This window comes from Netta rufina (genome assembly GCF_964035555.1).
Source record: "Netta rufina genome assembly, chromosome: 4".
Taxonomy (NCBI): domain Eukaryota; kingdom Metazoa; phylum Chordata; class Aves; order Anseriformes; family Anatidae; genus Netta; species Netta rufina.
The window spans coordinates 69,554,376-69,698,554 of NC_140127.1; the positions used below are offsets into that span (position 1 = coordinate 69,554,376).

The 144,179-nt window shown below is 41.9% G+C and overlaps 1 protein-coding gene across 2 annotated transcripts; it reads left to right on the top strand.

Annotated features, from left to right (window-relative positions):
* The first annotated feature begins 17,653 nt into the window (after positions 1–17,653).
* FAM53A (family with sequence similarity 53 member A) lies at positions 17,654–86,507 on the top strand. Of its 2 annotated transcripts, none has more exons than XM_084286679.1 (5): positions 17,654–17,704; positions 38,428–38,672; positions 45,920–45,974; positions 48,221–49,023; positions 85,326–86,507. In XM_084286679.1, exons 2-5 carry the CDS (start codon positions 38,595–38,597, stop codon positions 85,647–85,649), a joined length of 1,260 nt encoding a protein of 419 aa, XP_084142805.1. In that variant the 5' UTR covers positions 17,654–17,704; positions 38,428–38,594; the 3' UTR covers positions 85,650–86,507. The 2 variants fall into 2 exon arrangements, with proteins under 2 accessions (XP_084142805.1, XP_084142806.1); XM_084286680.1 differs by having other exon boundaries at positions 48,224–49,023.
* The last annotated feature ends 57,672 nt before the right edge of the window (positions 86,508–144,179 follow it).

Here is a 144,179-nt window from a genome sequence, read left to right on the forward strand (position 1 = left end):
TCTTATGAAAGCCTGAGACTGCATAACTTTTAGGTCTATGCTAATCTTGGGTATCTGGTGTGCTTGCTTCTGCATATCTTCCCTCCTCCAGCCAGCCAGACTTCACATCTGGAGGTGGGTTGGGAAGATTACCAAAATGCAAAGGCTTAAGGTTGCTCTAAACCAGAAAATGAAGCAGGCTGTCCCTTACTGGCTTCCCGTTTTCTCTGAAAAATATCCCATCCAAAGCTTGTTGGAAATAGGCAATTACTTTCAGTCTCTAATGTTATTCCTTATCCAGCCTTTATTTCAAAATTGGAACAAAAACATCAGCATTACTTTCATTTGCACCAATAATCTTAGAAAGCAACAGAAACACTGGGCAACATCTGTTGTTTTTTCAAAGTATGTTTTCAGACTTCAGGTTCTTCAGAGTAGCCACCCAGAGCAAGTTTTTCTCACGTTCTCTCTCACTCTCATTAAAAGGCATTGAAAACATAATTAATATATAACTAATGAAATAAAAAGTACATTTAAACACTGACTCCTTATTAAATCTACAACTTTCTGGATTGCTCAGGAGAGATCTTCTGACTAAAGGAAATGTGCCTTCACAGTATGTACCACAGAGATGGCAATTAATATTGGACAACTATATAGAAGTGTATAAGTGTATGTGAGTTTTGAAAAGTAAGTTTTTACTTAGAAATTACTTAAAATCTTTAAAATCACTCTTTTTTTTTTTTTTTTTTTTTTCCCTTTTTTCTTCTTGTGGGGGTTATACACAGAGTAAATATCTGAAAGGCCAAGATATTAAGAGAAACCTGGAGCCAGAGTTCAACACTTCACCTACAAGTGATTGGGTTCAGCCTGGCCCTGATGACTGATGCGGCTCAAAATATCAGACATCTCTTATGGTTTGCAGAAGGGGTCACACATCACCTCACAGAACAGGGCTCTCATTCTGTCATTTTTGCCTGCTTCCAAACAAGCTTAGTGGTTTCGGGCCGGTTTGTGAGGAGGAAAAATGCACGGGGCAAAAAGCCCTGCTGCTGAGGGCAGTTCTAGTCTTAGGGCCAGCTTCCTTGCAAGGCCCTGAGGAGGCCCTGAAAGGAGAAATGGAGACTGAGTAAATCCTACTGCTGCAACAGTGTACGATTGTGCTGTCCTGTAACCCTTCCGACAGCCAGGCTTGGAGGTTTGTTACTTCCATCAGTGAGGCCATGGGCTCTGTCCCAGTAAATGAAGTCACAGGAGAATCCTGTGCTGAAATATCAGCAGGGCTGTTTGTCTGCTGCCATGCTGCTTCATGCCTCTGGCAACCCTGGCACATCACTGCCTTCGCCCAGCAACTGGCAGGAACTTCATGGGCTCTGCCTTCAGAAATCATATTCTTGCCATCGAGGGCCCAGCTCCATTCATTCTTTGGGATTCAGTCCTAAGGGAGGTGGGAAGCCTGACCACCCACATCCAGCTTAGCACTGAAGCTTCTCAGCTTTGTGACAACAAGTGATGCAATGTGCTTAGAGCTGAACTAGCAAAAACAGAGTGTTCCTCTCCCAGAGCAGTCCTGCAGTAGGGATAAAGCTGGTTCCTGATCTCTGCTGCAGGCATAACCTGGGAGAGGACCAGGGTAGGTCAGGGAGGATTTAGTAGGGTTGGAGCTTGGGTGAGTTCTCCAAGACCATGGCATTGCCTCCAGGCAGCCTAACATAAAACCAGGTCTCTCCTGGTGTGATGATGGCTAGCTACTAGTGAACTGTCATATCTGGGGAGGATGGGTGAGGAAGAAATGAAATTTTCCATTTTTTTCCCTGCCTGAATCTAGCAACATTAAGAACGAAGCCAGAGGTATGCTCCTCTTCCATTTGTTCTCCAGCGTGCTGCCTTCATCTTTGTGCACCACTTTCAAACCTCAGCTAATTCATCAGAGGGTCATCTGCCTCTCTTTGCAGTCAAATATTTCGGGGGACAGCATTGCCTTCAGTCAAATGACAGCTCACTTTCAAGGTCCTCTGCAGTAGCTGGAAAATGCAAATCAAAATGTCAGAACCTATTGTTCCTGTGGCATCTTGCTTTGCATTGAAGTTTGTGTTTATGCAGCTCTTTTTCCTTTGCACACTTTTATATTTCCGTATTTAGTTACGGCTGAGGGGCAAAATCAATGCTGTGCCCAACCCCATGCAAAGGAAGCTGCTGTGACAAGAGAAAGGTTATGCTCCATCTCTGGGCGGATGTATCTCTGGGTGGCTGAATATCCCTTCTCACACAGTAAAATACATGATGCATTAGTGTATTAATGAAGCTCTGTCATTCTGGAATACAACTATAAAATATTTTTCATTATTTCACATTCATCCTAGACTATTTTTCTGGCATCAGTTATTCCCTGCGGTCTTTTAACCTCCCTGTTCTCAGTGCCTAAACAAACAGAGACCAAACCTTGCATGGTGTTTTTCAGTGTTGCAGAGTTGGGGTTCATTAAACTCATGGCAGAATTCATGACTTTGCCCCTGGTAAGTCCTAGGAAGTGGAAATGTTTGCTTCCTTCGTGACATTTATGTTAAATAAAAAAGGAATAGGTGATGTTTTCTGGCACAAAGAAAAGTGGCTACATGTACACTATATGGCACTAGGGTCCCTTCTGGACCCACGTGGTGGCCTTGTAGGCCTAAGACATTGTACTTTGAGGTTCAAAGTGTTCAAACCAACACAAGAGCTGAGCTGCATCCCATCAAGGTGGTGCAACAACATGAAAACCGATGGCGTGCACATTTGGTGAGACCTGGAGCGCAGCACAAGAAAGGGCCAGACATCCCCGAGGATGCAAAGCCTGCTGAGATAACACTGGAGAGCCACAGAGGGAGCCAGAGCTGGCTCTGGATTGTCCACGCTGCCTTTTAGGAGTGCCTGCTGTCCCCCAGGTCATGCTTGCCATCTCTGGGAGGGTACTTACGAACACAGGCCACAGCTATATGAGGAATGATACTGATAATTCAGTGGGGTGCACAATGAACAGTCCAGAGTTTGTGTCCGATTCAGCTCTGGATCTATTAGCAGTGCAGACATTGCCACTGGGATCAGTGGTGGTTGAATTTCGAGGTTCCCTGCAGAGTGCTGAGGGGCACACCAACAGCAGAGAGCCAACCCCTGGGACCTAAAACTCCTTTCCAAAGGGCCTCTGAATGTCCCTCCTGCCTGGCATTGCAGCACATCGAATCTAGGTCCCAAACTAAACAGACCTAATATATCTTCCATATATATATATCTCTACATCCCCCTACATGTTCGCGTGGGCTGACGCATCGGATATTTTCTGTGTTGTGGCTTTAGTTTTTTTTTTCATCGCATGTAACATTTTTGCTAGCGCCACGGAATGACCCGGAGCATGTAACGAAACTGCTTGTCTCAGGTATTATGACATTTCTGTGGTCAGCTTGTGTTCAAAGAAAGGTCTGGTAGGGGGGATTTTTTTCCAGGGCTGCTAAATATCTCCAGCTGCCCTAAAAATTGCTGGGGAACAGCAGATCTGAGGATTGGGTCTCAAGAAATTATGGTAAAGCATTCTGCTGTGCAAGGGAAGAAAAAGGGAGGGGATGGGAAAAGTGAGATAAGGTTTGTCATTTAAACCTAAACACAGAATAGCCTCACCTTATATCTTTAAATCTGCATCAATTATAATGCCTTGTTCACTTGCAAATTTCACTTTAAGATAAAGAATCATGCCTGGTTTGTTTGCCATTCCTACCGCCAAAGACAAGCTTCACTTACTCCCCTTTTATTTTCAATGACTAAGACCGAAAGAGCTAAATTACATTTCCTCCCCCCTATGGAAACCTGATGAACCAGTGTGAACCTGCACCTGAGAACCCCCGGGAACGCCGCAGATTTGGCCACACAGATCGGACAGTTGGATGCTTAATTGCGTTCTGGGCACAAAGCCTGCTTGAATGTGCGTCTTTTATTAAATGTGTGGGAGGCCAGCACAAAAATTAGACCCCATTAAGGTGCCAGAAGGAGAAAAGTGGTGCAAAGGCTTTGCAGTGCCTGTCTCCACTGGAGAGTATCAAACTCCCCGTGCCAGAAGCCCGCTGAAAAATGTACACCCTGCGTGTCAACCTGGAACTCATAAGGCAGATGTAAGGATTTGCTCCGGGTGCTGGTGGAGACCTGCACGAAGAGTTTATTTATGGTGCTGACAATAGGGCTGGTGCCAGGAGCACAACCCAACAGCGTGCTGCAGAGCTAAGGGAAGGAGCCCCACGAGGATGTCAGGGCAGCTGGGGTGTGTTGGGAGCATGATGCTCTGCAAGGCTAATGCTAACCCCAATAAAAGGGTCTGGCCACAGATGGGGGGTGAAAACATTGATCAAAACAGGGAAATGGGGAAGAACAAGGACAAACTGGTGTAAAGGGATGAGTCCAATAAGAGAGAATTCTCATTAGATAAAAGGGTCATGATTTTTCCCTTTGCTACAAGATTAAGTTCAAAGTGAGACATTCACTCCAGTTTGAACTTTCCCAGGCTTTGCAAAGTAGATGATTGGGAGCCTTTTTCTGGATGGGGGCCTCGCTGCTATTCCATGCATCTTTGCATGAATTGCTGCGGATGGTGAAATCTGTGCCTCGCTTGAAGAGCGACTCAGAGCTGGTTATATTTAGTTATTTTATAGTTATATTTTGTAGCCGCAACCCAGCTGGAGCCCAATAGCTAGCGTACAATATATCTTATGGTGTTCACTTGGGATTTGTAACTTAGGTTGGTCCTCGGCCTCTAAATCAGAACGTGAGTGAAATGCATTGAATGATCCCATTAATATAAATAGCGCCGCAGTTTAAAGCAGGGTTGTGTGAAAGGACTTTTGATACACTGGCTACTGTCGCCCGCGAGTCAGCAGGTGGCATTATAGAACAATCGGAAATCACCAAACCTTCGCTGCTTCCCACTTTGCAGCCCCAGACCTGAGCCTACAGGGGAATGAGCATGAAACCCGCCTGTTCAAAACGCACGCAAAGGCACAATGAGCAGTTGCCAATTAGGGCCGTGGCTATTGTCTGCTAAAGGTCAAGTGTTGGCCTCGCTGAAATCTTTCAACGCTGGCTCCGGCGAGATTGGAATCGAATTTATTTTATGCGGCTGAAGACTTGCTTGGCCCTGCACGGGGCACCGCCAGCTTTTCCCCTTCCCCCGTATTCCCCAGGCCTTCCGTACGTGCTGGGAAGCCTCGAGGAGGGAGCAACCTGGCGTTTGGGGTTTTAATCTGTTCCCACCTCCCTCCCTGTAGGTACTGTGGAAGAACTGAGCTGTTGGCAGGGAGGTAGAAAAGGAGGTGGTTTGGCAGCTTGGGGAAGGGGAGGGTGTTTGGGACTCGGTTTGTTTTACCGTCTCCCAAGAGATTTCCTTTATAACTCTGGTGGTACATGTTTTTACAGCTTACTACTTTTAGTATCTGTCACTTGAAAAGAATAGATGGTCTAGATACAGGGGAAAAAAAAAAAAAAAGAAAAAAAAAAAAGAAGAAGAAAAAAAAAACACATGCAAGCAGCAACACGTAACCAGCAAAAAGAAAACTTTCCCATGAAATACCCTAGTGATACAGATGTTGCTGGGTGCTTAACAAATCACAGGTTAGGGAAAAAACTCGAGACCTTCTGGCTAGCTCCTGGATCCAGAGGCTGCAGATGAGAGCGTTCAGGCTTCCTCGGGTCTGACGCCAGACGATCCATCAGCCTAATGACCATGCCAAGGCTCTGTACCTTCCAGCAGCTGCAGCTGGCAAGGATCTCTTCCCAGACTCTGAACCAGAAATAAGAAGTCCACGCTTGTCTACAGCTCTGGTGCTGTAATTGCTGCTGCACGGCAGTGTTGCCCGGTGGGGCCCTGCGCTGACGCAAGGGTTTCGACTTGCACAAAGGCAGCCACTGGAGGTGAATCCCCTCCTGCAGCTCCCAGGAGGAGTTACTGATGTTGTTCCTTGTGCCCTGCCACTTGGGGCCAGCACTTATGGAAGGGGACGGTGACTTTGGTTCCCAGTTAGTGGCCGCAGTGTCCAAAAGGGCTGTGGGTTGCAGTGTCCCCTTGGGAGTGCAAGCTCGGCCTTTAAACCCCTGCGCAAGGGCTAAGTCTCACAATTAGGATGAGCTCAGGGTGGTCCTGGAGAGCACTCAGTGTCCCTTTTACTGCTGGTGACACCAGCCACAGGCTGGCACTGGGCATTACCCATGCACAGAGGCGCTACGTGACAGGGAGATGGGCACTGGAACAGAGCCGGCCCGCGGCCCAGCTTAAACCCACGCTTTCCACATGCTAATAACCCCCCGGTTCGAGCTACCTGTACTCTGTGTGTGTGGTCTCGAAAACTTACCTCTCTACTTGAGAAGAAGAAGAAAAAAAATAGTTATAATATTTGCCCATTTGTTGCCACGGTAACAAAGGAGTGTGGGACAAAAGAAAGATATTCCAGTTGCCCCGGGCCTGTGAACAAACAGAATCGGAGGAGAGAGGTGGTGAGAATGTGCTGTTAGCTGTAACCAGAGAAGGCAGCAGTCAGCCACCATTACTGGGCTGCAAAGTATTCTTAAAGCCCTCTTTTATGTCGTGCCATCGCAAAATGACATCCCCCTGAAAGCTGGATGACAAAGAACACCGACAGCTGGACTTTCGGTGCGCCAGGCCAGACTTGGCCCATAAATTAAGCCAGCTGAAAATCTAGCCTCGCTCCCTCAAGGTATTCGTTTTCCTAACTTCATCGATAACCTGGCACGAGCAGATCTGAGGCGAAATGTTATCTCGGTGCTGCCAGGACTTGCCGGGAGGCTGGAGGGGGAAGGCAGCGCTGCTGACTCCCAGAGATAACAGGTGGAATGCAACAGTTGCCGCCTTTGTCTGCCCCAACTTCTGCTCAAAGCCCTGCGATGCTGCCTGAGCCTTCGCCATCCCAGCAGCTTTCTCGCTGGCCTGGACAAATGCAGGCAAAGGAAATCATTTCACAACTTCCAGCTGCTGATATCACTGATAAAAATGCATCCAAAACGCCATAGCGCCCTTCCCCTGCGCATGCACGGTGATAAGGGGGCTCTTTGCTGCTTCCTCGGTACGGAGTACAGGCGCAGAAATTAATTGTAATTGTTGGTTCTCATTCTGTACATGCACAACATTTGGCGTGAAAAGTGTCTGCCTCATCTGTAAATCCCTCTTCAATTATGTGGAAGTGATGGGTTTAATTTAAACCATGGCTGCTCCTAGCTAGCTTAAAAAGAAAAGAAAATAAAAATAGAGGCACCCAAATCGGTCATAGTAGCTTGGTCCTGTTTATGTTACGTATGCGTTTTTGGATTTGCTGCTGTACAGACAGAAACGTGAAGCCCACTGCTAAAGAATCCCAGTCTGCAAGGTCTCAAGATGCTATTAGATCCATATGTACCTGGCTCTTCTGAAAGATTATTTTCCTTGCCTCAACCTATATTTTTCTGCTTGCAAGAGCCCAGAGGATGATGCAACCTTCAGATCAAGTCCAAGCTCACAGCTGTAAGGATGCCTCGGCACAGTATTTTTAGAGGCAGCATTTTTACAGCTTTTACTAGGCAAAATGGGTTTTGGAAGAATGGAAAAGGTGGTGGGTTAAAAATGTGTCCAAATTAAATGCGGCCTTACTGATGTACTTTTAAATACAAAGCTTGTCAATATAAAGATCACAGGATCTGGCTTAAAGTCGTCAGAGATGGAAAAATACTTATCAGATAAGGCTCCGCAAGGGCAGCATATAGTCCCTCCTCAGAGAGGACTGGCTCTCATCTTTCATTGTTCTTTCTTCCATTAACTTGATCTTTGATCTCAGTTCCTGTTAGAAATAACTGTAAACAGCGATGATGTTCTAGGCCATTAACCAGATGTACAAGTAAGCGAGATCCCTGCCACTAACGGACCATCTGAAAAAAAGGACATACACAAGAGTGATGCTTAAGAATAATAACAATATTTTCCAGGAAAGAAGGCACAGCATTTTCATTTCCTGCAGGATCCATCTGTCATGTCTGAAGCGAATCAGGCTGCTGGAAATGTGGTTCACAACAGCCCTTTCAGAGTCATGGCCCAAGCATCTACAGCCATGCTGACATTTTATTTCAACAAGTGTTCAGCTCACCTGTATTAATAACGGGGTACAAGTTCCACCAGCAAGTTCTAGACTGAAAAGAAACTTGAATAGCTGATATTCCAGAAGTGGACCCTATAACAGGGTGTCATCCTGACTCTCGTTTAGCCTCAATCTATACAGAGTTTGAATCTTTAAGCTTCCAGCTCCGTACAGGTGATATGCTGGGGAACTCCTGGAGCATTGCTCGTGCTGTGAAAGGCTGCGTTCTCAGACGGAGGTGCCCTGGAAGTCCTTCCCCAAAAAGATCGGGCTGAGCTCAGGTTGATGGTGATCATATACAACTGCAAAGTGCATCTTTTGGTTCATAAAGTCTTCTACTGATCTGACCTCTAAATAAACTGCCCCATAGGCAGTATTCTTCTCTGAGGCAGGAACATCAGAAAAAAGCCCACTTTTAGCTTTTATAGTTTAGCAATTTTGTACAGCATGATAGGCAATGTATAAAGACATGTACAACAATCAGGTCAAATACTTAAATTGTACGTGTCCATAATTTATAGGCTCTTGCTAACACATTATTTAGCCCCATTCACAATCCTGAGCATTTAAAAATTGAATGCAAAGCCCAACACTGGAAAAATGATGCAGAGATCTGTTTCAAATGTACTCCTAAGTACTGCTAGAGTGCTTTTATGAATAACAGACTGTAGCACTTCCTATTGTTTTATTTTTGTCCTGTTTTAGAGACTTAAGAGTGATGTCATAACAGGGCAAAACTTGTCATGGACACACATTAAAAGCCAAACACCAAGAGAAGACCTTTGATAACAGATATTTAGATGCATACATGGGTAATTCAATAAGGGGAGAAAATGCTGAATTAGAGACATTTTTAGAGTTACTTACACGCATGTCTCAGAAATTCTACCTCTGTTCAGAGAGGCACATACTGAACTGCAATCAAATTACTATGTCCAGCTCTGCAATTTCAATCATTCATCCAATTTATAGGGGTCTTTTTGTCTTGAATTAGGCAAAATGTGAGCCCAACAGGAAATTAAGCAACCAAGCAAAATCAGGAAATTCACTCAAGTGGCTTAGGCAGTGGAATGCCAATGCTATCTTCAAACTAAAACTCCAAAGAGAAGAGGTTGAACTGTAGTCAGATTTATTTTCAAAGTGGCTAATGTGCTTTTAATTTGTACAAGGTTGGTAACCAGGAAAAGAAATGGGCAGAGCCTTACATTGCTGTTGCGAGGTTTGCTTTTTTTCTTTTTTCACATAAGGCCTTAGCATACAGACAGATATACATATAAATGCACGTACATATAAATAAAGTTGGTTTTAAAATGCACCGCTTGTAAAAAAAAATAATAAAAATATTAAAACATCTATCTTAATTACAAAGTTTGAAACACTTGTTATAAATAAAGTACCTGCTGGCTTCAGAACATTAAAAATGAACTGAAACAGGAAATGTACACTCTAAAATTGCACTTCTTCTTCCTCAAAGAACATATTTGATGATTGCTCTCTTGGGGGAAGGGAAATTCTTTCAGCTGTTTGGAGTGACCTCTCTGCAGTTTGGATCTGCAGATACATATGTGGATTTTTTTTTTCTTTGGCAAGCAAAAATCATTGGCTTACAGAAAATACCCCCTTTCCCCTTCAAGTCCCTAAAGCAATTTCTTGAACCCAGAGTACCATCAGTAATTTATCTACCCAAAGTACCTCAGAAGTCTAGTGATGGTCCAGACCCCTGTTATGCTGGGCACTGTACAGCCCTGGCCTGAAGAATTGCCAAAATATAGATGAGGCAAGAGGAGAGAAGTAGGCAGTCCCCAGAGTATAGGGAAAAGACTACATGGTAAGTAAGTGTCTTCAGCCTGGTAAGCAGGACCTTCACCCTTCACACCCTTTGTGGGCTTTGTCAAGCTTCTGTAGATCTCAGAGCAAAGCTGGAGACTGTGAGGGGATGTGAGAGGAGATAAATATAACCTCGTGGTTAGAGGGAGTTTCTTCACAGCCTGAAGACTGGCACAGAAGAAAGCCAAGAAGCGTGCACCAGTAGGTTAATAAGGAGACAGAGGTTCAATGGCTGGTCCTTATTATGGATTCTAGTGGCCCTCATTGCACATTCTGATATATTGCAATTTGTATATTGATATATTGCAATTTGAAATCACATACATTTTTTTAGTTGTGATTGTACATATGTATTGCTGCTTAGTTAGCAATGCATTGTGCTGGCTATCGATTTAAGCTAAATCGTGAGATGCTTCATTAGCTTCAAGAGGAAAACCAGGGAACCTCTGTGGTTTCTAGGTTTGGGGCTGGAGGTTCTCGACTGGTTCCTCCTGAATCTGGTATCTGTACTGGAGTCTTCCTGCTCTGTCCTTTCTGTGTGTAAGGCTTTGTGCATGGCCTTCACCACTCTTGTAACAATCCCAGTTCAGTGTTAAAATAATGGCTATAACCAAATCTCCTGTCTTTAGCAAATAGTATCGGAGATGAGGGAGAAATTATTACTCCTCCATTTTCCTTCTCCCAATCCACAGCCACCAGTACGTGTCATCTGTGCCCATCCATGCATATTTGTACTCACAGTAACACATTTAAAACCAGTTGGAAAACTTCATCTGAATTTGGTAAAGACTTAGAGGCCTCATGATTAAGGTTGTACACAATTTATGGAAGTGGCCAACTGAATAGAAGATACCCTACAAGTGTTCCCACGGAAGACAAAGCTACTTCATCAATTCCCACAGTAATAGACACAGAGAACACAGAAAAAAATAAAAACCTTATGAGGCTTTGCACCTACCCCAGCTACAGAAAAAGATTGTCAGGACTTGTATCTTAGTCAGCCTTGAAATACATCCAAAAGACACCAGGTTTCATTAAAACAGACACATTTATTAGGTCAAGTATTATCTCCTCCCTTCTTCAGAGGCATCCTAGATGGCTCAGAACTCGAAACACAGAACAGATTAAGTAGGTGCTTTGAAGTAACAGGGAAACCCCTCTGTCTACAGGACTGATGGATGTATCTTGGTCCCTCATACAGGGTACATTGGGGGTCAGGATGAGATTTCCCTCCCAGCCAGGGGAGCAGTAAGATGAAGATTCATTTGTCTTTTTTTATCCCCTTCCTCTACAGCCAACGGCCTGGCTGACCTCCTGAATCATTCAGGCCATCGTAAAAGCCTCAGGCAAAGGTGATCACTCTTGTTTTCTGCTTGTGAAACACAGGTTGGTCTCCTGAGAATTAAAATGCTTCAGTTTAATTGAAACCTTTGGGTTTAATATATGGGTTTATTTGCTAAATGTAAAGGTCTGAGGTGAGTAGAGGTCACACAAGGTGATCATATGGTGCAGTTCATTGTGTCTGGGGCAAAAGCTGCTTGTGCTTTAGTAAGATATATAGAGGTGGAACAGGCTACGTGAGGCTTTGAATGGAAAGACAGAGAACATGTGCTTGATATAACAAAACCGAAGACAGTGGGGAGTTAGAAGAAGGTTGGTGTGGCTAAAGGATGTGGCTAGACAACCACTGCTGAAGCATTTTGAATGGATATGAATGAGGTAAGGTTGTATCAGTCAAGTAAAAAAGTCAGAGAAAAGTAAAAGTTCTATTTGAGTCACAATGAGCTCAATCTGACAGTTACGTATTTGGGATGGGATTTCTGAGAGACAGGCTACAATTTTAGTTTGAGCAGAGGAGGCAGGTCTGGGTCTATGAGTAGAAACATAGCATTTGAATTGTCATCTGCAAGGGAAATTATCTGGAAATATAAGATTAAAAGAAAGCCCTTCAATACAAGAATATACCTGATGATTAGCATTCACGAATCTATGTGAAGAATTCATGTTTAAAATCTTGCGTATATATCACTCTGCTCAGCTAAACGCAGGTGAAAATTTATCCCCAAATCTCTAGTTTGATTTAGTGATTAAAATAGTTCCTTCTTTATATAACCACAGTAAATTTAGAAATGAGATGAAGTACAATTAATGTTTTGCAACCACTTTGTTTTCCAGTGAGGTTTCATGTTTGGAAGATCTTTGTTTCCTGGAAACAGGTAAAAGGTATTAAGGCCTGACACAATGCCACTGCCCGCTGTACATCCTCTACCACTCCTCAGCAGATTTTGAAGTAGAATAAAAGAAAATCCTATCTATTAAAGTATACACAATTCTTACACTAAATAAGTAGTTATCCAGGGTGTTAACACAGGACCAAGACTTTGTTACTTGTTGCCTTATTTTCTGGATAAGTAAGAACAGAAGCAAGGTAAGTACCAGAACAGTGCTCACTACTATCTCCTTCAAAACAACACAAACAGACAAAAAATAATGACAAAAAATCAACTCATTAAAATAATAAAATAGATAAAATGGCTCATACAGGTATTCTGTATTAAGGATGGAGAAACATATCATGTGATAAGTTGTGCTTTCAGTAACAATGCTTATTAATCACATTTATGTGCTAGTGATCTGTGTTCCCTGTGCCTTGTGTTGGAAATCACTAGAGAAGTATGCAAGACCTTTGTAAGCCCTGTCTTGACAGAAAAAAATGGGAATTTGAGAACAAGCAACCCTTATAGCTACAGCAGGATGTGAGTAACTAATGCACCTTCACCATCTCTTGCTTTGTTCAAAGAGAGACAAGGTGGGAAAAAGTTCTGGGCTGAGAAAAGGCTCAGTCAGGAAGTGAATAAGACATTTTGTAAAGCAGGCAAGTGCAGGGAAGGTCTAGGAAGGAAGTGTCATGTATTGGTGCTCTGCAAAAAGAACAAGGCACTTGGAAATTTATGTAGGAGGGACTAGAAACTTGAGTAGGCAGAAGATGCTTTGGCTGAACTCTTAGCAATTTAGAGTTCTCATGAGTGGGACTGTTCCTAGGGGACTGCAGTGAAAAGCAGAACAATGCTGTATTGGCTCAGTACTTGGAACTCGATTTGCCCTTTTTGAAATTTTGTGGCTAATTCAGACCCTGAAAAATGGAGTATATCCTGGCCAGATGGCTCAATTTAAGAAGAAGCAGGCAACTGTGTAGCTGGAATAGCAGGTAAGGGAGGTGAAAGGCTGGGTGTAGGAAAAGTCAGCTGTGTACAGGGGGCACGGGATGGAGTCACCCTTCCATGAAATCCAATAAAACTTGATCTGGTCATGATTAACTCAACATTTTCAAAATCCTTTTAAGAGTTCACAAAGAACATAATGTCTAGCCAACTTGTAGTGGTATATGAGACCCCTGATTCTAATATCCCAGGATGTCAGCTCTCTGCTTGTTTCAGATTTTGATGCTGAACACTCCCTTGCTTCTCAATTCCAGCTTATTTATTTAGCATTCTTACTGCTTTATCTCATTCGTAACGAGCCCTTGAACATAAATAAGGAAAAGTTCCTTATAGAGAAAACTGACCTGTTTGAACAGTCTGAGCAAGGTTAGCATTAAAACCACCAACTGATATATATAATTAGTGGCAGAACTTCCTCTTGTGCCCAGAACCTGTACACTCAGCTGTGAAACTGCTAAACAAAGAGAATGGAGAAGTGTAAAAAGCATCTTTGATGAGCATCAGCCATGCTGAAACATCCCCTTCAATCACACAGGATATAATAGCACACCTCAATACCTTTTGCTGTGTCTCCTGTACCTGCTGTACGTCAGACTCTGAAGTCAGTCCACTTCTTGTCTTTGCTCCCTTGAGTGAGAAGGTCATGGACTGAGGGATGGAATCCACATTGCCCACTTGCAACTGCAAAGTGACCCTAAAGCAAAGGGGATCAGTGAAGGATTTGGAATGTTTCTGACAGGTCTTCATAAATTTGCCTTGAAAACAGAGGCCCCTCTTCAATTATACATAGTTTATGTAGAAACAGATGAATGACTAACCATGACTACTACAGGAAGAGAAATACCACGACTTGAGTAAATTTGCCTAAGACTTGCAATCAATATCCCAACTCAATTGTGTTGCTTCATTGTAAAAGGACCGCTGTATGTAGTAAATATACAACTTTTGTCTTAGTAATGCTGTGCTAAGTAAAAATTGATTAGTGTACAAAGTACCTTTCAACCAATTTGAAATAGGGCGTTGGAAACGTTCATCTTAACCTTACGAGCAGCTCTGAACGTTAGTGTCAGAACATTTTTGTGCTATCTTTAAAACAATAACTAGATCAAAGAGTTGCTAGGCTCCTTATCTACAGCTAGTAACAAAAAATAAAAAGAGAAAAAGAAAAATAAAAGAACTGAGCCGCATAGTCTCCTCCATTTCCCTTCTTCATACTAGGTGGTAATTTGCCTAGGTAGGTAACAGTTTACTACCACACACAGCGCGTTAAGGTCTACTTATTTTCACAGGAGAGGTAAAACCAACGTGCCACACATGTGTATCTACCATATTCTGACCAAGGAAGGAACAACTTTCCTTTCCCAAATAGCCGTGCCTAGGAGCTAGGTGTCTTGAGATGGGATTTAAGAACTGCTAATTCCTTTATGTAAATGTTAGTCCTATTTGTATATGTAGGTCACAATGGACCAAATTCAACCTCTTATTTGTGTGTGTGCTGAAGACTTGTATACACATACTTACTCAAGTATTTTGGGTTCCCCAGAATGCTATCTTAGAACAATCATGCCATGCATCTGCTCCCCTAGATGAAAACTTTCTCTCAAGAGTCATTCTGATGGGCTCATTACACCTATATTGGCCAGTGATGTATTGTAATGACATTTTTGTGTCACTACCTCTTTAGGTGGTTTTGTTGTTGTTGTTGTGTGGTTGTGGTTTTTAAATTTAGAAACCTGTCTACATTCATGTCTCACTGCTTTGTTGGAAACAGATGGCCCTTCCTAGAGACCACAGTTGAGTGAACAGACATCAACCACTTTAACATGTGGTAGCATGTTTGTAATTAGATATTTTGAAGTGCTAGACAATTACTATCAAACCTTGTCATGAGGGAAATTTAGGTCTGTGTTTACCAAAATCTGAATTATAACCTGGATCCCTGCCAGAGCTTTACTCCTGGGTATAAAAGAAGACTGTGGTTTAATACCAAAAGACATTGATTAAAGCTGCCACCTGCCCTGTCTCAGATAAGATCCTTCACTCCTATGTCCCTGATAGTCCCCTAGTCTTTGTTGACCCTTGTAGTTGTATGTGATTTGCTCATGAGGTAAATTTTGAGATTCAGCAAACTGATCAGAGGAAATACCACCTCTGTATCATGACCAGCTTAGGGCTCAGCCTCCCACCTGTTTTAGGACTACAGGGTTGAACAGGGTTGAAAGCAGCTCCACCCCAAAAGAACAGAGTATAAGCCGTTGTCGGAATGGAAAAAAAATCTGATAAAGTTAGAGAAAAGAATGGAGGGTGATAAAAGGAATCAGGGGAGAAATTACAGGGGAGCATTACAGGAGAAGACCAAAGAGTTATCTGCTCCATAAGGTAATTTAATTACTGTGAGGTTCTTACATTGGTTGGAAGTCTCTAGCCTGTGGAAGTTCAGAGCTCACTGCTGGGGGAATGCAGCTGTAAACCCTTTCACATGCCTCCCCCATGGCCACAGGGATGGTTGTAAGTAAACTGTTGCAATCAAGAAGCAGTTGAGCTTCAGAAGTATGAAGTTCCCTCTAGTTTTACATTACTTACAGCAGAAATAGTGCAGGAGGCTGGAGGAAAGAAATTGTGGCTTAACTCTAGCAACTATGAAAATGTTTAAACATGTAGGTAAGGGAAAATCAACTTTACATCAAAATCTCTCACCTCAGCTGTTAAACCCCAGTGAAAAACTTGGTTATAATGGTTGTGAAAGATAAAATTATGACAATTTTTAAAAACTAAACTGTTAATTCTAAGTTTGGATAAGGATTTAGCAATGAAATACTTCAGGGATAATTTGTTTTCAATGGGGAATTCTGTGTACAAAACTGATTACAGAATGGAGCCAAATCCCTGCCAAAGATACGGATAGGATGATGAAACAGATGAACTACAATTTCCCATGTACCAGAATTGACAACAAGGCCAGAAGCAAAATGAGCACAACCAGAAAGTATTTTAAGAACCAGGACTGAACGATGGGAAAAAAATCTGTGTACCTTTAATCACTTGCAAGATCTTTCTAAAGAGAGATAGGCGTTGATCTTCCAGAGAACTAGTACACTAAATTAAGTATTCAGTGTATAATTTGTGAAAGGTATTCTGGTAAACTATCTGAAACTATTTCATCTTCAGGTCTATCAAAATAAATATGCACACATTTTCAAGAAAATGGGTACTGTAGGGGTTACATGTGGTGTTAAAAATGTATGATAGTGACAAAAAACAAGCAGAAAAATGGTAATAATGTTTGAAGTAAGATTAGTTTTAAGGTATTAGTCTTCTAGGGTTAAAATTTGAAAGCCTGCAAGACAGCCAGGCTGAAATAAGGATGTCCCAGTTACAGAGTTTTGATCTGGACTCTGCTTTGCTAAACTCAAGATACTTGCTGCTGCATGGTCTTGTAATTTATCGAAATCTTACAGGATAACGAGGTGAACGGGAAAACTTCTGTGTTAAAGGAAAGGTGTGGAAGCCAAGTGTAACATGCAAAAACCCAAGGACAGGTTGTGGAAAGCTGAAATAACAGATGCTTGTTAAAGGGATGCAAAGAGCTTGTTAATGGTTACCACACGCCTGTAACGCAGCGGCGTTAGGCCTGTAGGCAGCAGTAAATCGGGGCTGGGTTCCTCACAGCGCTGGGGATTATGAGGCACCGCACCGAGCAGGCCCTGCCCTGACAAGTGCTGCCCAAACACATTCCGCTGCCTCGCTGCGCCTGACTCACGGCTGCTTCTGAAAAAAACTCCCACAAGAATATATATATATATTGAGAATAACGTGATTTATTTTATTTTTTATTTTTAGCCTCCATTTTGAGAGGCGGCAGAACATGGCACCCCTCCCGACCCCCCGCGGGACGCGCACCTGAGGCGCCCCAGCGGGCTGCCCGCCTGAGGGGGGCAGGCAGAGGGCGGTGTAGCCCCACGTTACGCGGCACCACCGCCGGGAAGGACCCGAAATAAAAGCGGGGGGAGCCTCGCGGTGCCCGGCCCGCTCCCTCCGTGCCCGCCCAGCCCCGGCTGCGCCCCCCCGGGGCCGCCTCAGGAGCCGCCCCCCCATGCCCAGGGTCCGGCCCCGCCGCCATGACGGGGCCGGCGGTGCCCGCCCCGCCCCTCGACATTGCGCATGCGCAGAACGCCCGGCCAGGCTTCGCTGCGCCACGCGCGCCCTCCTTGCGGCTCCATCCGGGGCCGCGATGACGTAATGGGTCTCCCCCCCCTCAGCGGCTCAGCCAATGAGGGAAGGGAACCGCGCCGCCGCAACGCCTCCTGGGGGCTGTAGTCCGCGTGCGCACTCCCCGCCTCGCTCCACAGCGCGGCCCCTGTGTGGGCGGGGCCGCCGCGCCTCGCCGCCCTATGGCAGGGCGGGTGAAAGGTCCGCGGGCGGGCGCGGCAACCAATGGGAGCGGGCGGGCGGCGGGAGGGGGCGGGGCCAGCTGTGTTTTGTTCAATTGCCATTGAGGAGCTCGGGCCAGAGGCGGAGGGGAGGCGGCGCGGTCGGGCGCAGGTACCGGCTGCAGGGGGGAACCGGAGCGGGGTGCGGGGGGGGGGCCCCGGGGGTGCAGCCCTTGGTGACCGTTAACAGTCGCAGCCGGCTGTTAACGGCCGTTGGGGTTAGGGCTGGGGGCTGCCTGGAGCTTGGTGGGGAAGGGGGCCGGGTGGCGAGGCCTCGGCTGCTTCATGGTGTTGGGGGGGGGGGAGGGGGGTAGAAAAGCCCAAAATTAAAAAGAAATAAATAAAATAATTAACAAATTATTTAATAGGGATAATGTGGATGTGCAGGGCTTCTTCGTGGTGGGGGTGCGGACCCCCCCCGGGTGTCCCCGCACCCCAACCATCACGGGTACCCCCCCCCCCCACCCCACCCCAGCGCCACGATGCCTCGAAGATTTTAAAAAAATAAACTAATTCCTGAGATCTGCCGCTAAATCGCCGCTTTGTGCCATGCCAGCTCTTGCCCGGGCAGCAGCGCGGCTTTGTTCGGGCAGTTGGGCTCCAGCAACGGCCCCGTTGCCTGCACGGCCCGCAAGGAGGCCTGGATTTACCCGATTTGGGGGAAATTAGGGCTTTTATGGGGGGAGATCCCCCAAAAAGCAGAGGGGCTGGGTGGTGCAGGTGACCCCCGGCACCCCTTAGCATCGCCCTTGTGGCAGGGCTCTTGAGGCTGAGCCCTTTTCCCTGCAGGCAAACCACGCACCCTAAAGGCAGCCCCCACCGAAACCCCTCTGGGTGACAGCACCCCAACTTTTGGGGTCCTTTCACAAACCCAAATCAGCCCCGATAAGGCACCGACTTCCAACACCAAGGCCCGGGGATGAGCTGAGCCAGCTGGTCACGTCTATTTTCTGGTCCGCTGTGCTTACATTAAAATTAGAACAGTTATTGCAGCCCTCGCCTTGCCTCCGATGCGGGCTGCTAGAGAAATGTTTCCATCGCAGGCTTTTTTGGCAAGGAGCAGGAAGTTTCTGTATGTTGTGGCAAGCTGAAATATTTCTTCTGTGGGTTTTAATTGTGAATAGGCTGCGCGCTTCGAGACAGGGTTATGAAATCTGGAGGGCAGCGTTTCCTGAAAGGCAAAAAAAAAAAAAAAAAGAACTTTCCTATCGCGGTGCGTGACTTGAGATCTGCTGTTATTGGAGGTGCAGTGCTCATAATCAGGGCAGGAGAGATTGTGTCTGTACAGTTATGGGACTGCTGAGAACGCCTGGCAGACATCTCCAGGGAGGCAGGAGGTTGGTATGTATAGGGATCTAAAACACGTCCCAGGTAGTTTTGTGTGAGGTGGTTTCCATATGGTTAGCATTGAATTCCTAACTAAAAAAATCACTTTGCTACCCATTTATGCTGAATTTCTGGGAAATGCTCTCAGTCCAATATTTTTAATCTTCTCTTATTTGTGTTAGTAACTGCTCTTCATCGCATAGAACTGCAAGCTGGCTGTTAGACAAACTTAAAATACTGATATGCAGGATCCCCCAATGATATCCTGAGAGGATATCTTGTGCTGGGGCAATCTGTCTGTCCTCTAGGGCCTGTACCTGCCAGTGTGTAACCCCTAGTTATTGTCTCTTAAGTGGAAGAATTAAAGCTGATTAAATCACTACATGGGGATATTTTACATTTGGAGTAGTTAAACTTCCCTATTTCCTCTTGAAAGCTGTGTTGTGCAGGCTGCTGTGATTGGGAAGGAGGAGGAGGCTGGAAGAAGAACTGTTTGTATTTGCAACATTTGAGTTAGCTTTTGGAGGCTTAGAGTATGGCATAAAACTAAATTTATGAAAATGTGGTGGGCAAATAAACTGAAAGCCTAACTTTATTGAGGGATCTTTCAATATATTGCATTAGCTGTTTTATTTTGGGTGGTTTTATTTCTCTGTGTAGGATTTATTCTTTTCCTATAGGAATTCCTTGGGAGTCTGGTAACCATTATTGTAGCTCCCTCTTTTAGTTCCTTGCCCTTTTTCCCTTCCCTCTTCTTTCTCCCCCTTCCTCTATTGCCTCCCCCCAGTCTACATTCCTTTGTGCTAGCAGTGATGATGGCAGTTCTAGTCACCTCCTGTGGTTTGATAGATTATTCCCTTTAGAAACATGTGTACTTAAAACTTTCCAAACATGATTCTTTTTTTTTTGCCCCTACACTTTTTAGTTACTGGCTCTGAGTTTTTGTTTTAAGAATTTGTCCTTTCTGGTTTTGCTTTGAGCCTTCTTAAATAGCAGTAAGAAGCCTTATTAAACCTTTAAGGGAAAGTATTAGTATTTATGTTGTGGTTTTCATTTCTTCTTGCATAGTTTGGAGGTGGTAATATACACAGCAGTTTTGCCTCCTGGCAATAGTGAGTTTCCTTCTTGTCTGCAAGCATACAAGTTGAGCTTTTCTTAGGAAAAGTCTTTGCTTGTTTGAAACTTTATTTCTGTAAAATAAACTCGTTGGGCTATTTTTAGATTACATTCTTGAGATCTCTAGTTAATGTAAGAATTATCTTGGAGCTAAAATGCTCATAGGACCTAGTCTTTAGTCTTGTACAACCTACAGAAACTTAAAAAATTACATTTAAGTTCATATTTCGGTAGAAGACTTAAATTCCTGTTTGCTATAGGGATAGCTGCAACTCCTGTTATTCATATAACCTAGAATAAAAGCTTACTGGGAGGTGGCAACCCCAAAGCTGTGAGGGCTTTAGGAACACTCCTGAATGAGTGAATGGTAGGTAGCCTTCTCGTTAATTGCGGGGAGGAAATTCAAGGCTAGGAAATCAGCTACCTGGAGTCAGTGTAGTGTACTGCCTGATGGCTTCCTGGCAGGTAAGTTGTTTGAATCGATCGACTGCATGCCTGAGAGATGGCCATTGACAACGTCACTTTAGATGTGGCTAACGAGATCTGTGCCATCAGTGAAATACTGCAACCCAGTGAGGCAGTCTGTATAAAACCAGTCAATTTTCCAGAAAATGGCCTTCTTTAAGGAGTTTCAGTTGCTCTCAAAAGGGAGGTGGGGGCTATGTTTTTAACTCTAGACCTATTTTACATTTTTTTCTGTGATATGGCTGGGTAGTGCACTACTCTGCAAGCATAGAAAAATCTAAAATCAAGCTAACTGTCATCTCTTTAATATTGCCTTTTTTATTTTACTACGTGTGCTGTTTTTTGTGTTTCAGTCATTTTGGGAAAATGATGTCATCGACAAGCTGGCAAGAAACTCGTGACTTAATGCATTGTAGTGGGCAGAGATGCCTTCTGAAGGCCCTGCTTCTGCTAATTGACAGGCTGGGGTGAGGTAGTAGGCCAGGTTGTTGCTGCATGTGTGATCTGGGTTACGGCCGTTGGTTTACTGACAGCAATATTTCTTTATGCAAACGGTTGAAGATCATGCTTTAGAATGCATAAAGTCTTCAAGTTACTTTATATAAAGAAAAAGTACCGAATTACATAAAAAATATATAATTGGCTTTCTGCTGTTTGTACTTGGTTATATTTTATTGAAATGCAGGCCATCATTTAACGCTACGCTTGTTGATGCTAGCGGTAAGATCAAGGGTTCTGATTACCTAATGCTAGCATCGTTGCTCTGAATTTGGTATGACAGCACTGATTGAAGTTCCCATGAAAATTAACCTCTTGTATTTAAGTGCAGGGAAGAATACTTGCAGTGGTGCATCAGATTGCAGGCCTAGAGCTCTGGAGGCGCTCAGAGACCCTCGCCCGGTGCCAGCGATGGTAATTGCCCTTCAGCATGTGTAGGTGTGTCTGCAGATGGAGCTAGGAGTGTGAAATCAAACAGTATTTTGCCTGGAGCTGTCATTAGAAGTGTCATTTGCAAAACTGTCTCTGTATAGGCAGAAACGTGTGTCGTTGTGGGAAAGGCATCTGAGATGGAAGAAAGCTGTTCCTGCATTTGCTGAGCTTTAAAATTGGAACCCAGCTGCTACAGGAAAGGGTTGATGAAATAACTGCAGCAGCACTGTCTATACCTTTACTTCTGTGCTGAGATCTGCGATGCAGGAAGGCAGAATCTGAATTCATTTTTTTCCTGAATAATCCTTGTTTCTCCTTAATAGCCCCCAGCTGGCCCAGGGAGTTGTCTTGCATTTCTTAATGCATTTAAGACTTACAGGTTTACGAAAGATAAGTTGTAATTTGGCAATTTCTATGTAAAAGCTAAAGTGAGTTATCTTTAAAAACTAGCTCCTCTACCGTCCTAAGGAGACCTTGTACAACAAGGCTGTGGCTCCTTTCTACTGTCACCTCCCCTTGAGCCATGAGTAGGAATAATAGGAACTTCTGTTGGTGTTATATTAACTTCAGGTCTGTAATTTGCATCTCAAATAACACTGAACAGCTTTAATGCCTTTGAGGGGTTTGGGAGGTTTTTTTAATTTGTATGGTAAATGTGTTTTTTAACTTAATTGAGCAGTTCAAATTATTATTACAGCATGTTTAACTTTTCTCCGTGCAGCTTATGTTGAGGTAAATGGAACTAAATCCTTGATTTCAGTACTCTGTGCATATATTACTTTTTGCCTTAATTGTGGCTTTAGATTTCATAGTAGTAAAGTGTTCTTATCTTGCTCACATTTTGTATGGTTACTAGTGGATACTTTGTGATGTTTGGGTTCTTTATTCTACCCATCAAAGTTTGGATAAAGGGCAAATTCTTTTAAAGGCCGCTGCTTTCTTTCACTCCCCATTTTCCCACTGACAAATGCACTTGTCTTTCTTTGAGGTTTCTGTTGATTTGACCTATTTTGTTTTTAGAGGGATGAGAACTTCACGTATTTAAGGAAGAAGCAAAAAGCCCATATGTCATTTCTCGATCAAACCCTGTTGCAGTATCAACTCCTAGAGCCCAGAAGTCACGTGCAGGATGTGAAGAAGGCTGGTTTATTTGCTTGGGGTCTGTGGTACGATGCAGAACATGATTCAAACCCGGAGTTGTGGAAATGTGCTTGAGGCCGGATGGCTCTGGATCTGCAGGGTGCTGGCTCTGGCAGCTTGGTGTTCCTTAGTCAACACAAAGACAGCCACTGAGGCTGCAGGTGATTTTCACATCATGGCATGAAGCAGCTTTGCTGTCATAACGTAGGAGACATCTGTTCTGTGTGCTGTTTGAGGGTGTGGTTTGTTTTGAAGGGATGTACTTAGGTACCTGGGATTGATGTGTATGCCTGTAGTTTTTTTGATAAACTGACATTTAGAATCTTAAAATCCTATTTTTTTTTTAAATGAAGCAGTAACCTTTTTGCTTATCCCAGGCTGATACTAGTGGCAAATGATCATTCATTGTCCAGTTTGGAATTGAGTATAGTGATGTGTAAGCATGCTCTAAGACTGCTGCTGTGCTCCACAGCATAATTTGATACGATATTTAGTGAGGAGAGAGGAGTAACAAAAACATTGAATAACTACTGCCCTCATTGGCTAAAACATGGCATATATCTCTTCAAGTGGGGAGGGGAAAGAGCGTGGGTACCCAAAACTTGATCTTTGCATTTTTTGAAAAGGGGTTTGAAGTGAATCTTGATGAATTTGATACATGTTGGTATCTTGAGGGGTGCTAAACTGAAGTGCTGGGGCTTGCTCTAAGGGGCTGTTGAAAGGCAGAGCTGGTTAGAAGATACTGCTGTGAATTTTAAGGTTAGGCTGCTCACTTCTCAGTATGTGTGGTAGTCCACTTCAGCTTAGCTATGTGTCCTTGCATCTTCTATTAGCACTACATCCTGACCAGGGCTGTCTGCTCCAGTACTTGAATAAGAAATTTCTGAACTCTTGGGAGGGCAAGGTGGACCGTTGCTGCTCTCATGTTTCACAAAAATCTGTTCAGAAAAATGGCATTTAAGCAAATCAGACTAGTACCTGGAGAACTATTTGTACACTGGAACGATTACAGAGAAGAAAAAAACATGGTATTTTGTGTGTGTGCTTCCTAGGTGTCTTGTTTGTGCTTGAGCACTTGGTTCATTTTTTTTCCCCAGTTTCATCTTTTTCCAGCTTCACAGCTTTGATTTTTTTGCAGTTGAAACGTGAGCGTGTAACTTATTACAGGCACAGACTTCCTCTGACTGGCTGTAACTAATGTTCCCTGCATCAGCTCCATGTCTGCAGGATTTTGGATCTGTTTTTATTTTGGAGTGCTTGGTTTGCATGCAGCACTTTCCATAGGCAGGAAGCTGCAACCAGGCCTGAGGCTACAGCTGCAGTGGAAGGTGTGTGCGTGTGCTCTGTGAGGATGCCTTGTGACACCACATCAATGGAAGCTCGTACATCACCAAAATGCTAGTTCTAGGTTGTCAGCAGGGTAAGTACACATTGTCCTGGAGACATCTGATTTTGGATTCTGTTGGCCAGAGCAGAAAATACCAACAGGATACTATAATGTTGATGAAATTCTCATACTGCTGTGGGAGATAACTAGACTTGATTTATTTCTGCATGAGGAAGGTATAAGGCAGGTGTGACTCTTCTGTTGTACGCTGAACTTCACCTAGGCAAGCAAATGGTAAGTTAGAAATGTCTAATGGAATCTGTTTGAAAAATCAAGGCTGACTTCTAGCCCATTCAAAATAAACCCCATCTGTTGGATGATGAGCAAAGACAGTATTGTAGCTTGAAATTGATGCAGCCCTAAAAAGGGCTGAAAAGGATGTGGGCTGGTTGTGAGCCTACTGCCCTGTGACAGTATTATGCATCTAATGTGATTCAGAAGAGAAGTTGAGCTCAAGTTTCTCTCCAATTCAGCATTTTGCTGTCCTTGGCATTAAATCTCCTTTTGAATATGGAACTAGGCATCTCTGTCACTGCAGCTCAAGCTTATTGCCTAATACCCTGGGCATGAGGGACAGCTATTATTTTCTCTGTAGTAATTTTTTAAAAATATTTGAACTGTTTTTTGTTGTGTTCCTGTTTTCTTGTGTTTTGTCTTTGTGTCTTTGCCTTGTGATGCTGTTGACCTAAGTAAGGCTGGCTTCCCAAGAGGCCACGTTGTTTTCAGCTCTAATTACTCTTGTTCTTTTCTAAGCACCCAAGTTAGCTCACACTGGTCTTCAAGTGTGGTGCTCAAAGCCCAATTTTGTGCTCCAGCTGAGGCTTCCCTCTGCTGAGTGGAGTAAAAAGACTTTCATAGGCCCTGCAGCTGGCATGCTTGTTGATGCATTACCATGCATTAGACTTCATTGCAGCAGCCCAACATGCTTTCAAGGTCAGCTTGTTGATCCAGCATAGCCAACAGCTTCCTTATGAGGAACTCACCTTACTGTTTGCTTGGTTAGTTGGGTAATGCTGCCTGAACATATCTTCCATAATTGTACCTGATACCTTCCACAACAGCTTCCCAATGTGTCAGTTGTGCAGAATTGTAATTGCCTTGTGGTTCTTCCTACCCTTCTCCTGTTGTCCCAAGCCCACTCTTTCTCATTTGTTGCTGGCAGTGAAATCAGTGACTTGGTCTCCTGCTTGATGTGTTCCCCCATGCACCACTGGTAAGTGCTCTCTGAGCATGGCTATCCAGCAAGGCTGCTCTCACTGTAAAGCCTTTACTTGCTTGCCAGCATCAGAACTCAAAGAACTGAAGTGTTCAACTAAGCCCCAATACAGGGATGTCACAGCACTTATATCAGGTTCCCTGCACCCCTTCCCCTGGGGATCTGCTGAAATCCAGGGGGCTGGAGACCAGTCACATGAATTTAACTTTATTTTGAAGGCACAACTGGGATGAAAGGAAGCTTCTGAAACTGATGTCCAAATTTTTATTTTTTTTAAAAAGTGATCTGTTGCTGTGTGGGCCCAAATCTACCACATACCAGCCTAATTCTGGTATCTTGCAAATAATTCCAGGTATTGTAGAGTTGCTCTGAAGTCATCTGTAGTTACGGTTGTTTTAAGCTTCCCATTATTTAGCTGAATTCCTCTTGCATCACAAGCTAGGCATTGAAGAATAAGCCCCACTACTTGGGTCTAACTTTTTAAGGTACTTTTCTTGGATTAAGCATTTGCTGACTTCTCTGTGGGGGTAACTTTCTCTCTTTTTAAAATCTTAGCTCTCATGACATCTCTCCTGCCTTGTTAAATCCTAACCTGATTGACATAGGGAATCTTGTACTTCATAGAGGAGGGCTTCTGTGAGTCTTGTCTCTGTTAGGGTTGTTTGACACAGCTCTGGAAGTACTTCTCATTGTTCTTCCAGTCTCTGTAAACCTTTGAAGTAATCTGCATCCCTGTTTCCAGCTACTTCATCAGCTTTGCCCTAATCGTTGCACTGTTTATGGTCTCTACATGTGCAGCAGTTTGTCCTCATCACCCGGATATAGTCAAGTACAATTAAAATTTTGATGTATTTGATTACAAGGTGTAGTTATTTCTTGTTTTTTTACCATTGTATGCTCCAAGGATGGATGTCTGTCTCCTTAGATTATGCTACAGTCTTAAATTTAGAGGGGGCTTAAAAAACCTGGTAATTATTCTCAAAAAATGTTTCATGTTTGTGTGTACAATACTAGCTAAGACCACTTCAGTGATCACTTCTAACCCCCAGTGTGCTGCCAGAAGTAAAGCAACATCTCTTGGAGTTCAGGGCTGAACGCAGTTTGAATGGTGAAATGTTTATTAAATATAGCTTAGGTAGTTAATAAATATTTGTATTTTGATTAAATAATATGTAGTCTTTATGTTTAAAAATAAGGGTATTTTGTTTGTTTATTTGCATAACAGTAGCTTAAAATAAAATCACTACATTACCTCCTCAAACTGCTAATATAGAAACAGCTCTGTGCTGTTATCCCCAAACTTTTTTTTTTTGCTGTGGAGTAGTAGAACTGAGAAATATTCCCTCAAAAAGGTGGTGTTGTGCTGGGAATGGGGGTGTGTGTAAAATGGGGAATAACACCGTGCTTACATGCAGCATTTGTGCACTCACAGCAAGCAATATCCCTGTTCCTGTCCTCAGGTTAGCTGCCAGCGTGGGATTTACTTGCTTGCTTCTAACACCTCCAGCTGAATTAATTGCTCCAAGCTCCTTAGTACTTGAGATACTTGGATTTTGTTGGGAGGATGCTTTTTTCAAGTTTACTTAGCTGGATGCATCCTGCTGTTGGTGATGCTGTTAGATAAGTTTCGCTGTGGAAACTACAACTGAGGTTGGTACAGTGGGAGCTGTGTGGGAAATGTGTTCAGAAAGCTTCTCCCAAGGTGGGGTAACACTGGGTTGTGTAAGGCTTTTCTGTATTAAGTGTAGGTGCTCAATTTCTTGTAGTGTATTCAGCAGCAGAATACCATTTATTCAGTCTAAACTTTATAGTCTTCTAGGGTGCACTGCAGATAGCCTTAATATACACATATATACCAAAAAATGATTAATTTCACTGTTTTCTGATGTGGCAAGACATGCATAATTCTTCAGATGGAAGTGAGATTAAATTTAATATACCTTGTTTGACAAAGTCTTTATTGAATTAAAACTACATTAAGTGAACTGGATTAATTGCAAAGCAGCACTTGGGTTTCAAATGAACTGAATTGCAAACAATATTTGACCCTAATGATCTTGACTGCCCGTGAGCACAATTTCCAGCAGGATTTTATAACTTGGGAGAGAAGGCTGGGGGTGACTGAGGTCTTTTCTTCCCTCCTCCCCGTTTCTCAATCGAGCAGGATCAGATAAAAACCAAACCCATTTGTAAATTCTGAACTAACTGTTAAACTGAACAAACTGAAGTAAATGCTTCCTGCACCTGCAGAATAAGCTGCAGCTGTCAAAAGCTTGTTTATCACTGACATACTCTTTGGGTCCAGGTGCTCAGCGGTTGACTTTGCTCTATCTCAGTGGTTTGGCATTTGAGAACTTCAGCAGAAAACGTTTTACTGCCTTATAGAGACTATGGCATGTTTAACCTTTGCTGGAGTGAAGATGCCAGGATCTCAGATGTAATTTCAGAGGCTTATTTTAAAGTGTTTTTAGATAAAAGCACACTTTTATCAGTATTGAAAGACCTCATTTGAACGGCTGAGAGTTTTCAGGTGAAGAACTGAAAGTACAAGCTTGCATCTCTCTTGCTGTTGACTTCATCTGATAAAATCTTTACTGTTTTGTCCTTCAACTTGGTTACCAGAAGCTGATCTTGTCGGAACGCAGTCATCACTAAACCTAATTGCCCAAGTGAGAGGGGGACATTTCCCTTCTAAACACTCCTGCTCCTGTCCTCTCTCGCAGTGCTGCCTGCGGATGTGTGCTTGACTTGCTAGTCAAGCGATTTACCAGCCACCATTTAAAGCTGCCAGACTTATGTCCTAATCAGTGAAGGCTGGAACAAAAGGCCCTTCCCCTACTTTCACTTCTTACTTGGCTTTTTTTGGCACAAATAAAACTGAGTTATTGTGCCCTATACTATGTGAAGTACAACCCATAATTTATACGTACTGGTTGGCACCTTATGTACACTAGCTTTCCATACAGGAATATGGTTTTGCGTTTGGGCTTGGTACCCTGCACTGAGTGAGTAAACATGATTTGGAGTCCTAGAGACTTCACAGAATCTACTTTGGCAAATGAATCTCTGCGCAGACCTTGCTTGTAGAATGAGTGACTCATTTGTTAAACAGCTGATAGTGGTGAGGTAGTGCTCACTGAAGAGCCTGAGATTTTCCACCAAGTAGCAGGCTGTCTTTCAGTATTAAAAAGCAAAAGAAAAAAAACTAATTCAAGTTCTAAGGGTGTTAATTTTCAACTGTTTTTTTTTCTCTGACTTGGCATAGCTGTCTTCTCTTACATGGTGTAACTTCCTTTGTCACAGGAAACTCAATTCAAGTAATTATTACAAATGCATTTCCTAAGTACCTGCTGCAGTTGGGTACCTCTTCATTTGTGTCTTTGAGCCTGTAACAGCATTTTCTGATTGCAGCCTTCAATTGCACACTGAACAGCTGGACGCACGGACAAAGTTCCTTTGCTTTTGGAATGATCTGGTGAACTGGGAAAGCTCAAGCTGCATAGCTCAACTGAATTTGGTTTTATTGAATATCTTAATAAGCATGGCAGGAGCGATGTCCGTGATTACACGTCAAGCACCATCTGAACTCAACGTTGAAAGTGCATGCAATATCAATGTCTGTACTGTTTTCTTCTTTTTATTTCATCGCATGACTATAGTGAACTTTAATTTATGGTCTGCTCATGCTTTGAGCATTCGTGGACTGTTCCTGAAGGCTCATGTTGCAGAGCACTATATACACATAGCATGGACCTACTCAGAGACATCAGTATTCAAAAACTTACAGGGATGTGCAAAACAGAAGTAGAAAACCACCAAATCAAGGCAAGAAATGCAGTTTAGCACAGTAAGCAGCACCAGCAATGCCAACTTCAAGCCAGCATTTAGTTTTGGTATCTGTAATGTGATGTCTGACACCTGTGTTACAGACTGTTTAAAAGCTAGGGACTATGTTGGGTTTTTCTGAGCTCTAATGGAAGAGGAAGCAAGATGGGTGTTACAAAACCTGGTCTTTCAGTGTGCTGCCTCCTGAAGCTCTTGAGGTGGTGTCTCTCTTGTCAGATGAATTAGTTTGAGTAAGAAATTACAGATGGCCATGATGGAGAACAAGTTTGTGCCAGGAAAGGGAACTTGCTTTGTTCTGCAGCATATCTCGTGTCTGCTCAGTGCATTTCCGTGCTCTTTCAAGATAGATGATACGCAAGTTAAAGTTAAGGTTTTCTGCTATAACTTGTGTGCAAGCTTGTAGAAGGCTTTGCTGTTGCTTATCTCTACCTGTAACTTGCTTTCTTCTCCTAGACTTTTGGGGTTTACATGAAAATGCAGTGTATTTGTCACAAACTGCTAAAACAAGGATACACATGTACTTGTGCTCACTTTGTGCAATTAAAAAATGACCTTCTGGAGAGTTGTAATTTTGAGACAAAGACTGAAGCCTTCCTAAACTGGGTGTAGCACTCTGCGAGGGAAATCCTGTCCTAATTCTCCATATTACGAGTGGTGAGGCTGGGGAGAGTGCACTCCATGTTGTTGTAAGCACTGAGATGCGTGGATATTTACAGAACACTGCTAAGCACTTGAGTTCTAAATTTAGCAGTATCTTTAATTCACCAGCTGTACTATTTATTGGAAAATATTTGGACTACTGCAGGTTCCTTGTTTTTAACTTCCATGCTTGTATGCGGGCTAATGTTAGGGAGACTTCCCTGTGCGCAGATTATACAGCTCATTAGATCTCTGAAATGCCATGAAGTAGCATCTCAGCACAAATGTTTTTCACCTGGCCTGAGGCCTACAGCAAGAACATTTCACACTCGGGATCATAAAAACAAACTTACTAGTTGGGCTTTTTATTTTAAACAAATGAACCAGATGTCTGAAATGCTTCAGAATGAACCCGAAGGCAAGTAGGAGGAGGTTTAATAGCTGTTTGTTTTGGGAGCAGGGGGTATGGGAGAGATCTGCATAATCCCTCAACACCAAGCCCATGGGGTCTGCTAATATATCTGATAATACACCTTACTACTGATTTTGGTCTTTCATGGGTGTGCAGCAAACTCTGTTGCTGCCATACAAGTTAGGGGTCAGTGCTATGTGTTCTTCAGTCCTGTTCTTAAAGCATATGCCTGTGTGACTCTTCTCATTTTAAGTGTAATCACTAAAAGAAGTAGGTGATACTATTACTTACCTTTATTTTTTCCCCTGCCTTTTCTCTAATCAGAGTGAAGCAAGTTCTGCAGTAGTAGGGCTGGTTCATCTTACTACTTTCCACAAGCCTTAGAGTGAAATAGTCTTCTATGTCTTGTGTAATCTCCATCACTTGCTTTAGTGGGAGCATGGTGGATTTAAGTTGGTGTGCGTATTTCTTCAAGCACTAAAACTGTATAAATTAATTGTAGTGAATCTCAGTTTTGTATCTTACTAGGTGCATTGTATGCTTGATGATCCATTGTTTTTTAAATAGAATAAACAGGATTCTTCTACAAACACTATGTGGAGAGGGAAATTAAGACCTGAGCTCGAAGCTTTCAGCAATGTTACAGACTGTAAGTAAAAGTAATGCTCTTTAAGTGGTGATTGCCCACTAGGTTTTGATTTGAACTACTTAAACAGGCAATAATATCTAGTTTGAGCTAGCACGGTCTTAAACTGAATGTGCTAACAGTCATTATTTCATAATTATAGCTGGAGCAAAGGGCTTGGAGTTCATGTGTAAAAGCCTCAGTGGAGCAGGCTTCCTGTTCCTCAGCACTATATGGGACTGTGTCCGTGCTTTCTGCAGTCGTGCTGAGAAGGAGGAAAAAGTCAGGCTTGCACATCACAGGGAGGTGAGAGGTCATGGGCTAACGCTGATAGCAAATTCAAATGCAACTCCAAACATAGATATACATATCCTTTAGCAAAATGATACTTAAATCCTTTAGCAAAATTAATGGAAGCCTTGCCTGTATTTAAATAGGGGTACATTATTTTAGAAAAAGAGAACATAAGTAACAGACCCATTTTGGTATGGGATCAGACACAAGGCACAGCTCATCTGTTCTCCTGTCTGACAAAGATACTTCAAAAGATGGGGGATAACGTCACATCTGTGAGGTGAATGTTTGTCTTCCTCAAGTCTGAAAGACGGATTTAAATCTGGGAGACTGAGACTTCATACTGCTGTAAGCTGGCAATAATAAAAGCTTTAACCTTTGGCATTGGGTTGAGTTCTTCACCTTAGTTTTATGTGGTGATACATTACCATATGACCTGGAAAAACTCTCTTGAGCTTACTTCACCCCTGCTTCCATTGTTTTGAGAAATACGTTTCATAACATCCCCCATCTTCGCCCTTCCTTCTCCTTTCTGGAAAGAGACTTTCTTCCTGATTTAAAAATAAACCCAAACCACCTGATAGTAACTTGAGAAACGAAGGGTAGTATTTCTTACAGACAACAGTTCATTTTGTAAAAGAGTAAAATATTCCATTTCTAAATCAAACTTTATGAAAACAGTTTTAGGCCTTTTTTCTATGTATTTCTTGTCCAAGCTGGACGGATCCTGCCTGTGAAGGAGAAAGTCTGTGCTGAAGTATCACCTTTAACCTCTCTCCAGCACATCATCTGGCTGTGAATTTTGCAAACTGGAAACCACCACCTTAAGCCAGGATATTCTTTTTAGTTTAATTCTGGTGCTTCTGCTTGCAGATTTTTCTCCATCTCACATGGGAGCCTTTGAACAAGGTCTGTTTTTTCAATCAGAGAACTCTGAGTACTTCTTGTTCCCTTTGAGTTCAGAGGATTTGCCAAAACATGTTGCATTTTAAGTAAGAGTCCAAAGGCTGAATTTGATGGTTTAGGCTTTGCTCCTTCCTCATAGGAGCTCTCACATCTGAAGTGTGGGGTTTAGAGTATAAATAAATGTATGGGATGCGGTCTTATTTTAGTAACAGTTCGTATTTTTGTCAGAGCTGTCTCAGTGACCAGCTGGTGTTAGAAAGGTGATGCTTTAGGATCCAAATGCAGTGAAATTGTGGGCTTCGTTATGACTTTTTGCATTTGAGGCAAGTGGACCTAGTATTTATTTTTTTTTTATCACTGGAGGCAATAACAATCCAAATCCTAGTTCTTCAGCCTTAGGATGCTAAAATACAGTCCTGTCTTGCATGTTAAGTGAGGTATGTTCTGTGGACTGTTTTGAGCTCCTTATATTGCTTATGCTTCCTGAGTGTGGAATATTTATGAAACCTGAGTCTAGTGTCCATCTTTTAATATAAAGGATGCCTTCTAGCATATTTTTCTTGTCCTTTTTTTTTTTTTGTGGTTTTCTGGTGGAGTTGTGGCAACCATAATCCAGGCTTGAACACCTCATAGTGTTGAGGCTTTCTTCTAATAAAAACTGACTTACAAAAGAATTGTATAGAGAAAGCTGAGAGATTCTGTAGCTCAAGAAGTATCTTTTTAGTTTTTAAAAAAATCTCTGAATTGTAAATGTTGGAACTAACTTATCTGGCTTCGTTCTGAATTCTAGCATGTGTAGGGGGTAGTGTTGGTCCTTGCCTTTTTTTGTCACATTTGAACTCTTCAGGGAGCACTACTGTTTAAACAGGATTGCTAGACAGTTGTGTAATGATTTTTATAGATTACAAACTATGGTTATAAACCATACTCTTTACCCCCCTTTGGATCAGAAATGTAACTTTATCAATCTAACACTATTTTTCTACTTTTTGTAGAGTACCTCAGAAATCATCAGCACAACAGGGTGCTAGTTAACTGTATACAAAGAGAGGACCCCTTAAGCATAGCATACTAGAATAACCTGGAAATTGGGGTGCTCACCTCTAGTACCTGTCCCCCTGAAATGCTGATGAATAGTTTGATAGTTGCAGGAAGCTTTCTAATTAAAGCACTAATTTAGACTTGACTTGGAATTTTGGAAGGCTTCAAAATAACCACTGCAGATTAGTGCTAAAAAGAGCAAAAGTCCAAATTTTCCTGAAATGCATGCTATCAAGAACCTTTCTGGGCTAAAAGTTGTTAATAATAGACTTATGTTACAAGGAATGCTTAGCCTCCCTGTGAACCTCTTAGCACTGTGGTAAATGTGTCATTTTAAAAGTAGACTGTGCTCTTTTCATTTGGAAGGCAGAACTTTGCATTGCAAGAAACCAGATATTATGTAGTTTCTTTCAGATGTCATAAAGTATCAGTTTAACACTTTCTAAAAAAACTGGTCTTGTAGTTATGCTTGAAGCAAGACTAAGTTGGGATGGGACAGACAATGCTCTGTTAAAACTTGATTGGTTTTGCGTGATGTTTCAATTCTGAAATGTTTCCTGGATGCTGTGGAAAGTGCCAGGAGGCAAAAATCACAGCATCTTTCATCTGGAGTCTAGTAGCAAAACCATCTAGATCTGGAGTTAGTACTGCTGGGGTGATTAGCTGCTTTGGCTTGCTGAAGCAGAGATAATATTTTAAAGGACCTACTTATCCGAATTGGAATTTTGACTCTAGCTAATCCTTTTCTTCTGCTGGGAGCTGGCTAAGTATGTCTTTATGGGATTGCTGGTAATAAGGGCTCCATGTAGCTCTCTGAACAAAGAATAGGAAATAATATGAAGGAACAGAAAAAAGGTAATGACCTACACTCTCATTGGGCAGTATTAGTCCCATAGGCAGAACTGTGGAATTACAACCATCAAGAAACACCTACATTAGTGTTATGGGGAAATCATCTAAAATCTTGTGATCTTTTCTTTATCCAAGATGGAACTTCCAGAGACAGAAGAAATTGTTAGAAGTGTTTCAAACAAATGTAAATTTTCCCAGCAAGATGAGCTGTTGCTGGAACATTGTGTCCTGCAGGATGCAGAGGAGTAGGAGTGGGTTGGAAATGAGTCTGGCTGCCTTGTTCTCTTAGAGCCAAGAAGAGATTTTTTTGAATTGGCTTTATATTCTTCAACAGGACTTTTCATCGCTTTGAAAGTAGGTTGTCAAATTGGATGAGCCTCTGGCATCCTCCAGTTGACTGTGGGGGAGAATCTGTATTTTTAGTATTTTTCCCAAAAAAGACCCTGGTGACATCACTGAGGAGATGCAGAATTTGTGGCATGCGCAGTTTTTTCTCTGCCCTTAATTTTGGCAGAGGTGTTGCAAGGCATTACTACTTGCGCCTAAAATTTAAGAAATAAAACCTCAAAACCTCTTTTCTTCAATAGTACTATAGAAATAAAATAATAAAGCCTCTCTTCTTTAGTACCGTACAATAACAAAGTGCATTCTTCTCAGACTTAAGAATATTTGTGTTGTACCACGGAACGTTAAGTCGGAGATAATGGTGATGCTGATTCCATCACAGCTCATTCTCAATCTCTGAGGAATGTTAGCTTTGGCTTGCTGTTATATTTGGAGTCTTTTTGTATCCCGTTCATTTTATTCCTCTCCATTAGTCTGTCTTTTAGCAATGAAAACAACTTCTCTACCTCCACCTCTCTCACCTCCCACCCCCTAGCTTAGGGCCATCCCAGTAAAATGAAGTCTTTTCCAGGACAGAGGGAGGCTAATGCCTTTTGTCATGCATATTTGTCTTGGATGGCTCAGCTTTCTCACTTCTTACCTAATCAGGCTCCATTAAAGGATGGTGTGCTAAGGAAAGGATGGCCGTAATCTTGTAGGACCTGATCCAATTTGGACCTCCAGGAGCTGCTATTATTACCTTGAGGCTTGGAGGGTCTCAGCAGCTGAGGCAGGCAAGTTCAGACACTACCTGTCTAGTGTTGGTGACGGCAGAGAGATGCATGTTTGGGTGTGCTTGTGGCTTGCATAGGAAGCAGGGCATGCAGTTGCAATGGCAGACAAAACTTGATTGTACTAAGAGCTGTGCTGTGAAGCAGCTGAAGAAATGCAGCAGGATCCACGTTTCCTAACAAGGATGGTCAAAGGGTTTTCCTATTACTGAAAATCCAATTAGTTTGAAGTGCCAAGCAGTTTGAGAGGGATTCAGCCTGATGAGTGTAAAGGGCATTATAAGGAGAGACCGGAAAAGAAAGTTAGCTGCCTTTAAACGATTCTGAGAAGAGCATGGCTGGAAAAAGTACGTAAAATGAACAGCTTACTCTCTATGTGGGTACATTAAATACATACCACAGTAGAGGATTTTGAAACAAACAAGAAAGCTACCCAAAAATGCAAAAATACCATGAGGAGCTTTCTGTAGCGTATGGAAGGTAGAAGGTATTCAGGGTCAAGGTCTTGTAAGACTTGAAAATACTGTAGTACAGATATATTAACGAAGCCTTAAAATAACAACACAGTGATGCTAGAGTGACCTGTAAAAGTCTCCTGTTTACTAATTAATAGCCAATATTAGCGAAAATAAGAGAAGCAATTCCTTGTGGAGCATCAGTAACTCAGCACCAGGGAGCTAGGCCTTTGGCTGCTGAGGCTGCAGGGCAGGCCTCACATCGCTTTGTGCTTGGTTGGGCTGGTCAAAGGGGTATGAATTGGAAAACCAGGGCTAAAAGTGTTCAAACCTTGCTTTGGAAGGGGAGAGCTAATTCCTAGCTACAGGATAATCTGTTTGGCTCGGTGTGGAAAATGCTAATGTCATCTAGCTTTCCTATTATTCTCTCTGAACCCGTAGCTGGGCAGGAACCTCAGTCAGCAGTGTCAGCTTCCCACAGCGTGCCCACACAGGCATTTGTGTCCAGTTCATGGCAAACCAGGCCGGGGAACTGATCCAGCTGGAAAACCTTCTTTACCAGAGAAGAGGAAGTGTTTTTTTTTTTTTTTTTTTTTTTTATCCAGCTGTAAAAATGCCTTGATTTAGTTCTCTGTAGTAGCACAAAGACTTGTGCCATGCTGGGGGTGACAAATAGCCAGAGGAGGCAACGTGTTGGCAGTTGCATAGCTGAGTGGTGGTGGCTAAGGCATGTCAAGGTATATCAAAGTGCAACCTAGAACAGCTTTCATCTATAAAATGTGGAACTGGCTTCCAAAGCATGCTTCTGATCTGAACTAAAATTCATAATCTTAGTTTGTGCTTAGTATTATATTAGTATAATTGATTAGTGTTACCTTTTCATTGAGAAATGAAATGCCCTGATGGGAGGAGCAGTAGAACCTCTTTGATGGAGCATGTCTCATTTTAACACAAAATGAAATACAACTGAGTCGTTACAATGAGAAGCATTTTTGGGGTTCTCCATTTTGCTTGTGTTCCAGAAGAGAGCACAGCACCCCCAGAAAGGGCCTGAACAGTTGCAGCTCTGGAGTGTTACTTTCAGCATCTGGCAAGGTTTAAAAATGTGGATGGTAATTCAGTTTGAATCTGAAAGCGCTGTGCCTCCCCATTATCCTCTCATGCAACTGAATGTGTTGGCTTGTTAACTGAAGATTAATACTCCTGCATCTCTTTTCTTATTTTACTTGGTGTTATGCACACTTAATTTTCCAGTGAAATGTTTGAAGATTAGAAGAACTAGGCAAAATACAAATACATTATTATAGTTAACCGATCAAAACCTTGTTCCTACTCTGTTTTTGATAGCTTTATTGGATTTGCTTTCTTTCCTTTGTGGGGAAAAACTCAAAAGCTTGATGCTTAGTAATTAAACACCTGCTGAACTTTTCAGCTGTTTCTTTATAGTAGCCTCTTAGCTGCAGAAATCCTAATCCTCAAAATGAATTTGACAGCCTTTGTGCCAGTTACTGAGTTCCTTGGTTTCAGTGTATATTCAGTCTGTATAAAGACAATTTTTGACCTCCGGTCAGCCTTTTTTCCACTTTTATTGGGGAATTTCTAGATCTAGTTGAAACTTGACCAGATTTAAAAGGGACATAGAAGTCCCTTTGCATTATAATACACTGTACCGTTTTGTTTGCACATTTGTCCTTCAACTTGCTTACCATTTCATGAATCACACTTTCCATGGCAGATGCGTACTTTGGAAAGGGTTCATGTAATTTTTACCACAGAACATGAACTTGTGCTTTTGATATTTGACTTGGTGTAATTTCAGAACAAGATGTGGTAAATATTTCAAATCTTTGGGTGCTTTCCGGAAAGATGGGATATATTCAGTAAAAGTAGACCAATGGAGACTCCAGAAATCTGGGTAGCATGTATTGTAGATGAATGTTTGTAAGCATTGTGTCTTGTAGTAAATGAAGCTAGGCGTAAGTGAGGATGAAAGATGAACAGAAACTAAGATTTTCTGGGGATAGCTCTGAGGCTAATGGGAGACCAACACAACTGACAAGGTGAAATAATGTATGGCTAGCATATGAAATCATATTTGAGGACGTACTCAGAGGCAACAGGCTTAAAAGATAATCTAACAGTATCATTAATACCACTAATATCTTAAAGTTTAAGATGGGTTTAACTTGGGTCATGGACTCAAGTGATTTTTTTCTCTTGCTACTACCAGTTATTTAATTAGTCATTAAGGAACAGTGTGGAAACAATGCAATATTTTACACAAACATTCATTTTAAATGATTTTCTAGTATTCTTCTACTATAGATCTTAAAATCTAGCAAAGGAAAACAAACTTCTCAAAGATTTATTGTGTTGTTTGAAGTTGGCAGTGTATGTGTATAGATTCCTTTAATTCCACGAAGATAAATTTGGTCATGGAACACTCAACCAGTTTGTCATGAGTTGGGTAAAGATGTTTTTGGTAATGCAGCAAGGTGATGTCACTGGAGAAACCGTGATTAATACTGGCAGAGACGTTGTTTGGAAAGCTACATAGGTTTGGAAGCTAATTTGAGGATGTTGAGGATAGGAAGAAGCAGCCAGTGAACTTAGCACTCATCGTATAAATGACTGCTCATAGAACAAAGGTACCTAAGCTTTTGTCTGTGATGTTTTACATGTATGGTAATCCATCCTGCATTCTAACTTAAGATCTGATATTTGCTTAGATAGCAGTTACAAAGTCTTTATTTAAAATAACAGTCAATTTGTTAAAAGTAGCTGATGGTATGGAAAGTTGATGGAGCACTTGAGCTACCCACCGCTCTGCTTGCCTTTAAAAAGGGTTTAGTGATGAAACAAAATGGTATAAATGTCTGAACATACAGAACAGAATGGTAAGTATCTACATGTTTCATAGGCTGTGCTAGATAATACTTTAGTCGTAGCTTAAATGAGGGAAGAAAGTTTGTCGTCTTAGTCCAAACACAAGTTCTGTTATGACACCACCACTAATTGTGATGTAATCAATAACTCTTCTGACGTTTCTTTTTCTGCCTCAATTTTACAGAGAAGCAGACATGATACATTGACATCATTTGGAAATGAACTTTGGCAATAAAATGGAAGCATAAATCTCGACTGTTAACCAAAACAGAAATGGCTCACGAGTATTGAAACAAGACACTGAAGAACCTCTAACGCTTCCCTGTGAGCAGTGGAAAAGGAACAACTACAATGGTAACACTAATAACAGAAAAGTTGCAGAACCAGAGCTTGGATGATCTGACGTGTAAGACGTACAATATTAACCTGGTAAGGATGTATGAAAATAACATGTAAATATGAAATGCAAAGTAGTTCAAAGGTACATGTATCTCAAAACTGCACAACAAATTCAAGAGTGTAGATCAGTCAGAATTCAGCCATTTAAGTTAGGAATGCCTTGTGATGTGGATGAAAGTTTTAAGGGGAAAAATGAAATTTCAGTGTGTGGTCCTTTCTGGAGAGATGCTTTCTTATTGTAATAATCGTTTAATCTTAGTTTTGTTTATTTAAATGGCTGAAACCCTGTGTACTCAAAAGAACTATCAAAGCTTTTCATGAGTCTTTTTTCTCCAACAACACAAATACTAGTATTTGTTCAAGCTTTCTTCATTTTATGTAGGCAAATACAAGATACTTGACAACATTTAATCACAAAAATCAGTGACCACTGTGTAGGTAGCAATCAGCACTAGGCGAAAGGAGAACAGATCTGTTGAAAGCAGCTGAAGTGAAAGTCAGGTTGCTGACTACCAGCCTGACCTACACCAGTAGATCTTTGCTGTTGAAGGTGTCAGATGGCTGGTTTGCTCTGAGAAGTTATGTAATATTTACTGCTTGTTTCTGCTGACTTTTAATTTGTGGGTCTGCTATTCAAGCATAGCACTCAGACCATAAGGAATCTATTCTCTTTGAGTCTGATTTGTGAGATGAGAGAATCTATGCTTCAGAGGGAGTTTAAAGAAAGTGCAAAGTAGTCTTCCCCTTAATCTTGTGTTTGTACCTGAGAACCATGAGATCATATTCTGCATGTAATGCAAAGCACTGTAGCACTGCATTCGCCTCACTAGCCTGCTTTCATGGACTTCAATTGCAGTTTTGCAGATCCAGCTCTAGGGTACCAATTGAACAACAACACAAGTACCTCTAATTCTTAATGTGAAGTGTTTAACTCCTTGTCTGTGTTAAAGAAAAGCACCCATGTTTTGTGTGCACGCATGTAAAAACTGACACAAAAGTAAGGATGTCTAATAGCATACATTAATCAAAGTATTTATTTTTAAAGCTTGAACAGCTCCACTAAGGGTTCTTCTGATAACTTGGTTTTAGTTTCTTCACCCTGATCTTCACCCTAAATATGTACCGTTCTTGAAGGCATATGTAAGGTCTTGAAAAGAGGGTAACTCTTAAAATAGAGATGCTTGCTCAGCTTGCATTCATTTCAGCTAGCATGATGAGGCACTTGAGATACAGTTTGTAGGGGAATTTGCTGTCTTCCTGAGCTGGCAATTTTGTGTTATTTCTAGCTAAATGCTAGGCCTAGATGTTGGCAAGTGATGGCCTGTATCCATGTGCTTGTCTCTAAAACTGTAGTGGCAGCTTGTAATTTCTAGCTGAAGTTCACACGGTGTTGAAAAAGAGCTACATTTCTACTGATGGTCACTGCAGGTTTTCCATCAGAGGCTTGGAAGGGCAGAGAAAGCTTTTATACCATATAGAGTCTATACAGGATTGTTGTCATGCTGTCACATGTTGTGACTTGGTTTTTATTCCTGTCCTTATCCCTATTTAAAATTAAAAGAGGGAGAAAAGCAGGGAGAACATCTGGAGTGGAATGGCAAATGGTATCTTGTCACTGACTTCATCCTTTCCCTTCCTCCTTCTTGTCCCTATTTTAAACCACCAAGGAATTGCTTTTCTAAATGCTGTATTCCTAGATGAAAATGCCCTCTGAGGCTCGGGATAGGTTCTATCTCTACACAATGGCAGCTTGAAAAAGTGTGGAAATTGCAAGGTGAGGTGTGAAAATGCAGGAGCACGTGTGAATGAAGTTGAACAACTAGGTTGCTCCCTACAAAAAAGGATTCATAGGAGCAAATGATGACTTCTTGAATAAAACCTGAACTGAAATATGGTCCAAGTGCACTTCTTTCCACTAGTAAAGGTTATTGTTAAATTTTAATGGGGGGAAGTTATAGTGTGTGTGTGGGGAGGTGAATCAGCTCTAGCACACTGTACTTTTTAGAAGAAACTACAGCATTAAGATGAATGTACTAATTGGAGTAGCAACTTAGAGCCATTCCTTAAATGGTCTTGCCTGCACCTTTCATTACGTGTACTGGCACAAAGTTCTGTGGGACACTGCAGTGAATCACCTCTTGAGCTGATTGAGCATTACGAGTAACCTCTCTTGGGTTAATGTTAACCCTTATCAGTTCTGTGCTCCCTTTCACAGTGTATCTGTACAAGTGCATATCTTGGCATAAGTAGAGAAAATAGCTGGGGAAAAGGGGAAACTGAAAACGTCGGTTTAAGCTGACTTGAAATGACCCTGAAACTAAGTCTAGACTTAGGCTTGGGAGCCTACTTGAATTCTCAAGTTTCTGGTGGTCTCAAAGACCTTTCAGTACCCCTGGAAGACTTCATTTATTTTTTTTTTAATCGTAAACTCAGATAGGACAAGCTTCGAGAACAGCTTCTCTGCTGTGGGTGGAGTAGGTTACTCCACTGGGGGTAACTGATATGAAGTTGTTACAGCTTAGACTGTTAGAACTCAGCAATATAAAGAACCTGAAAATGATATTGTGGGGTGCTAAATACAAAGGAAGTCAGTATTAGTCTTGTGGAGGTGTGAAGGAGATTGTTTCATTGAACACATGCTCTGATTCACCCTGATCTGGGGGACTTCTAAGGCTCTGGCATGACTTTTTCTCTTCCTGTGCACTTTTGTGAGAACACAGAAAAGACTGTTATAGATTAGTTTTCATTATGAGTTAGGTCTTTGTAAGAGTGAAAAACTCTCCTAGCTGCATGAAGTATTTCACTAGTTCATGCAAAGAATAAAAAATTGCCTTTCCCTTGTATCCACCTGTATGAAAAACAAAACTTCTTGTATTCAGACAGAGGGAAAAATAGCAAAGTAATATAGTTCATAAGTTAATTATAAAAAACAAAATTGCTCTTTCCAAGCTGTTTGCTTTCTAGCTATCATTCTCTATAAAGATAACATCCCTGGAAGTGCTCAAGGTCAGGTTGGATGGGGCCATGGGCAACCTGATCTAGTGGGTGCCATTGGTGCCAGTAGCAAGGGGTTGGAACTGGATGGGCTTTAAGGTCTCTTCCAACCCAAACCATTCTGTAGTTGTATGGTAACATATGTGGGACATAACACACACAGTTGTGTAACCTGTACGTTGACCAAGTATCTTTCTTTACCTGTTGCCTGAGTATGTTGTAAAATACCAACTGTAGCTTCTCTTACTCCTCTGTTAACCAACATAGTAATTTTCCAAGGCAGTATAACACATTTGATCAGTTCCTGCTCATTTATGTTGAACAGGCTTGTACTGCACCTGCCTTTGGTGTGTGTAGGGGGAAAAAGACGATTGCATTTCCTGCTGTAGAAGCAGGAAGGTGCTTTTGGGGCATTAGGTTGTCTTAAGCTTTTATCTGAAATAAGCATTGTAGCTGAAACGAAGTGGAGCAGTATCCATGGTTGGTTGATCAACTCAACACTAAGATGCTCTGAAAACATGTTGTGGCTTTCACGACTTGACAGCATCATGAAGTCAAACATTTCCAGACAAGCATTTGTGGAAGGAAGAAGCTCTACTGTAAATCCCCCTCTGTGCATGTGAATCTTTATTTTTAATTTTTATGAAGCTGATTTATCTTGAAAGACTTAAAATTAGGATAACTGCCTTGGATGGAAGGTCACTGGTGGAAAGATGTGAGGGCTGGGTCAAAGATGTGACTTGAATTCTTCTTCAAATGCTGATAATAGGTCAAATGCTTCTCCTATCTGGTCGTATATGGAAGGTGTTTGGTAGAAATGGAAGTCTGATGTGTAGCCCTGTCACATCTGTGTGATGGTGGTTAAATTAGTACTTGAGTAGTAAACTCTGGCTTTCCTGTGGTTTAGGAAGAATGCCAACAATTTGGAGGAGTTCCAAATGTACTCGGGAATTGCAGAAAAATGTGTTGAAATGACTAATTTTAAGGTTATGAAGATCAAACTAACTCTAAGGGTAGAACTGGCTGTAGAGGTCTTAATACAGGTGGTTGGAGTGCATGTAGAAGAATAGCCTGAATTACTTCTGTTGCAGTTGTTGCTAGCAAAGCACACTTTCATATTACTAATCTATTGTATCTATGTACCTCTTCCACTTACTCAGTTCAATACTAGGGTGTTCTTTGGTTAAAATATTTAACTTTAAAAAAAAAAACTGTCATGGAAGTCATACAATGCATTCCCATCTACTTTGAACATAATCTCTCCAAACATAAGGGATTCTACTTCTAAAGAAGCACTTTGAGACCTACCTCCTTGTATGAAGTAATCAATTCCAGCCTCAAGTGAAGCTTGTGGATTCGTTGTTCTGTATCTATAAACTATCTTAATCTGCTTTTGGGGGATTTTGAGGCATCACTTAAAAAAAAAAAAAGTCAAAAAGCAATTGTTGGAAGATGAACATGCATAAGCTGAAGTCTATCAGGAAAATGACCTGGTTGAATAACTTAACCTTATTCTAAAGAAGCTGTCCTGTACACGGAACTTAATAGACTTCCCTATTGCTTTGTGACCTCTGCTTATCTCTTCTCCAGAATAATCATAAAAGAATAAAAAGACTCTTCATTCAGGAAGCTTCGAGTAGACCTTAACACACATGAGAGTGACTGGGGGAAGGTGGTGTGTATAGCCAATCCTGGAGAGCTGATAAACTGGTTCAGTGCCCCGTTGCAGTAAATCTAGTGAGATGTCTGCCATGTTCTCTACAGATAAGAGGTTCCTAACTGCAATAAACAACTTATAGCCTTATGGGTTCTACTCAGGTGTGGACTCCCAGACATCGTTAAAATACACTAGCAGATAACGCTTCCAAGTATTTTTAGTTTCAGCTCTCAAAAGCCAAGTATATATAAGGGAGATTCTTCACTTACAAGGGACTGACTAAAGGGAGAACTTCACTGCCTCAAGTTTGTACTGGAAATGATGCACCTTCTCCCTTCTCTGTGTACAGTGCCACATGGGACACTTAATGAGGCTTTTTGGTTTCAGTCTCTAAAGAATTGACACTTAGTAATTTAACAGGGTTCTGTGTAAACACTCGCATCACAGAACAAATTGTAGTTGCAACGCATCTTACAGAACTGAGGACTGACTTCCCTAGAAGCTGATGAGAAATAGCTCTAAGGATGGAGTTGTTGGCAATTAAAGAACATTGCAGCCATTCCCTGTACTACAGCTAGTCTGAGTGTATGTGATCCAATTTAGAAAGGATTTGATAAAAAATGCTTTTTTTCAACTGTCAGAGATGCAGTGGAGTAGTCTTTATTTGTTGGACAAGGCTTTTTAAGGTGTTTGGAGAGCAGCAAATAGATACCTGAAGAGGACCTTGTTAAAGATGTGTTTGGTTGAAAGTCTTTGTAAAAACTAAATAGCAATTTAATGACTGCCACACAGGACTGTCTTCAGGGTTCTTTTCTTTCTAAACATCCAAGATCTTAACCTTAATTGTTAAGGATTGTTTAAAAGACTGTGCACACAGGCTAGGTCATTCTTATTGTCCTTCTCTGTGTGGTTTGAGGTGCAGTAACTTTAAGACTTCTCAACATGGAATCTGGTCCCAAAAAGGGATTTTCCCTAGCTATAATCTGGTAGTTGAGTAGATTGATCTGAGAAAACTGGAGAGGGAGAAGTTTACTGAATAACCTCTTGTTGAAGTATCTCTAATTTGGCTTTGTCCTTCGGAGATGGCTGAAATGCAGCTATTACTGTTATCTCAGTGTGTTCTTGTTCTGCATGCTATCCTTGTAGCTGTTTAAATTGTTGTTAGCTTTATTAATGTTTGTACTATATAACTGGCAATGACAGTTAAGAAAGGCAAGATAGTAAAAGTGATAGCTCCTGCTGTCAAGTTCCCTACTTAAATCATCTGAGAAAGGCTAACCAGCTGCAAATCCAATGGAGTTCCAGATTTTTGCTATGTCCTTAAAGTATTTTTCTAAAACGGAGCATTTGTAGATGCAAGTTAAAAGTTCTGCAAAATAGCTTTTCATATATGCAACTGTTGACAAGAAATAAGATTAAAAATCTGATTGCTGTCTGTCCTTTCATCAGTTCTTTCATTCCCTACCTCTAAAACATAACCACCAAGGGAATATAGCTATAGCTTAGTGTCTGTATGTTATATGAGGAATTCAAGGATTTAAATACATCACTGGTATTCAATTTCTTCTTACATAGCAAGAAAGAAAAGCTTTGTAGCCCAAGGATGCTTGTTTAAAAATTAACTTTGTATGTGGAAAGGAAGTCTGTGGATAATACTATCATGTTCTTTGGCTATAAACTAAAAATAAGGTTTTACATAAAATGTGTTGCTCTATTAAGTAGTGTTCTACCCATCTCGAGTTGTTGGAGGGGAGTAAAGAATGGTCCTTGGGATCTGATGGGGACTGAAGTGCTCTAAATAAAATAGCTCTCTTTATAAGAGGCCAGAAAACAAGCTGCTTGCTTGAAAAATCTGGGGTCTCTAGGAGGCTTTTGTGTGATGTTTTCTAGGTGAAATTAGTTAAGATGGAAAGCATTTTGCATATGAGCCTGTGTTACTGTACAGGTGCTACTGACTAAGCTTAATCTTAAATTTTGATGGTCTTTACACACAAATCTTGTTTTAAGTTATGGCTTTTACAAACCATCAGAAACTCAGCCTGCAAAAGATGAGTTTTGGACAGGAAAGATTCTTAAGGCTTTTATACCTTAAGAAATTAAGAAAACACTTTGAAACATCTTTCTGATTTTAAGAACACTTAAAATGCTAGTAAAGCCTGCTTTGAATAATGTTCATGGTGGGGACCCTTAGTAGTTTCAATCTTTAATTTAGATATGTGTCCTTAGTTTAAGGTGAAGTATTTTGTAATTCATCCTTAAGATGGAACATGGAAACCCAGTTGTCAAATTGTAGTTTCATCTCCATTGAAATGAGAATTGAATCAGTGCTTTTTCATTGAGGGTGAATTATCTATCACTCTTATTTTTGAACCTTGTATACGTGGGCTAATGTTGCAACTCTCAAAACAGTTTGCTTAGGATATTTTCATAATGTATTCTGATTTCACTTAGATTTTACTTAGATCTGCTCTTCAGGAATTCCTTTAAGAGAACCAGCAAAACCCAGTCCTTTTAAGGAGGGTTGTTAGAGGCACATATAGGGAAACTGAAAACTGCATGCGTTTTCCTTGAGGTGTGTATGCTGACTCTTTCACACAGTTAAAACTCTTTTTCTGATTGATTTCAGTACTCATCTGAGAAGCTGAACAAAAGTGGCAGCTTGTTCCCTTTCGAAATCAACGGTAAGTTCTTCAGAAACCTTAGCTGTGTTTTACTGAGGTAATTGGTATAGCCAGCAGCCTTTCTTTTGTAAATAAGGTGAGGGGGATGGAGCATGCTGTTGTAGAGCCTGCTGGTTTAAGCTGGTCTCTGAACAATGCTGGGAATAGCTGGTTGTTAGTTTTGTACTTGTGATCTGCTTTGCATAGTAAAAGCCCTCGTAACACGTTTTTGTTCAATATCTGCTATGGTGTACAGAAGCCCAGCAATGCTGTTATTCATGCGAAACATCCCTTCAGGCTTCTCTGCTGCAAGAAAACTCACCTCTTTACGCACCTTCTTGTGTGCTTTGCCACACAGAATATCTGTCTAGCATGATGCAAACCATAAGCTGAAGTCCAGTGCCTTGGGAGAAGTGTATCTAGCTCCCCCACCCACTAAGCACCCCTTTGGTCCTATTAAAATAAGAGTAAATTTTACCTAGCAAAACCAGAAATGCTATTACTGATATCTGAACTTCATACTGCCTTATAAAGGGATGGATTTGAAGCTTTGCATGTTCCGTCCTGTCTTTAAGCATGGACGATTTTTATTTGCTGCATGGGATTCCCCTTAAAATGTGACGCTTGGTTATGTGGTGTTCCAAAGGGAAATGGTACTTTATCTTAAAATAGCACTTTTGGTGCCATGTAAATGATTAGAACACATGCGCAGCTTCTGACTTTTTACAGTAAACTTAAAACCAGCTTCCCAGCCTAGAAGAAAGCTTCCTAAGGACTTTTTCAAAAAAATCAGGCCAGTCCAAGCTAACAAATCATCCTACAGTAGATACAAGGAGTTTCAAACAGTATCTGGATCCCATTGTGTTGGCTATTTTACTTGCATTGAATTATGGATGGTCCCTGCCTTGAAGAGCTTACATGCTTAAGGCAAAGCACAGTATGTGGTTGTACCCATCTGAAAGAATGGAGAAGGAAGGACAGAGGAATTCTAATAAAACATGTTGTTTGAATAGGCCAGCTGTCTGCACAGTTAAATGATTTTGAGACAATAGGGTGTTCTTTAAATAAGATCCAAATAAACAGGATAATCCATGACATACTTTGGGCATGGAACATGTACAAGTATTTGGGTTTGCAGTTTTTAAAGCCACTCAGCGTATCTTTTATCTGTTGATTATTCTAAAAGTTGGTTTGGACAGCCAACTGTAAAAAAATAAAATATATATTAATAAAATCTAATATTTCTAGGTTTTTAAAATAGGCCTAGCAAACCTGATATTTTAAATAATATTCTTTCTTTAGGCCTAGGATAAGTGAAACTTTCTTGGCTAATTGGTTTAAATTAGCAAATTTGCTAACCAAGCATGAAACGTTGCTAACTGGCCAACAGTTTTGCTGCTTTTCAATTTACAAATCCAAAGTCTGCTGCAGTTCTTCTTACACTTCATTGTATAATGTGGAGGAACAGCTGTAAAATGTGCCGAATGTTCTCAAAGAAATGCTTTACAAAAGAGTGAGAGGCTTCGCTGGCAGACTTCTTTTAACCCAGCACTGCCACTTCAGATGAGAAGCTGTGCACAGTGTTATGTCTGTATTCACAGTAAAACTTGCAGGAGGTTCTTAAGGGATCCTTGCTTTATTTTATGCATTGAAGAAAGATTTTTTTCCTGACACTTTGAGTATGAGCAAAAAAGGAAATACTCTGCAGTCTGAAATAACTTTATACTGTTTCTAATTTAAAGAAGAGCCATTCACACTGTGGGATGTGAACGCTTGTCTCTTTGGAACAATTCTATTAGTAAGGTGTTCTTAATGGAAAAGCATTACAGCCAAATGAAGGACAGCAGTCTATGAACAAATTACCCTGCTCCTTTAAATACAAAAATAAAAATCCCTGATGGGGTTTCACAAGGCTCATTAATCCACTTTGGTTATGCTTTAGGTTCAATGCTGCAGGCTTTAGTTATGGTACATGGTGTGCACTAGGAACCAGGTTAGGAAATTAACTTACTTATTGAGGAAAAACAGTGCTTTAATCCTTCAATGTACAGCAAAAAGAATTAACAGGTATACTGGGTTAGTTCCTGAAATACTTTCTACCTTTTGAAACCGTTTTGTAATTATATTCTGAAATTTGGATGAAGGCCTGGGTATTTGTGGCTTATGTTTCTAAACCTGAGTTTGAGTCACAGTTTTACGTAAACTATGCTTAAAATGAGTGGTCTTCTTCCTTCCCTTTTTCACCCATATCTTTCTCTTGCTTTTAGAAGACAGTCCTTGGAAAGCTTTAAATGGGGGTTGCCCAATCCAGACTGACCCAACGAGGAATTCGGCTTACCCTTTCCCTGTGTGCCCCTTCAGCACCGGCCCTGCCAGTAATGGTGGCCTGCAGTGGCAGCAGGAACCCTCCAGTACGTCGATGGTGTCAGGATGGATAAGCGAATTAAACCTGAACGAAAACTCGGGTCAGCCCTTGGCCCCGCCGACGAAACGCCATTGTAGGTCCCTCTCGGAGCCAGATGAGCTGGCTCGCTGCCGCTCGCCCTGGAAACCTGGCAATTCCAAGGTTTGGACTCCCGTGTCAAAGAGACGGTGTAACAGCGGCGGCAGCGCTACCTTGCAGCGCTGCAACAGTCATGGAAGCGCGACCTTGCAGAGAAGCACAAGCATCAGCCTGCCCCAAAACATACTGTCGCTCAATAACGTCTTCACCATCACCAGCTTCAATACATCACCAGTACCCAGACCTTCCTCAGCCAGCAGCGGGTTTGTGGACAGCAGCGAGGGAAGCACGAGTTCGAGTACCCGCTGGAATTCCGGAGGGCCTTGTGACTTTAACCCAAGGCGCCGCCTCTCCCTCTCGCAGGAGCACATCACTGAGACGGGAAATCTCTTGCCTTCAGCCAACAGCACTCCCACCTCCACCCCTGAGCTCAGCCGGCGTCAGGGCTTGTTGAGATGCCGCTCTCAGCCTTGTGTCCTGAACGAAAAGAAAAGCCGGCTAAAGCGCAGACGGGAGGAGGATGTACGATGGAACAGGCCATCGTTAGACTTTTTTAAAATGACACGGGTGAGATTTTACTTTACTCAGTGTGTGTGTGAAAGGAGATGTTGCAGAAAGGTTATCTGTAGATAAACCAGACTAATTTGTAGCTGTTCCATTTGCTTGGGTGTTAGTACTGATACACACTAACTTCAGCAGTACAGCAGGGTTCTTACATTTGCCAGTGCTGTGCCCAATAGTCAATTACTTAATCTTTCCTGAAGTCCAGTCTGCTCAATATAAAATATACGGAGCTATGAAAAAATACTTGAAGCAGAGGCCGAAGAAAAATGGCTTTTTTTTTTAAGATGCAAGAAAGCCATGGGGAAAGTTAGGCCACAGTGTTCCCAGAGAACAGCGTACAATGGTGTGTTATCTTGGTGCAAATCCATTTGGTTAAGCCTCCCAGTATGGTGTGAGTAATTCTATTGACCTAAGTAAGAGCAACTAAAGACTGTATTAGAGAATTAACTTTAAGAAACTGCTGATAACCAGTCAGAAATGAAAACAGTGGTCTAATATATCAACTGTATATGCTCCAGTTCAATAGAGGAGTGTTTTACTGTAGTTACTTTTACATGAGGGGAGTAGAGCTCTGAGTAGAGATGCTGATTTAAAAAAAAACAACTTCAGTTTGTGCCTGTACTTGCAATACAAATACATGTGCACAACTCAATTTTCAAAGCTTGTGTCTACAGAGTTAAGAGGTGTAAAATTGAGTCATGTTATGGTCAAAGAACGTTTTGCACTTGAGTGTGTAGCTCCAACTGCCTTCAGTAGAGACCATATGGGAGGCATTTGAGTAGTCCTCTTAAGAGAGCTGTTGCACTAGTGGTGAGGAGACAGTTTGCAGAAGTAGCAATAAAAATGTAAGGAAGAGAAATAGTTCTTCACCAGTGTCTCTGCATTTGATGAACCGTGCTTTAAAGCAAAACAAACTAGCACTGGATCACTGAATAGAGTGGCTAAAATGTCTAAACTGTGGTACCTGGATATTAGTAGCCTTTACGTAAGAATGTCTGGGGAGAAGTACTAGTGAAATATTGAACTGTCTACTGTGGAGTGTTCACTGAAGTAGCAAATTTACTTCTACTTCACTTAGCTAAAAGTCTGCATGACAGCATCTGTCCTTCGCTTCTACCTCTGTAAAACAGTTTCCTTAATAGCTTAAAGGACTTTCTTCTTTGGTAAGCAATGCAGAATGAATAAACAAGAAGCTTGTTTGTTGGCAAGGTTGGTAACCAGTTCTGTTCCAGATATGCCTAGACAACGTTCTAGGTTTTGGTCAAGATGCAAGTGTGCTAGTTAGGTCTTATGTGTTTCTTTCTGTTAATCACCATTGAGCTTAGGTTGATAATCTGCTCCAGAAATATTAGTGGATCTGCCTTTCAAGTTGCCTTTCTGCTCTAATGCAGATTCCTTTATTTAAACTGATTATAAAATTTAGAAATTGCTGCTCTCTAGGCTAGATGAGCTTGAAGAATGCAAGCAGCTATAGAGATATTCAGTGTTTCAAATGTTTTGTTTGTCCAGATGTTATGCTTTCTAAATCCATACGCTACTGTATCTGGAGAAGACCTGGTATAGTCCATGTCTATAGAAAGTTTTTTTAGCTAATTAAGTTTGCTGCTGAGTTTAAGAGTACATGAGACTAATATTCATGCATTCTTGATCACTTTTTGCTGTCAGACCTATTTTGAAAGCTGTTTTCATGATAAGTTGAGTATTTTATGCAGCGAAGTTCACTCTGGTGTCAAGGCTCAACAGGGTTTTTGGTTGCTTCAGTAGAATTTCAGTAAAATCTTCTTATAAAGATACTGCTATGTACCTAATCAAAAGCACAAAGTATAGTTTTGAAAATGAATTATTTAAAATGAGCTAAACACTAATGAAAATACTTCTAAGAACTAGGCAAGTGCTGAACATATTTCAAGCAAAAATTGAATTAAGCTTTCAAGAATGTTCTAGAATAGCAGTTTACTGAATCTTACATTGTTATAAATTTATCTTTCATAGCCTGCGTTTTCCATACCCAAACTCTTGGCAAATGTATATGCTTTGAAACTTAAATTGTAGTCTTAAACATTTCTATATAAACTTTAACAAAATTACTGTTGTGCAAATTATTATAAGCCAATACCACAGAAGACTTGCTATGAAGTGTCATATAAGGAGATGTAGATGTGTCCTACATCTGCATGTAGCTCAGTGAAGGACAGGACTACGGTAAGGAGAAGTTCAATAAGACCTCTTTCATGTATTTTGAGGGCTCCTTATTGTTTCCAAAAATACTACTTCTGTGATTTCAAATTCACTTCTAAGTCAGTTTATGAAATACCTACCTGAAAACAAGTGTTCGTAGGGATTTGTGCTCTATGCTTTATTGCAAATGTTTTGATATCCTCATATCTTTGTAAAAGCAGAACTTGTCAAACATTTACCCAAAAAACAGGTCAGTAATCAGGTAACTAGTATTCCTTGTGTGTAAGTCATAATTGACCCATGTTCTTGTAGATTTGAAGGTGCAGAGAAAAGAGTGCAGTACATGGCAGTGCACTACTGGATCCACAACTGTGAAGAATATTTTTTTGGGTCTGCAGCCATTTCTCCCAATGCTATTTGAGTCCTGAGAGGCTGGCATTAGAACACCTGCCAAAATTGCTCAAGGTTTCTGAGCTTGTAGTAGTCTCAAATCAGTATGTATCATATCTAAATGACTTACCTAAAACTCAAGTAAGTTCTGTTGTTGGGGCATGAAGTTCTTGAATAGCTGTGTGTTTAGGTGAAGCTTGACAAAATAAGTCTTTTTCTAGCTGAGGTCTAGCAAACATACTGGCTATCAAGCTGGATTGACTAAATGTACATGCTAGAAAAAACAAAATAAGCTAATTGTGGAAGCCAGGTTTGCTATTTCTAAGCTTAAATAGAGCTCCTAGGTGAGTAAACTCATTAGTCTGCTTCAGGCTTCTACACTTGTTAACGACTTTCTTCTGGTATTGCCTCTTTAACATTCAATTTTATGTTACCATTTAAAAAGGAAAGAACAGGTAGCTCCTAATAAACAGCTTTCTGCGTTCCTTAATATTTTTTAAGTACCTTCCCACTTTGCTGTACCCCCTCTGTTTTAGTTTATGCTCTTTTGGGAAAAGAATACCATGTCTTAAATTAAAAAAAAAAAAAAAAAAAAAAAAAAAACTTATATTCAAGAAACAAAATGATCAGATGGGCTGATGACCAGCATTGTACAGCCCTGTTAAATTCTGGAAGGATCTTATTCTGGATTTAAAGCTGAAAATAAAAATCTGTACAACTTCAGGCTTACTAGAATATGAAGACAGCTGTAAAAACAAGCGGGAAAGACCGGTAAATGATGAAAACAGCTATCACATTGTTTCAGTCCCTAAGGACTCAAAATGACAATTCAATTGGTGTGCTACAGTAGTTGTATGTATGGGTTGTGGAATAGTTGTACACTGTATATATGCCTATTCAGCATTTGTTCACAACTGCCCAAATAAGAGGTTGGCTCTAGTGTTAGGTACTTGGTCCTCTCTCTTTGCAGCAGGAATATGATCACCCTGATGCCTCAAGATGTCTGCATGGCAAACAGGAGCCTCTCTGGATGTTCATTCTTCTGCAGCTAATAGCCTCTATCACAGAGATTGTTGCAGAATAAGTGAAGGTGGAGTTTAGACAGGTAACTGCAGTTGGAGAGAGAAACCTTTCTTTACTGGAAGGAAGAATTCTCCTCCAGAAAACTGAGCTTTTTTCAGATGTTCAGCTTTATGTAGATGTACATCTGTTGATCCTTTTTAGCAACAATGGAAAGAGGTGTGAGAAAGAACAGCCAAGATGTTGCACGTACTTTTCAATATATAAACAAGTTTTCTTGTGATAGTGATGTTTTATTCTGTTTCAGATCAAACACAGAATAGTTTGAAGACTTTCTTTTGTTTAACATACTTGTGCACTTCTTCCCCCAACCCTTAGGCATGGAGTTGCTTTCTATCCCAAAAAAACCTATGCTTGGTATCGTGCTTAAACCTTTTAAATGTGCTGTCTGAAGTGGTCTTTGGTTTGTTTAAATTTTTACTGGGATAAAGACAGCTGGCTTGTATTAAAGAGTAGTTTCAACAATTCAGTTGCATGGCATCTGATGCAGTAACACTGGATACCTTTTAAACTAGGCAGGGTTGGAGTTGCAGTGTCCTATGTACAGTCAAATGTTGCTGTTTTGCTTATTTGAAGGCTAGCTTTCTTGTAATATCTTCAGGCATAAATTGCAATTATTTTAACTGTGTTGAAATAACATGAAATAACTACTGGCAAATATGATTGAGGATAGCTTTTAAATTCTCAAATTAAGGTGTAGAGTTTTTTAGTCTCAACAAGCCTAATTTTTACAAGATTCCAGACATTAATGCCACTCCTTTATGTATATAAATCAGTCCAGGCCCGGTAAGAAAAGAGTACCAAGATATTCATATACTCTAACCTTTAACAAATAGTGTGGCATGTTGTGCTTTTAGTCGTGGTCAAAAATGTAAGCTGGAGATGGTGTTAGTGGTTTTTAGCCAAACTGCTGCCATACCTATTCAGTGCCCTTCTGTCCTCCTCCAAGGAGCAGTACTGATTTGGGAAGAGGAGGTGGTGGAGATGAGAAGAGATAAGACAAAATAGAAAGCTTTAAGGGGTCTCTAAACAGTGAAAGACCTCGGGCTGAGGTTGTTTAGTATTTTCCTAGCATCAGGACGCTTCTGAGTTCATAGAAATGCTTTGACGTGATCTGGATTTTATACTAGTGACTTTTCTAGGTACAGGGAAAGGCCCGAAGTGCCACGCCAGGTCAGACTAAATTCTGTGTAGCCTGGCATCCTGCCTGATGGATAACAGCTGCTTTGAGGCATGTGGGAACAATGAATGTGCAATGTGATACTTCCTCCAGCAAGAGGGCCTGGCTTCTGCCAGTGTGCATCCTGGGGGCTCCGAAATGTGCATCAGTGGTCCGGTCTGAGACCCACTGATAGATCCATTGTCTGTCAGCAGTTTTGTTTTTAACCCTTTGTCTTGGATCTGCAATATTCCATAGCAGTTTTTTTTGTAAACTCTTGTTTATCCATCCTGTTCTCCAAATGCTTTAAGTGTTTTTTCTTGGAGTATAAAATCTTGAATCACTGAAACACTTGGATAACTTAATTCTTAGAAGTCAAAATTAAATTGCTTCTGCTTTATGGTTATTTATGGTTCTGCTTTATGCTTCATTTTTGGAGATATAATGACTTTGTGAATCTACAAAGCTGTGGTTTTCTTGTAGAAAACCTGGGGGATTTCTTGTAGAAGGTAGCACTGGAGTCGTAAAGATGTGTCAACTTTGTCTGAAACAGCAAGACCAGTATCACTTGTAGAGCAAAAGTATGAGGCTAAAGAGACTAGTTGATAGCAGTTTTGATACACTTTAGTGGTATCAATTCATCTGCCTGGCAATAGTTTGGTTTTCTGTTACCTTTTGAGGCCATTGTAATGGTCATTAAGTGGACAGGTAGATGAATTAGCCAGGCTGTGGCCTCACACTAAACTTAAGCAAAGCTCTGAAGCATTCGCCTGGATTCTTTGAATTCTTGTTGTGTAGAAAATTTCCAGGTATGCGCTGTTAGGCATAGTTACAATAGCCTTGTTCACCTCAATTCATTTTGTTGTAGTGTAATCTGTGTTCTCAAGCTGCACAAGTAGCTAGAAGTAGAATTCAAGTGTGGACATAAAAAGCAAAATACCACATGTGTGAATAGTGTAGTGAAGTAACTGCTAGCAGGGTATCCAGGGAGTCAAGCCTCAATTGGTTCAAGTAGGTTAAGTATTGGCTTATGAAGTTCATTCAGATTGCATTCTTTAAATAGTAAGCATGTTGCTTTAAATAAACCTTCCTTTGCTTATGTAAAGCTCATCTCTTATAGCCTCCTGTCAAAATAGGAACAAACAGGTTATTTAAGGTGGGTATATTTTCTACTTGTAGAAACTGAAGTCAGCAAAGGCTGTTCTCTGCCTGGCATGCTACATCCATATAGTGTGATTTAGGGGAGGTGTTTAATATGCTTGCAACTCATTTAAACTCTTGCAGTGCTCTTGTAATACTGTCTATCTAGTACAGCACTTCATGGTCTGAATATAGGTCTCATTTCTACCTGCTGCCAGCACTTTGCAATTTGGTGGTTGTGTTGGAACATACCACTGCTTCTCAAACAAAATGGGTGGTGGATGTCCTTGCACTGTATGGCGTGTATCTTCTGACTTGAGGCAATCTGGAAGGCCTTGGCTCTTGGAGTATGTTTTATGGGAAATATAATACAAATGAGTTGTGTAGGAAGGGATTGGACTGGGGTTGGTTGGGATCAGCAGAGTGACAGCAAATCTAAGTCTGTAGTGTTAGCTAATTTGCCAGTATTTTCCCTTTTTATAAGATTAAGCTGTAAATAAAGCAGTTAAGCCAGGGACAGATTTTTGGTTCTTGTTTGAAAACTTCAAGGCACATCTAGGAATAAGCATTAACCTCATATTTGGGAGAAGAAAAACAGCTAATCCTGGCCTACCTTTGTTTTAAAAAATGGTTCTGGGGCCTTTTTTCTTTCCCCACTGTGGTAATAATTTCTATAAGTGATCATAAAACAAGGAAGCAAAAGATGATTGCCATTTCAAAGGCATGAAGTAATTTAAGCTCAAAAGTCAATGGTCTTGCTCAGAGGGAAGGAGTTAGGTGCCAAAGTTGTCCGGCTGAGTAAATCAGTAGTTGAAATCCAGGTTGTATAATTCTAGGTATAAACTTAATATATAGCCGAAAAGTAATATTCAGCAGCGGACCTCGAGGAAAACGTGTTTTTACTGTTTTTGTTCTATATACGATGTTGCCCAAAGTGCAGGGGACCAAGTACATCAACTTGTGCCAAGTTTAAATGTTTTTCTCTTTAACAGCAGCCTTGTGACTTGGAGGACCGATATCTGAATGGAAATGGATTCAATAAACTACTAGTAGGTTTTCTAAGCTTCAGTAGAGTGGAAGCAGACTGCTGCTATGCCTGCAGGGTTTTGAATAAGGAAATGCAATTCAGCTTCTGCTAGAGCTTGGTCAAGGTATTATTCATTGTAAATGAACTTGGAAGCTAGAGAATGTATTGAATGGGCTACAAAGTTGTTCAGAGGGCTGGAGCACCTCTTCTATGAAAAAAGGCTAAGGGAGATGGGGACGTTCAGCCTGGAGAAGGCTCTGGGGTGACCTTATTGCAGCTTTTCAGTACTTAAAGGGAGCTTACAAAAAAGATGAAGAGAAGCCTTTTGCTTGGGCAGACAAAGATGGGACAAGGGGGAATGGTTTTAAACTAAAGGGAGAAATAGATCAGATGTTAAGAGGAAATTCTTCACTCTCTTCGCTCAGAGGGTGGTGAGGTACTGGAACAGATTGTCCAGAGTAGCCGTGGATGCCCCATCCCTGGAGATGTTCAAGGCCAGGTTGGACAAGGCCCTGGGCAACCTGATCTAATGGGAGGTGCTCCTGCCCACAGCAGGGGGATTAGAACTGGATGGTCTTTGAGGTCCCTTCCAACCCAAGCTGTTCTGTGATCCTGTGAATTACCAAGTTAGGGAAGACCACCTTTTGGGGGAGGAACAGGGTGTGCTGCTGTCCTGTAGCAGTTGAAACAAAAAACCTTCTTGAGGCAGCTTCAGTGATGGTCACAGCACCAGTCTCATTGGTGACAGCACGGATATTCTTGAGCTGTCTGCATTTATGACTGGATAACAGGTAAACTTGAAGTATTTTGATCTGGATTGTAGGCTGGATTAGCTCTTTCAAAGCTGAGCAGTACACTGCTGTGTAGTGTGATTACATGCTTCCTATGTCCTCAGATTAAATGGAAAATGTATGGTAGTGTGAGTTGATGTTCATGTGGGTGACTGTTTACATTTGGCTATCAATCCATCTTAATTTCCTGTTGATTCATGTTTACTTCTCTCAATATCTAATTCTGTCCACTGTAGCCTTTTAAATGCCTCCAGGGATGTGGTTTCCTTAGCAGATAGAGCCTTTTGTGGGAAGCCATGGCAGTTTCTCTATAAGCTATAAAACGTATTCAGGCTCACTTCAAATAGCAGCATGTATTTTTGAATCTCTTCCCCACTGTCATGATAACAAATACTATTTTATCGAAATAAAGCTTGAAGCTGCTTTATCCTCTGGCTAACAAAACGTATGAGAGCTCCTTTTGTCTCTATTTGAAAGCAGCTCCTGCAGGAGGAGGGCTAGCAGGCCCTAACTATGGCATCTAGAGAGTAGGAGTCAGTGTCCGTATATTCTTCTGCATTTTGTGAAAATGTTGGGTATGAATGCACTTCTTTTTGATGGAATGCCTCGTGAGGTAAGGAGGAATGAATTTTTGCTGTGTGAAATAATAGTCAAGGACTGGGACTCCGCAGAGTCTTCTGAGGACTTGGGTAGGGCAGAGTGCTCTTGTAGACCTCTTTCCAATCAAATACTTAGGTTATTCCTCTCATTCTCTTAACTTAAAGCTGTTCAAAGTAATCCTGGAAAATAGGTTGATCATCGCTTTCCACAAAATACTAATTTTGAACATTTTCAGTCTTCCTAAGTCTTACTCTTCTTTGTGAAGTGTTACACAGATGGTGCTTCCTGTGTTGAAGTTTTTAGGTAAAAACAATAGCACTCAAACCCACGGTCTTCAAAACTTCAAGCCAAAAACCTGTGTTGCATCAAAGAAGAGGAAAGCCTGTATTGGTGTGATTTGGAGTGAAGACATGCATAACTAGTACCTGTTTTTAACTTCTTAAATTTAAGTGCTGTACCAGGTGAAATCCAAATGACTCCTGTGCAAAGAGCTGCATCTTCCACCAAGACTTGTGTAGCAGCCCTGTCTAGTCAAGACCTTTGTGCCATGACCAGCTTTGAAGGGAGGGAACAAATGCTGGGAGCTTTTGCTCTTGATGCAGAAGTGTAGGCTTAAGTGTGATTTTTAGTTCTTTACTGTGCTGTGATAAATTTTCATGGAAGTGAGAAAGGAGTCTAGGTTCCTAAAGTGAATGAAAGTTAAAAGTTTATATACCACTTTTTTCAGAGAGGATGAGAACATTATAAAAAACCTTTCTAAGTGTTGGCTGTAAGAACAGCAGATCAGGTTAACTTGAAAATGAATTTCGTAAGGCTTAGGGTAGCAGGCAGTGCTATGGTATGTAGCTGCTGAACGAGTGTGTGAGCTTTTGGTGTAAAACTTGAGGGGGCTTTATCCAGGTGTGGGTAACATGCAACTCAGCTGGGGATTTGACTGTCCCTGTCCTGTAGAATTAAACTAGCCTTTCTTTTGAACAGTCTTTGTGAACCTCTGTTTGCAATCAGTGTTGCTGCTTGTGTAAGGGTTTCCTGTCAGAACAATGGTAATTCGAGTGCAATTATTACAAAAGCAAGATATAGGAGAATAGGAGACCTTGTGAAGTGGTAGACTACAATATGATTGGATCCTCATTGTTTGATACTTGATGAGTCCAGCGAACTAAAGAGGGAAGCATGTCTTATATTAAAGGCTTTCATTTCTCTTATTTTTACGAGGTAAAAAGTTTCTATTTGCTCTTAAATTTCTTCCTGGTTTAGATAGCTATGCAGTTGAATACAGCTGAGCAGTGTGACCTTTTCCAAATACAAAATGGGGTGTTGAAACTGCAGTTCTTGTCAGTTTCCTTCAAATGCTCTTTGAATGTGGGCTGTAGCAGAGATGAGACATCTTCCCCACCTGCAGTTCAGTGAAATGCATATTGGGAACTTGAATTTGTTATTCCTTGCTCTGAATTACAGGTCCTCCTTCATTACTTACATTAGTTCATCTCTTGATTGGTCTTGTTGCTGAAATGAAGATATGTCAACTGTGAAACACTTTGTTCTTTTCATATCCACTGTTGCGTAATTCTGAGGTTGGGTTCTCAAAACACTTCAATTCTTATGTTGGTATTTCAGTGGTACACTTAAGCAAATGCCATTGTGCAAGTTGATTTGTTCACAACTGAAAAGCAGCTTTCATCTGAAGCCTTTTGCTGCAGATTCAACTTGACTGTGCTAGCAGACGAGCGGACATAGAGGTTTGGGGATGCTAAATAAAATGCTTGATAGGACTTCCCCTGTGCTTGAGTACTCCTAATTTGGGAATGGGTTTTGTGCCTCTCAGTTGCTGTATCATCCTTTTTTTTAATAGCAGCAGCTTTAGTGGAAGACTTCCTTTTCAGAGAGGATGATCTCTTTTTTTCAACAGGCATTGGTGATAATGTCCTACCAGAAGGTGTGCTGCTTTGTGATCGTCTCTTAGCATATTGGTGTTGTACAGTGAAATCTGCATTGAAATTAAGTTTTGCTTATAGAAACCACTTTGTTTTTTTCCCTCCCATATTCCCCTCGCCACCCCTGTGGTTTGAGTTTTGTATGGGGACGACTCAGAGGAAGGGAAGCTGAATTCCTTTTCCTTGTTTCCCTTTTTAAAATACAATGGTGATTACAATGTCTGAAACAGACATTATATTTTGCTAGTAATGTTTTGTCTCTAATGTTTTGTCTCAAAGCAAATGAGTCATCTTCTGACTGCCAGCCTTCAGAATATGACAGTCCTTAAGAACTTTCCATATGAGGAAGCAATAATGAATTTGTGGGACTGCTAAAGTACAATAAAGTGTCCGGGTCCCACTAAGCTTCAGTATCTGACAGTGGTTTTACCATTCTGTGGAATGGTTTTAAAAAACATTTTAGTACCCAACTTACAAATTGATCTAACATACAGAGTCTGAAGTGTCAGTTTTTTGATCGTGATAAAAAAAAAAGCAATGGGAATTGTTCTCACAGCACTGCATGTTTTTGTTTTTACCCCACTTAGGACTTCTGAATTTACGCTCAGACAGTGGAGATCAAAGCTTAATAGTCAAAAAAAAAAAAAAAAAGCCATTATTACAGGTTAGGAGACAAGTGCCTGAACAACTCCATTGGTGTGCATATGCCACTAGCTTAATACTTGATTTAGATGAGCAGGAAAAATATCCTTGCTATATTAAGGATTATTTTAAACTTCAAGTAAAGTCGCCTAATCATTCTTTAGAGAATTAACTTTAGCTTAGTTTTAAAGTATTACAAATAATTACTTCAGCAAGCTAGGAGTCTCCAGTTGGCAGTAGTGGCCTTCTTTTGAGTAGCCTAGGGTGCTTAATCATCAGTGCTTGCTTCCTATTTAAATGGGAGAGTCTTGCCCTTGGCACTTAATGACTCTGAACAAAATTGGTTGTCTGAATCTGTGCTATTTCAGTGCACCTGGTGCTGCTCTTGTGCAGCTGGTATAAAACTGGTAATGTTCCTTGATAGCTTTTGTTATTGATGAAGATATTTTGGTACTGAAGCTGTTAATTTCAGTAGCTTTCCCAAGGAAGTGCCTTTCTGTGAATGAAGGCCTTTCAAACCAGATAGCATCTTTAACTTCTAGGCGTTCCGGAGCAGGAAGCTCTGCTGAAGAGAACCCTTAGGGTGCATCTGAGTCTTGTAGCATAGTCTCAGACCTATGGGAGCAAGCATTTGTTTCAATTACAGCCTTTAGGCAGGACCAGCATGTGCTGTCCCAGTGCCTTCAGTTTATACCAGGCTTAAACTCCTCATTTTTCTAATCCTGTTGTAATAAACAGGACCAGTTAATTTCAATATGCTTTATTGTGGCTTCTGTATTAATACTTGAGGATTAATCTGAGTTTTGCCAGCCTGTTGGAGATGATGCAGGTGTTAAATTGGATGCTTTCATGTTTTGCTACCATGAACAAGAAAGATGACCTAGATAAGGTCATAGATAAGAGAGTGGGGAAGGCAGGGGGTTGCTGTCCATCCAGGGCTTCATTATAGAAATAATATAGCTTGGATAATCCAGATCTTGTTGTTCCCTCCATCATGAGTAAAAGCTCTTTTACTTATAGCTGTAATTGCTAATTAGCCAAGCCCTTAATTTCGTTAGAAATAGTTTTTTTAGGTTGAGCTGTATCAGACGATAAGTTTTTCAGTCTTGTACTTTAAATGCTCTTGCTGTCAAGCACAGATTTAAGTTCTGTACTGCAACATAACTGATGACTGTGCTCCAGACTGGAGTTGTACAGGTCATAAAGTTTGTTAAGAAGTGGCCTTGAGGTTTTCTAACCGCAGCAGAGCATTTGCTTGACCTAGTTATTTTCCAAAGGCACTACTGTTTTTCTTACCTCGAGTGCTGTTGCCTGTAGGGGTTAGTCTGATGGGTTGTGACATAGGGTCTGGAGAGCCTCTTGTCTTTGCCTCTGTTCCTGGTGAATTGGATGCTCTTGTCCTCAGCTGCATTCGTAAAATAAATAGTGTAGGTACTTGAACTTGGAAATGTTTTTAGGTAACAGGCCTTGAGCAAACAAACCTTTCTATGGGCACATAAAGCTCTTTCTTCTGCAATCAATCTTAAATGGTACAACCCTGAAGTATGCAACTGTTCTACTGGGAAGCAGCGTGCTTGTCAAATGGCAGTTAAGCATCCTTACAAAATAATGTCTGTTTGCTAGAATTTGGCAAGCCAGCATGATGTCTCATGACTTAATTCCACATGCTCTGAACTTTTTTCCTCCCAAGTTTTGCCAGCTTCTTTCCCTGTTACTGGATCTGTGTGTGCCTACATGTGCTTATGAGGAAGCACAAGGAAGTTTTGGACTGTTAGCGCTGCTTGGAGGGAGCATGGCAGAGCTGGATGTTGGAAGCAGGAGGAATTGGTTTTGGTTGTGAGATCAAGGCATGCTGCTTTCTATTTTTATTTTCATGTTGTGTGATTTGGTGTCAAAATCCTGCTTAGATTCCTTTTTAGAGAAGGGCCCAGAAAACTGACCGTGCTTCCTGGTGTTGAGCATGGCTAAATTCCCCCTCTGTTCTCATCATAAGTGTGAGTAGGTACCAGAGATGCAGTAGACTTGACTTTTTGGTCCTCCTCTGAGCAGTGTCGTGACCAACAGATTGTAGAATCTGTGGCTCCCACAGGAACACAGGAGCTTACTGAGCCACTTCTGTGTGACTGCAGAGGCTGCCTTATGCAAGCTACGGAAATACTCCCTGACTAGTGAGGTGTAGGACCTGGTAACCCTGAAGTTTGCAGGATGACTCAAGTGTGGCCGTTGCATGCTTGAGGACCAGGCCTGAGAGCATTAAGCATCTGTAAAGCCATGTGAACTCCTTCAATCTCCCCACCCACAATTGTCTTGGCTTAAATTTTATATTCGTCCCTTCCTGACCTTGTTTTTTTTTTAAAAAAAAACAAAACAAAACAAAACAAAACAAACAAAAAAAAAACAAACCACCACTACAAAAACTCTAAAATATGATAATTTTTATCATTTTTTGAAACAGTGCCAGTTATGACACACTTATCTTTTAGTACAACTATTTACAGGATGACTGCTTCTCCATCTCTAACATTACTGCTTTAAATTGTAATCAACTTAATATGGTTCTGTGTTTTTTGTCTTAGTCCAAGGCCTGAAAATGACCTGTGGGGAGCCATGATTTTACCCTTGCAAACAGGTTATGTGGCACAGTCAGCAAGCAACGATTGTGGCAAAAGGGTACAAGAATTTCCCAAAATAACTTTCCCAACAGTTATGTTCTCAAGCAGAGCTTGGGGATAATGTTTTTCTTTACTACTGTCAGCAGTTTGACTGCCCTAAAGCAATGGGTGGAAAAAGCAGACTTTGATACTTCAGGAGAGGGTCCTGGGATTTCACAGAGGAGAGAAGAAAGGTCTTCCCCATCCTCTTCAGTTTATGCTCTCTGTGAATAAATCTCAATGTCTGTCTTTCCCAGTTATTTCCCCAAGCAGTGCTATTTGTGAAACTGTTTTTGGTGCAGCCTTTGGTTTAACGTCTTTCAAAGCATAAATGCCCATTTCTTCAGGTACAAGTCTGCTGATATATGCTAGATCATCTACCTTGGGAGTTTTCTGCACAGCTGCAAAATAACTTCATTCACTCTTGTCCTAAGTAGTATTGAAAGCAGTTGTCAGTCATACAAAGTAAAAATCAATAAATTGCCAAGTTCATTCCAACTAATAGTGGCAATTTTGGGGGTATTCCTCCATCCATGTTACAGCACTGCACTGTAACTTGTGGGAGTAGAAGGAATTGTGACCTAAATAGAAGAGATTCAAGCTAGTATTACAACACGTTGCCTGCAAAACATAATGGGTGACAGGTTTGGGATGCTTTGAATTTCTCCCATGTTTACTAAAAAGACCTTTTTTGTTCTTCATATTTAATGGGAAATACTGCAAAATGTGCTGCTTGCCAATGTTAGCTGCTTTGCTCACTTTTTCCCCCCCCTCTGTCTTTAAGGTCTTCCCTTACTATGAAATAGACCCTGTGTCATTTATTCCATGGGGATCACTTGATCTGTATCCATTTGGAATAAAGGTCAAGTATAAATTTGTGATGAAAATGGTTTGCAATGCAAAATAGTGGTGTTACCTTAAAGTTACAACAGGAATAACTGTACACTTTCCAAGCATGAACTTCAAGGATAGAAGTGAGGGCTACAGGAAAGGAAATGAAAAGGAATGGCAGGATGTTGAAATAGGTTTTTTTAGCAGTCATATTTGTAATCTTGTAATCTCTAATCTAGCAACAAACCTCAATGGAAATGTTAGCAAACTATGCATGGTGTTAAATCCCTCAGTGTTAAAGCTGGAATTGATATGTAGAAAGGGAAGAAGGAGATCAGTCACTGTTGTGATCCATACCTGCTTTGTTTTATTGTTCTCCTAATGAACAGGCATCTTGTATGCAGAATTAAGGTAGAGCTTGATACTCCTTTCCCTAACAAGTAAGGTAAGGGGTTTGAGTATCACTAAGCTAAGAATTTTTTAATGACTTCAGCATCTGTTTTTTAACTTCTGTAACTTAAATTGTGAATGATAAAAGTCTGAAGAGGAGTAAGCAAGATGGCCTGTTCTGAGTTGAGCATGCATGAATGAATACTAGTGATGCCTTTTCTACACTTGTGTTTTCTATTCTTAACTTTCTAGTCTTAATATGCGTTTTCTGGTCCCCTTAGGAAGCTAATTGGTCAACTAAATGTACCACCTCCTAGTTATTTCACTTTTTTTCTTGTGCTCCAGACACGTGAAGCTTCACTTTAGGGAACTTGGGGCAGGTTCCTTTTATAGATGTTTCCATTCACTGTTTTTTTCCTCAAGGGAGATGAAGATCTTGCTGAAGAGCGCTAGCCTGTCACACAGGCTGTTTAAATGTTGCTTCCTTGTTATTCCACTGTATTTAAAATCCAGCTCTCAGCACGCTTTATTTTGTAGGAGGCTGCTTTCACCCTTAACTGACCAACTTGCGTTCAGAACACTTTCTGTGGTGTATTTAAATATGTTTTGAAATTTTGTGATAAGCTTGTTCTTGTGTAACACCCTCTCCCCCCAACCATGGTTTCTCTTCTGCAACATTCTTGGTTAGGATTGTATAGTGTAGCAACATCAGTCTCCAAAAAAAAGTTGTTACATAGCCAAACTCATTAAATCTTTTTTGTTGAAAGCAATTTCACAGGTTTCTAGGCCTCAACACATTGCAAAACACAAGTGTATAAAGCAGAAGTAGACGTCTTTTTTCTTTAAGAACAGCATATGAGCACCAGCTAATATGGGCTATAGGTGAAACTGGGTTTTAACGTTTATTCCCAACCCAGTTGACTTGTGTTAGAAAATAGATAAGAAGATTTTAAGAGCAATTCCTTAAACTGATTCATGGTGAGTTATAGCAGTTGCCCTTACATGAATATGATCTCTAGAGCTACTTCCTTAGCTCTTCCTTTCCTGTTGATCCTTCTACTATATGCACATTTAGAGAAGTTACGTTGCTATTTGTCCTCTTTTTCCCATAGGCTATGTAAAATGGGCTCTTTTCAAACAGCTGTGCCATGAACCTTTCCTACCTCAAATTCTACCCTTGAAACACAACAATTCTGCCTTGGGCCTGCTTTTGCTTTGTTCTCTCTCCTTTTATGGCTGGATTGTTTTGCTCTCTGTAGTTACTTGTATTTTGTCCTGCTATGACCCTTCCAACTGATGAATTCCTCATAATGCAGCTTGATAGTATGACCTCGTGCTTTTCTATAAATGTGTCCATGATATCATTTCAATCTGGTTCTCGAGTATTCTAGCATTCCCTTATGTGGCTGATGCCACTCAGCATTATCTAGTGAGCTGTGTTAGCGTGATCTACTCTTTTGGGCAATTTTGTGCCTTTTAACCAGTCTTTGGATGCATTATCTGCGTAGCCACCATCATTGTGCAGTTATTTTGTGTGCTGGCTAGCTCTCATGTCTCCTCAATGTTCTTAGTACTGTATATGTCTGGCAAAAGCAATATATGAGGTCTTAGCTGATTATTGAGGTAGATAGCATAAGAGTGGAGCAAACTTACTTACTTCAAGCATGGTACACGTGTCAATGCTTCCATTCACTGCATGGATGCTAAGGAGAATATTGAAGAAACAATTAAGATGCTCTGAACTTTCCTACCTACTTCTGCACAGTAAGCGATTGAGGTTCGATGCTTAGTTATGCTTAGTTTATTTTTTTGTAGGCAGCTCGACTTTGCCATTAGGGGGTTTTAACAGACTTTATTTTGACTTTTGATGCCAAGTGGTATGTCATAGTTCTTCAAAAACCACACTAACCCTTTTTTCTTTTGGGATAAGGCGTAACTTCCATGGCGAGTTGTGTCATGCAATTGTTAATGGGCCCCCTTGGACCAAAGTCTGGTTGTTTAGCTGCCTTACCTATCTTGCTCATGGTAACGTGTATTAATCTGCTTTGATTATGTCTCTGTGGGTAAAAATATGCTCGAAGTTGCAACTAATTGCTGTGCTGAGAGTTGTGTGAGGCTCTAAGGGGCTGAAGATGTGCCAGGAGTGTGGTTTTTCTCTGGAACCCTATTCTGATCTGGGTCTGGTGCTTTGAATGGCATACACAAGCATGTGGAGGAAAACTGAACTAGTGCTAGTAATTCAGATACAGTTTAGAAGCATTTTAAAACTGCTTCACGTCTCCACCCAAGAAACTTCCTGTGAGATCGGTACACACAGAGGAGATAAGGAGGTCCTAGGCTTTCACTGGAGCGGTGCAGAAAACTCGGCTTCTGTGGGGTTTTTGATGTTCAGAAAGACTTCTTGAATTCAGTGTGGTGTATAAACATATTACAGAAAACGACTTGTTTTTTACTTGTATCAGTAAGACTACTTCAGTGTAAATGACTGCTGTGGGTTTTTGATGGAAGAGCAAAATAGGCTTATAACAAATGCAGCTGCAGATGCAATGAGTTTTTATGTTGCTAAAATTATAAGGTTGGAGAGCTGTGTGTATGTGGAGGGGAATTTCCATTTTAAAATAAGAATGGCATAAGTTTGCAAAAGGCAATGGGAATTTCTCCATTATTTCAGAAGTATCTGGGAGTAGAAAGTATTGAGAGTCTCTCTTAAGCTTGGGGGCTTTTTTTTGGTGGGGTTGGAGGGAGGAAAAAAGATACTTGACAGCAATGTGTACTCCATTGGTTAGGATTTCAAATGTTCCTGGAGTGCATGTGGGGATTTTCCAAAAATCAAGTAGTTGAATGAATGATTTTCTTACTGTACACTTTCACATAGTGTACAATTTCAAAGACAAGATTAGTGATTTTCTTAAATTCAAGAAATTCAAGAACTCTTTATGGCAGAAGTCAGTATTGTCATTTCCAGACAAGTCAATCTAAATCACGTCAATCTAAAATCAAGTCAATCTAAATCTCAAATGAGACTGCAATTCTTCTGAATGTTGCTAGTTGCTTCATTTCTAGGCTTTTAGAATCCTCTCTTTCTGTGCGAGCAAAGGGCCAAAAAATAATGTATATCCTAACGCTTTTCCCTAGGTCCTGGAGTCTTTGGGTTTTGTGGTTCCTGAACAATGCTCTAGTCTGATTTGTGTGTGTTTGTGCAACTGAAGGAGCCAGTTCTGAACTTGCTCTTCAGTGCATGAGATCACAGGCATTCATTTGGATGAAAAAGCTTGTATTTGGGCAACACAGGATTAAGTGAGGACTCATACCTGTTGTTTTGCTACTGGTGGGTGTTGCATTTTTATGGGTGATGAGCTGTTGTCACGGATATAGCTTCTCTGCTCTGTTCCCAGGATGTAGGTTCCACACTGTAGGTTTTTTGCGGTTGCTTTGCCACGTGAACACATCTGCTATGCTGTGTACCTGACTTCAGGAAAATGCTTTGATCAGGCATCAGCTGTCTGGTTTAAATGTACAATTAAATAGTTCAAGTAAATATTTGCGTTAACTAGCAAATAAGGTGATACCTTGGAGATGAGGTCCTGTTGTCATAGCAAAGGCATGAAGAACAAAATGGAGCTCCTGGAAAGCTGTTCTGAACTCTAGCCCAGTGCCAAGTTGTCTGAGATGAAATACAATTTGCAGGTAGAAAAAGTCAATAAGTAATAGATACATTTCCTTTTGTATTAAGATTTGTTTTACTAGGTGAAAAAATGTGACTTGCTGACTGTTTATTGACAAATCTGTAGTAACAAAATTAATACTTCTGACTTTAAACTGTGAAACTTGGAGGACCTTATTTCCTAGACCAAGTTTTGGCTTGTTCCAACTGCATGCTAAGCAACTACCATTGGGATTAATATGGCAAGCTTGTCAAATTTAAGTGCCTGAGTACTGAAGTGCTCAAATTATATATAGAAACTGATAAAGAGATCTAAACTAAGACCTGATTTCAACATTTTGTTACACTTAACTAAACCTTTTAGAGCTAATGTTCTTGCCAATTCACTTAAATCATTTTGCATCAAGAATTTTCTTCTGAGCATTACAAAGAGGAATGATGTGAGAAAGAAAACCTGCAGAATACTTCAGAAGCTGGGGAAGGGTATTTCATTTTTTTTTTTTTGCAACTTTTTGGTAGTTGTCTTCTTTGCTGGAACTATTGCTTCCACCTGCATGAACGCTGGTCAACTCACAATCATAATATCCTGGGTTGGAAGGGAGCCATAGGGATCATAGAGTTCAATACCTATACTTGTGTTCAGTTGCGTTGTGCTTAACTATTGCAAGGTACACAGGACAATTTGATAAAGGATACCTTGAGACTTTCAAATGGCTTTTCCTTGTAGGAGGGCAACACCCTCAAGTTTGATTTTAGAAAGAGCTCCAATGTTCCTTCACACAAACAACTTCAGGGTATTGTCAAAGGAAACTTGGTCTTCAAAAATGTCCTTTTTCCAGAAGGATACTGTGAGTTTGACAACTATTTTAAGTGGGCAAATTTTAGCAAGGCCTTGATATACAAATTAGTTGAGGCTTGCCTGTGTAGCACAGTTACCAAGTAGGGAAGGCTGTGAATTTTTAAGTCTAATGACTTGTAAAGTAGCTTTGAATGCACACGTCTCTTAGTGCCTTTTTCCCATTTGACTGCCATGACCACTTCTTTAAGTGCCAACACTTGGTAATGGCCCTTTTCCTTTTAAAATTTGAGAAGTACCAATATCTTTATATCACAGGGGTTGCAAAAAGGGGCATTCTTAGTTACATCAGTATGTTTGAATGTGAAGCACCTCTAGCACAAAGGTTGTTGTGTTTCATGATGCAGTGAGATAAAAAGTTGAGTAAATCTTTGAGGACTGTTGAAAATAGGTAACTTAGGTAACTTTCAGTTTCGGTGGTACATCATTGCTCTAGGTGGTGTTACTTACATGCTCTAGGTGGTGGTATCTATAGTTTGCCTTGACTGGAAATATTGCAGTGTTGAAACTTTCCACGTAGTTTTCTTACATTGGCTATTGTGCAAGAAAATGTTTATAGTTTAGGATGGCTTTCTGAGTGTTTGTTTCTCTATGATAAAATTATAAAAAAAAAAAGTCTAGAAAAACTTGGAAGTGTTCATTGCCTCTGAAATACTGCTTTATATAATCTAATATGCACTCATTTCTCAAACTAGACCCTACAGCTGTGAACCTCCCAACTACATCAATTAATAAGACTTTGGGACCAACCGTTCTTAACAGAGCAGTGTTGTAATTGGATGTGTGTATTTCTAGACTTGGGAAGCCTGAATCCTCTTGTAAGGCATGGAAGGACGTAATGTTAGGAAATGTGGAAGGATGAACTAAAGAGGTTTTTCCTCTTATTTATTGATGTAGATTGATTGGAGATTTTGTAATGTTGGTGGTAGAGAAAATGCTGTCTCTGAAACCTGCCTGCCCCTAGCTGTAGGGGAGAGGAAGCTTAATGTGTTCAGGTTGTCATCAGTTGCCTTTATCAGCTCAGAAGATTTGCTTGTAGTTTATTTCCAGAAGCTTCTAGTTTATCTCCGTAAGGCCCTGATGTTCTTGCATGGGATTCAGAGTAATGGAGCCACTGCCTGCTGTACACCTTGGCATAAGGGGAATGAGGAATGGTAGATCTCACTTCAGTAGATACTTGGGTACCCATCAGTACTGGTGCACAACTCAGTGTCCCCTTGCCTGGATGCTGGAGCACTTCACAGAAACTTGCTTGTGGTTGTTATTCTCTTCTCTCCCTTCTTCCATCATCATTACCTAGGTAGAATGTAGATAGGGGCATCCAGCACCATGCTCATGAACAGTTGTAGCTTCCAATCTGCTAAAGAGGCTGCTTCCAACTTCCTAAAGAAGCAGGTGAAGCTCTGCAGAAGTTCTCTTCTGGAAAAAGCTCTTGCAGATTCCAGGTATTCTTCAGGCTAAGTTGTTGATACAGTACAAAGCTTCCTCTTAGTCGCTGAGTTATATTTTAACCGTCTCAGCTTTCAGTTCTGTTTTTACATTGATCAGTATGCACTTTGGCTGTCTTGTAAACTAAAGCATGTTAACTGTAAGTAACTGAAGAACTTTGCAATCTTTGCAGTATTTGAACAGGAATACTGTTGCATAAATTTAGCTGGAGGAGTAAAAGTTCTGAACTTAGGTGATGTTGTGCAACTGACTTTGTGTTAAAACTTGTCCTTTCAGAAGGAGGTACATTATAAGGATGTTTAGATGTTAGGTTAAAACAGTAGGTTAAAAATAAGTGATAGGAACTAGTTTTACAATTGATGAGTAGTATGAAAGACCTTAAATAAGATCATACAGAGCATTTGACAGGTGCCTTGTGGCTTAACTGTCATGTCCTATTTTGTAGAGTTTCAAGGTTACTTTTAACTGCTATGGTGTTTGGAGTGGCAGATCTCACATGTGCTTGAAGCATAGTCAACACAGAGCCTCACTGGTGACTCTTCCTTGCTGAACAACCATAAAATCAAACCAGCAGCAGACATTCCTGATGTTCTGAGTCTTTAAAAACCTTCATGTGTTTTTTCTTCTTTCCTTCCTTTCAGCTTTTAAGTAGAGTTTACTTTTCCATGGAAGCTTGCCACAGCAGGCTTTTTTGAGAACGTCCTCAATCAAGAATGTCCTCGATCATATTCTTTTTCTGGATACTTTCCTGAACCAAAATATGGGCTTCAAGATTTCAGTGATTTGTATAGTGCTGGAAGTGCTCAGTGCGTGGTGTTCACTGTGTTAAACATTTTAAAATATATATTACTTGGATAGGGTAGCCCTTGTAACTTCTGCATATGTTGTTATAGAACCAGAAATTGCTTAAAGTTTTAAAATTTCTAGGCTTTTAAAAATTGCATATCCCAGAGCAAAAACCTTGTTGTTTTTTTAGGCCTTGCAAGACTCACGTAGTTGGCATAGGAGGATGTGTTTTCAGGGCATGCAAGCCCTCAGTTGGATTGGTAAATTGATCTTAAGCTTGTTAAATTTAATACCTAGTACGTGTGGGGTATATTAGGTCAAGTGAGTAGGAATGGATTAATGGGATTTAATACGATACAGAAATTCTTAACTTTGCAGTGGAATGTTTAACTTCCAGATTCACCTCATATTATAACTAAAGAATATGTATGCTTTCTGTTTAAAAAAATACTACCTTCTACTTTTCATATTTTCAAATAACTGAATTTGTTCTGCTCCTCTCACAGGGAGAGGAGACACCACCTGTAGAGTTCAAACAACTGTGAAGAAGTAAAAAAATAAAAAAAAATAAAAAAAATTCAATCTTCTCTGTTACTGAGCCCAAGCTACTTTAACTACTGAAAGTATAGACCATAGGTAGTTATGTAGCAATTAATGATCTGAAGTGACTTGACTCAACTAGAAAACTTAATTGATCCCCATCCTTTGAGGAACTCTTAAATTGTTCTTGGAGTTCCAAACTACTTGGTTGCTGCCTTATCCCTGGAGAAAAAAGTTTTCCCAATTCAGGTTAGCTTCTTCACTTTGTTATTTGAGGAGGAGTTTTCTTCCCGGATGAGTGGTCAGCAGAAAGAATTCAATTTTAAAATTAGGCAGAACTGAACTCTTCAAGCCAACAGGGTACCTGGATGTGAAGTATAATGATTTCGTTGCATCTTGTAGTGAGGCAGGTTGATTGTAAACCAATTTTAATAAACTTTAAGGTAGGTTTCAAGGTAGATTTAGATCTAGTAAGAATCTTGCACTCTCAAATGTTTGGGGAGGGGGAATAATCTTATGTAAATAAAATACTTGCAATACCTGAGCTATGCACCCACTTCTTAAATCTTAACTAAAGACTCTGAATCCCACCTTCAGCTTGAGTGAAGTATACACACAGACTTGTCCAAGGGGCCTCCAAACATTTGTAATGGGCATAAATCAGCATGCTATTGAAAAATAAACTAGTTGTAGGACATGGGAAGCTACTAGAAACTCTCAAGGAGACTTGCATGCATACTGCTTTCCTAGCAGAAGTATTTTGTCAAGGGACTGCAATTAGAAGTTGCATTAATTTGTTCAGTGTTAAGTAATCTTTTAGGCTAGATTTGGAACTAAGTTAGGAAGAACATGTCAAGAGATAGTGCTTGGTGGCTGTTTAAAGAGCATTATACACATTATGTAACTTCTGTACCTTTTTTCCCGTATGCTCAGCAGTTGGAGTCCTTGACATGGAAGCATGTTGCTGAATGGTGATCATAGTGAAGACTGAAGTAATACTGTTCAAAATGCAAGTGGGATAACAAGCTTGAAGCTCTTTTTTTTTTTTTTTTTTTTTAAAAAAAAACATACTTCTATAAAATCCTTTAAGTCTTGTTTTTTGGCTAATACTAATTTGGTGGATTTGGAACATTTCTAAAATGGGGTTGAATTCAGACTTTACTCACAGATTAATAGCTCCTTAACCAGGATAAACTGCAAATCTCCTAGTGGCTTCCGATATATTCCAAGATGTGGTCTGGTATGGTGGTAACCAGTTGTAGATCACCTGAATATAAGCTTGCTATGTAAGGATATTGTCTGAGAAAGGGTTTCATTGTGGGAGCTGTGGATCACAACTGCTTAGACCCCTTCCTTCTGGGCACCAGGGTGGAGAAGAGAATTCCCTGGGTGGACTAGGACATAAAACGGAGTTTGTGTAGAATTTTCTGACTTGACACTGTTCTTTTTACTGGCGTTGGGCCACCTCTCAAGTATGGACTTGAGAGTTAATCGCAAAGTCCTTTCTGATAACTGTTTTTTAAGGGCAGATAAATTTCCTTTCCATTGGCCATCTGGCTTGTAAGGGAGGGGTGGATGGGCAGTTTCTAACAAGCCCTGTTCTGGCTTTTTTCTATCGTATTTACCATTTGCTTTCTGAGACTCTGAGTTAGAGGCTCTGTCATGTCTTACTGCGTAATCATATGAAACATGTGCATGCTAGCTAATAAGGTATAAACTCTGTAAAAGTAGTGCTGTACATCCTACCTTCCAAATGTGGGTGAAGTGCACGGTTATATAAAACATAGACACTGAGTGCAAACAAGTGAGTGTCCTTGCCCACATGAAAGTTGAATGCTTTGGTACAATGCTTGCAGCAAGCTGCATTTTGAAGACTTCCAGATCCTTCGACTACATTCCTGGTTCATCACCAGCATTAATTTGTTCTCATGTTGTAACATATTTGCAGGTTATGCAACAGCCTTAGGGAATTGAACTACAAGTTGCGAGCTTAGTTTTTACTCTCAAACATACTTGGCAATAGCTCTTAAATTTACTGCGACAGTTACTGTATGTGTTGGCTTTTGTCCATGTGCTTTATATGGCCACTGAAAGTACTGCAGACTTTGATTCTTTGCTTTGAACAGTTTTTATTGAACTCCTTGCAGTCGAGGCAGGCTGTCCTTTGAGATGCGTCCTGTCAAAATGGCTCAGGCCTGGAGCTCTGCCCCTGGAGAGGCCCAGGCTGCTCCTGGAACATGGTGGGCAGCTGCCACTGGGCTTTGTCCAGCAGACGGGACACCCTGGTCACTGCTGGGGTGTGTGGAGATCCTTCTCACCAGCACCACACCTCAGCATCCTGGCAGGGGCCTACTCTGGATCACGTACCCACACAGGCCTTCTGTCAGGCAGCTTGTGGTACTTGCTGCTGCAAGTGCTGAGCCCCATTTTATCTGCTGAAATGAAGTAGTAGGGTGGAAGGAAGCATCCCAAGGGCTACCAGTCGGACAGTACTGTTTTTACTTTCGCACTCAAACTGTCATATAATGTCAGTGTTGAACTGAATGCTCAGAAGGTGTTTCAGAGTCCATAGAACTTCATTGGAACCCACTAAAATAGCCATGCATTTGTCCATTATGTGTGTGTGGAATTTAGTTTTGACCTGTGTGTTACATGCTGGGGCTTATCCTTGCTTTTGCATCTCTTCTATTTATTAGAAATGCCAGACTTGTGCTGCAAGCCCTAGTAAACCAGCTTGTAACCCTTACTGCCCTTTACAAAGGGTAAGGACTACATGAGCTCATATTTTAATGAGACTTCTGCCTTGCTCTACAGTAAAATTTCTTAATCTGATTTAATAGCGAAGCTTTCAAATACTTGGGCTACTGTTTAAGCTAACAAACAAACTTTGTTGAGGCAGGAGGGCGAGATGAATGCGTTGCTTCTATCAAGTGTGTTTCTGAGAACTTAATCAGTATGCAAGGATCCCCAAAGCCTTGCTTCACTCAGAATTCGAGGAACCAGCAACCCCTCCACTCTGTCCCTCTTGTCATGCTGCAGAGGCCACCGGTGTCACGTCCCCCACTCAGCAGAATATAAATGTGAGTTTGAAGAGTTAATTTGAGGTCTGGGGGAGCTTTTGACTGGGTGGCAGCTGCAGCTTCAAACACCTCATCTAACAGAGGCAAGGTGCTGGCAGCAGCTGCTTACACTTCTCCTTTCCTTCTCTAACAGTGGCCTGACTGAATGTACTTGTGACAAAATATCTGTGGGTTTAATGAGGGTGAAACTTGGCAACTATGGCCCAGAAAAGCAAGCAGTGCTGGGAGTGTGAACGTTTTTCAGATGGCTTAATGCAGTTAATGATCAGTTGTTCCTTTCTAGATAGTAGTGTCCTTTCTCTGAAAAGCATTTCCCCTTGCATAAAAAAAAAGCTCAGTTTTGTAACTGAAGACAGCGTGTACTGTTGCATCAGCTTGACACTTCTTAGTCAGCAAATTTTACTTCCAAAATCATGATTAGGAGGTTCGCTGCACAACAGATATTCAGTGTGATCCTTACTTGTGCTTTGGTGTAGGTTTTGTTTGTGGATCCTTTTAAATGGGTAAGGAGGAGGGAACTAGGGAAAAGTATGCTCTTGCCTAAACAAGGGAGCAAACTAGAAAAACAGATGGTGCTAAAAATAGTTTATTACCAGAGACTAAATATGGCTCAGTGACTTTTTCCTTATAAATAATGCAGCTATAAATCCTGCTAGATATCAATAAGTATTGAATTAACTCCAAACTGCTGAGTGTTACAGAACCCTTTGGCAGCTTTCCAAGTGTGGTGTTGCCCTTCATTCATAGGATCAACATTTAATTTCTTAACGGGGAAACCTGAAGAATTCATCCTCTTTGAATGGAAAACATAGACACAGGGAGCTTGAATGAGTAGCTACAGGCAAAGGCATCCCGTTGCAATGGAAGGGGAGCCGTGCTTGATGAGTTCCTGCTAGGTCACAGCCAGGATGAATCTCCTCCTTTCTTTTCCACAATGCATGAACAATCAAAGGCTCGTTTTTTATCTATTGTTGCCATGGAGGGCATCCATTTAAAGTTCAAATTCCAGCAGGCTTGGGAAGAAGGGAAAGAGCCGTAGGAGTAGGCTGGGCTGGGAGATGATAGTCAAGCATCACGCGAGCTGAAGACAAGCCAGCACTTTGTCCTGTGACAGGAGAGCCCAGGCTGGGGGTACTTGGTTTTGAATGGGTGCTTGGAGGTTTTTTTTGGAGTAGTGAATGAAATGCTGCAGAGGTAGCAGGCGCGGAGAGCATCTGGCGTCTCGCTTTCTTTGCGCCGGCAGAGTGGGTCACAATGTGAAATTAGGCCTGAAACGGCGTTTAATGAAGTGAGCCCTTGCGCTGGAGGTTCCCTGTGCTCTGACAGCGAGGCACTATAAGCCTTGAGGATAGCAAAGGGAGGGAAATCTCATTAAGGATAAAGGTTTTTTCCCACTCTTTTGTAACTGACGTTCTGTAACAAATGCCTGAAAAATAAGCTGTTCAGAGCCCAGAGCTGTTCAGGGCTGTGTTGCTTTTCATCAGATGTGCAACTGGCTTTGCATGTTTACAGGGCTTCTTGAGCCATGCGCTAATAAGAGGAGGAGGCAGCTTAATATCTGCAGTGGATTTACTTTTCCTTTCTGGCAAGTTCCCGTATGTGCAAGTAAGTGTTCATTGTTGAAAGAGCTAATGAGTACCAGACCAGCTGCATTTGACATTATGAGCAAAGGGGCCATCTATTAACTCACAAGCTAGGTTTCAGCCAGCTGTGGGTATTTTCGTTTTTAATTATTACTTAGCCTGTCATAAAATTGGATTATGCTAAAATTATTGGTGATGTTGTTTGGAATACAATACAATATTGAGTTAAGAGCTGTGGCTCGATATCGTATATAGGGTACCTACAGTTAATGTGCCTGAGCTGCACCAGAGGCTTTAAAGAGGTGAGAGCACTTTTCTCAGGTTTTACCATCTGGATTTCAGCAGGTGGCAGGGGATTAGGTTTGTTTCTTGCTCTAAATTGCAAGAGATGGTGGCTATCAGAGTTTAGTAGTGTTTTATCATTAATACTGTGACTTTTCCCCATCTGGAGGTGGGGGGAAATCCCAATGTTACTGTTTAACTTACACTCAGAGGTATAATTTACTTTCTAGTAACTCAAGGTAATTCTGGGAAAGGGGGTCCTCTTAATGTTCAGTATTTTTTTGTGATATGGTAATCAAAAACAAATTAGTGCATCTTTATAATGAAAGATTTTGTAACAAAATAATTCCTTTCATTCTGAAACTAGGCTTTGGACTTTCATATACTGAATATTAACTGTTGTGAAACTTGATGGTAAGGCAGATGTGCTTCCCTTGCTCTCGACAGTCACTTTTTGACTTGGTACACCATCTTCTGAAAGACTTTAAACAAATTGTTTGACCTGAGGTTTTTCTCTACGGAGGTTCAAAATCACTTTGGAAAGTCTTAAGTTTAACTGTCATCTTGTCTTTCATTACTCTTGCATTACATCAATCAGTTCATGCTGTACATATATACTGATATGTAGGTGTGGTATAAGCGGAGCAGTTCTCCCACGCATGTGGAAGATGAACCGATTTGGGTTTGTCTATATCAACTAGTGATGCCAGTTCGTTCTCCTGTTGGAGTTTTAAGATAGGAAATATACTGACTTATGCTCTCTTTTTCAGGTATATGTGGACTGAAAAGAGTTTTTACAGTATTAAATGTAAATTTCTATTGGAATGCAGTTGTAAACAGATGCCTTCTGAGCAAGTGATCTGGGAGGTGATTGCTTGGTGTTAGCTGCAGCTAGTTGATCCATTCAGATACTTGAAAGTACACATTTCTTTACATGCTGATGATGACACATGCTTCTGCAATGAAACTTAAGTACCACCAGAAATTGAGTTTTAAATAAGTTTTCTGACCAGTTTCCTGATTTCAGTTTTCACTGTAGTAGAGACGATGTGACTGAAACTTAAGGCTGTTACAGTATGCTAAGGAGTTTAGAAGTCATGGTAGTCTAAATAATTTCCAATCTCTTAAAGCAAAGTGTGAGTAACACTTGAACATGTAGCTTTTTCATGCAAATGCTGATTATATTAGAAAATAGAGAGAGAAACTGAAGTTGGCCATACTGTAAGAAGCTGAGCTCAGTTTTAGTGTTACCACAATGTTTCAATACTGAATATTGACTTTCTTGCACGCAAGTTGCTTAGGCTTTGCTTGTCTTCTGATTTGGTACAATGTATTTTAAAACACATTTTATTGTTTTTCAGTGCAGCTGAAGGATAAATACCATATACATGGTTTTCTGACTTGACTTAAACAACAAAGCAAACAAAACCACAAATGCACACTATTGAGCATCCAGTGCTGAAGTGTTGTGCTTCCAGATTTGGTTCTCAGTCCAATAAATGGACTTGTCCAAACTGGATGTATCTTTAACTAAGCCCAAGTTTTAGCACAAGTTGACTCAGTATTAAAAACCTGTAATGGATTTGCCACTCATGCGGCTCAAGAAGTATTCTTGACATCATTTCAAAAACGCTCAAAATGGTCCAAAATCAGATGCTAAGCAAAAAAAAAACCAATATATGTATTAGAGATTGAAGGTGAACAGTGCTAATTGTGTTCTTTCTAAACAAACGAGTTGTGTTCAATTTACCTTGTCTCTGGAAGTAATTAGTGGTCAGAGTCCACCTACAGTTTGAATTAATGCTCCTGCAAGAATTTATTGTGAAATTGTGGTGTTTGCATTGAGTTGAACAAAACATTCCTAACGGCACTTGTACTTTGTCTGCACGCATGTATACCCACGTGTGCCTGCATGCAGTTACTTAACGAGATCTCAAGGCTTTGTTTTGGATGAGTATTTCTGTAGTGGAAAATTGATCGGAGGAAGGGGGAACTGTTCCCAAGCTGAGACTGTTTGCCTTTTTCTCCCACCCCCCTTCCCTGGCAGAAGTGAGCTTTATGGCCCAATTATAGAATCCCTTAAAATGCTAGTTATGATGGAGTGCCAGCATAACCCAATAATATAGGTGAGGCTGACATCTGTCAGTAACTAATGAGGGCAGCCTTAGAATGAGGGTTGGGAGTTTACCTCTCAAATTTTTTATAAATTTGACCCATCGTATCAACTTAAATATTTGACTTGAGGATGAAAAATGAATGCAGTGGAACACAGAGAAGGTGGTGCGTGGATGTACTCAAAATCGGTGCATGTGTGATTCAGTTGTGAAAGTAATTATTTGCAGCTCATAGCAGAGTCATGCAGGAATAAGACCTTGGCTGAGGTGCTCAGGAATAGAAGTTCTCTATAAAAATAGATGACACACAAATGGCAGGAAATGAAGCCAATATGGTCATGTTTTGAAGCCACGAGGGTCAAATCCTGTCCTGTGTTACACTGGTGCATAATCAGTCCACTTAAACCCTGTTACTTGAGAACACTTGGGCACTGCAAAGAGAATTTCAAAATGTGACCGAGCAGTTGTACTTCCACAAAGCAGCACTTGCTCTTCTTGTTAAGATGCATCTAGTGAGAAACCTGGATGCCCAGTAAAACCCCTGGTTTTGCAGGGAATTGCTTATTTCAGAGCTGATGGTAGCTGTGCAAGTCTTAATTCCTCTGCCAGAGGGCCAGTTCTTTGGCTGCCATGAGTGATCTTCTGTTTTTCAGGTCCTGAATGCTGCAGTACTGCAAGCAATTATTCTGTTAGGCAGTGTACTTGTTCCAAATGTTGGTATGTCCCTGGCCACTACAGCAGTGAGATGTATTGATTGCTGTCTGTCTGAAGAGATGTGTGTCTAGCTCATGCTAATGATGTGCATGCTTCCTTTTTCCCAGTTTAAATTTCAGAAAACTAAATGCATCTGTGTATTAATTGAACATTATTGCTAATAATGTGAAAGAATGACTTTGTAGAGATTTAGTTTTAATAACAAAGATGGTAACGTGCATTATAAATTACTTCTTGTTTCCAGAGCTCGTATTTCTTTTCTGAAAGGTAGAAGTTTCTGAACTGGAAAAGGTGGAACAACCTTGGCAAAACATGAATCACCTCCGATTGGGAGAGCACGTGGTCCCATTGTTTCCCTCTGTGCCAGTTTACGACCAAACCAGATGTGTTCATCCTCATAGGAACACACAAACACTGCAGCTGTTCGTTCATCACGCCACCACTCACTAATGTACTTGAAGCAAACTTGCCAGCCTGAAGCCTCCTGCTTGTGCAGCTCAAGCACTTTTTAGCCCAGTTCCACATTGTCCAGCTCTTTGGCTCATCTGTGTAGTGGATAAATCCCCTGTGCATATTAGAGGTGTACTTAAGGTCAAAAAGGGAGCAGGAAAATAACTAGCCAAAGTGCAAAGACAGTCTTTGGTGCTGCAGGAGACTCCAGGCTGCAGCTGCTGCCTCTGCAAGAGGAGAGCTAGAACCCTTTTCTCTGCCTGCTCTCCCTGCTGCTTCAGTAGCCTTTTGAGTCTTGCCTGTGGTGGGGCTTTTCCCTTTGAGGGAAAATGCATCAGTGCATTTCAGATGAACACTGCTGTATCTAGCAGTTGTCTTGTTTGGCTTAATTTCTTTTCTCCCTGGCCAAAGTCTTGCACTGTATTACTCAGCTGAACAAAGCAAATGTTGTCATGTTTTACTTTGTCTGACACTATATTGATTGTTGGCCAATTTATAGGAGTTAAACCCACTGTATGAACCTCTTCTGTTAGCTAATGGAATAATTCATAGCATCTGTAGGTATTCTTACTGGTCTGGTACTAAGAGCAGTTGAAACTTTTTTTTACTTAATTACAAGCAGGTGAAATAGGTAGGCCTGATGGTTGTAGAATGTACTCCCCCATTCCCATAATAAAAGACTGCATGATTTATACTTACTGAAACAGCAAAGGCGAAAGGTTGCAGTTCACAAATCCACAGACTTGGAAAATGTAAGATGCCAACATCTTAATTAAAATTCCATACTGTAAACTTTTAAAAATGCAGTTTAATGTTGGCCTGGGTTCTACATAAGGGGAAAATTACTATATATGTTGACCCACTTCATGCTAATATTGCCATTGAATCATTTTCTTGACTGTATTACATTACATATTGTATCAACTCACTTAGCTTCTAATTTGTCTTTAAAATAGTAAAAATAATAAATGTTGACCTCTGTGTTGACTGGTGCTGGACTTGTGGAAACTGCAAAACCTTTCTACCTGAGTTCCTTTCAGTGTCTATTAGCTCTGCTAACCTGTCCCTATCAGACCTAAATTTAATTTGGGTAAAGATGATGTAAAATGGCAGTAGTGTTTTAAATCCAGTGTAGGGAAAACACCTTCAGACTGACATACTCAAACTATTCTTTAATCTGCTTAAATGGCTTAGCTTGTCACTTAATGATGAAACTTAATTGAGCACAGGTGCTTCCTCCCCTGGCTTCCCAGTCTGTCCATTTTGTAGACCTTTAACTACCCCAGTAGTTTCAAGTCAGTTCTTTCATGTGATGAATAGCCTCGTATCCTTGTGTATGTGAGTGTAATTAGACAAACTCAGCATTTTGGAAAAATATTTCTATTTCATTGGGACATATTTCTTCAACTAATAGTACAAAATAAAAAGGCCAAATTAAATCACAAGTTCTTACAGCTCATAAACAAACTTTACAAGGATACTGTGGCACAATTTAGAATAAGCATTAAAAAAAAATCTAGGCCAATAAATAGATCAGCTTTCATGGTAGACTACACCAGAAAGCAGAATGTTTAAATCTAGAACAGTCTGGCTAGTGGAAGATGAAAGCCTATTACTTCATGATCCTGTTTAGCATCTGATGTGAAATGAGTTGATGTCAGTTTACTTCCCTTCCTGGGCACTTACATCTAAAAAATTAAAATTACCTTTTGAAGATACAGCAGAGACAAAGTACTGAACAACTTTCATATTGCTGCATGTCAGCTTGTATTGATTCTTAGCTAGGTCCTTTACTTTTGCAAAGAGGACTTACCTTCTTTGTCTACAAAAAGCTCAATTTTTTTACACTTCTGTTTTGAACAGGGATTTTTTTTTTTCCTCAGTCACCTTAGTTCAGTCCATACAAGTTAAAAACAAACTTTAGCCTCTTAACATTATTTGTGAACAAAATGCTCAGAGCTAGGAGGTTTATTCTACAGTAGGGTTTGTTTGTTACATAAACTGCACTTTTTACTATTTCATTTAATGTTACTTAGAAGGTGCGGACGTTAGGACAGATTTCTTAATCTACAAAATCCGATGGTTTACAATAAACACTGTACATGTCTCCACCCTGAGAGATACTAATACAGTTAATTGGATGCATGAACTGAAAATACAAGTAATTAGATGCATGACCTGAAAATGCCTTTTATAGGAAAGGACACCTCTGTTCACGTCTGTTTGTGATGGGAGGTGATGTCAGGTGAGGTATGTTTAGGAGGCAGCTTTCAGCAGGATTCCATGTAGTGTTTAGTACCGCTCTGTTGTGACAGTTTGCATAATTTAAAGTTTTGCAGTCTCCAACTTAGCTTTGTAAATCAAATCTCTTCTCTTAAATGTAGTTGGACTTCGTTATTGCTGAGGCTAAGCTGTAACCTTGTTGGGGATAGGGGACTGAGATGCTGATGTGTCATGCTACGTGTGGTGCTTCTGAGTTGCTAACAGTGGAGGCCTTGGATTTTGAGCTGGTCTGACCAAGCTGTAGGAGAAGCAAGTCCAGGAAGTGAAATAAGTCTTAAAGCAGCATCTCCATATTGTTCAGTCATAGGCAGGAGTCTCTGGATGGGACAGAAGGTGAGCCAGGTAACTCCTTAATGTGATGAATTCCCTCTCTTCCTAAACCTGCAGCTTCAGGGAGCTGCTATTGCTGTTGAGATGCCTGCTGAGAGGCAACAGGGTGGGCTCAGGGTTTCTGGGCTTCCTTTGCTCTCCTCTTGGTGCCAGCTGCTGCAGCTGCACCTCCTGGGAGCAGCTGTGTCCTGCACCCCATTCAATCCGAGGAGGGAACGGGTGGGCTTGGGGTGTGAGGGGGGCGTGGGGAAGAAGCATGAGAACTGCTGCTCCTATTATGCCCTAGGTCTTAATGCCTGCAAATGACTTGGTTTTCCCTCGACTGCTGTAGCGAATGCTCTAGTTTTGTTAGTAAAACAAAACCCAACCTTTTTTTTGCTTTTTATATTTGGAAAGTGATGTATTATCACTTTCTGAACTTGAGGTTTAGTAAAGAGTACAGACATTAGCTTCCTTTCAGGCTACTCTGGGCCTTTCTTGTTTGCTTTGTATGGCAAGGGTCTAGAGAGATTTCTTTTATTTCCCTCCCCGTCATTGTTTTTGGTACAAAGTTTTATTCTTAATATTCAGACATTTTATCGCCTCCCTTCTTTTAAAACCGAGTTTCTTTTTTTTCCCCCCATTGCACAAAAGAATACTTTTAGCTGATTGAGTTCTATCCATTGCCAACTGCGGACTCTTTTGTCTTGTTAGCCCAGCATCCTTTATAGAAGGAGGACCATTGAGCAAGTCCTCGCTGGCTCCCCGCAGAGCACAATTGTGCATGAAAGGTGTGGTACTGTACCAGCGTAACATGTCAAGCTGCAGCTCAGAGGGCTTGAATGCATTGAGACTTCTACCTTTTTGCTTTGTGAAAGGAGCGGGATTGTGCTGCGAGATAATAAATCCACCTATTTTTAGTTCGGTGCGGTTGTGACAAGTGGGTGAACAAAGACCCAGTTGAATGCACTTGCTGTTGTGTTGAAACCAGCTAAAAGTTCCCATTCAAGTGGTTTCAGCACAGTGCAGCTAACAGGCAATTTTCCATTTATGTACACAAACCTTCTAGAAAGACAGCTGTGTGGTTGGATTAATTTCTAGCAGTAAATTGAATAAAAGATATTTTGAAGGGGGACTCGGGAATTCCTTTCTAAAACACTGAAAGCAGATCTTTGAAAGCTCTCCTTTATTTGATGCCTTTCCTTCCTGATGTCTACTGTAAGATTTAAAGGACTAGAAATACTGTCCCCTATGCGGAGATGCACAACAGGAAATGTATTCTCTTTTTCAGAGCAATGAGATAAGATTAGAATATCCTTTAACACTTTCTACTTCAAAATATGCTGGTTTGCTTTTAAGTAAATATGAGAAATTCACACCTCTTAGTCATAAAAAGGAGCTCAAATGTTTGTGCTTGCATAAGCTGCAAGTGAGCTATGTCAAAATGTGTTCTGAAAACAGCAATGTGTGTTATACCAAAGCTGTTTTTTGGTATATAAAACAGGGGAGGGGAACATGGCTGTATAAAGCTTTTTGCTTATGCAAGGTTATCAATTTTGTTACATCTGTAATAGGATGTGGGTTTTGATGAAGGCTAACACTTCAGTGAATTCCTCCTGGTGGAACTGTGATCAGTCTTCTTTTTTTCCCCCCTGAAGGTTGATCTTTGGATGCAGTTCCTGGAATTGCATAAACGAATTCCTAAATGAAGTCTTGTTTCTGTCTGCCCAGGCACACTGCTATCCCTCAGATCCTTCTGGCCTTAAACCTAACTAGAGATCTACTACAAATTATAAGGTAGCAGAGCCCTTTGAGGAAGAGTGGTGTACCATATAGGCATAACAAACCTCTGGGCAGTAACAAAGAGCATAACACTGAAGTGTTTGCATTTGGTGCAGCCTTGGGGAATACTGCTGCAGTGCCCCAGCTATGGAGAGGCTCCAGTGATGGTGAACCACCTCCCTTACAAGTCCTGTTCGTTCCTCAGCCTGGCTGGACTGTGAATTCCAGAACTCAAGTGTGTTGCTTTTCACTGTTACCCGAGGTTTCCCTCAAATAATTTTTCTATGTAGACTGAATGTAGGGATATACTGATAGTCATATACAGGCAAGGCAGGCCAATGTCTGTAGATTTCCTCTGAGTTCATGAATTTTTGTTTAAAAGCCACTGAACAGATCTGGTAAGCTGCTCATGTGGCTGCTAATGTGCACTGGTGGAGTAGAAAAATTTTCCAGTGCTCTGGAAAAGCATCTGGTTCATAACACATCATGAGTGCTGCAGTGTTCCTATTTCATACAAATATATTAACAAATATAAAATACTTAAGAAATGACAAGCTGAGGGGGGAAGTTGAAAATGGGTGTGAACAGTTGATTTTGTTCCCTGTGGATCTGGCTGTAATAAATAATCACCGTGTGCATGCAAGACTGGAGGCGCTTAACCAGTACAATATCGAGAGCCCCCACAACGTGATTCTCCAGGTTCTTACTGCTTTAGAAAGAAGCCCTTTGTGGCTATTTCTGCTCACTGTGTGCATTCAAGAGACAGAATTCAGAAGTTTTGCACAGACTAAAATCCAGCTTCTGCTTTCTGTATGGCCTTGCTGTTAATTGCAGCTTTTGGATTCTCATCAAGCATCCATTTCAGTTGCGTGAGGAGCTCAGGCACTTTATTCCTGTATCTGAGGGGCAGAGATAGCACACTGAGGTTTTCTCTTTTAAGTCAAGGTGAGCACCCCCTTTGTTTTTTAATATACTCATTTAAACAGCTCTCAAATTCCTGAGCTTGTCTTACTTCTGGGTACCACTTGAACAAACTAAGCTGTCTCTGGAGCAAGATGTTTCCAGCAGGAGCTTGGCTTTCCCCTGTTTTGAGGTTACCGAAATGTGCCAGCTGCCTTGTTGCAGGCTCTTGCCTCACCGAGGTGAGGCCAGGGAGCTCGTTATCTGCACATTTGGGAACTTTGAAAAATTAATTGTTGGCTAGGCTGCGGTGCAACTGTTTGACCTAAATGCTTATGTTACCAACTGGTATGCTCTGGGTTTGCTGGGGAGTTAATATATCAGATCGGATGCTTGTTGATCCTTATTTAGTTGAGTAAAGTTAGGTTTTTGGTCTTTTCTTAGAAAGAAGGGGACTGCTAATTTTTGTCACTAACTTGAATCTACATTGGCAAAACATCTGTGCAAAACCAGACTGTTTATTAAGTAAATGCCTTTCTTCCTTTTTTCTTCATTCTCCACATTGTTTCCAGTGTAATTTTAAACACGTATGCCTTTCTAAACTTGTGTACATACCCTTAACCCATTCAAGAACTTAAAGAATTTATTCTGCTCCTCCTGTGCAATCATTGCTAACTTACTCATGTTTTTTCACTTGCAGACTTTAAAAAATTCCAAAAGTCTTTGCTCCCTTGATTATGAAGATGACGATGATGACACACAAATGAAGACAATTGTGTCATCCCCTTGTGACTCAAATGATCTTATGAACATCATCACCCCTGGTTCCAGTCCGATGAAAGAACAGCTGGATGAAGTAAGGCATCATGGGTCATGCCAAGGTAGCTTCAAAACAAGGGATTATAAGAAAGCAGCTGCAGTGTGTGAAAGCGATGAGGACACAAGTGATTGTGAGAGCACTGAAGAGGGCATCTTTCCTCTAGACTGTGGGGACTTGGACCTAGAGCAGATTGAAAACAACTGAGACTCAAAGTTGTGTGCTAGAATCAGAGTTGTTCTAAATTAAAATGATAGAGGATTACCTTTGCCATGCATAATCCATGTCCCTGAATCTCTGTATTGCCTATCTTGGGCCTGTGTTAGAAATGTTTCAGGTGGGGGAAAAACGTAAACCATTGTTACCTGTTTAGTCTATTGATCAATATGTGGATGAAAACAACAACAACAACAACAAAAAAAGTAGGAGGTTAAATGTTATTTTGAACATTAAGGAATAATTTTGATTATAAAATTTCCTAACAGATATTTTGCATTTTTATGGCTTTTACAGTTCTGGAGAAAAAGCATCTCTATTTTGAAATGAATTTTCAGAAGGGCATTCTATAAAACTAAATCTGTCTACAGTGATTCTGGTGCGGGTATATGTTGCTTTTGTTAAAGAGCTTAATGTGAAAAGTGAATTACATAATGAAATTGGTAATAAACCTTCAGACAGAACTCTTAAATACCTGGTTGACAACTGGTCCAAAACGCTTAACTGCCATCTTTGACAGCGTCTGGTTAAAAAAAAAGTTCATAACATGTACAAATGTTCTTTTCATACATTCAGGACTTTTTGATCAAAATATGGTAGTAACCTTAAAGGTTAACATTTTCCATGATTTTACTACTTGAATTGTTTTCTAGCCTGAAGCAATGCTAATTTAGGTGGGATAAAACTGCAAGTAGCTGCCCACCTACTTGGTCATTATGTTTTCTGTGGTTCAAAAGAATGTACAACAAGAGCACTTGAACTTTTAGACAGGGACTTTGTAATGATCAATTCCCCAGGAGGTGATCCCTTCAGCAATACTAGAAGGAAAATAGTCCTTGAATTAAATAAAATGACATTTTGCTTTGCACTTGTGTCTGTTGATGAATTTTACTTGAGGAAAATCTATAATCTGGGGCATATTCTGCAATGTGGTGTTTATGTGCAGAGCTGGGTGGAGGACAGACTTCTGGTCATCTGAAAAGGAAGTGAAGTCAAGTTAGTCTGGGGAGCTGGGGAATAATTCATGCTGGATCCCAGAAGTGTCTCAGTGATTACATACACCATAATTATCTCTAATGTAATATTGTATTCATTGCAGGCTATTGCAACACATACTTACTCCGTTAGTTCAGATGGAATAGGGATTTTCCTGGTCAAGGAGTAAATTAATTTCAAAATGGAGTTTTTAAATTGGATAGAAATGGAGAGGCTTAGATTATGGCATTTCAGTGCATCATGTTGGTCTGCTTAAATGAGCCAGCTCCCTATGGTAACTTGTACCATAAAACCAAAATACAGCAATGTTCCAAGTCACCTAACAGCATGATTATATGAGAAAAGAATATCTTGAGGCTGAGCAAGGTGTGACCCAGGCTCCAGCCTTGTGATTAGGTCAGCCTTTGGTCATAAAAAGAATTGGTCTGTGATTACTGAACCAGCTTATATAACTTACTATCTATACACAGTTTTAAAAGCTTGGATAACCAGTAAAAACTCTAAATGTTTTTATTGCCTTTATGACTCCTACTGTATCTACCACGAAGAGCAGCAGTGGTCTGTGATACCGATGCTGGTATGCATGCATACGGAGGTGCAAGAACACTGAAAAGACTTGTTAGGTTCTTGATGTGTTAATATACATTGCGTGGGAGATGGTGAAGCTGCTCACTGCAGCAGCACAAAGTCATCCTCCTTTTTCTAGCAGCGTAAATAAAAGAGATGGTACCAGAGCAAAGCCTTCATTTCCTTCAGAAGCTCCTGTTAAATGTGCATCACACACAGGTATTTGCTCCTCTGTAGCAGAGATCATGCAGGTGGTGCTATATATACATGCACAAGCTATTAGGAACAACTATATGCAACTGAAAATCACTGGTTTTGCACTCTAAGGATTAGGTTTCAAGAAGTGCTGAATGAGGTACAGCTGTTCTTCCTTGTGGGTAGGTGGGAGATGCACTGCAGTGTGGTGGTGATCTGTCATCATGGGTAATGGGACTACCAAGCTCCTGCCGAGGCTGCAATTACTAGTTGCAGAGCTACACTTCTTTGTATTTTTCTTAATTGAGCAATAGAGGTAAGTAAAATTGAATCAGCTTTAAAGTAGGATTGTAGTGAAGGCCAATTGTACAACTGGGATCACTTAAAAGCCAATTTGCCTGCTTGAATGGTTAAAACTGTAATGGCATGGAATGAGAAAACTAGCGTGGCAATCCGTTTGGCTCTTCCTCCAAGGAAGACAAGCTCTCCTGGAAGAAGTAAAAGAAGAAAATACCTCAAAGGGCATGAATAAAAGGAGGTAAGATGTACTTTGTCAAGGGAGAGCGGGGGGAAAAAGCTTTAGCAGGAACTGCAGCTGTTACGAAGACAGTGATAAAGCAAAGCCAAGAATAGAGCAGATAATATTCTAGCTCTGAATTATGAGATCTCAAATTCACTTCTCCAGCCTCAAAGGCAGGGCTCTGCAGTTCCCTTCTGTAGGTGCATTGTTTTCACTCAACACAAAGCCACATTCCTACCCCCATACTTGGGTCGGAAGGGGTTTCCCAAGTTAAAGTACAGATGTGTTTGCTTATGGTAACACAGGGCTCCAGTCCCATGGCAGCCAGCTGTTAAAACTCTAAATAGCCCTTTCATAGACGCAGACAGAAAGGAGTGGTTTTAGATACTGAAGAACAAGTTTTGTGAAAGTAGGAAGTAGTAATTATCTAGTTCAGGCTCTTATTAGTTGGTGACAGGAAAATAAGTAGTTGAACAGCTGTGCAGGAACACAGAAAATGAAGAAGTTGGCTGAAAGGAATCTGTGCACTTCGTCTCTAGCCCCTAATGTAATCCCACATGAGAACCAAGAGTAAAAGGAATTACTGGTTAGAAGTTATTTCAGCTGGGGCAGGCTTTGGCCTTGCATCATACGCAAGATATCAAGACCTGCTCCAAAAGAAATTAATGGATGGTGAATTTGGCACCTCTCTTGCACTAGATTACAGGATAAAACCGAGGGGCTGTTTTGGGCAACTAAAGAAGGCAGTTTGCAAAAAGGGAAAACATGGTTTCAGAGATTGAATTGTATTTGGTAGTGGCTGAGCTAGGCTGTGAGCAGCATGGGTCTGGGAGTGGTTTCCTTCCATCTCGCAGCCGGTGTCAGAACAGCAGACTTCTGCACAGGCTGTGGGAGTTACTCTAGGTCACTTATCTCTCATTTTTATTAGCAACCGGGCTAACAAAGTAGCATGCTTGTTAAATTTGCAGTCAACAGGAAGCTGGACAGATGTGAGAGATAAGATAGCATTAGAATTCAAAATAGTCTTGGCAACTTGCAGAAATGGTTGCAACATGAAGGAGATAGGGAAAGACAAGATCCTTTTCAGCAAGGCACTAAATTTAGATGGGGTTGAACGACTGCACAAATCCAGTGTTGGGCCAACTCGTTAGTTCTTCCGATAAGGGAGCTGGGAGTTGGCCTTGCCAGTAGGAGAAAGGCGAGCTTCAGGCTAAGGTTCACAAACGGCGATGCGTTTGGCAAGGCTCACGAGGTGCAGGTGCTCCTGGGAAGCACGGGATTTAGTCCACGACTCGAGATACTGCGCTTAGGAGTGCAGAGTCCAGTTGAGAGGGGCACAGCTGATATGTTGGAGATAGGTTGGAATGTGGGAAAATGCATTCGAGGAAGTGCTGAAAGAATCGAGCTTGAAATCTTGCGGTAGGCCGGGCTTAAATTGCAGCTAGGGTGAGTGATACTTTCTCCTGAGGCCTAACACAACAACCAAGGACTAGAAGTTGCAAGGTAAATAACTGCTGGAGGAAGACGTGAGGATAACATCAAGGAAAGCACCCTGGAGCAGAAACAGGAGCTCCAGGAGTTCAGCTATAACACAGGAGTTCAGCTATAACATGTGACATGTAGATCCTATCCAGAGTTGCCATTTGCCAGAAAATAGGCCCCTGTTTTGTAAGCTTGGCCTAAATCGTCGTTGTGAAACACCTACATCTGTACCTGACCATATCCGAGTCCATTTTGGCAGGGTGGAGTCTGCTGACTTCACCTGCAGCTGGAAAATAAAGGTAAAGGTGCTGACTGAGCTGTTGGGGCAACAACAGGCCAGGCCCTGCTGAACCTCTGACAACACAACTTTGACCAAAAGTCCTTGGTGGTGAGTGGCAGATCTCCTCGAAACAGTTTCTTGATCTCATTTTGCATACTGTACTGTGTTCAGTTTTAAAAACTACCCAAGTGTGTGTAGATCTTGCTGTGCTTGCACACTGGGCTTTCAAAGCAGTCTCTGTTCCCTCACTGGAGATCATCCAGGGCAGCTTGGATTACCTGGGACATTTCCTTCAAGCTCATGTCTTGTGCTTAAACGAGACAAATGGGTTGGGTATGTGGCACACATAGGACCTGGCGCAGGAGCTGTGGGCTCTTCCACCACATATCCACGTGCCTTTTCCTTCACCAGCATCAAATAGCCAGGGGCTGGGACCCTGCCCCTGGGGCTACTTATCCTCGGACCCTCTGGTGGAGCTTGTCAGTTGTTTAACACACACAAAATATGGTTTCAGAGGAGCGTTGCTACCATATGCTTAGCAGCCCATTCTGGTGTTTTCAAAGTGAGTTTTGACATCGGTTGTTTTGGAGTTTGTGTGTAATTAACATCATCCAAGCTACTGCTCCCACCGCCATCTGGTCAGCACAGCAATCACTGGTATGCTGAAAGCTGGTATTTACTAGGGGAAAATGAGGGTGCTTTCACTATCTGCAGCACTGTTTAATGTGGGATTTTTGCTGCTGCAGAGTAACTTAGGGCTCTGTGCCGTGAGTGATTTGAGCTGGAGGAGCACGAACTCTAGAAATGAGTTGAAAACTTCCTTAAAGCAGCATTTCATTTTTGACCCTATTAAAACAAAACCCAAACCACAAAATTAAATGTTTTATGACATCTCAGTTCAGACAAGGAAATGCAGTGCCCTGATTCAGGTAAGCCTTCCTGATGTTGGCTGACGATGGGAATTTAAAGTGAGGGCTGTGCTGCTGGGTACTGCAAACTTGTGTCCAACTTGTCAAAACAGATGTGGCCGAACTCCTCCCTGCAGTAGTGAGGAAGAAGAAAAATATCCCCAGAACACCCAGCTGTGGGCTGGGGAGACATCCAACTGTCCAAGCTGCCTTTCTTCTTCATCTTTGCTCTTGAACCTGCTTTGTTTTGCCACCACTGTACATCACGTGAGGTTTCTGACATTTTTGGAAGCATCAGAGCTGCAGCTCATGGCTAGGCAGCTATGGCAATACCTCGCTTGGATTTTTTTTTGCAGCTCTTGAGGCTGTAGTTCAGGATACAATGGCCTGATTTTGGTGCGTGACCCTGCTTCACTCTCCCAGTGGCTTTTTCCATGCACAGAAATGAGATGTCTTCATGGTACAGAACACATGGGTACATGAACAGAGAACCTTGCATAACGCAGAGGTGCATGAGAGTGAATTGCAGCTCTGCAGGCAGCTTTACATCTGCTGTTTGCCAGTTCTAGGACTTGGCAATTTTCATCTCCTTTCGTGCCTAGGTAGCATGGATTTTACTTTTGTGTATGTGGCTATTACAAGATCTACTTCTGTTCTTCCTCTCCGGGTTATACCAATCCCCACACCCTCATCGAACTATTCTATCCCCCATGCAAATGTGCTGCTGATTTACGTCCATCATCCCCTCTCATTTTGGAAATTCAGTTCCAGAGCAGCACAGATGCAGTTTTCAGAGGGTTGAGTTGCTGAAGTCTCAAACTTAGCAGAAGAGTTTACGAACTGATGTTTTCAGCTCTTAATGCAAGGTCAAAATTAGTTTAAATTTTACAGGAATTACAAATGCTCATTAGCGACACCAGCTTTGTGACAATCACAGCAACCTTGGCAAAATTAAGTCCCTATAGATGCTCAGACTTCTTAGTAGGATGACTATGAAGAGGTGGTGGTGGTATGTTTGTTTTTTAAGCAAAGCACAGTATCCTTATCTTCCTATGAAGAATGCTGAACCACTTCAGCACACATAGATATATATATTTAACAAATGGAAGAAATCAGCCCAAAGCAAGTACCTGACATGGAAAAAATTCAGCCTCAATACCTTTAGGCCATTGAAAACAAGTCTAAAAACAGGGTCTTTTAGTGGAAAAATGTTGGGCTAATATTCTTAGAGCTCTTCTCTGTCATCTAGGGCAGGGTGAGAGTGTCCCACTTGTCTGCCTAATGCCTGTGTTCTGATTTCAGGTGTTTTATTGGAGTGTGTCTAGGACATGAGAAAATGGGGACAGATGCAAGAGGGGAAAACGTGGAAATCAGCAGAAATAAAGAGAAATCTGAACAGAAAAAAAAATCCAATATAGATATTTTAAACCAGAAAGTTTGTGGCACGCTGTCAGAACTTCAGCAAGTGCAAGTTGTCCTCCTGTTTGTTGTTGTTCCTGAGTTTTTTTTTGATCTGAAACATGTTACTTGTAAAGGAAGGCATTTCTATCAGCCTACCTTAGTGAGGGCTAATGGGAACAGCTGTGATAATCTTTGTATCCTGTTTGCCAAGAAGAGTTTCCTAAAACTATTTGCTCTTTGAGAAAGGAACGCGCTTTTAAGCCATAAGCAGGAAAGGCCTGGGGATGCAAGTCTTGTTTGTGCATACACAAAGCTGTCTAGACCTTGAACTCCGTAAGGCTTGTACCTTTCTTGCATAGTGAGAGCTGTTAAGAATGGTGGCAGTGACCCTGGTGCCTCTCAGAGGGGAATTGAGCCACACTTACATGTTGTTTTTTTTTTTTTTTTCCTGGCTGATTTGTCTGATGCTGTGTTTTCACATACTCAGAGCATTCAGAGCTGCACCTGTTCCAAATTCACTTGCAGGTGATGGCAGCAAGCCTCAATTTTACACATTCAGGTTAACTCCTCTGGGCCAAAGGGTTGTTCCCTGCTGGATCTGATTGCACTTTCTTCACCCAAGCAATTACAGACCTAACGTCATGAGCAAAGTGCACCTCTCGAGCTGGAGCACAGCTCCCCATCAAAGGAGACACCCAGGCTGGGGGAGAACCTTGAATACACACATGGAACAAGCCAGGCATGGGGACAAAAGGAGGTTATAGTCCATTTTGCAAATGGCCAGCCATTGGGCTGCCCAGCTTGCCCCACAGATGCAAGCAGGGGGGCTGCAGCAAGACAGCTGAGCCCCAGGTGAGCTGGGCTTTGTGACTTGGGCTTGCTCGTTAGCCAGGCTGCTTGATGAACACACGCCCATGGTGTGTCGGGACAGGGCTTGCCCTTCGGCAGCTGAAACTTCAACTTTGGGTGAGCACAAAAGTTCCATGGTGTTTGGGGGGGTTCCCCAGAGAGCAAGTGGCCTTTGTAAAGCCATCTGAACACCTCCCCCTGAACACCGTCCCATCCTCCTCCATCTAGCCTTCATCTCTTCATTGCAATGATGGTGTTTCCATCTCTGCCTCGCACTGAGATGCCGGCTCAGCATCCTGCCCCATGCTAAAAGCAGGAGAGCTGCCTGGGTGAGGGGAGCAGATCCGTGCTCAGCTGCATGCTCAGCTGCGTGCTCAGCAGGTGAGCCTACAATACTTCCTCAAGCTCCTACACCCCACAAAATCCTTTGGGGGTGCCCCACAGGCCTTTCACGCTCCTGTCTGCTCCCAGAGCTTTCTCAGCAAAGGTGAGAGGCAGGACGGCAGCAGGAGTGACCGCCACGAGCCAAGGGGCCAGGAGGAGCTGGAGCAGCCTGCAGCTCCCCGATAGCAATGCTCTCCCTGCAGCTGTGTCCTCCAGGCTCTGGCCCTGCCGCAGGCTTGCTGGCTCCCCGCCAGTCGCTGCTGGGACGTCGGTTGAGTTTCTTATCATTTCCAAACAGCATTGCATCCTTAGCATTTCCAAACAGCAGCACTGTGCTTTGAAGCCCACGGCAAAAGCAGCCCCTTCTTTGGGGCAGAGGTGGGAGGGAGCAGGGCTGGAAAAATACGGCTGGCAAGTCACCTGTTTGAAGGCTGAAAGCTGGGGCTGGGGCTTCGGGAGGTGTTGAAATCCACCCTGCTAGCACTTGTGTAAATTGTTGGGCTCGAGTGTTTGGCTGTGCTGTTTGGGGAGGTGGGAGAGATGAGAAAGGGGGTGTGGGTGGCAGTGAGGGTTTATAGGGGGCTGTGCTTGTGGTGAGATGTTTGTGGGGACGGAGGTAGTCTTGGGCAGGCTGCTTGGTGGATGGGATTCCAAAGCCAAAGGAAAACAGCAGATCATGGATAAAATGAATGAAAGAGAGCCGTTCTTTCAAACGTAGAACCAGGTTTGAGCCGTGTAAACCATGAAGGAATTTACTGCGTTTGGCAGCGGTACTGGTGGCACATGATGACATTTATGGGTGTGCAGTGGGTGTTATTCCCCCATCTTCTCCCCATCCTAAATGCTCAAGTAACCCAATGCATCTTTCAGATCCTCTCGGCCCTCTGCCATCTACTCCCTGGAGCTGCTGCTGGGGAGCGACCACAGAAAGCAAAGCCCAGGTCTCTGCAGGGCTTTTCCTGGAAAAGCGAGCTGTTCTTCAAGTTGTTGTGTGTTTGGACACTCATCCGCCACTTGTTGCTGTATCACTGGAGAGTCAGTGCTTCTTCTGATGTTAATTCTTGCAAATAGCTCTTACTGTCTAATTTTAATGCCTTTTGCAAGTAACTGGTCTAAGTATGTAACCGATTTGTACAGGGATAGTCCAGGCTAGCAGGAAAATACTGCACCTTCCTAGGATGTCTTTGCTGTCTGGTAGAAGTTATTCAATGTTTTTGGTAAAAATGTATTTAGAATCTCCATTAGTTGGCTTTTTTTTTTTTTTTTTTTTTTCTTCTTCCTCACCTTTGGACGTGAAATGGGAGGTCTGCTTAGAGCAGGAATCCAGTGTTTCCTTAATGAGGTTAAGCAACTAGATGAAAATTAATGATGACCATAACATGTCCTGGCCTAGACACCATGCAGCAGTCTGTGCTTTCCAGACTGGGAGCAACTCACCCTCCTGGCTATCATTTTCTTGCAGCAGGAATAGAAATAGCCTTCTTTTTCCAATGACAGGACTGCTGGGATGATTCTGGGCTGTGGATGGCACGGGCAGACTTCCTCCAAGAAGCTGCATTCCCTGATGACTTCTACCTGGACACTGTGATGACGATGCACACAATTTCCACGGTGTTCTTACGCTTTGCTCTGGGGTCTGATTCCCACCCTGGGGGCGATGCTGGTGTCCTGTGCTCCATCTAACCCTTAGGACAGCACCCTGAAACCTCTGAGGAAGCCCAGGGCAGAGCAGGGCACTGATTTCAGTTGAAGCAGTTTAACAAATGCCAGCCTCATTATGCTGCGTTGTTTTTGTGGGTGTCTGCACCTTTCAAGCGAGATCCAATTAGAAGAGAGGGGGGGAGAGGAGAGGGAAAGAAAGGGGAGTAAATAGAGGCAAAACGATTCTGCTCTCAGCAAATCCACAGCCTGTTTGTCGGACAGATGGAGCTGGGCAGTGGATGGCTTTGCTGCAGCCTGGCCCCCGAGCAGGTGGGTATTTTGGAAGCGACGAGCAGTTTGCCCCCCTAATTCGTGGTGGCGCGGCTCACACCGGACATATGTCGATAACAGCTCCGCTTGGCTCCTGCTGTCGCAGGAATCAAACCACGCTCGCCCCTCCCCACCTGCTCTGGAAAGAAATTGCTGGAATAAAAACAAACAAACAAACAAAAAGTTAGGGACACTTGTTGCACTGGAGTGGGAAGGACAAACGAGGGCTCAGAGGAGCACGGGCGTGATTTCACTTAAGGGCTAATTGCTGAGCAGCTTTCATTAAGAGACTGTCGTGGTTGGCCCAGCAGCATTCTGAACATATATGCAGATGGGCAGATGGCCCTTTGCTGTGCTACAGACAGACGCATCTAATGTTACAGATGGATTATTATGTTGATTCGTTGCTGAAAGAAAAACTTGTCTCACAATAGGGCGTTCGTTTGAGCACAGTTCCTTCTCAAGCTTATGTTCCTCCTCAGCATTGCTGGGTTTCACTCCACCAAACAAAGTTCTCAGTCAGCAAGGCTGGTGTTTCCCCTTCTGTGCTGCAAAAAGAGAAAGAAAACAAGTTAAAGAACCCATCTAAGAGTAAAACGATCCTTTTAGCAGCATCCTGGAAGATGCTGTTTAACTTCAGCTGCTGTTGGCTAGGGTGGAGAGTACCTTTGGTAAGCAGTGTTTGCTCTTCATCTTTCTAGCCCATACTGAGCTGTGATCATTCCTTTTTCAAGTCCTAAAACATCCCTGGGTTAGGAAGGAGATCTTGGAGAGATGGATGGAAGAGGAGACAGTTTGAAGCTCAAGGTAACCTGCCCAGAAGATGGTATTTTAGCAACAAGCAGCAGGTTGGTAGATATGGGTCAAAATGCATGCATTGCCATTGTGGTGGGACAACCATGGTACTTCCACAACAAATAGTAAGATGATGTGTTTTTAAAGGTTGCAAGGTATCTCGTATTGTTATTGGAAAGGCTCTCTCCTGCTTGTGCAGTGTGGGGGCAGAGGCAATGTGAGGGCTGTCCTGTCCCATGTCCAAGAGAAATGAGACACAGGACCAGGTGGATGGTTGGATTCTGGCTGACCATTGCTCTCCTCGGGCTGCTGCCAAAAGTTGCTTCAGGCTCCTCTCATGGTGATCTTCCTGGGCTGTATGTTTTGTCACAGCCCTGTCAGAGCTGGTTTATTTCCTCAGGACACTGGGGAACACTCCATGGGACACAGGAGCAGAGGTACAAGAGTCAAGTTAACAGCCCCTACCACCACTTCTTACCAGCTTTGTTGTACCTGTGACAAAAATAACACTCTTGTTTCATCATGTTTCCAAATATAAAAAAAAATAAAAATAAAAGGGGGGAGGTGGGGTGATAAAAATAAGTGGTAAAAAAATCACTTCTTCCGCTTGACTTTGATATCTTGACATTGAATTTCTATCCATTGGATAAACACTCCTGCTCCTTATCTACCCAGCCTTTGTAACTCAGTGTTGTCATCCCAAGCAGAGCTCTACCACAAGTTTGGCCAACAAGAGAAAGGCAAACAGAAGATGAACTTGGAGATAGGAAATTTGGAACTACCTGTGGTGCAAACAAGGCAGTAATGCTAAATCTGGGTGGCGTTGCATGCTTTAATAATGAAGCAGCAGCAGAAGGTCCCAAAAATAAGAGCAGAAATTGTCCCACAGCTGAGATATGTGGCACAGCTGTTGTGTCACTCTCCAGTAACAGGCTGTCATGAGATCACACCTTTTCTCTCACGCTGTCCAAGGTGTGATTTAACTGCCCCAGGGGGATCTGATGAATTAAAAATCAGTGGTGCTTCTCCAAATAGTGGAGGATGTTGTGTGTCAAATGCTGAAAATGAACCTCAAGTGATGGCTTAGGTTTGCCAGCTGTTACCTGGGCAGACATGCCTGCCACCTGGGCTTATACAGGATTTCAGATGTGTCTGGACAGTCATTAAAAGTCTGACTGTCTGGTTCACAGCTTGTCCTAGTGATGAAGTCTTGAGGTTTGCATCCAAACAGTCTCAATCAGAGCCTGTGTTTGGGGCTTGGTGGAGCTCTGTAGGGATGGGAGCTGTGGAGGACCTCAAAATATGATGAAAGCCTGCAGATAAGGGAGGTTTCCAATAGATAAGCAGGACACTTATCTGTGGTTGCAGAACAGACAATCGCAGAAGCCAGCAGAATTTAGGATAGAAACATGTTAAATACTGGGAAAATTTGTTGCATAACGTGAAGTAACATTACACAACGCAGGGAATGGGATACAGTGCTTAAAACAGAAAATGACCATATGACCTTTTAGTTTTAGTTTCTGAATGAAATCAACTGTCATTATGCAACAGTTGACCTGCCCATAAAACAGGGGAGTTGATATTTACCTACGTCCCTGGCATGCAAGTCATCAATTAATATTTGCAAGGCAGTTGGAGGACTTTGGATGAATGGCTTTGCAGGTACAGAGATATGCGTTGGAGTTTCCTCACCATTAGACATAACACAGCAGTGAGTGTGTCCGTGTGTCTGTGTACAACCACTTGGGGCCACAAACAGCTTTCCTACAGGAATGGTGTGGTTTCAAATTGGAAAAAGCATAATTCATGATTAATTATTTAACCTTACCCTACAACGCCTTATGCCTAGGAGACATTGTGGTCACACCATGGTTGCATTTGTCATATTCAAACAAACTAGGAAATAGTTTCTGTACTGGCCATGACAGGCCAGACTAGATGACCTCTATGGATCTTCTTGGCCTCAGTTTCAGTGAATCCATGCACCCTATCATAGCATGAAAATATTTTTGCTTAAATATGCCAGCCATACCAAACAACACTAGCTTCAGTGGTCCCTACCTCCTCCAGCTGTCTGATGCTACCAGCCTGATGCTATTTCCCAAACTCTGTTGGAAACTTTACAGAAAAGTGATGCTGTAGGCAGAGGAAGCTGTTTGGGGCAAGGTTTGGTAGAAGGCCTCTGCCTTCAGCAGCTCTCCGTGTGACTGTCATGACCTCATTTCTTCAAAGAGCTCAGCACTCTGCCTCCAAGTTCTGGGGAAAAAACGGGCCATTCATTTGCTGTGCCTAAATGGGATTTTAACTAATCCTTGAAAATCTGGCCCAAATATTTCTTCTATAATTAAAAATAAAATAAAATAAAATAAAATAAATTATAATTCTTAGATTTATAATTGTCAAGGAAATTCTGGTGTCTTTGTTATCTGAGACATACCCCTTGAGATTTCTCACATCTATATTTTGCTGAGAAGCAGTGGGAGCGTCTTTCCATATGGCTCAAGAAAACAAGGCAGTCAAAGCAAAGACAGAGAGAATTTTAGTACTGCAGTGATAACATCTTCTGCAGAGTTTATAGTGACCTCGCTGCTTTGCATTGTGACTTAGTTGACTGTTTCTTGAAAAACACAGAGTGATACAAATCAGGATTTGAGAGGGAAACAAACAGCCCATCAGTTTGAGGAAAAAAAAAATGCATGAAAGCCAGATCTTGTTGGTAGCTTGTTGATGTTTCTGTGCTCTTTCTGTAGGAAGGAGACCCTCAGCCCTCTGTGAAGGAAGGGTTTGAGCCAGCAACAAATCAGGACATCCTTGTGAAGGTGTGAGAGAACATGAGCATTGGGGCTCCTCTGCCTTTGAAACCACCTTTGTGTGAGCAAGAACTGGAGCTTTCCTGCAAAGGTAGGTCTGTGCTTTGCAGAGATGAGAGCATGCAGTTTGCAGCTAAACTAGGAGATGAGTAGGTGTCTAAATTGTTTTATACGTATCCAGGTCAGGATAGGAAAAGGAGAGAGATTTTCTCCTCTGCTGCCTGTAAGATCCAGATGCAGCATGGCTGGCTGAGGTCTTACTTTTTCTCTAGATGGTTCACTTCAGCTATAGCCTCCATCCTCCTTTTCTCCTCGTAGAATCACAATTTCCAAGCTGTCATCACAGCTGCATAAAGGAAGATGCTGGCTCAGTGTGCTAAGACCACACTGAATATTTATAGCATGGAATAAAAAAGTAAAGGTGAAATGTGTAGCCCAGGACTCATGGTTCTTTCTTGTGTGCTCCTGGGAATGGAATTTTTGTCCATTGGGCTTGAGCTGCTCTAAAAAGTACAGAACAAAAGCTGATCTTAAAAGTGATCCGCAAAGGAATAAATGGCAGGCGCCGTCTTTGTTATTCATGTGTGGTGCTCAAAGAGCACTTGAAATGGTTGGGATTTTCTGTGGATATGTTCTTTTTTTTTTTTTTTTTTTTTTTTTTTAATTCTGCTTGGGTTTTGGGGCATTTTGGTGTTTGTCTAAGCACTGGCTCAAGCATATGTCTCTCCTGAAATGCATTATGGCTGGCTGGGAAAACCACACGTTGGTGACATCAGGGGACACATGAGTGAAATGGGCGTAAATGGGAAAAGCTGGGTGTCTGGGGCTGTGATATCCTCTGAGAGGCAGCCTGGCTTTTGTCTCTCACTTAATTTTATTTCTGCGCCACACAATTTACACACTGAATCATGCTCAGCAGCCGTATTCACAAGCTGGCATAAATTTATTTTCATCTGCTGGCCAATTATACCAACTGCCTCAACTGTTGTTTATTTTCTTCTGTTGCATCCTCTTGAGTTACCATTAACAGTGTCCCTTTTGAGTAGAGATGGGCTTTTTGGCACTGGGGCCTGTCGGCCTGCCAAACTAATGGACCATATCTGTTATCTAACAAGTCGTAAAGGCTCCAGTTTCAGGACAGCTTGCAGTTGCTGTGACCACCTGCAGTGCACTGGCAGGGGTACAGGCCACTGCCCGGGTGGGACGTGTCACCCCAGCTCAAGCGTGTCCTTTGGCACGGCTCTGCTCTTGGGGGGACACTTATGGGCTTTGCCTTGGAGAACAACAGCCTTTCTGTGGCTGACAGCCTCACCTCCCGGGGTGAGGAGGCCCCTGCACATGGCTGCTTTGGATGCTGCTCCACCAGCCGGAGAAGGACCTGGCTACAGGGAGATCCTGAGAAACCTCCGCCAAGCAAGGCTGCAGGAGGGAAGAGCCCTGCAAGGCTAGGACCCCTCCATCTGGGGAAGCTGTTAATTAAAATGAGGAATTAATCAGTCTGAAAAGCAGCAAAAGGGAAGGACATCTTTTACATGATGCAGCTAGAACTGACCTCTTTTGAGTAGCACCTCCTTATACTGGCTGTGCAAACAAGGTCCTACCTTTGCCAGATCCTTTGGGCATGCAGCCCCCAATTCCTTCTCCTCCAGTTCCTTCCCTTAGCTTGTAGGACATGCTGTGTTTGAGCCAGCAGGGCTTTTGTGCCCTGCCCGCATGCAAACTCAGAGCCAACTCCACTCAAATCACCCCTGACTTGCAAAATACTCCAGCCCTCTGTCACTTTACTTTGTGGTCACTTGTGCCCTATTTGCTGTGGGTTGTTTACTGCCAACGTTGGAGACTCATCTGGAACTGGAAAGCTGAGCTGTCTCCTTTTTGCCCTGACAGCCGGGGTGTCCCGGTGCCAGCAGACATAACAGGGTGCTGGAGGACTACAGCCTGCTGCAGCTGAAGCAGCACCACACATAGACCAGGTGCTCATGCAGGCCCTCAGAGGGGGGCTCAGACCACAGCTTGCATTTGTAGGGCTAACAGTTCAGGAGGAAAATGTCTTTCTGGTCAAATGAGTGCCTTTGAGCCATGCTTGCTCACAGATGCTCTCCTTGTTGTACCACGGGGATGGTTTTTATGTTCACCTTTACCCCTCAGAAAAACTTTTCCAGGGCATGGCAATGAGCATGTTTTAGCTGGTTATTTTGAAAAGAAGGGTGCCAGGCAGGGTGACAGTCCTTCAGGGCCAGGTTGTGGATCTTGGTGGTCAGGTGGGCCAGCAGGCTCTGTGCTGAACCAGGGAAACAGAGTTGCCTGAAGGCCTGGAGGCTTGGAGGGGAAAATGGGGAGACACCACATTTAAATGGTTTAGTCAACATGTGGTCCTCTTGGCAGACTTGGTGTGTACCCAAGCTTCTGAAAGACAGAGCTTCTGTACAGCCCACTCTGAGCTGCAGTTGTGTTTGGTTTTCAAACCAATTCTAATTCAGAAAGATCCCAAACCAGGACCCTACATGTTTGCCTCTATTGTGGGAACGAGGACTCTGTCAATGCCACAGCAAATGCCATCTCCTTGCAAATCTGGGAGAGCCTTCCCATGGCTATTTGGCAGCACGTCTAGTATTTGTGGGCCAAAACTGTTCACACGTGAACACAGCAAGCACGCTCAGCAGCCTGGAGGTGCAAGCTCCTTGTTCCTTTTGAGTCACTTGTGCAAGAAACCCTTCGCGTGGTTACTGCTGTGCAGGGCAGCTCGTCACCACACAGCGCTAGGCGATGGTGCTGCAGAGCGGCCTCATTTCTAGACGTGCTGCTGACACCACAACATCCTTGACTCCGCCAGGCCGGTGGGTTCCCTGCATCCTCTTAGGCACCACAGTTTCAGTCTGCCTTCAGTTTGAGGGCTGAGACAAAAAAGCAATGCTCTGCACACCTCCTCTGAGAGGGTCTGCTGTCTGCTCTCAAGAGAGGGGCAGGACGTGCAGGCAAAGACAGGCCTCGTGCTGCCAAGTTCAGAGTCATTTCCTTCTCCCCAGTGCTCGAGGCTGTCTGGAGCAGAGGTTGGACTTGAGGCTCATCTGTAGCCCTCAGCAAACTTCTCATAAACAGGAAAGAGCCCCACAGGGAGGACGACAAGACAGCAATCAGTTCTGCTCTGATCTTTTGTTCTTCCCCTCCCCTTTTGTCTTAAAGCTAACAATGCCTCGCTTGATTTGTTGCACAAGAGAGCTGCCAGATGGAAATAAAGCAATGTACTTCAAGAGCGTGGCAGTCCTCAGCGAGGCCTGCTGCTCGCAGCGCGGGATGGCCGTGGCCAGATCCTGTGTGCAGCTGAGGAAATGCCACCTACCGGGTCTGTTCCCTGCCTGCAGTGCCGGGCTTGCAAAAAAAGGCTTTGCACAGGACAGGAAAGAAAGTAGGCGCGACCACAGCTGCTGCCTGGGAGAGGGCAGCTGTGGACCTTTCCACGGCAAGACCCGCAGAAATTATTTAGCGGTGGGAGGTGGGGGTCTGTAGATGACAAGGACTTTGGGTTCTGTGGCTGGAGGGTGTTCTTTCCCAGGCCTTTCAGCACAAAAGAGCAGAGGGAGCCCTGCCGGGGGGTTAGACAACATGCAGGGTGTTATCTCAGCCCTGTGACAATTTTTGTGTTTGGTTTCCTTCCGTAATATCACTGTGACAAAGGGGAGGGAAACCTTTTGTTTATCAAATGTTCTCTCCAGCTTTTTGCTGCAGCACCCCTGTGCTTGCTGGCAGCCTCCCTGAGTGCCAGAGGGTGTTCAGGAAATCCTCCCTTGTGCTAGCGAGGCTTGTCCTGCTCTGGGGGGCGATGGGCAAGGGGCTCCACAGCAGGAAGCTGCTCTCTTGAAGCAAATCTCTTCAAAATGGAAGAAAAGCATTGGTCTTTTTCTGTGTTGTCTGTTCCTGTCCCTTCAAGAAGTAACCTGCCACTGAGAATATGGATGGCTTAGCAGGCAGTTTGTCCTGCAGACAGGAGGCATGGCCTAGTCATAAGGATACCCAGTTGGAGTAAGAAGTAGGAGACAGGTCTCTGCTGAATGCCCACATTTCCAGGTCTCATTCCTCTCCACTTAACTTATTTCTATCTCCATGAGTGTTTTGTGGCTACCTGTTGGGCCAACCTCAACAGGACATGCCTTTGACCCAGTAGCAACTGTGCCCCTCTGCTTAAGTCACCTTCCTGTGATATGGGGAGTTGAATCTTTTCTAGGTGGAGAAGGAGCTCTGGTTTCTCACATCCTGGGTGAGCTGCTGCCAGTGAGCAGTACTGTGCAATGCAGCTCCTGGCAGCTATTTTCAGGTATTGTAATGCCTCAGCTGACTTTTTGTAACTCATCTTTGTCACCTGGGGTCATACCAACAGAGGATCCTGACTCCTCTTTGGCAGCTAAAGTACCACAGAAAACAGCATGGGAGCTTCTTTCCAAAGCTCCTTCTTACCACAGCTCTCCAAGACCCCAAAAGAGATGCGTGAGGGTTTAGATCCATTACATGCCTACAAAGCACTCAGCTGAAGACAGCCGCACCACTAAGTTATTATAGCCCATGTGTGCCTCAGTGGGGGCGAGGTGGTTAATGACTAACTTGTAAAACTGCTTGGTGCATGGGTGAACTGAGTAGGTGTTTTCAGAAACAGCTGTGCCAGTTTCCCCTGTCAGGATGGGCTTGGGTGCTGGCCAACTTTCCTGTCACTCTCTGTTTGCAAAGCTTTGTGTGGTTGAGTTTTAGTTTCTGAAACCTGTCAGGCACCACTGAGACTCAAAAGCAGCATGTTTTTAGCATTATTTCAGAACTTGCTTGGTTTTGCAGGACTCATTATTGTGAATATCAGTGTTTTAGTACTCTGTAAGATGCAGAAGTCAACATACTAGCACATGGAAGCACCAATTTGTGACTTAAACACTAATTATACCAGAAGAAGCCCAAATCCATTTTGTTGATGCTTATCAGACTAAGAGCTCTATGGTCAAGGGTCTATACATACTGAAAAGTTGGGCTTGAGTATGGGTAGGAACTACCAACTTGACTGTTTTGGCATCCTAGTTTTGAATGTCCCACATCATAAATCTTCCAGTATATTTAGCACTTTGCGTGAAAGTCTCTCTAGAAAGTACTGACTTCTATTGACTGAAAATACATTTGTTCATCTATCACAGAAGCCTGTGGCAGGTCCCTGCCTCTCACAGCCAAACGTGGATGTGACCTGAGAAAGCTCTTTTCAGTCAGAGGAGCAAACTTTTATTTCACAGGACTCATTGCCTGGGAACAGTAACAGATGAGCCAGATTTTGTACACCAGCCCCAATTTGACACGTGCAATATAATTTACTTATCTTCTGCTCTTGATGCTCAGACTTTGTCCCTTGAGCTACTGACCATGTTGCATCCCCTGATGCTGATATTTCTGGAGAAACTGTAGACTTGTAGAATGGTTTGTTCCGATACAAAATGGGAGTTTCCACCCACTGATACTATTTATAAGCAAACAGTAATGGCATTAAACTGGAATCCCTGCTGTTCCTGATGCCACTCAAAGAATAGGTGGTTGTTACTGTCCCATTATGGAGTCTACAGGTGTGAAAGGCGCAGCTTGTTTTGAGCTGTTTCTCATTTATTCTTATCATACCCGAGCACCTGTGAATCAGAGGTCTGTCTCTGGCTTTCTTTCCTTCTTTCAGTCTACCTCTGAAGACTAAAAGGTTGGGTTTCTGGTAGATCTTGTCACGTATGTCTAATATGGCCATCTCGGAATGAAATACCTGAAGGATCTCAGGCTGCTAATTACCCTGTCCTCTGCACATTTTAAGTGTGACATCTGGGTACACTGCTATAAATTGTGAGTAATCAAGCTTTTTGCAAAGAACCTAAGCCAGGGCTGGAGGAAATTAAATATGCAGATAGAGCAGCTCCTTTCTAGTGCCACTGCATTCAGGGCCCCATCCCTCTATCAGCTTTTTTAAAGCTGGAAAGTTGATCCAGTCACTTGGCATGTAGATGCCATTCCAGGTTTCTTCATGCTACATTTTGTTGTTTTGCTATCTCCTTATTAAGAACAATGGATCCAGACTGTCTACAGTCTCCACAACTTTGGTGTATGCAATAGATTTTATTTTGTTCTCTGCCCTTCTCCGATAATTCCTATCACTCTCTTTTTCAAAGCAACTGAACTGGAATTTTCAGACAATTACTCACAATTACTCTAATCCTTTTCCTGTGTATGGCTAGGATGAATTCTCCCACATACATTAACCTGTGTTTATTGACACTGAATTTTACCGGTGGTTTCATTGCCTGGTCACTCAGTGTCATAAGATCTTCCCACGATTATTCACATTCAGGCTTAGATCTGAAAATCCTGGATAACTTTTAGCATCTGGTCATTTCATTGTTCATCCCTTTTCCATATCACTGTGATCGCACTAAACTGATAAACATACAGCACAAGTTCTTGGGGGACTGTCCAGAAACTTCCTCTGTTATATATGTCAGAATGTGTATACTTCATATGGCCCCATTATTTATTGCTCTTATTCAATTAGTTTGAGTGTGGGGATTCTCCATCCTTGATGGTATTCAAAAGTGGAGCAGACAGCTCTGAAGTTGACCCCATTTTGAGCAGAGGCTGGAGTAGGGGTCTCCAGAGGTCCCTTCCAACCTAAATTATTCCATGACTTTAAAATTAGGGTGGACTCTAATAGCAGGTTTCTCCTCAAGGGACATCAGTCCAAAGTGATGTATTAGGAGGTGTCATCTGCTAAAGTCCAGTTCTAGCATCCTAAATATAGTCTGGAAATTTGCCAGACAGGTATTCTTGATTATTCTTGGCATGTTGGAACAACATGAGCAAAACAGCTCCGGAAGTGCTTTTCAAGCATTTCATCTATGTGTTCGGTTGGTGTTTCTGGGATGTGCCTATCTTGAGAAGGAGGTTGTAAATTGATATTCTGCCACTGTCTTATCTTGGGTTGTCAGTCCATTTTTGGATCCAGTGCTTGTTATAATAAAATGATGACTGGAAAACAAAGCTCATGTCAGCCCTTACCAGCAGGGCATTCTCTTGAAGATAAAGAGCTAGAAGGCAGCATGGTAGAAACACTGAATTCTATCAGAGCCAGCAGCAAAACACTTAAATGCTGAAATAATTTAGCATTTGCTGAAAGCAAGAACTACCCATATGAAAGACACTAATCTGTCATAGACTTTAAGGCTAGAAGGGATTATGATGATCTTTCAGTCTAACCTCCTACATAATTCAGACCATGAGATATCATTTCACATTGAGCTCATAGCTTCCAAATGAGCTTGAAAAAGGCATCCACTCTTGACTGAAGTACTCACAGTGATGGGGATTCCACCCTATCTTTGGCAGATGATGGTAAGATTAGTTATCCTGACAGTTCAGAAAAATACAGTCTATTTCAGTGCTTTATTTCAGCTTTCATCCACTGGGATTTGTGATGCTTTTTGCAAGATTAAGTGTTCTTCTACTATCAGGGGAAGTTTGGCTTCCAAGAGCAATTTTGACCAACTTTCTTACCTTTTTCAGTGTGTGGTTAAAGCCCCAGTAGGACCCAGAAGAACTATTTCTGTCTGGGTTGTAGACATTTCAGATAACCTTGACCTTAGCTTGTTTCTGCTAACAGTGATCCTCTGTAAAACAGAGATAATGGTACTTCCCTCCCTCTCACAGGTGTTGGCTGGGAAGAAAATAAATAAAAATAAAAATAAAATAATTTCTCAAATGTTATAGTGGGAGGCAAATATTAAATCAGTCAGAGGTTAGAGGCTGGATATTGCATTCCAAAATAAGGTTTAGTGCAGCGATCTTATCTACTGGAAACTGAGGTCCTCTGGTATTGCTACAGGATATAAGCCACATTTTCATATATAGATATTGGTGCTCTAAATCAAGAAACCACATCTGAAAACATTGGTTTACAGTAACAGTTAGTTAGACATGAAAGAGAGGAGGTATTTGGGAATAATAGGGGTTAATTGCTTCCTTTGTAAGGGACCTTGGTATAAGGTATCGTAGACCTTGTTACAAGCATTTCTCATAGGAAAAGACTTATAAAGACATAAAATCAGAAGCTAACCTATTTGATCCAGTTAATCTGCCTACTTTAAATGGGGCTTTTACTTGCAATGGAGCCAGTGGTCTCAGTTACCAGCCACACCATTTACAGTCAAAGGTTAGACCAAAATAGCTCCCAGGTCCTTCTAATTTTCTATTTTTGTCAATGATCTACTTAAATGCTGACTACCTCCCATTTAGGACACTCAGATCAATCTAATTGGCTAAGCACCAGTTAACTGCACAGTGGCAGAGGAGTGGATCACCTTCCTATATTTAAAATGAACATCTACGTGATGTTCTTGTGGTGGGTGACTAGGGCCAGGCCTGGCACTGCCAACTGCAGAGTCATGGCTGAGGACCGAGGGAGATGCTCCACCTCTCTACAAGGCTGGTGTCTCCCATGCTGTTGTTCTTAGGTGCTCAAGACACAGTATGCTATGTAGGGATGAGTCGAGATAGAGGATGATCTCTTCTCTTTGCCTTGTGCTAGGACCAGCTTATTTGCTGAGAGCTCACCAGGGCTGGAGGCAGCTTTACTGGTGATGGGGAATGACACAGCAACATGTCAGTGCTCTTAGCCATGTGCCAGGGAGCAGGTCTCTGCTCATAAAATAGATTTGACCTCCTTCTTAAGGTCAAGTGAGGTTTTTCTTGTTGTCCACTGTTTTCTGTTACACATAAGTGATGTATGTGGCTTTATTTATGTAGTGTCCCAAATGCATGTGGTGCAGAGCTGGCATTCAGGCTCAAGCCAACAGCTCAGAAACCCATCCCCATTTTCATACACAGGGATTGAAAGACTAAGATTGAAAGATTGAGAGGCATTTGCCTTTCTCTGCTTTCCTGTTGACAAGGTATCATAGGCAGAGCTGTCTCAAGTCTGTATGACAGAAATCATTCATCCACTATGGCAAAAACAGATATTGAATAAGAAATCTGAGCCTTCTTCCAGATTATTCTGGGGTGAAGGCTTTGGTCAGGTGCCTTATGTAGCTGCTTTGAATCATTTGCATGTTCACAAAGAGTGATTCAGCACTAACCTTCTAGGGCAACATACAGAACAGGTTGGGTCCTGCTTTCAGAGTGTTTTTTTTTTCTGCATATTTGTCTACATAGTGTAGACAGAAGCACTGGGTGCTCACAGCCGTGGCTTTGTTTGGAGACCACATCCAGTCCGTACAGGGTTACTTAAGAAAAAAACAGTCACAGGCCAGATGGAAGAAAGTCCTGGTAGTTGGGCCACAGCTTCCAGCCCAGGCCACAAGTGACCATGGCAAAAATTACAAATTCTTTCATGTTGTTATGTATTTAATTACATAAATGCTGGGGAACTCAAGTAACAGCCCAGGTCTCTCTTGGGGTAGTAATTACAAAGACTGCTTTGGCAGAATCATATACAGCTTGAATTGGTTGTTGATGGTTTTTCCTTTTCCTTTTTTCCTTTTCCCAATAGATTTTTATTTTTTTTTCCAATGAGAAAGGCTTTGTAAACTAAATTATTATTTCCTTTCAGAAAATTTTGAGGAAAAAATAAAAGGTCTGGCATTTTCCCACCCACCCGTCTTGGATTTCATTCAGACATGCTGTGCTCATGACAATATTTTGGCTATGACAAATGGGAAAATTTTGGATGCCAGTGTGGAATATAGGTGTGTTTTGTCTCTTCCTTCTGCTGAGGACACGTCCTATGATTTTTTTTTTGCTGATGGTGTGGTTGTCATTTTGGACTTTTGGGTATCATATTAGCAATATACCGCAGAATGTTTTAATTATCAGTGTTTGTTGCAGGCACTATGCAAACATATTGTTTCTCAGGCTTCTAAAAGCTCTGCTTCTAATACATCACAAAAGACATATATCAAAACAGATAATAGCCTCCAATCCATGCAGTGTGGGAACCCAAGCTTGTATGAAAACTAAATACCAGGTGCTTATTTTACAGCATGAACTTCTCTGGTGCTTCACTACTCACCATTCCAATGGTATTAGTGCAGTTGAAAAAGAATGGAAAATTTGGTTTTGTTTGATTATATAACATGGGGAAAACTTGTGTGGTATCACTGGTTTCAATTTAATAGCACAGGATCAGTCAATGAGCTGTTTCTTTGCTCTTTGCTAGAGCTCTGAGCAGGCTCTTCCTCCTCTTCTCCTGTCTCAAGAAAGGAAAAGGATTTGCCTTCTTTCAGAAAAAAAAAATAAATAAAATAAAATAAAATAAAATAAAATAAAATAAAATAAAATAAAATGTGAATTTTGCCTCTCTTTGGGAACAGTTGGTTCCAACACAACACAGTGTGCAAATCCTGGCTCTTCCTGGGGGCATTTAGTGCAGTACATCAGCAACTTTAGTGCATTTTTCTGGCCTCTCCCATGCAGTAGTGGCTGGGTGCCCCAGCTGCCCCTGAAGTCATGGGGTGTTCTGGAGGGATGGGTGGTCTCCAGGTGAACAGGCTGCACGTAAATAAATAAATAAATAAATAAATAAATAAAATAGCGTCCTGGAGCATGTATCAGGTTCAGGTCACCTGGTGTGACCGGGCTGAATGGACGGGAACAGATTTCATTTAAATTTAGCAGCAGTGTTGTGGCTGGAACAGGCTGATGAGAACTTGGCACCTTCCTCCCCACCTCGCACCGTCTCCCCCCGCGGTAGGGTTGTTGGCCTCCACACAGAGAGAGCATTGCGAGCGCGTAGCCCTGGCAAGCACCCTTTAAATAACCTTTTCACTTCTGCGGACTGTTTTGCTGAGTCGTTTTGGTTTCTTAGCATCCACAACAACCTCTGTGTGCCAGTGCTCTATAGCAATGGAGGAGTCTCAGTCCCACACAGAATCACAGAATAGCCAAGGTTGGAAGGGACCTCTCAAGATCATCCAGTCCAACCCCCCTGCTGAGTAGGATCACCTAAAGCGCATTGTGTAGGGTGGCCTCCAGGCAGGTTTGGGATATCTCCAGAGAAGGAGACCCCAAAACCTCTCTGGGCAGCCTGTTCCAGTGCTCTGTCACCCTCACAGTGAAGAAGTGCCCCATCATATTGAGCTGGAACCTCCTGTGCTTCAGTTTGTGCTTTTGGTTCAGCAGCCTAGATTTTTTTATTACAATTTTTTATTCTTTTTTAGTAATTTATATGGTCCTTTCCAAAGTGTATCAACATTTGGATTTGGCAATAGCACAAGGGGCTCACCTTTCATTTAAATGTAGTAAGTAATAAATATAAGACTTCACGGCATGGTGGCTATTTGTTGTGGCTGCGTTTAAGGGAACAGAATCGGGTTGCTGTTGTTGAGGGAGCAGGTTCTGATTTTCATTATTCCTTCCAGGGGAAAAATTATTGTGATGCCTCCTGAGTGTCATGGTCATCTTGAGGCAGATCCTCTTGCAGCAGTGATGGCCAGTTCTCTTCCCTGCTGTAATCCAGGTGAGTGCACATGGTATCTGAGGAAACAATTGCTTAGAGCAAATAGACTGTGAACCTGTGCGAGCCGCTCCAGCCAGGCTTTTATCGTCTGCATTTGTGACTTTGTGCTGTGACCCCCCTGCCATCCCATGGGCCAGGTAGCAGATGAAGCCATGGGGCTGATCTGCCAAAGCCAGGACCTCGAGGCACCACAGGACCACTCTGTGATGAACAGAAGCTGGTCCTACCTTCACCTTCTCCTCAGTCTTTCCCTTAAAGGAGGTGAGCACCTCCTTAAATGGATGCCATACAGCTCTGTGAACTTTCTTATCTCAGAGCATGTAAGGGAGCCCACTGAAAACTGTGCTGCTGTCAACCTCCTGTCCACAGAGAAATTGTGGATTCCACTGACATTTTGCTGGAAATTCATAGAGGAAATCCTTTTCCGTTCCCCAAACCTGTGAGAGTTTTGTTCATTTGCAGGTCCTGCTAAATGTCTGGGAAGACAGCAAAAAGAAAAAGCATATTTCCTGCCCATTCTTCCCACTCCAAAGGAGATAGGCCTGCATTTTTTCTTGATGTTGGGACAAAATAAACACAAATCATGTTCTGTTTTCTAGCCTGCAACTTTACACCACAAAGAACCTCATCACTGTGAACCTGAGTGTGAACTGCTGAGTGTGGCTGGCATCCCCATCACTGGGATGGGGATAAGGCCACCAAGTTCATGTGGCCCTATGGATGCCTGCTGCAGTAGAGATGAGCAATGGATGTCACTGTGGACGAGAGCTTCAGACTGTCATCTTGTCACAGCTCTTTCCAATGATGCTATGTTTGCCTTATTTTGGACAGCAGACTTAATGACCCCTTAGCATTTATTGCTGCCTTTTCTTTCAGTTTAACTGGGGAGAAAATAATGTATTTTAAAAAAAGTTGACAGTCTTTGTTTTATGAATAAACAACCTGGCTTTTTTCTCCCTGCCCATACAGTTTGCATCCACCAGGCTCAACATTGGCTTTCTACCCTTGAGATACAATTGCAGTGTGTGTTAAGCACCCCAAAGAAAGGACCCTCATTTGGTGTCCATGCTGTTTAGCTTGGGTCGAGAGGGTTTGTAGCAGAGATGGACTTTGAATGCCCATAGTGCTGCAGGGGTCTTAGGACCTTCTCCCAGGGAGGGAAGGAGACACTTTGGTCTCTACTTTCTGGGCTAAAATGAAATCAAAACGGTGTCCCTTTCCCCGTCCTCCTCCCTGCACAAGACATTTGCCTGTGCTGCCTGGGGAGAAGACCTCTGTCAAAGCACTTTCATAGACAAATGAAAGCCCTCTGGACTGAGCTTAGGAGGAACTTTCTGGTTGCAGGAACATTTAGATGAGGATATATGAGCCAGCATTGTGGCTCATCCCTCCCTCTCTTGCCCTCGCAGTGACCCCAGCTCAAATCCTTGGCCTGCAGCATGCAACCAAGACCAGGGCAGCTTGTGACTCCTCTTGGCCATGGAGCTCGGAGCCCTTGATGGTGAAATCTGAGGATGGAGCCCCAGAGGTAACCTCGCCTTGTGTGGTAACCGCGACCAACAGGTGGCCAAAGCTGCTGGAGCACCCTCATGTCATGCATCCACCAAGGAGCCGCATCGTGGTGCAGTGGCTTGGCACGGTGAAGGACAATATCAAGAGCTGTTGGCCACCAGGATGGGGAGAAAGAAAAGGTGCCCTTCTTCACAAAATGGAGCATGTTGCAACTGCCTGCAGAGCTGGCTTACACGGTGACGGGGTATGTATGGGGGGGGGAGAAAAAAAACTACAAAAAATACTAGCAGAATTGACTGGCTAAAGCTTCAGCAGAGGCTGTGATTATACTTGTCACCATCTGTTAACCTTCAAAACAGGTGTTGAGCATTTGAAGTGCCAACACGGTCCTCTGGCTGCGATCCGTGTGTGTGCAGACAGCAGTAACACGAACGCGGGCAGGGGGAAGGGGCTGGGGGGCTGCCAAGTGGGCACATGCATAAAAAGGGGATGGCCCCGGGCAGGCGGTGTGTGAGATACAAGTGGACTTGGCTGGCTGGGAAAGGTGGAGAACCTCCCAGCAGGGCTGGGACGGAGCAGGACATGTCCTCAGCTGATGGCAAACAGAGCTGCAGGGAGGGCCCTGGGGAAGGGGCTCTTCTTTTATAGGATGATTTGGCTGGTGAAGGCTTTGCGCCAGGTTCATAAAAGTTCTCAGGTTACCAAAATTCAGCTGGAGAAACCTTGACTCCTGCCAAGATCCTTAATTTTGACTTGCTTTTAGGAATTGAGACTAAAATGTTTTGTTGCACTCTTGCTCTAGCTCAGGGTCTTTCTTTGATATATTTAGGCTTAGTAGCTTTTTTTTGGAAAGTCATAAAAATGCTAGACTTTTAGTTTCAATAAGTTTATTTGCAGAAAATTTTCAGTAAGAATGCAGCATTTCATTGGGGAAAACAAAACCAAAACCATTCATTTTTCTTGTAGGGAGTACTTACATTACCAAACATCGTGATGACAGGCATCTTGGGATCTTGCAAGGCAGTATTGTTAAGTAAATCAACAAGCGGCTTAATGCTCAACATGTGAAGGTGAGCGAGTGACGTTCAAGCAGGAGGACTGGGTAGGGCTCTGAGGAGTATCCAAAGAATCTGAAATAAAAGGCTTTGAAGAAAAATGTCAGAGGTAAAGATCTGAAGACTGTGAGGTGCTAATAATTGACAACTGGCATGGCTTGCAAAGCAAAAAGACTATCAACAAGCTTAAAAATCTCCTTGTCTTGTCTAACTAAATGTAATTAGCACTAGAAATACAAACACAAACTAGGATGGAAATGTGCTTATGCCGTATGTATGAACAAGATAATCTTGTGTCTGAATTCCACCGTGAGATTTTTTCTAATTCAGCACATAAATCAGGTTTTCTGATTGCTTTTTAAAATTATTGTTCGCCCACATTGTGATGTTGTCCCAAATGAGAACACCCAAGAAACACATCTCATCCCAAAGTGCTTGACAGTCCTCAAACAGAAACAACTGACTGCTGACAAACCAGAAGGTACTCTCTAATTGCAGACGAAACTCCAGGGCTGTATTTTTTTCTCCCTGCAGTGTTTATTAAACAGACATTGGTTTGGGTGTGAAAGCAGCAGGTTTGGAAAGTATTTCTAGCACTGGAGGTGGTGCTGCAGGGTATAGCCTCGGTTTGGAGTCTGTTTTGTGTATGTTCTGGAATATTGCAAATCATGTTGTGATAGTGGAGTAACTATAAACAGTCATTTGGCAGCATATCTTGGTTGTCAGAGACCTGATGCAAATGTGCATTCCCACCTTTGGTTCTTGTCCCATGCCCTTCCCACTTTGTTCATGCTTTGGGGGTTTCCACCAAAGGTTGAGACTTGTGTGATCTGAGCAAAACTGCTGGTCATTTCTTAGCTCTGTGTTGCAAGACAGAGGTGGCTATGGTCTGGCTTTTTGGCAAGGACTGTTTGGTGCAAGGGATTTGCATCCCCTGCAAGCTTGATTTGGAAGCATTGTTATTTCTTGGCTGAAGCTGGAAGGGGACACACAGCATTTGGGAGAATGGCCTCATTTTCCTTCCTTCAAAAAAAGAGTCAAGGGGCACATCAGATTTCAGTGATGGCATTGACTGCATTTCCACTGAACACAGTGAGAATTTGGATACTCCTGTACATTCCCGTGTTCTGATCTGTGAGTTCAACCTAACTTCTCCAAACAGAGTCAATTTTAAAGCAAGTGTGATGGTTTGGAAACTGAAAGTGCGTGCCAAGTATTTCAGAAGGTTCAGGACAAAACGAGAATTTGTCTCTTCACCTCAAGGAATCCAATGTGCTTTAATTCAATGAAGAAATTACATATTTGGGGAAAAAAAGTGCTTCAGTGATTTACAGAGCCCATGCTTCATGGCTGTTTCTGACTTCAGTAGATGAGGTTGGCAGTTTCTTTTATACTTTTTCACAGATGCTTTATTTCTTCATTTTGGAGTTTAATTATCTAAGCGTGCATAAAAATAGAGGGGAGAAGAGTATCTCATATCAACTATGGATTTCTGCAGCTGCTCTGGATCACACTGCTTCAAGGCTTTATACCACTCCTAAAATACGATACTGACAAAAACCTATTACTGCATCACCACAGCTAACTCAAAATTTACACGTTAGAGCTAGTAATCTCCAATGGACTTCCTCCGTTCTTCTAAGTTTGATAAGAAATATTTATTTCAAGGAACATAAGACTGAATTTCGTGTCACATTTTCCTACCCACAAATATTTATTTTCTGGGGGATAAAGCCGAATATTTCGCATCCTTTCTGAAGATGAGAACAAATGAAAGCAGTCAGTCCTGTCTGTCTCTCTTGCAATGATTAAGTTTTTGGGTATGGATACTGCTGAGAGGTTTCACTCAACTATGCTTGAAAACAATCTGCATTTATGGACTCAGGGCCTTTGTCAAGCAAACCTGAAATTCCAGTAAAAGGATAGAAACTTATAGAAGCTCAGTTTTCCATAAATTCAAAAAAAAAAAAAAAACACTTTTATTTCCAGTACCTGCTTGAATTCTTTAGCAGTTAAATCTTGTATCAAATTTTCTGTTATTCTTACCCTCAGTAAGTGTCAGGCTGACAGACCTATACTTATTTGATCATCTCCTTTACCATGTCCACACAACCCCATGATATTTGCTTTCTCAAATTTCTGCCACTTCTGGACATGAGTGATTAAAATCAGCCTCCAGAAGAGCTTCCTAATCTGCTCTTCTAGCAATCCTGCTGCAAGGTATCTGGATATACTCATATGAACATGTTACTGTAGTAGTGACTGTTTTACATCAGTGTTGATTATGGCTAGAGTCAAAAATGTTCATCCTTTCCTTATGAGATGAATACAATATCTGTTTTTCTCCCAGACAAAGAATGGATGTATTTGCTGAACACTTTGGACTTTCTGTATTATTACTGACTGTTCAGATGTTCTTAGTATTCATGATGTTCTTAGTGTATATGTTCTTAGTATTCATGGGCTAATAGGATTGGTAGGGTTACAATTGTTCCTAATGCGCTCAGACATCTTACTTTTTCTTTGGTCATATGTGTAATCCTGTATCCCTTTGCTTTTTTTAGTAGTTTTCTATAGCTCCAAGATTTTAATGTATTTTCAGTGTTTACAACATCTATGTTCTAAACATCTACCCAAACAGCCATTCATCTTTACTAGTAATCATCCCTTTCTAGCTTAGTTTGTTTTTGAACCATGTCAGTATGTTTTCTTGCTTACACATTTAGTTTATTTTTGTTGTTCTTGTTTAGTTCTTTTTACATCCAGGTAAAAAAAAAAAAAAAAAAAGCTACACAAAACAGTCATTGCATTTTAGTCTTCAATCTTTCCTTACAGCTGGCTTGTACTTGATACAGCTTTGTGAAACTGGCTGTCTTGAAATGCCTCATGTTTTTAACTGGCTTGGACAGGAATCAAACATAATCACTTCCACCTTCACTACCACTAACTTTTACTTCTTGGTTAGAAAATTGTCATCCACTATTTGTAGAAATTCCAGAACAGTTATTACTGCTGGAAGGACATTTTTGATATGTTGTTCAGAGTGAAGTTTCCATGACATTACTGTGTGCATGACAGATAAATGGTTTTGGAACTGCCCCACCTGATTTAGAGGGTGGTTTAGCAGTTTGGTGCAGGCAGTTATTATAACCTTCTTTTTACCCATTTGGACATCATCCATAAGTATTCAAAAGCATTTGCTTTTGAGCTGTCACTGCTACAGAAGAAATTTAAGCTTAGTTTGACAGGAAATGCCAGCCATGGTCTCCTTTGCACACCTGATCCTCTGCTGAAAGGTTATGGTCACTGCCCTCACCCCTACTCAGGAACATAGGGACACTCAGGGACATCTTTTCTCTGGGTTTCATTAGCACAAATAGGTGAAAATAGCAAATACACAATGAATTTTGAAAAATATTTCACAATCGTTGATGAGCATTTTAACCTGTTATTTAAAGGTTAAAATTTTGAACCTAAACTCTGAGATTCCCTGTCCCCCAAATACCATTTTGTTCTTTTACCACCCCTAAGCTTGATAACTATAAAACGCCTTATCTTTTTAATATTTTATTTTAAAAATTTTACATGAAAGAAATAAAACTCCATTGCTCTTAAAAAGCTTTTCTCTAAGCTATGCTCTTGCAGACCCCAGAGAAAACACATGGTAAAGGGGGAAGCAATAACAAGAATTTCAGGGGCTAACTCATGACTGTGACCCTTGTTATCATCAACAGTACCAAGAAAGAAAATCCCTCTGTAATCAGAAAAACCATACAAAAAAATTAAAGTGACAGAGAGCAGGATTTATCCCTTTATATTCTACTTTTAGTCATTCATTAACCAAGGCTGTCACCATCTTTTGGGATGTATTAATTCAGCAGATCTCTTATGTGTGGAAGATTTCCCAGCATTTCAGCATCAGTTTTCAGCATTCAAAACTTTGTTTAGAAGGGGTTACACAGGATGGCCAGAACATCCTTGGGGGCACCACTGGGACATCGCTGTCCCCAAGGTGATATCTCCCAAGCTTCATGCCCAATCAAGGGATAAATGTGACTGAATGGCAGATATCAATCTCTGCCAGAGCCTGAAGAAATTCACATGGGGGTTCCCAAGACTTCATCAAATAACCGGATATTGAGATACAGTCTTAGAGTGTTTTGTCAGCTAAGAAACTGTTTAAGACTGAAGAGCCAAGTATGTACATGCACAGTGTTTCAAAGAATTAATCATGTCTTCAGATGTGGAGCCTGCTAGTTAGTTTAATTACTGTCCATTTTTTTTTCTTTCAGTAGCTAAATGGATCCAGTGACAATGAATCTTATTTCATTTTTAATAGATGAAAGAGAAGCAGGCTTCAAAACAGATAATGAATTTCTTCTAACTCATCTGGAGACTGAAGAGCCATAATTCTGATTGATCAGATATGGTCTGCCTCAGAGAGGCACCAGATGTGATCCAGATTTTAAATAGATGCTGCTGCTGTCAAAATGCATTTGCTCCCTCCTGGTGTAACAAAGTGAAGTCCATCTGTCTGGAGTTGTGTACTTTTTTTAGTGGTAATAACAGTTAACATCAACAATAAGCTTTGTCTCATTAGTATCACATAATCCCTACTACTAAGTCCCCAGTTTCTGGTCCCCATATTATCTGCCATGGAAAAAATAAAGACCACAGCAGGAGCTAAGAAGGTCAGTGCATTCTCAGGGTAATCAGCTGTAGTAAATTCAATTCTGACAAGACAAGGCTTGCAAATGTCTAGGGAATTAAGGGATCATCTATAATTTCATATGTTGAGTGGGAAAGTGTCCTTCCAAGCATTTATTAATTACAGATGAAGATGTGTATGGTGGTCATCCTTGGGGACATTTCTTCTGAAAGCATGAAAAATGGACTTAACTGTTCGCTGCTGCTTCTAAAGAAGAAAAAAAAAAAAAGAAAAGAAAAAAAAAAAAAAAAAAACGAAAAAAAAAAACTGATCTTAGCATTTAGCCTTGCAATAGTTTATATCAGTGTTCTTTCTCTCCAAGTTTTTATTGCTGTGCCTTAATAACTGATGCCTGTCACCCTGTCTGTAACTTCTTGCACACAAGTTTTCCACTGTAATCAATAGGGAAGGATTCCCTTGGCTTTAGTGTGGCTCTGTGCTGCCTCCCCAGGGTTTGCAGACCTTAAGAAGTAGCAAGACAAGAACAACAGACATAAGAGTTTTGCATTTAGAACTGAACCTTTCTTTTAAAGATATCAGAATATTTTGGAAACCTTATTTACTACCTTTTGAGGCCTGTGGTTTCTGTTCTGTTTTACAGATGAGGAAATTAAAGCACAGGGAGGTTAGAAGCTTACATTTTCCAAGCTGGGCAGCTAAAGGTAAGCACTTACATCCACACCTTTCTCCCTCAAGAGGAAATCTTTGACACTTTCTAACTCACTTTTGTACCTAGTTTTTGAAAACTTGGGCTTTTAGGTTACCCAAGGGCTCACCAAAAGTCACCAGAATTGCTGACAAGATCATTCAACTGTCTTAAAAAGACTCAAAGTGTGTGGCTTATTTCCATTTATGAAACCAAGGCTGAGGAGGAGAAATGAAAATCCATCAGGCAAGCTAAATACCCAGGGAGGAAAAGAGCTATTTAAGTAAGAGAATAAACCTGCCATGAAAACAGGTTGATCTCAATTAACTAATTAACGTTAATTCATGATCTCATGAATAAGCATAGACTGGAAATTAGGAGGCTTGTAACTACCAAAGGAAATTTGGAGACAAATGAGGATTTTGGGAGCAAATAACATTGCTTGGTTTGAGACAGAGTTGGATCAGAGTCCAGAAGGGACAAGGGGATGCAGCACTGGCACCTCTAAGGGACTGTATTTGGTGGTCCGGCACGTCCTTCTCTGTGTTATGTTCACAGGATTGCAAACCAGTTTTCCAGTGCCCCGGGACACACACAAATGCTGAGACAAAATAGCCTTCCTCCCTGCAGGGGCCCCTGGGTATTTCTTGTTTAGGGTTTAGGTCGCTTGGGTTGGAAAATGCTATTGCTGCCACAGGAAGAAAATGAATACCTGGTGATATCAAATACCGCTCTCCTTTTTAGACCTGCAGTGCCTCATATGCCAGATTGCAGCTATTGTATGAAGAATTTTCAGTTCTTTTTTGTGCCTGGCAACTGATTGAAAGTTCATATTATTTATGGCAGAAAACAGCAGTGTACTTTTGAGCTTGAGGAAGCTGGGAAAGTGCAGTGGGTGTCAATCAATTAAGCTATTCAACTTATTTATGAAACAAGACAAAACAATGTCTAGGATATGAATTCCCATCTCAATAGGATCCTCCCTGATATAAAATGTCAGCGCTGAAAAAGGGTCAGCTCATGACCCTTGAATATTCTTTTAAACTATTTGCAAATCAATACCTCTTCTCTGGGTTTGTTCGGGGACCATCGTTCCCTTTTATTATAAGTCACGGGGCACAGACTGCTTATCAGCAAGCATGGAGACAGATCACTGCACTAAAGGAACAGCTGGCTTTGGAGACCAGCCCTGACTCTCATTTAGAGGGGAGGCTCAGTTCACACTACTCTGGCAGTGCAAAGGGTTTTAAAGTTATTATAATCATGCCTTTTACTGATGCTTGGACTCCTTTATATGTGCTGAAAGAGGGATGAAGTCCTTCGGCATGCGAGCAGTTGGGATTGTCTCCCTCTTACAATATCAGCCATGAGTGCCGTCTCCCATTTTCTCTTCCACATGCTCCATGTCAGGAAGTCCTTCTGCATCTCTGAGTATCTGGGTTTGGGGTTTGTGATCATCTCTCCCCCTCTCTTAACTGCTCTGCTGGCACTAACCTGTTTGGTACAGGTAGGCCCTGAGTAGACAGATGGCCTGAGCCTCAACTGAGCATCTGGCCTGTTAAGCTGTCTAAAAAGGCATCATCTTTACAAATCCGGGCCCTAATCTCATTGCCCACTGTGTGACCCGTAGGGGTTTCAGGTCTGTGCCAAGGAGGGGAGGAGGAGGAGGAGAACAGCGGCCAGGGGGTCGGCAGAGCCAAGGAAGGAGAAAGGTGCCTGCAGGGCCCAGTGGTGGTTCTCATGGCAAGGAGACAGGGAAGGACTGCCCTCCTGGCTGGACCAAAGGGCCTACACTGAGCTCTCCTGTGGGGAGAAGTCTCCAAAATAAATCCTTGAAATCACTAGTCCAGTCCTCTGGATAATTGTGTCTAAGGGACCTCCCATTGCATGTCCTTGTGACATCTTAAAAGTGGCATCAGCCTAGTGCCTTTCAGCAGCACTTGAGCAGGCTCAAGGCATGGCGTGTGAACTGAGAACACAACACCAGAAGAAATGCCCATTTGACTGCTGATTTACATGAATAAGAAGGGAGTTTTATGCAAAAGGAAGACATGGTTTGCAAGGCAGTGAGTCATTCATGCCAGTGATCCTGTCTAGTGCCAATACGGCACTCTTCAGAGAAAATCAATACATACATTTTTAGGCTAGAAGGCAAGGAATGTGGTATATCCATGAAACACCTGTGAGAAAGGGTTCCCCTCATTTTCCATGTTATAGAATGAACATTGAGGCAGACACTTGGTAGTGGTAATAACCTGAGAAAAAAGTGAAGAATTATAAATAAATAAATAAATAAACTTGCATAGTGCTGATTGACCTGGAAATGGTATTGAATTGAGCTTTGATCCCTACAACTATGGGCTGGTTTTGAGGTAGATCTGAATTTCACAGATTTGTAGTGGACTAACCCAAAATGTCAGACCCAAGTATAAAAGAATTTAGAGCATGCCTGGATCAGATTTTTTTAGGATTAAAGATATTATATTGGATATTAGAGATCTGTGGGATTTTCCCTTACAAAATTCAGAAGAATTCCTTAAAGTTAAATAATCACACATATATTAAGTTATTTGTGGTAGCTGAATATAGAGATGGTTCCCTGTTTTTCAAATCTTAAATATTTTTAATGTATTCTTTAAAAGTCAAAATTGTAATCTTTTTTCCTTCAATCCACTTCAGTACCTGAAACAGTGAGTAGTTCTGATTTTAGGTCACAGTTTGTGTTGCTAGGAAAAAAAAAACAGCAACAATCAGTAAAAGCATTCTTCACATCTGTAAAAGAAAACTTGGGCACTGCTTCATGCGGGCACTTGTTTGCATTCACAAATTCTAGGGCAGGTCTGTACTGATGTCTGCTAAGGTAGGAAACATGAAACAGAAGCCCCCAAAGAGTCTCTGATTTATTTTTTTAATTTATATGTTTGTTTTAAATTGAATTTTCCTCTAATTAGGGTATCATGGAAAAATTGCTGTTCTTGTGGCTCTAAAATGTGCAATGAATTCCTACATCAATGCAAAAGGGTCAAAAGGAAAGTGCAGCCTTAGGCATGAGCTGGACTGTAACATACTTTCTCTATTTACTGGAGAGAGACACTTTCTCAGCATCAAGGCAATGGGCCAAATTTTCAATTCAAGCATCCATCTAGTCAAGTTATTAGGGACATTCTTGACTTTAAGTGCATATGGAGTGTTGTAAATTTCCATTCAAAAAGACTGTTCACTGATGCAGCTTAACTTTGATGTGCATACGGGTAGGTGCTAAAAAAAATAATGTTTGCCCCAAAGTAACCAATGAAAAATGTTTAGGATCTAAATAAACACCAAACTGTTCGCTTGCTATCAATTTGCAATTAAGGTGAAGTTAAAGAAAAACAGTTCAAAAAATAAGAAAGAAATATTTAATTCCTAATTATAGGTGTTAAAAGCAATACATTTAATGTGGCATTGACTGGAAAACTTTCTAGACATCTCTGTCACAGAAAAGTGAAACAAAATTGGATGAAGGCATCATGAACAGTGGAATATGTGTGTTGTCAGTCAGCCCAGGGTTTGTTATTAATAGATCTTTTGCTGCTCAGTATTTCTTAGAAATAGATTTGAGTTGGAAGTTCACCATGATGCAGCCATATATATATATGTAACCATATATATATGTGTGTGTATATATATATATATCTAAAGCTGATGAATCGCAGTTGCTTCACTCTAAATAAAGAGCAACTAACCAAGGAACCATCTGTCGGTGTATGATTACCAACTTTCTTTTTGTCTTTCAAAACAGCCTGAGAAATCAAGGGCGCTGTGAGTAAAGTGGAAAGCACACATGCACAGCGGCCGGCTTGAGAGGATTGGGTCGGATCCTTGCCTTTCTCTCTTGATGCACTAATTTCATACTGCTGGTTTTCATCTGGCGTGCCTGTGTATTTCAAATGCATGCTAAACTTTAAAGGGGTTATTCTGCAGCAAATGTGGTTAATATGGTACAGTTGAGACTTGCAAAGTAAAATTTTTCTAAAAGGGGAAAATCCTTAAGTCCTCTCTCAGCTTGTGAAACCAACAGAATAATATTAATTCATTTTTTTTTCCTGCTATTGAATAGTAAAAAGCCTGGGATACCCTGGGAAAACATATTCTTAATGGTTTTCTTAAGGTTGAATGCCCTACTAGCAGTAGGAAAGACAAAGCAGTAAGATCTAAGGCCTCTGAGTCTCTAGAAAATGGCATAGGTTTTTATGCAGGAAAAATGAGGGATTTATTCCTTTTTTCGGTCAGATGAGCTCAGGGTCAATGTACAATTTCTCTTTTTATTTCTATTCCAATGACCATCTATTTTGTTGTGTGTGTGTGTGTTTTTTTTTCTTTTTTCTTTATTTCCCCAAACTCTATCTGACTGATAAAACCCACTGCATCTGGCTCTTTGTTGCCAAAGGCGCTCTGCAGTGTGCACAGCCACGTACCCACAGCCCATACAAATGCCAGCACCCCATAAACCCCTTTGTGAAAAAAGGGAGAAGAACAGCAAGAGATTTGAAAACCTGCTCACACCCTAACCAAAATTCTATATTCTACATTCTATTTTTACAGCCCCCTCAACCCCTGCCCATGACTCTTACCCTGGCTGTTCCTCATCTCCTCCAGCTGCTCTCATGCCCTGAGCATCCTTGCCCCAGGCTCTCCTCTCATGTCATCTCCTTGCTGATTTTTCTCTTGTCTCTAGGCCTCAAGCCACATTTCCCACCTCTGGCCCAGTGGCTGAGAGCAGGTGGAAAAGCAGGTGGTAATATAAATATTTAGGTCTGCAAGACTGCGCTGGAGGCAACTAATGGAGCTGTCACCCTAAAAACAATAAAATAAATAAATAAATCCAACCCCCAAATGCACAAACAAATCCACAAAGAGATATCTTCCCTTCACATGGCCACCAAAACAATGAGTCCCTCTGTATAATCAGTAATAAACCCTAGGTGCTTGAACCTAGACCTGAATTTGGCACGATCAGACCCTTGATGTGCTTCTGCAGGAGGCTTACGATGGGAAGCCAGATAGCAGTAGCTGCTGCGCAACTATGAAAGTGAAGCAATTGTTTATGTGTATAACTTGTCAGTTTGATGTGCTGGTTTCTGACTCTTGTCAAGTGTGAACGGGAATACTCCCACTGAAGTTTCTATTTTTTACCTAATATTCTGATGTAGATGTTAGTGTACAGACAGTAAGCAAATAAGACAACGTGCAAGCAGCTGTAATAAGCACCGTCCCATTGCACGCCTGGAAAGTCTTCAAGACTCATTAAGCAGTCAGTAAATCAGACACATTTGTCTCCCATTAAAAAAGTAAATTGAAAATACTGAGAGGGAACCTGTGCATGGCTGTGATTTGCGAGGGAGCATATTAGCAGGAAAAGCCGCAGTCTGTTTTGCAGTTGGGTATGAGTTAAAGCAGGAACTGGAATGAGAGGAACTATTTTAAACAGATCAGCTCTATTAATACTCCGAAAGTACATTTGAAAGCACTAGCACGTACAGCCATCTTTGACTCCTCCAGGAGGAAGTTGCCATTTGTTGCAGAGCTGCTGTTGCTTTAATTTGACACTCAATATGTGTTTTCCCCACAGTATTAGATATCTTGGGCTCTATCCAGGACACATTCGGGAATGAACTGATCCCTATAGTTCCTATGCAACGATGAGATTTACTACTTAGATTGACGCGTATCTTCGGTGAGTCAAATAAACATGAGGAGCATTAATTAGGGCTGCTTACTGCATTTAGCTTGCATTCACACAACCTGATACGGAGCTGCTGGGGCCAGGCTGCTTCCCCCCAGGGTCGGATGGGGTGAGATCGGCAGCAACAAGGGCCTGGATCAGCTGCAGGCTGGAAAATAAACCAGTCCCGCTGATCTCCTCCTGGGCTGACTGCAGGCAGCTCTAGGATGACTTTGGGATGCTCCTTGGAGTCTACACGAATTTAAAGTATTAAGGTATAAACAACAAAAAGCATCCTTTCCATGATAAAGAGAGGTTTGAGATCGTTTATAGATATGGCAATAGGAGAGTGCTTCTGTGATATTATAACTGATGCTCTGGTGCACTAGACATATGTGTGAGTTAGTGAGTGTTAAAATGCTTCTTCAAAATATTTAAAAATCAGTTTTTCATCTAGGAAGTTTGGAAGAGCAGCCTGTGAGGCTTCTTGACTTCTTCTCTTAGCCCTGCAATGTTTGTGGTCTCTAAATAAAGGAGATGATTCTCTCTGGAGTTGTTGGCCTCCGGGTACGCTGAAATGAAACACCCTGGGCTGCTGGTTCAGAAATCACAACAGATATCTCTTCCCTCAGCTGCTGAATGCCAAATCCTTGCAATCTCAGAGAAGAAGGCTTTTGAAGAGGATGGGGTTAGGTATGTACCCCACATGCTAGAATTAGGTAGTACACCAAAAGCATCCTCGTCCAGAAGAGTCAGCATGTATCAATGCAACTGCAAGCATTTTGCAAATTATTTGGCATCTTTTGCTGAGCGGGAAGGCTTCTTGATGAGACCAAATCAGCTCTTGGCAGAGTCACTCTTGTTTTCACCAAGTCCAAATGGGACACACGAAGTCTTTGGTGTCCTACCTGGACTGGGGTGGTGATCAGTTCTTTGTCTGAATTTTGGGGGCAGGGTTATAGGAAGTGGGGCTGGACCCCACCACCACTCAACAGGTATTTCTGCCTGCTGATGGGTACAGCAAAGCACAGGGATTTTTGTGCGGGAGCTGTGGTGCTGTGCATCATAGCAGGAACAGATAAAGCTTTTGGGAAGTTAAATGTGGGTGAACTTCTTTTTGTCAGGCAGCAGGACAGAATATCCCCTGCACTTGTATTCAGGTTATCTGTACTGTGTGATTGCTTTTGCTTTTTATATCAGATGTTTTTGCCAAAGGGGATAGATGTTTTAAAGATATAAACGTTTTTAACAGCTTTATTTTTGCCAGGGTAATGTTAATTCACTGCAGACTTTCTAGAGGTGGTTTTGGGAGGTGTCAGTTCCTGTGTGCAGTAGGAAGTGGGGAGGAGAGAAGGTTGCCTCCTTTTAACCTTGCCACAGAGGCTCTGTACATGCAAATGCTCATCTCTGCTGCAGAATATGACCAAATAAGCCTCTAGCTGATGCTAAGGTGTCCAACAGACTTTAAAACTGGAGGGAAATTGCCATGGCTTCCCCTCGGTAATGGAGGGGGCTGAGATGTTTTTCTAGAGCCCTGTCCTCCTCCCTCTGGATGCTCCCCTGTCCTTTGCTGGTGGAAATGAGGAATGGATGAGGGAGCCCACCATTTCCCACCCGTTGCTGTCAAAACATGTCAGTGACATGGGATGTGGATAAGAGGATTTCATCTACCATATCCCTGATATGGCTCAGATATGGGTCACAGCCCTGTCTGTGGGTGCTGGGAGGGCTGGGAGTGATGTGGGTGCTGTATGGTTGATAAAGACCTGTATTGCCCCCATTTGAGTGAGCTCCCACAACTCGGCAGGTTTGTTCTGTGTGGCCAGAGGTGAGGAGCTGCAGCTCCACTTGCGGGTGGCAAGCGCTCGAGCCAGGCTACAAAGCTCATGGTAGAAGATCCACCTCTACCCTCTGCAGATAGCCAGAGGGTAGGATAAGGATAGGAGTCCCAAAAGAATCATTTAAAAAAGGAGAATGAGGTCACATTACTGAGGATGAGATCAAGGAATAAAATAAGCATGTAGGGCAGAAAGGTTGCTGTGCTAAATGAATTACAACCACCAAGGAGTGTTAGGAAACAAGGAGAAAGGTGCTATAAATACAGTAAAGTAAGAGAAAGACAGCAGCAGGCAGAAACCCATTACCTAATGAGGAACAGGAGAGGTACACATGACCTGGAGAAGACCAACATATTTAATGCCTTTTTGCTTTAGTTTCCTCCAACAAAAAGAAGTCTCTTTGTGATCTTAAGGAGGCAAGACACAAGACTAAAGAAAACAGCAAAGGGAAAGCATAGTTAAACTGAATATATTCAACAGAGAGTACTAAGCAAAGCAGGGTGCAGGGGTGCAGATATAATCTTTGTCCTCAAAAAAGAGAGAAAGGTGAACCTGGGTTATGTAGAGCAGCCAGCCCCAGCACTTGCTGCCAAAAGCATTGAAATAAAAAATAAAAAAGAAAAGAAAACAAAACAAACAAACAAACAAAAAGCTCTATACGTACCTAGAGATCAATACAGTGATAACCCAGCTGGATTTGCCGAGGAGCAAATATTGGCATTTTACATCCCATTTTACATCAGGGAACAGTGAGATTTTGTCTCCTTTGTCTGTAAACAGCTCGAGTCCTGGATTGCCTTGTCTTTTGTGTCTGCAGACAGGACCATCACGGGATTCTTAGGTGTCCCCAGCTGCAATTAATAGGGATGGGTGTCCCCGTATGCAAGGTACTGGCTGTACTCACAGAAAGGACCTGGTTGTGGGGTGCTTCCAGTCTGTTATTGCAAGATTAATGAGAGAGTAGAGGACAGTTCGGTGAGATTTATCTTGCTTTTAAGCATGGAAGTTGTTTCCAAACACGGAAAAAATAAACAAAGGCTGAAAGTCACTGATGACTTGGTGGGAGGGATTTTGTTGGTAAATTGGGGTGAGAAGAAACAAGGAAGAGGGGGAGTTGTGAGAGCCTTTGAAGACGACAAAGAAAAAGGGTATGTTTTTTAGGGTTCCCACTTGTAATCCTAGTCCTTCTTCCATCTGTACCTACTAATCCTACCACCAGCCTGCTATTTGGAGGTTAAAAAAAGTTCAAAACATTCTCAGATTTTTATTCCAGGGGCAGAGCGCTGTTCAGGGATTATGCAACAGGAGATACAGACCACAGAAAGACAAGAATCTGCACAATTAATCCTGCGTAGGATTAAAGTGCATGTGACACACTATGCACGTGACTGCATATATGAGTTTCGTGTGTTGCAAAAGCTTTGGTGTTCTGATCAGAACCTGATGTATTCAGCTTATGGGCTGGTGTTACTCTTCTATTTATGTGGTCTAAGAAAGCGAAAAGAGAGAGGCAAGCCTCCAAGGGCAGTGACCCTTTCTTTATTCAAACCTGAACAGAAGGAGGGTCTTTACTTGCAAGAACTCATTTTTTTTCTTTCTGCTTGCCACACAATGAGGGCTCCAAAAGAATAGGTCCTTGGAGCTAACAAGGTTGATCATCAAGGAAACCTCTGTGCCTTTTGAGTCCTAGGGCTGTGGAAAAGATTTAGTGCTTCACTGAACCAACCTTTGGAAGCAGAAGTTATGAAAGCCCAATTTAAAGGCTGATTTTAAAATTAGCTCTGTGGAGACATTTTCTGCTCTTCCCAAAACAACATGGACTACTCTATGTATTCATCTCCTGAGCAGCCAAATAAAGCCCAATATTTCCCATATGATTGCAGCAGATGCCTTCTGCAGCCAATGGTGGGCCCAAGGTTAATGTTTAACATTTGGAGGGGAGATATACAATGGCACTAAATTATGGTCATTATAATGGTAGGGTTAAAAACAGTGTTGCTGCAGAGAGGTCCTGCTGGGAATTCTCCTCTCGGGGGGGTTAAGTAGAACAGCCTCCCGAAAAGGACATCATGTAGAAATATAAATAACTGCACAGGAGGACAGGATGTGCTTCAGAGGAAAAAGCAGTGCAAGGGTAGGGCTGTGCTTTGCATAATGTTCATGTGATGGCTTTTCACACATGTAACATGGTGGCAAGAGCAAGCAAAAAGGCTGCTGGGAGATGTGCCAGTCTCTGCTTTGAGATCTCTGGGTGAAGGCAGCACTGACTTTGTCCTGTCTTGAAACGTAGATAAAGGTGCTCAAAAACAGGTAAAAGTACTCACCTGACACTGTGCTTTAGCCATCAAATTCAGCTCTTCCTATAGACCCTTCCCAACAGAGTGGCTGCCTTCATGGTTTGCTTGAATGCATTTACCAAAAACATAGCTCTCGCATGGCAGTTATCTGCCCTGACACTGGTGAAAATGCTACCAAAATGCTTGATATAGCTGCTGATGTTGTTGCACACCCAGGAGATATGTCACTGACATCCCTGGAGAATCAACAGCATAAAATTGATATGAGAAGATAATGAATTCTGTCAGTCTTGCTGGTTGTATTTACGTATTAGTTTTAATTTGTGAAGTTTGATTCCTCCTAAGACCCTGACTCCTAGGGATCCCATTGAAAGAAACAAAGTGAGGTGGCTCAACATCAGACTATAGCAGAGTCTATCCTCACTGGAGGTAGGCAACACACCACCACCACAGGAACATTGGGAAGCTAAGTATGTGCCAAGCTGTATCAAAATGTTGTAATATTGGTGCTAGCACCAAAAAGATGCCCAGTAGACTGGGCATCTCTCTTGTGTGGGCCATGCTTGGTGGTGGCCCACCTTCCCAGGGTTGATGTCCACCAGATACTCTCCTCCTCTTCCTCTTTTTCTTCTGCTTGGCCATATTTCACAAGTCTCATCTCTCCACTTCCATGCGATGTCTCAAACTCTACCCCAGAAGAGAAATAACGAAGCTGATCCCACGTAGGAGCCATCTCCACACTGATGCTTGGTGTCCACTGACCCCAAAGGCCAAGGGCAGGAGCCTAATTTCCCATCCTTTTGGGCTCTCTTAACAGCACAGCTCCTCCCACCACTGCTCGCATAGCAATGAAGCCAAGCAGGGGGTCTGCAGGGGCTGTCAGCACTGTGCATACATGGATATTAACGATGTCAGATGGGCACTGGGCAGCGGTTTTGGTGGAGGCTGCAATAACACACACCTCCTCGGAGAGGTCAGTGGTCCATGGGGCTTGACCCCGCATTCCTCATGCATCCCCGACCCCACTGAAGTCAATCAGGCCTATTCTGCGGCACTGTTAACTTGGAAGATTTATGTGCTTTGGGCAGTGGGAGGAGAACTTGATTTCGTTTCCAGCATAGTTTTTGCTTTCCTACCCACACTCATGCTCACAGACGCGAATTCAGCTCAAGTAGCCAGGGAAACAGCGCAAACCTGACTCAGTTCCCAAGCAGATGTGAACCGCTGGCTTATTATTTAACGAAGTTGTTGACAACTAATGGCCTAATTGGGGGAGCAATTGATTTTGGATGACATTCTAAAACTGCAAACTCAGCTCAACAATTTATAACCCCCGTGGTGGTTTATGGCTTTGGCGGAGTTAAGTGGATTGATTGGTCGTAAATTTCCATTGGTTTCTTGTTACCGTGAACCACGTTTAATGCTTTTTATTGATTTATCATTTTCTGAAAATATAAGCTTTCTTCAAAAAAGAAAGCCCTGCAGCCCTGGATGTTATAAAGAAAGGTGTTCTGCAGTGCATGCATGCAATTACAGTTACAGGAAATGCTGGTTCTCATCACACTGGGCCTATCTGGGGATAACGCTTACTTCTTATGCACCTTATTGAGCTGAGCACACTCCATTCCTCCTGCAGCAGGTACAGGAGGCATTCAGCACTGGCTGAGCATGAGTTTGCACTTTTAATCCAGGAGTTATTCGGAGCGAGTTGAATCTGCCTGAAAGCCATGAAACAAGGGTGTGAGCGTGAGAACTGCCACGTGAAAGGTGCAGCGAGAGGCTTTGCAGTGCAGCCTGTGGTGTAAATCCCCGTTTCCTGAACCCAGACTGATGCAAAGGCAGCCTGTCCTCGAGCAGGCTTCAGCGCATTTACAACTAAGCCCTTTTTTTTAAGAAAAGGTGGGATCTTTGGCAAGAGTGAGAAGAACTAAAGGAGAAATCCTCTCTGTGGCTAAAGTCACCCGGCTTCGCTGCATGAGCTCTTCCCTTCTGCAGAATAAGGACAATAAAACCCGGCTGCTTCAACATGTGCGGATTAATGGATTAAACAGGTCTGATCCTGCATGAATTGAAGGTTGCCTTTTGCCAAGTGTGTTGAACATGGCAACTTTGCATGTTAGTAAATATCCACTAACTGATTCTTTATTATCATTCTGAATAGTGAGTTTCTTCTAAGGATCTGCCAGGGTTCACCCCACAGTTCCTGGGACTGGGCACATAAAAGGGACCAGAACAAATGTGGTCCATCTCTTTTGTTGTGGGGAAACAGTTGGCACTTTCAACCTTTGGTTGTGCAAAATCATCTTCATCACTTTACATCAGCTGTAGGGCCTCTGGCAAAGGACATTGTGGTGTTCACTGTCTGGGAGCATCTCCTGGGCAGGTGGCTGGGTCCTTCCTCAGTGCCTCCCAACACAACTACAAATATTGTGTTCCCAGAGCAACCCGGTGGGATGCAGGCAGGGAGGAAGGGTAGGTGAACCACCACGAGGCAGCAAGGTTGGGGTCATGCACACACCACGAGACTTTACACCCTGAAACCCAAAGAAACAGCATGAGGAGAAACGAGGTGAATGAGGAATGAACTAACTCGGAGCCAGTGTGATTTTCTGTTGTGGTGAATGGCGTGGAAGAAATGCTCTGAAATCTGTGCCTCTGCACAACATCTTTCCCAGCAAATCCTGCTCCATCAGTGACTCTGGGAAGCTGATTTCCTGGGAGATTTAGCTCTTGTTGCAGTCAGCTCCAGTGCCTGCTACAGAGCCCAAGACTGGAGAGCACATACACCTACCAGAGCACTGGATTATCCAGAGACACACCAACTGTTTGCTGCAACACTAAAATGTATCAGGCAGACCATGGCAGGCCTACAGTTTTTGGGATTACTTACTTGGCTTTTCCAAGTTTCTGCGTATTTTCATTTTAAAGTGCCTGGCATTGCTGAGGCAGGATGTTTTGGCTGAACAATTACACAACACAAGTGCAAAAGCAAAAGTGCCTGCTAAAGCGAGGGCTTTGCTTTGAAGTTTATTAGAAAAAGAGCCAAGTCTATAGGATCTAAGGATACAGTCCTGCAAAACTGGTTTAGTGTGGAGAGCGCACGAGAAGAAACAATAAAATCAATGAGGCTTTACAGAGATCTCAGCAAATACTGTATTATCTTGTTTTAAAATGCACTTTTCTGGGGAAAAAAGAGAACACATACACACTGCTGGGTCCTTCTAGTTTGGATACAAAGTGTAATCCTAGCCACCCTTATATTCTGAAAAAAATATAGGAGAAAGAGCAAAAAGAAAGGCAAAAAGATTTTGAAGACACATAAAATCTTAAGCAGTGTAGAGAAGGTGAATACAACCCAAAAAACTCAAGGGCACCCAGCCAAACTGTCAGGTTTAAAAATAAATGATACCAAAGCACTAATTTTTCACCCAGTGGAATTGTGGAAATCATTTCTAGGGATGATGTGGAGGCCAAAATTATAAATGAGTTCAAAAAGGCATTTTCAAGGAGGAAGAGTCCATGAACAGTTATTAAATGTGATATTCTTCCATCTGTGTAAATCCCTGGATGACGGCTGGTTGGGAGGGTACATCATGGAAATACTTGCCCTACACAAGCCGTGTTTCCTCTGAGGCACTGTTATTGGTGAAGATGGGACTAGGTAGGGCAGTGTCCTGACCTGGAGAGGTCTCTTTTGGTCTTATTACACTTTTTTTTTTGGTCCAGAAACTTCTATATGGAATGAGAAATGAAAGATTGCACGTAATTTAATCTAAAAATACGTATCTCTTAGTATCTCCTGATACTTCAGACCAACTTCTGCTTTACCCAAACATTCACAGGACTGATTTCACATCTTTAGTAGAAGCTGGGCTCCCATGCCTCATTAGCAGTGCCCTTCTTTGCCTCCTAAAAAGACATGCAGAATTAAGATCCCTTTTCCAGCATACCCTTCAGAAATTTGTACAATTTCTTCCTTGAAAGAACTGAATGTGACTGTCAGCGTGTCTCTAAGCTACGACGTATAGCTACCTAGGGGATTTTCAAATGCACTGCTCCATTCTGTTACTCTCTCCTTGGGTTTTCAGGTCGTGCAAACCAACTCTGAACACATGCCTACCTTGTTTCCTAAAGACGCAAAATCTATAATGAGTGGGCCAGATTCTCAGCTCGTGCAACTGGTGGAGCTCCACTGCCTGCAGGAAAGGTACAGCACTTCACAAAGTATTTCCACGTACCTACATTCACGATTCTTTGCATCCACCTCAACCATTTCCTGGAGTTCCTCTGCAAATGCAGCCAACATCTGTTGCAAAAGTGATATTAAACAGCTTTGATTTAACATGTTTACAAATGAAAACCTGCTTTTGCATGGAGGAAGCAGGTAATCTTCAAAAACGATTTTCTTCTTCTGCCAGTTATCTTAAATCTCGTGTGAGAGATGGCTTTTCTTCAGCTGCTTCATTCATTTGCTCTCTGACCCTTTGAAGTTATACTTCTTTATCTTTCCCAGTGTTATATTCTTCTGGAGCTGGTTCTGACGTCCAAGGCACTTGCAAAGTTGTTTTTTTTTTCTTTCTCCTTCCCTTTACTGATGAATTCTAGATAGACTGTTGAAACCAAGGCTCTTTGATGCAAAGGATTTAGCAAGGCTGATATAGGAATTGGAAATTTTATATTGATAGTGAGTGCACAGGGAACTATAATTCTAAAGCTAACAAAACTAGAGATTTGGAAATATTATAAGAACTCATTCTTTAGGTTTTAAGTCTTTAAATATAAAGTTTTAGGATGAAATTGTCATGGCAGGCAGATTATCCCACAGCTGCATGAATTTCTGATGCTGGTTTATATGTTAAAAAATGTCTTGCATGGATGCGCATTAGGACTGATCCAGGGTGTCCCTGTTGACTACTGCCCGATTCACTATTTTAAGTTTGTCCATAGCAGCTTGTGGAAAATCCCAGTGGGACTTTCTTATAATCTGAGACAGACCTCTCTTTTTAAGGAATTGCTTCAAGATTTTGTGGGATTTTATCTTTTTTACATCAAGTTTACTAAATCTCTGCTAGAACAGACACCAGGCAATTTATTATGGTATGATCTCAGTAAAAACCCTTTCCTACCTGGAGCCATAATAGAGCTCACTTATCTTTTGTAAAAGCCAGTACAAACTGGTCTGAGATAGTTAAATCTGAGATCCACACACTAGATACTCTTGGTCTGACATATATAGGATAGGTGGCAACGTGAATGAAAGATCAAACAATATTCGTACAGGACAGGAAACCTCCTATGTATCCATGTCTGCCTTAAAGATGCTCGCCCTTTTTTTCTCACATTTCAGATGAAATGATGATTAACAAGGGATACTGCAGAATCTCCATCACTGTGGGTCTTATAGAGTAAGTCAGAAAGATGGACAGTCATCAGGAATGGTTTAGGCAGATGGGTTAGCTGATTTCTCCCCACAGGACCTTCAGTTCCTGGAAAAACGGGGGGAGGGGGGAAATGGCATTTGCTTCCATGCAAAAGCAGCATCAAGTAGAAGTAGTTTCCTTTAAGATATTTATTTACACTTTTTATAAAAAGTTTAATAAAAAAAGAGTTTTTATAGTGAAAGCAATGGGTAAGGATGACTTGTATTTTTGATATTTTCATGAATTGGCTCTGTAATCCTCAGGGAGATCAGTCTAAATCTTTGTGCCTTACCTCCCCAGTCATCATGTGAGTGACCCTGTTGAAGTTTCAGTCCTCTTGGCTCTGTATGGAGATATTTGCTGTGTACAGGACTCACTGCCAAGGCATTTGGCACATGCTAAAAAGGTTGTTTGGGACTTTCATCTCAGTAATAGATTCTCTGCTTCTTTGCTAAAGCACTGAAACTGCTAACAGCAACTCAGAGACCATCTCAGTGCAGGGAGGATTTGCAGGGAAGGGAGGAAAAGGGAGGAATAAGGCAAAAAACACACATATAAAAAAGAGAGCTCATAAAAAAAGCTCATAAAATGACTTATCTCTACAGGGTTTCTCTTCAAAATCCCATTCCACTGTACTGTACCTACTTTCCTGCCGTAGGATCATTAAGTGTTTCTTTCCCATTTGTAAAAATCTTCCCTGTGGCTGGATTTCACAACAAGCTTCCGTCAGTTTTCTCTCATGCTTTTCCTCCACCAGCAATAGATGTTGATCTGAGTTTTATTAGACTGCAAGTGCATGATTAGGGACAGATCCTAAATGGGCAAAACCTTGAGGATACCCCCTGGCAATGCTCATTGTTGGCTTCTGAGCACTATGGTGACTCCATCCCACACCAGGGCTGTGTTGGAGAGGCAACAGCTCCACCTTGCACAGATGCAGCAGTGGTCCTTTGAGATTGTCATGTAATGGCAATGGAAAAAATGTGCCTACCACATGGGGTTTCCAGCAGGGAAAATCGCCTTGGGCGACCCACGAGCTCCATCCTGAATACAGTCTTTGCTGAGGTTCCTCTGCTTCCACAAATGGGAATGAGCATTTTCTCATGGAAAGGATTTTACTGAGAAATTCCTCATCTGCTATAATCACAATTTTCTTTCTTAAAAAAAAAAAAAAAAAAAAAAAGTGCAGATTTTTATTTTTTTTAATGTGGGTAAGAATTCATATTTATATGGCCACTTTCACCAGTTCATTTGCATTTGGGGGTATGTAAAGGCTTCATTCATCTTCAACTTGAAAAGTTACTCTGCTTCTACTGACTGAATTTTGCCCAGACAGAGATTTTGGTCCCATAGGATTTGTCTTATAACTCTCCAGTGCTGTGCCTATTTGTTACCAGCCCATGCACTACTCCTCACTGGCCTTTGCCTTTATAACAATTACATATTATTGCCACAGGGCCTTTGCAAAGAATTCTTGCCAGTCCTCTCTCCCCAGCATTAACAGATTCCTACTGCAAATTGCCAAAAAGTTTCCCTCTCAAGACTAAATGTAAGGCAAAGCCACTGCAGACTCATGCCAAGGTCACTGCTCCAGCACTTGTGCAACTGCGTCATCATTCACATTTAATTCATTAGGAAAAGCAAGCATCTAGTGCTTATGTTTTCAAAGAAATGCTTGAAATTCACTCTGAATGAATTTACTCTCGTTAAACCTTGATCTGCCTTCTCACTGTTGTGGATAGGCTCGGTTCTGGAGGCATGGGGCTTAGCGTCTCCTCTGTGCCGTTGCAGGGTATGGCCCAAAGCCATCTGATGCCTGGTCAAGTTCTCTGCTGCCTCCCTCTCCTGTGCTGCTCCCCTGATCAGGCACAGCCTCCTCTTTTCTGAGCCTTCTTTTAAAACCCCCATCCATTTGCTTTTATCTGAAACATGGACCCTTGTGAGGCTTCTCAGGACAATTTCCATGGGAAATATTTGTCCCACAATGGAATCTTTTCCCATACTTTTGGGAGCAGAGGGGCAATTTTTTTCTCATAAAGGGGACTATGCACCATTGTGCGTACTGTAAACCTCTGTCAGAGGCCTGAAGAAGGACTGGTTGCCTCCAGCTAACAATACCAGTGGGCTAATTGGTAGAAATAATTATCCCAAACACTGGAAAAACTCAATTAAAAGCAAAACACTTAAAATATTGTTCTCAGATACTCTATCTTCATTATAAGAGACCACCCATGTGAGTCCAGTCCTCCCACTGCTATATAGAGGTATCATTATTATTAAAAAGTAGCAAATTTCAGGCCGGGTAGTGAAGAAGGCTAGGGAAGGCAATGGGAGAGAGACAGATCACACTGTCATTCTGCACTGAAGAGACAGTGCTACAGGAGTAACAAACCATTAGTGAAAGCCCAATGAACAGACTTTTTTTTTTTTTTTTTTTTTTTTTTTAAATAATGTGTGGTCCAAAGCCATTGTATTGAATGTAAATGGAGAGGGAAATTATATTCCATATACTCTACCCTGCATTGTAGTCATGCAGACATCTGGTTGTAGCACACACAGCCTGAACCACCTCTCTGGCGGCACATGCCATCCTCACTGAGGTCAGTATTATTTCTTGTCCTGACAAGGATTCTCTGCTCAAAGGACTTTATTTTATTTTTTTTTGTCTGCTTCAAGGAACAGCAGGGGGTATGAGCAGGGCATTTTTCTCAAGTGATGAAGTCCGTTCCCACGGCTGTGGGAAGGAAGATGGAGGGAGCAGGAGACAGAGGAGTCAGATATGTGGAGAGAGCCAAGCTTTGGCAGGAAGATTTGGGTGATGGCACAGAAAGTAGGTTTAAACTAGATATGCTGTTTGAGAGCCAGCAGGCAACTTCCTCTGCAACAGGTCTGCAGTCAGCAGAGCTTTTGCTCTGGCATGTGCCTGAGATGCAGCAGAGGAATTATTTCTGTAATATTCCATGTGGGCATGCAAGCAAGGAGGTGTGATGCAATCCTGCCTCGTCCTCCTTTTGTTGGTGCAGCAGCATCCGCAGCTGTGGGCACTTGGCAGATATCCCTAGCAGGGAAATTTGGGAGCCCTGATGTGCGGGATGTGAGCTGGACAAGAGGCAGGGCTGCTGCCTGCTCTGGCCGCTCAGCGCTGCTGCTCATTCGTGTTGTTGTGCCTGGAGGCCCTGGCTGAGGTCAGGGCTCCCACTGGGCGCTCTTATCTGCAAAGCTGCAGCCAGATGAAATCCCTGCCCGAATGGCTAACTAGCTCCGACGTTCCAGGCGTGGGAGAAAAGAAATGTTCTCTCTTCATAGAGAGGGCATTTGCAGCACAGAGGTTTCCCTGGGTAAAAGGACATTTCTGGTTGATGCCCCTCTCCCTGGTTTCAGACACCAGATAACTTCAGACATCACCATCGTGGCGTTCAGCTTCCCCTTCACCAGGCAAGGCTGGCATCCAGAGCTGTAGCTAGCAGTGTCCTTTGTTAGTGGATAAAATCTCACTGCTCCTCCTCATTCACAAGGGTCAGCAAAAGCCCATGATAGTGAAAGGCTCCTTTTTTTTCCTCTCCTTTCCATATTACTTGCCACCTGAAAGTGCATCTTGCCCATGGGAGCACCAGGGAAAACCCTGGTCAAAAGTCCTGTAGAATAAGGCTGTGGTTAGATATTCAGGAGTTTGTGCATAGCTGAAAATGAATGAGGTAGGAACAAGGGTTTTATTTTTGAGATACAAGTGGGAATTTAAGAAGAAAACATTCATTCCTCCTGCCTAAGTTTGAAGTGGACATTTTGGGTTGCCATGTTTGCAGATAGAGTGGCTGGACTCATGTAATTGCTTTGCTCTGTGACCAGTAATGATATATTGCAGCTGCAGTAAAGAACAGAGGTGTTGAAAGACATTTTACAGCTTAGAAACAGAGAAAATCTTCTCCTTTTCCTCCACACATATATGCCATAATGTGAGCAAATATGGCAAAGTGCAACTATATGGCACATGTTGAAACTGAAATCTGTCTGGTGTTCTCCCATGGGACTGAATTTGACAAGGCCTTACTATTTCAGGAGTGCTAAGATGAAACAGTAATATACTGCTGAGTTTCATCCAAACCCAGTTTTATTATATGAACCACTTTCATCTCCTGCCTATGCCTCTTCCCATCCAAATATGGACAAAATAAACAAAGCAAATCCACAGACTTTGCTACTCTGCTGAAAGCACACAGCAGCCATCCAGTGCACTCATGAAAAAAATGAAGGTATCTCACCTCTGTATAGGAACCTTTATCTATAGTTCTCAGGCTGCTTTATAAAGGAGAGACAAACTGTGTCTCTGTTTTGCTAATGAAAAAGTAGGATGATCAAGAAATAAACCCAAATTCTTTGAACTTTGACTCCTTGATGGAAAGATGTAAGTAACTGTATAGAGAATATGAAGATATATATTCATATATGTCCTGAGCTGGGGTTTTTAATAGACTCGGACCAGCCTCTCATTGAGTGGAGATGCTGCAACTTCACCTTTCCCAGCTATGGAGAGAAAAGTGCCTGTTCACCCAGAAACTGGGCATTTTGTTCCAGTAAGCTGGCAGGGTTGCTGGTGGGGCTCAATAACATCCCCCACCCTACTGAATTCAGGGGGAAACTTTCTAACCAGGCCAGGCATTAGCTGCAGAACAACTCCTAGGTTACCTTGAAGAGAATCACCAAAACCTCTTAATTTAGGGATTTCTAGAGCTCCTTCTTCCTTCATGACCAATAGCTCTCCTGAGACCCAGGTGGAGAGCAGCCAGCTGAGCTGGTGGCTTTACAGCAAAAGGACAAATATGCTCACAAACAAGTTCTAATAGGGTCTGACGAGTTTTATAAATAAATAGAATGCAACTAACAGCAATATTATGCGTACATGCATTGTAGTCATTCTAGCTGGATGAGCTCATTCAGTACCATGAAACAAAAGTCTTACAATTGCCTGGGGGACATAGTGGGTGCCTTTAAGGGGTAAATTATATTAATGATATTATTCAAAAAGATTAATGCCATCATGTCACAGAGTCCCCCATGACTCCAAAGAGCACATCTATTAATGAACAGACTTATGATTAAAACATGCTGAGCAAAACAATAGTTAATTGAGCAATGGAAAAAAGTACAAAGGAAGATTTTATCTTTCATGAAAGCAGATTTATACAGTTTAGTCTGTGACTAAAATTGTCTTTGAGGTGCGTAGGATCGTGTTTGCAATCAGAGAATGTCATCGCTTCTTGGACAGGACACAGGAACTGGCCACTGTGAGCTTCTTGCCATCCAAATTAACTGCTGCACATCTGGCGTGGAGGAGCTTCAGCCCTTTCTGCCATTCTACTGCTGCAATACCTCTGCCATCCCGTCTGCTTCGACAGGCCCACCGAGGGCTACCGAAGCAAAAGGACCGAGACAAAGTGTTCGAGTTCAAAATGTCTGTGGTTTTGGATAACGCCCGCTGTGAAAAATCCAGGGAGTGGTTAACTGAAGGCAAGTCGGGGTGTTGCAGGGCATTTGTGGAGGGTGATAAGCGCTAGTGTGCCTGCTCCTGCTCTGTGAGGGGAGGCAGGGAGTGCTGGCTGTGCCAAGAGGCCCTGCACACCCCAGCTGTAGGGACTGGTCCCAGAAGGATCTCAGGGCTGTGACCCTTGATCCTACGGAGGGACCTGCTGCAGATTTGCCATGAGGTATCTCAGGTTGGGAAGAGAACCCTGCAGGCAAGGCCCTTGACATGACCAGAGAGAGGAGCCTGCCTTGAAGAGGCCTGTCATAAGGGACACACATTTCCACCTGGATCAAAGGGCTTGGAGAGGCCCTGCATCTATTCGGGTCTGGGTCCGTCATGTATTTTTCTTGTACACATATGGTGTTATGTGTGTAAAGGGTACAGCTGGGGGCTAGTAATGCCCCTCCCTCAATGGCCAGCAGTTGAAGCTGTGAGGCTGTTGGATGACCCAAGTTCATGCAACCTGCTTTTTTAGGCAAGACCTTTTTCTGAGATCTTTCAGCTCTTTTTATGAGTAACAGCCTGGCAAGATCTCTGCTTAAACAAGCTACCTCAAGAAGCAGTTGAAGATTTTACTGAAAACTTCTGAAATCTCCAGACCTGTCCTAACCTGCAGCTTCTCAAGTGGTTTCTATTATTTCAGGAGCCATGTGGCTGCACTGAAAGTTTTATTTCAGTTCCTCAGGCTTAATTCCCAAAAGTCAGCAGAGACACCTTGATCAAAGCATGGCTCTGGCCTCTGGGAACCTATTGCTAGGGTATGTGGCCCTCTGCCTTGCCTAGCCCCAGGGCCAGAGGTGGGGTGTCCGCATCTGGGGGTGTCCATCCCTGCAGTAGGAACAGTTTCTTGGGAATGGAGCAGGGACTCCAGTTCCCGAACCTCTTGCTGACTTTGCCCCTGGCCATCAGCCCTGTTCTCAACTGGAGGCTGCCCCTTCTTCATGCCCTCAGCTGGATGGGACCTTTGCACTTTGGTGCAAACCCCTCCACCTTCACTCAAGCACTCAGGGAACATGGGCCAGCAAAATGCACCTTGTTCTCCTCTATAGGCAAATGCCTGAAGTTCATTTTCTTTCTCATGTCCTCTTTTCCCTTACAGGCTACACTGTAGGTGGCTTCTTTGAAAAAGTGCCTCTGCACACACTTAGCCATCCCTCCATCCTCTGTACGTGCCAAGCTCCACATGTGCTAGGCGTGCGTTTCAGACCTGCCTTGGCACCATGGTGGGACTGCTTGCTCTGGGGCAGTCAGTGTGATCTCACCCTGGACACAGTCATTTTCCTCCTGCTGGAAAAAGAACGCCTGGGCTATTAGCAGAGAGGAAGCTCACAGTGTCATGCAAGTTTATATCGAACAATTGTTGTACCAAAGGAGTTGGAAAAACAATTTTTTTTAAGCACCACTGTACCATTTCCTATTTTTTAAGCAAAAGCTCAACATATTTCAGTTACAAAAAAAGTGGACAATGTGTTAACTCTTTTTATTGCTTACATTGCACACATACAAAAAAAATGGAGGTTTAACCCTGGAACTCCATATCCCTAATCTTTCATGCTGTATCCTTATTTTAAAGTTGTGATTCAAAATAAGCTCTAATAAAAATTATGCACCAGCCAAGGCAGGAAATAAAATACTTGCCCTACCCTTTCTATCTTGTTCCCCATGATTGCAGGCCTATTTATTATGCCATAAGGAAACACACAATAGAATGAGATCAAATAATAAATGGAAGCAATACATCAGCCCTATACTCCTTTTGCTCAAAACAACTCTCACTTCTAATTTCAGTCCATAAGGCCATGAATAGAACAACATGTATTACCCATAAGGTAAAGGAAAAAATCTCAGTTGATTTTGCCAGTAATCACATAGCAGAGAGTTTCCCAAAGGAAAGCCAAAGCTGAAAAGACATGCGGATTCCAGTTATGTATCACCATGCTGATTTTTATTTAGTCATTTGTTTCAAAAGATTGGTGTTTTATAGATCCATGTACATTTTTTTAATTGAGGGCTGTGAAAAGCTCTGGCACCCTGAACTGGGTGTGAATTTTCTCATCTACATGGAGAATTAACAAAGCATTTGCCCAAAATTCTCTCAGAATCAGAGAGAAGTGAGACGTCCTCACACGTTTTTCATCCTGACTGAGCTTTGATGAGCTTAGTTTGCAGAAGTCTGTGCTCTGTACTGGTTCTCATCTACAGAATTGCCCTAACTTGCCACACAAAATCTGGGTTAACTTGAAATTACGTAAAGAAATGTCAATGCTTTTGTCACTGGTTTATTTGCTGTAGTATATGGTTGTCATATATGCTGGCCATAAAGTTTAATGTGCATCTGAATTACATGGTGTAAACAAAGTTATCCTACATTTTGATGCTAATTAAGTTACATCTCGCAATGAACCTTTATGTAAAACAAGACTCAAAAAATTACAGAAGTTATTCTCTGTGAAATTATTTATCTGTTTGTAAAGCTGCAGTATTGTAACACAACTTGAGTGCTCATAACAGTTTTACTGCTAATCCATCACTTGATTTTGCAACTTAAAGGTTGATATGACGCACAGGGTGAAGCACCATTTTGTCTGTAAAAGGTTTAGCAAAAGCTAAATATCCTTAAATTACACTCATGGCAGAATAAATGTTTTGAGTTCTTTTGCAATCACAGTTTTGTTAAGCAGCTGAATTACGTTTGTTGAACTTGTAAACTTTCCAGTACAGACTTGCTTTTGTTGACAGTATGTGTTGTTTTTTTTTTTTTTTTTTGTAGCATTTTCAAGATAAGAACTATTTTGATGATCAGAAGAACCTGGCACTCACTTATAAGAAAATTAGGGTCAAATGTTGACTTAAGCATTATTTATTGTTCTATTGTGATAGGCACTTGCAGGGGTTTTGCAGAGGATAAAATCCATTAACGAATGGAAGCTGATGAAACATAATGTTAATAAGAATGATGTAAATACATAAGTGGATAATTGTCTGGACAGTTGCATGGAGTTTCAAGCAATTGTCTGTGCTTATTGACTGGTCCATAAGCCTCTGTTTCTAGTACTTGCAGGGCTTTACCAGCCAGGAAAGATGAAAAGCTGTTGAGAAGCTGTGAAGGAGGGGACTGCTGAAAGCTGTGAACCCAGGATTCAGACTGACAAAGGAGGGCTTCGGTGAGCTCTGACTTAGGGCTGAGGCAACCCTGTGAAGTTTCAAGGCGAGGACCTGGCTGACTTGATTTCCAATCATGCCCTTGCTCTGACACTTCACGAGCCAAACCTCTTGCTATCACCCTCCTTTAGCAAAAGCCACCTCTCTGTGGCTTCTGTTTGTCCAAGTGGATGCAGTTGCTGGGGCGTGTAACGGCCGGTAGCCCTTTGCTGTGTATGTGGTGGAGGATGAACTAAATGCTCACAGCCTGTGCGCAGGAGGAGAAAATGACGCTAATGCATGTGGAAAAAACAAAAGGAGGCAGGCAGGAAATAAATTTAAAAAATCCATGAGAAAATGGATTTTGTGGTGTATTTAACCATGGTGAAGAGGGAGGGGGTGCCTACAAAATGAGAAAGTTTGTTTGCTTGCCTGTAGGGTTTATTTGTTTTTTAAAGTTTACTTTAAAAAGAGCAGGAAAAATTGAGTAAAAAGTCAAGTTTCTCATCAGCTGGTGACTCAGACAGCTCAAGCTGAAAGCAGCTCTGCTATTTCTCACCAGGCAACATGTGGCTCTCAGCCTTGGTGCCGAGACCCCCTTGAAAGACCCATTTGGATGAGCTACAATTTATGCTGGTGTCTGAAGCTATGCAAACAGATGGATTATTATTGGAAGAAGAATATCCTGAATGAAAGCAGGATTAGCTTTGTGGAAAATCACCTGTGCTAAATACTAGTTGGGGCCAGTGACTGATTTAGTGATAGCGGATGGAAGAAGCCAAACATCTGTTTCCCTCGATCCACTTTAAATGTTTCCCTCATCCTTTCATAGCGCCAAGCTTACAAGTATTTCAAGATCAAAGCATTCAGCTTCCTGAGCATTTCCTATATTTAGCAAATACCTGAATGAAACGGTGACCTTTCTCCCTAAGAGATGAGTTGGCAACTGAACTAAGATTTCTACGTGTGTGCACAGCTTTCTTCCAGATACCCAGCCTGGACACAAGTGCCATGGTTACACATCCTTGTAGTGTCAAGCCCATCTGGCATGAGGCCTCGCATCTGTCAGTCAGTGATGGACAGCACAAGGATCTCCTTTACTAAAGATACCATTGATCAGGGATGTGTAAGACTACAGAAGGGCAAGGCTTAGAAATTGCCAGCCCATATAAATTGCCAAGATTTTGACATTTTTTGACTTGAATCATTCCTCTAGCATTTAATGCAATCCAGTTAAAGTCTTCTACTTTGATTATCTCTAAGAATCTTACTTGTGGGTCAAGCTGCTTATATATAGCAAATCAATATTTGCTATATATTTGAAAGATACATACTGTAGAATAGATATGCATGTGTATTATGTGTATTTTCTGTGTTTTTTAGTAATCACCAGTTGCAGAAAGAAATACTGTCAGGAAGTAGAGCATCATTTTCTTCTTCTTCCATTGAAAAGGTTAAAATGGGGCACTCTGACAATCCTGAATCTTAAATGCTTTCCAAAACATATTTTTCCTGTTCCATTGGAGAATTTCCCACCAGTTCTATAATGAAGCCATTCAAAATAGACTAAATAGGCAAAGTATTTAAATGACAATATTCCAAATGGCAGACACTTCAGAGAGAGGCAGTGGTACATGCCATGTGTTTTTTTTGACACATCTTGGTTCTTCGGTACAGTATGTATTAAAAAACATTTCTGTTTTTTCCATGTTACTCTTTGAGGGGTGTGTGGAGCTTCACGGTTTGCTCCTTGGAACAAACTATTCAAAGGTACTTAGGATGATGGCTATTACAGTTGTACAAGCTTTGTATTTGGCCTATTGTTAATTAATGCCAACATATATATATATATAACTATTAACAAATAGAGGTTATATATATATAACCTCTATTTATAACCTATATATATATATATATAACCTCTATTTGTTAATAGTTCTGTTGTAGCTTTTTTTTTTTTCTTCTATTTTCTATTAATAATGCTTTGATTATTTAAAACAAAACAAAACAAA

Coding starts and splice junctions, on each gene's coding strand:
- FAM53A (XM_084286679.1), top strand. CDS start 38,595: ATGGTAACACTAATAACAGAAAAGTTGCAGAACCAGAGCTTGGATGAT. Junction 45,975..48,220: donor GTTCCCTTTCGAAATCAACG/GTAAGTTCTTCA, acceptor TCTTGCTTTTAG/AAGACAGTCCTTGGAAAGCT. Junction 49,024..85,325: donor ACTTTTTTAAAATGACACGG/GTGAGATTTTAC, acceptor TTTCACTTGCAG/ACTTTAAAAAATTCCAAAAG.